The following is a 139657-nucleotide window of genomic DNA, read 5'->3' as shown; positions in this document are numbered from 1 at the left end:
GCCAATGGCTGTAAGGGAGGAAGAAAATATGAACAGAAAGTTAGAAGTAAGCAATTCACAAGTCACAAAAATATTTAACAGAAACTAAATAGAATTACATGAATCCACTAACTAGTGTTTGTTAATAAGAAAATATGATAGGAAACAAAAGACAGAAGTTGATAGGATAGGAATAACTATCAGTAGACACATTAAGTACATGTTTGGATTTTCTTTTTTTTCAAGGAAATAATTGCTTATTTTTCAAAAGTTATTTTCTCAAATTAAGCTGAACCAAACATGCACTATTTTGAACATAAAATAGCCACAACTATCAAGGACATCTGCCAGGAGAGTGTCCAACATTTATTTGCAGGTTGATAGCCTGCCTGAGCAATTAAATATTTGGTAGAGTTGTCGGAACTTCAACACCCTATCACCAAAAAGTACTCTCAATTTCAACAGCTTCTGAGTGCATTTATTTTAATTTAATTATCAAAGAAAACATTCAATTATTTATCAGTGGATTCCATCACAACCATATCTATATATGGGTCAGTCAGATTCTAAAATTAAATGTGTAGGGTACCAAGATTCAACAAAGATACGTATTCCAAAGGGAGAGGCAAAAATTTCGAAAAAAAAAAAATTATGAGGGAGAAAGAGAGATTATGCTTGGTCAGGGGAGTGCAATCTACAATGAAATCATCTTGGTACTTGTTGTTAGTTAGTTGGATTTTGTGCTGTATTTTGAAAAAATGAAGGGGTTATGTGGTTATGGCTTTTCATTCAAAGATCTACCTCTCTAAGGAAGTAAGTAATTAAGAGTAAACATGGTGTAGAGCAGAAGGGATTGAGATGTCATCACTTTTCTTAATTCACTTGATCTACTCACTTCTGTGCATATTCCAATAGAAGGGTTTGGAATCTGGGCACCTCCGGATTATTCTCTTGTTTATCCTCCTCAAATTTCTCACTCATTCCATCAACTGTTGAAGGTTTCTCCAAGACAAAACTATCTTGAAGTTCAAAGTTCCCTCAAAAGTAAATTCCTTTGCTCAAACAGCAGTTTTAACAGGATGAATACAACACTATTTTCAACAGATTTGTTAGCCTTACATCACTCTCTTCCTTGATGTGTATCACATGCAAATCAAGCCCATAAACAGAACATCACTTATTTTTGAAGAATCAAAAGGCATATACCATTCTTTGGATTAATTCAATTTGCAGAAGGAATTGACTGTCCACTCCTGGTATCTTTGTTTTAGATTTTGTTTTCCAACTCTGAGGATACCTCATCCTCACCCATAGTTTACTTCTCTTCTCTATGATAATTTTTTCTTATATAGCAAGCAGGTAGATGCAGAACTAAGTAGTAGTAGGATGAGTTGAGAAAACAATCTTAAGCTACCTCTATACTCTATAGCTTACAAAAAGGGGATAATTAACTCTTCTCTGCTCTTTGCCAAAGGTAACTCTGGATGAGCCACCATACAGGCAAGCCACATACAAGGGAATATAAAGGGAAAATATCAATGACAAACTAAGATTATGTATGAGGAAGATTCCTAGGTAATCAAATCAGTAGAAAGAGAAAGTGAAATTTTTTTAATATATAACTCACAACACTATTGGCGTCCCTCCCTCCACAAAGCAGAAGAAGCCCATCTGATCGTGCACTGGCAGTTGCATACCTGCTCAAAAGTTCAAAAGCAAATCACAAAACAGCAACTCAACCCATATTGTAAAAAATTATTTCAATCACAAAATGAAAGCCAACTTAAATAAATACAAGGAAGTTGTACAAACTACAGATTATTTGATGACATTTATCAAGGTTCCTAAAGTATCCTCTTGCGCTTTATAAAAACACAGCAATAATGAGCTTACTTCATTCCACAAAAAATTTTGATGCTAATCATGACTTTAGCAAAGTTTGTCATGATTGATCAAATAATAACTAAATTACAGAAGGAAAAAGCTCCTCCTCTAAAGCGAGTTTGTCTCCAAAGTGAGCAAGGGTGTATTCATCCTTCCATCATTTAGTGTTAAGATTAAGATAATGATGTACTTTATTAAATTAAAGGTAGATAGACCATTACTTGCTCAGTGTAGTTACAAAATCACATTAGAAGAGTCTTGTCCATTGCAGAATAATATAACATTTCACTCTTCTGCTTCCAACATATTCCACAAAATAAGTCAAGCTTCAATTCAAGCAGCCCTACTCTAACATGCAGCCTCATTATCATCACACAGGAAAGCAAACAGAATATAAAGATGGTTCTACTCTAATATCAAACAGCTCCCAAACTGAAGAAAGAATAAAGCAATGATCAACCAATATACCACCCAAGTATAAAATGCAATAGTAAACCTATGTATGATATACTTGACATGGCACTATGGCAGAATAAGATGGAGAATTAGAACATAGATAATTAGAAACAAACCCAAGGCAATGAAGGCACGAAGAAAACCATTTAAAAATGGGGCAACCCACTTTTTGACATCCAAATAATATAAAATCAAGTGAAACAAAGTTAACAACTAAATTTAATCCACAAAGAATACAAGTTTAACAAACCAACCTATCTACATAAAATCAAAAAAGTGGAAACAAAATATTTAAATCTATTCAACTCAATTACAATCAGTAAATGCTAGCTCTCTGAACCTAGTTCAAGACATAAAAGCCTATGGAATAAGAAAGGGCTTCCCTCAGAACCTAGTCCTTGACATCAAAGGCTATGAACCAAGAAAGGTGTAATAATATTCATAGCATTTGAATTGATAAATGCACAACAAAGTCTAGATATTAGTCAAGAAAGGTAAAATTCAATGACACAGTACATGCATGGAGGAGGACCCTCTCCTTCTGGCTCCAACTTGCGCCATTCATAAGGCTTGGCAGCTGTGTCCAAGGCCCATACATCAGCCAAAGGTCTCTTTCCTAGAAAGAGGGGATAAAACAAGTGTAACTTCCAATAAATTTACATTCAGAGCAAAGATCAAACCGCAAACAATGTAAAAGGGCTTAGCATTTGGGTAGTTACCATCATTGCCTCCAATTGCCATGAGATACCTCTGCCCCACCAAAGCCATAACATGTCCATAGCGTGGCCCTGGTCCAGGGCCTGGAACACCAACTCTAAACGACATTAAAAATCCACTGTATCAGATAAATGTCATTAAGAAGGAAAAGAAAATATGTTACTATTCTAACCTATGCCATCGCGGCCGTTGCTGAGTGAGATCAAGAACATGGAGGTCTTCTGCAGACAAACCAGCAGGACCAATCCCACCCTGTTTTACATTGCAATACACCACTAAGAATTTAGTTCATCATTGAGAGGAAATAAATTAACCAATGCTTAGTTAGCTTAAGAGATGTCTTCTCCACATTACCTGAATAACTACCATTGTTCCAACAGCAGTTGCCACATGCGCAGCCCTTGGGGTTGGAGGCTCTCCAATGGGAGTTATCCTGCATAAAATTTTCCTTATATAAGCACTGAAGCAAAGTACATAAGGCTATACAAGCATTGGATAAGCCTTAATGAAGACTGGAAAGAATAACCTGAGCTTACCTAGACCATTTATTAGTCAAAACATCATAACAGTGGACATCAGCAGTGGCACCAGCTAAACCTGCAGCGCAAATGAATTATACCAGTCATGACAAATTTCAAGCATAAATATAACCAATCCAATCAATATTGGCACTTATCCAAAGGAAAGGAAATGTATGAAATCTAGGAAAAGCATTGTTCATCTTGCAGCATCCCTCACAAAATGAGAAACCGAACATTCTTCAATCTCTTTTTTTTTTTCCCCTTCTTTGATCAGTAGTAGTATATCAAATAATTGGGATATTTTCAAAAAGAAAAAAAATATCACACCACAAATAGCAACAACAAACCATCAACCATGTGAAACCATGTCACATAATTTGGGTTAATTTAGTGTTGACACTACTTCATGCTGTAATTTATGAAAAAATAGATTTTCAGGTATTCGGAAAATAAACAAAGAAGCCAAACATGCAAACAAGCATCTCCCCACATATAAAACAGTTTCTTTTTATGAATCCAAAGTTTATGGACTACGGAATGTTTCCATGATCCATCGCAATCAATATTTCAAACAAAAACTTTAGCAGTATATGCATACACATATACAACAGCAAGGAAGGCAACAGGAAAAGGGGCAATAAAAAACTTCAGACAGACACAATCATTGCATAATTCACAGCAAGTTGGATTGGGGTTCACTGGGTTGGCCAGTGATGGGTGAAGACATAAATAATAATAATGAAATAGAATTCTGGCATAAAATTAGTATAGCAGTACTGACGAGTAAAAATAATAAGTGGATTGGAATGGGATAGATCAGAATGAGATGGAGGCAATGAAAATAACAGAAAAAACCACTGACTCCATGCTTATGACACATTATATTGGAGGAAGCAAAGACAGCCAATGGAATGAAATGTTCCCTACTCCCTAGTTCAGACTTATTGGGCCACCCCAACAGAAGTCATAGGATCAGAGGTTTATGATTAGTATAGACTGTGTAGTTAAAGAAGGAAGAGCCACGTTCAAAGCACCACCCCCATCCTGCGTAAAAGCAATAAAGGCATGCACGTGGATAGGATGTGCAACTTCTGTTATTGGCAGTTATCTATGATATTAGCATGGCTGCATGGAAGGATAAAAGATGTATAAATGAAGAGCAATAAGAAAAGCAGGTAATTTTCACCATTAATTAGATTGAGAAACCTGTTTTAATTACGGTTCTTAATATACGGAGAACAGTCCGATGTTGGTGAGAACACCAACAAAGAGGGACAGAAAGCCTAGAAAATGGAAATGTTTTAAAATGAAACTTCATATACTTCTAATTTTACCCACCAACCATAAAAAAGGAAACAAAGCAATAAAACAGCGAGATAAGTAAATATTCTATACACACTCAACTCATTTTATTGGATTATGTTGCTAGGTATGAAGTATCCAAAGCAAGGTTCACAAGAGCCATAGTTTATGAATAACCATCCGCCTGTCATCACATTTACATTTCCATGACCTAAAACAACAATGCAATCGACGCCTAGGTATTTACACATCTATAATAACTTTTTGTGGAGCTAAATTTAACTCAGCTTTAAAATACCTCAAGCATACAAAGTGCGTAGCATAAATTTCCAAATTCTAATCAGACTAACAAAACCAAAACTCAATATACTCGGCAGCTGCATCTACGCTCCGCTATTGTTTTCAGGAAAACAAAACAAGAAAGTAAAATACATACGTATGCCAGCGCTTCCAGCTGATGAAGGAGTCCCTGAAGCCGCCGGATTCCCCTCGAGCGCAGTGGCACCGCCAAACAAAATCAACCTCGGACCAATGTATCCAGGCGTTCCCTCCTCTCCAACCGCCGCAACCGCCGTCAACGTGTGGCCGCACCGCGGCCCTGGTCCATCCTCCTTCTTCTCCAAAATCGCATTCACCACTGAGTAAGTCGGCGCGAGCCTCGGACCAACCACCGGACTGTGCTGCACCTGAGCACCCCCCGCCGCCTGCTGTTGCACCGGCGACTGTTCCGGAGTTCCGCCGCTCGACGGCGACGACGACGGCGACTCCCCTAGCTGCTCTCTCTCGGCATGGTTCTGCACCGCCGGATCTTGATCGGCCTCCGGCACCATCGACGAATCAACGTCCATTCTTCAACCCTAAGATTCAAGCAATTCCGCCAAGATCGGAGCTAGAATTCCCGCGAAATCGCATCCCGAACCAACATTTCGATTCAGTTCAAGAAATTCCAAACGCCGCGCCAATGAAAACCCTAACTCAGATCTTCCACTCTTCAATTCAAATGAACAAAATAAAACCCACGTAAATTTTCCGAAAACAGAGAAATTCAATTAGGTTTTTCCTTTCTCTTTTTCTCTCGTCCTCCGAATCCTTCCCTCTCTTCTGTGCCAAACTCAGAGAAATGAAAGAAGCGGTGAACGAAACGAAACGAAACGGAGGAGACAATCTCACACACAATCGCAAACCCGAAGCACAAAAATAAAATTAAAAAAAAATATTAAAAAAAACAAAACCCAATTACTTTCTCTCAGACAAAGGGGTCGTATCTTTCTCTCGCTACTTTTTTTTCTGCCTTTCTATATTTTTTTTAAAAATAATAGGGTATGTATTTATTGATATTCAATTATTCAGTATTTTCTTGTTTGTACAGAAGAAAGAAGAGAAGGGTGCAGCCAGCGACCGGAATGTGCCGGTAAGGGTGTGTGTACGGATGAAACTGGGGGCGGCGCCAGAGCGGAGAACGGAAAAGGAGTGACCGGGACAACCGGGGATTTGCTTAACTATTAACGGTGTTCACCGGCTCCTAGTTCTAAGGAAAGTTTGCCTTGTGCAAGAGGGGTTTACATTAACAACTCAGCAAGCTATCGTTATTTTTCATTTTTTTCTTTTAAATTGTTACTACCCAAAACGTGGAAGAATACACCACATGCTGTATTTGGAAAATTTTCCCTTTTTTATCTAATATCATTTGGGAGTTTTTTAGTTAACATTTTAATGATTTTCTATCCAGTATAAGTAGTGGGTATACAAGTTAAAAAGTTCAAAAAAATATAATAACCATTTTTTAGTATTGATTGAATGAATTTCTCATATTTTAACAAAAGTTGTTCTTGTTTTAGTTTTACTTTTCAACTTATCATGCGTAAAACGAAAAACTATAAATCAGAAGGAAAAAATAACGTGATAAGTGAATAACACCACAAAAAGGAATAATTTGCGTATACTTTTCATGTGTTGTTGTTGAATCACTCATTTTTTGCATTAATACAATTATTTATAGCATTTTTTAGAATAATTTTCTATTTGTCACACGATATTGATATAATTAAATTTTAGAAAAAGCTAAATTAAATACATACTTACATAAAAAAAACGAAAAATGTTAATAGAAAAAAAAGGCTTTATTTGAGATAATTTAATAGTAAAGAATTTACTGAAAAAAATTACAATAAAACAGATTTAAACATGTTCCTAAACATAATTATTTATTCAGCTAACAGCAGATATGTCAACAAAAAAAAAAACTGTACTTTAAAACTCAGATTTGAATATTAACATTGAAGTAAGCATCTATTAATTGTAACTTTTTTTTTCGATACAGCAATATATTAGCGTTGACTTTTGTTTTAATGATAAGCAAACAGTAAATGGCCCGCAAAAAATTAATATAGTCTCTTAGACAGAAAACGAAAAATTTAATGACATTAATTAAGGGTGGACGATTTAAGCAACATAATTAAACTTTTATTTTGTACTCATTACATCCATCGTTTGAGAACTATGCATGTCAATAAGTCAAAGGAAAGAAAAGTGATATATCAAATTTGTTTATAACATGCAAGATAAAAAGGTTATGTGTAATAATTTTTTATAAAAAATTATTATGTCTAGACTTTTTAATAATAAATAAACAAATAAATTTTTAATATTATAAAAAAATTATATATCATAAATTTATAGTATATTTAATATATATATATATATATATACTAATATGAGTTATAAATAAGTATAATTATTATACATAATTTATGATAAATAAATGTATAAAAATAAATTAATAAATAATATATTCAAAAATTAACTCTTATGTTTTTTAATAATAAAAATATTACACTTGACTTTTATCGTATCTAATTTTATCGTGAATACAAATTTTGTGAAATGTTTAAGTGTATATTTTAATTTCACTTTTTCGTATAAAACAAAAGGACGATACATATTTACCTTTTGCTTGTACTTTTTGTGTTAAATCATAGCTATGTGAATTTAGAGATGACTAACCATGAAAGCAATGGGAGATTATTGGAAATGAGAATTGTAATAATAGGAAAAAACGGGGGAAAAGATAATGGTAAGACATAAGAAAAAGGACTTTGTTGGCATTAATTTTTAGTATTAATATTAAGGATATAAAAAAATTAAAAATGTAACAGTAAGAACATAAGGACAAATTATCAATTTAATTATATAAAATTACGCTATCATGATACTAATAGTATTTTAAAAGTTGCAGTCACTTAATTAATTCATTAAAAAATTAATTAAATAATTGATTAAATTTTTAGAAGATCTATTTATAGGAAAAAAAAAACCAATACAATAGTAATTTAAATCTTCAACTACTAATCTAATGATTAAAATTCTTAAAACAGCAGTCAAAATAATTTATGTTAATCTCTCTACGTATTAACTATGACCAAATATTTAAAGCGGGAAGCTATCTTATCCCTAAAGACATTAATGCTGATGAATGACAAGTTTAGGTGAGTTCTCAAAACATGAAAATACACATTCTTTCTCGTTACGGGAAATACCCTTTATGAATAGGGAGGACAATGTGTAAAGTACTTAATGGGCATCTGCAAAATTTACCCATAATAGGTAGGGTATTTACCTGCTATACGGGTATGGGTGTAGGTAAAAACCCACAAATTTTAATGGGGATGGGTGCGGGTATAGGTATCTAAGAACTCACCCTACCCCATACCCGCATATATATATATATATATATATATATATATATATATATATATGCTTGAACTTTATTCTACAATTATGCATTAAATTTTTGTATTACTATATTACTTATGTGAAATTATATAAGATTAATATAAAAATATATTTAATAATAAAGTAAACCAAAAAATTTATTTTGGTTTATATTTTTAATAGAAAAATTTATTTACTATTTTATATCATTTAATTAGGCTAACACAATTTAATTATTACATAGTTAATATAAGATTGACTTTTTTTAAAATATTATTTATATATGATACACATAAAATATTTTTTACACAAATATTTTTGTTAATAAAATCATATTGATGTTTAAATCATAAAGTGAATGATAAATAATAAATATATTATAAATATTTTATAAATTTTACAATCACCTACTATTACCGTAAACTTATTATTTATTAATAATATTTAAATTTTATTTTTATATTTTAATTTAAAATAATATTTTTCTATGTAACATATGCATTACAAGTACAACTATAATCTATTGAATCTAAATAATATTATTCTTACTATTTATTCACATTCAAATAAGTTTTTGAAAAGATATAAATATAAAAAATTATTGTTAATTTTTATTTGTTAATTTTTTTAATATACACATATATTTCTTTATTATAAAATTTTATTGTAACTATTTATCTTTTATTCAAATTATTTTTTTTAAAATTTATATACATTATAAATATTTAATTCACTAAAATAATTTTTTAAAAATTTATATTTTTAATAAAATACTTTCGTATAATATATGAGTTAAAAAATACTAGTCTTAATATATATATATATATATATATATATATATATATTATATTATTTTAATTAAATCTATTATTTTTCTTACAATTTTAAATTCAAAAGTTAAAAAAAATATTTTATGTATCAACTTTTTGTTGTTAATATTGAATTTTTCTACTCTAACTCTATTCTCATTCTCAATGTCTGTCTTACTAAAACTTAATAACTATGAAATGTTATTCATTAAAATTAGTTGTTAATGCCGTCACAAGAAGTTACTAAGTGATCCCACACGAAGGGACAACTATTGTACAGATCTATTTCGTTGTCGTTCTGACATTACCAACAATCAAATCTCACACAAGATAGGATTATCACTGACAAATAACTTGTGTGTTTAGTTTTACTTATTGTTTCTAAGAATTTTAGTTTAGAAAATTATTATATTAAGATACATTTAACATTTATGATATTTGAATATTTATTTTTTTATCTATATTTGTACCTTGTTCGACAACTACATATTGAATTTTTGTATTATTATGCTACTTATGTGAAGTTATATAAACATATTTTTCTTTATAAATATTTTTTTCTCAAACAAGTGCGGGTAATGGGTACAAGACGGGTATGCGGGTACCCAGAGGGTACGGGTACGAGGATTAATGTTCATACCCACGAGGGTATGGGGCTGGGTACGAGTATTTTTTTAAAATGCGGGTATGGGAATGGGTACTGTAATACCCTACCCATTGCCATCCCTATTTATGAAATACTAGAATATTAATTGCTGAGGATAGCACTTTGTGGATGATGTGCATGTGGCTCTACGAAACCTACATACAAAAATGCACATAGGTGTGTGATTTTTTCTAACAATATTAATTAAAAGAATTTTAAAACAAATTTTGTTAAGTTTAGCATGTAAAATTAAATTTAAACATCTATAAATAATTTTTTTTATAAAAAATATATAATTATTATATTAAAGTTATAAAAATATAATAAAATTTTATTATTATTAACAATTTATTCTCAGTTCGATATTAACAAATTTTTTTAAAAATTACATCAAATTCTATTTAAAATTATACAAATTTTACAATATTTTTATAGTTTTTTTTTATTTTTTAACATAAAACATTAATCAATTAACATTTTACTTTTATACCGGTGTGTGTTTGAAGAGAGAATATAAGAAAAGAATTGAAAAATTAGTAAAATAGGAATCTAAATTTCCTGCAGTAGCCTGTAGTTAGATTATTTTTATATTTTTTAAATCAATATTTTTTACTTAAACAAAAATATAAAAAATGATCTAACTACATTGGCAAAAAAAATAATAATTAAGGAATCTGATCAATATTAATATTTTTATTTTCACATACCTGCTGAAACTTCAAGATGAAATAATTTATGTTATTTTTAAAAAAATTATAATGGGACTTACAAGTTAGTCAGTAGCTATCGATTTATTTTATTTTTTTTATCATGTCTTAAATTTATTTATATTTTATTGGCATATAATAACAAATTTTCATGTCAGTACTCAGTCTAGATTTAAATACATATTACGTTACCACTTACCATTGTATTCGCAATTTAATAAATGGTTAAAACATATCTTTGGTGATCATATATTAATATTTATTTTTTCTATATAAAAAATTAAATTATCTTTACAATTTAATATTTGTCATTTATTGTTAATATATAACGTGTGTTAGTATTATAAATTTACAATACAGTGAAGTGTATAGGCCGAATTGAAAACAAAAATACGTATATGAGGACTATATTATATACTTGTAATCCTTGAGCATGTAACAGTAATTTTTTATGTAGATTGTATGCTTTACACTAAGTTGGTTTCAACCCCAAAATCATACCAACAATATACATTGAGAAACTCAATGAGAATGACTGCACCTATAAAATGAATTTTGTTAACGTGTTTTTAAAGAAATAAAAAAAAAATTAAACTAAAGTATTTGTTTATTATTAATACATTGAATTTTATAATATTCTATAATTTTTTTAAAATACATAAATTCTTAATGTGTGCATTTAAGCACACATTAAAAATTGTTTTTTTGGCTAACTTTATTTATTAGAAATAAATTTTATTAACTAACAACTAAAAAAAATTGTAGAAGTTAATTTTTACCAACTATTATAATAATTTTAACACTTTTAATAAATTTATTTTATTTAAAATAATTAATCTTTTTTAATTGTAGTAGCTTCTTTAAGTACATTTATAGTAGTTAGCTGATAAGAATAACTCTTAAAATGATATTTATTTTTTACAGTGATTAGTTAATAATAATTATCTCTTACAAATAAAAGTATTAAAGGAAAAAAATAAATACCTTCTCAATAATCTAAAATGAAAATAATTTAAGATAAATTAAATTGTGTTAAAACGACATGTAAAATGGAAAAATAAACAACACAAAGTGAAGTAAAAGAATTGATAATAACAGTAACAATTATATATTAAATAAAAACAATTATTGATACTTAAATATAATTACGTAATTAAAAAATAAACAATAAATTAAAGAATTGAAATACATAAATTCAATGCTGTCTTTTTAACCGAGTCTGGTGTGTGCTTTGTATGTAGGACGTGTGGATTAATTATTTGAAGTTGAAGTGCGGTGGGGAATTTATGTTTGGCGCAGTGAGCGAGAAGATCATCATTTTTATTGTTTTTCATGTCAGGTGGAATCTCATAGGCAAGCCCACATGGACCAAATTTCCTGCCAGATCGGTATGCTATCCTCTTCTATTTGTTTTAATTTAATCAAATCCCAAAAATCAAATAACAATAATGACCACTTTTTTTTTAATGCAGATATTTTATTTCTGTAAGTTTTTGCACTCGTTTAATTTCAATTTTAACTTTTTATGATATTAATTATAAAAAATTAACTATAATTCTTAAAAATGTGTTTTTAATTAATTTAAATTACATGTTTTCATTAAATATATAAATTTTAACTTTACACCTTCAAAACAAACCAAACTTAATCATATGAAAAAAATGACATTTTACTTTCTGTTGGCGGGGTAAAACCGTAAACTTATAATAAAAAAGCAAACCGTAAAACAAGGTCTTGAACATGTAATTTTTTTATATAAAAAACTTATAGCATGACGATAATGTTAGAAATTTAGGGTATGTTTGTATTATTATTATCATTTAAATAGAAAATTGTTTTTAAAATAGAAAACAAATATTCTCTTAGGAGATCACCCGACACCAGTTAAAATGTTTGCGCTTCTAACATATTTTTCTCCAAAATAATTAACGCGAAAAATAAGATTAAATAAATAGTTAAAGAAACAACTTTCTATACTTTTTTTCTTTTATTTTTTCAATAAAGTTTAAAGCCAAGGAATTTATATTATTTATATTTCGTAAATTGACAAAATAATGTAAAAAAAAAATGAAATCCTTATTTCAATTATAATACATCAATAATTTATCATACTAAAAAAATTTACAATTTAGCATTACTTACAAGAAATTCTTATTCATAAAATAAGGATTTTTATTTTTCCAAAAATTTAAAATACTATAGTGTAAACATAATAAAACAATTTAAGGTACAAATTGAAAGACTGACTTGTTAATCCAATACTCATTCGTTTAGATTGATTTCAACTTTATTTAGAAGTTTGAAAGAAATATTAATAAGAATAATTTCTAAATTGAAGAAATTCAAAAGATGAACTTAGGAAATTTATAAATTATCTCCCGCTTAAAACCCTTGAATAAAGATAATTATCTCATAAATCTTTCCATTTCGTCTTATTCTCTCCAAAATCTAATTCCAAAACAAATCCTTAAATTCTCTCGTCAATGCTCAAAGCGATATTTCACCACCAAAAGGAATTCAATCAATCGTTTCGCTACTCCTTTATATATGGGGCATAATTCAGCCCAGCCTCGTCTTACACAATACTATAGAGAAAATATACAAATGCGCTTAACACTGACTAATCTTTGCATCCAATTTTCCATTCCTACGTCTTTTTCCTGTTAAGGGGCAAGCTCCAGTTAAATTACTCAGGTCATCTATTTCCTCAATGCATTGCAAACAAATATTTTTATAGTAAACCTCAGATAAACAGTGTACTGTAACAGATACGGTGTCGTAAAAAACCAAAACGTATGATCTTATCCAACCTTCAGAGGACCCATATTTGCTGGTTTCTGAAAGAATCTTGCCACTGGCATCCCATCGGCATCATCATTGCCTGCTCTCCAAGATCGATCTTTTTTTCTCTGGGGCTTTTTATGGTGCTTATGAGATGCCTTAGACTTCTTCATAGTAACTTTCGTTGGAGCAAGTCCATTAGCCATGTCGAATGAATTGAGGTCATCCAATACATGCTCAAGATTTGGGGCAATTTCACTCTCAACATCCGAAGAATCTTCGATACCAGATGAATCTGATTCATGCAAGTCAACTGAAACATGTCCAGTGGGATCTTCCAAAGCTTGTTCCTCATTTGACACACCTGGAGGCATTTCATAGTGAGGCAACTTCCCATCAATGTAATCCCTCAATATCTGACGGGCAGCCCTAGTTTCATCAGGGAGTCCACTAGAGGCAACATACCCACGAGAAGCACAATACGCTCTCAAAAGTTCAGATGCTAGAGGGGGACGGGATTGGGACTCATATGGCTTAGGTTTAGGAAGCCTGATCTTATAAATCTCCTCTATGACATGTCTTGGGACTCTATCAGCTACAACTTGAACAGATTCCCTGTGTTCAGTCATCCTATCAATAGGTAACACCCCACAAGCAATCATCTCATATCTTGAGCTTGAGAAAGATGGAAAAACTAGTCCAGGACAATCACAAAGGGTCAATTTATCAGAGATAATTAATGTCTGAAAATGCTTTGTTTTCCCTGGAGTAGAGGTAACACCAGTCCGTTTTTGACCAACCAGAGCATTAATAGTTGAACTTTTCCCCACATTAGGATATCCGACAAATCCCACAACTACATTACTTGATGATAAACTACAAGCAGCATTTTCAGCAGGAGATTTATAGTCAGATGGCCCTGTGTCAGAGGAGCCTGAATTTCTCCTTCTGTCAACAATCTCTTCTGCCTCTGATTGCAAGCGGGCCAAAAGCTCATCCCTTCCATATATCTTTGTGTCTGGGCTATTAGTTCTACCTGCATTATCATGGTCCCATGATGAACCAAGCTTTTTGCCTTCCAGGGCTGCTGAAGCAGCTTTAGCTGACCAGAAGATGAAGAGAATATCATGAGCACGGAAATATTCTGCCCATTTCTCTCTGCAGGAAAACAGAAGAAAGACAAGACAAATTATCAGGATCTTAGCAAGATACAAAACCAAGGGCAATGATTTGATGCAGTATAAACCTTATATAGGAGATCCAAACCTGATAGAGGCAGGTAAAAGATCAGCCTTATTGACCAAAAGCAAAGTGCGTTTATGCTCATCAACCTCTTGTGCATAAGTCTGTAACAAAAGTAAAATCGATGCAATGCTTGGCCCACATAATAGAACAATTTTTTTAAAAAAAGGAGACAACAGAGGTCCAAAGTAGGTTACAAAGATTAGATATATACAATGCCAGTTACACTTTTTACAGAGATTAGTGTAAGCTACTACGTTTTAAAGGATAGAAGTAGACACTCTGAAAGGATGTTTTGCTGTTTTGAACTTCACAATGCTGAAGCTGCTGTAAAAGAATGAATATCCCGTACAAAGTGTTCCATTATAATTGATCCCTATCAATCAGTTGCTAGATTTTCTACAGATCTAGTAATCCCCAGGGTTGTGAAGGTAGCATTTCAATACCAGAGAAAAAAAAAATCTCACCTCAAGGTCTGGACAACGATAGAACAGTGGATCTCGGGAATCAACGACCATAACAAGCTGATAGAAATGTGCAACAGAAAGAGGTCATCATCTTTAAGATTTAAAGCACTTGAAAAACAACACAGAAAATATCAGATAAAAAAACTACATTGTCATTGTCAATATTTCTACACACACAGAAACCATTAGGGATAAAAATGAAAATATCAACTATCCAAATCTACTCATAATATGTAAGCTTTTTTAAATTACATAAAATATTGATAGGAAGAAAAGAGTGAATGTACATCTGGGGAGGAATAAAAAGCAGGCTATAATCCACAATGCAAAGTGCTAAACCAGAGCTGCTCTTTTCTTTTCTTTTTTAGAAGTAGAAGAATGAGATTATTTTTAGGATTATTCTTTAGTTTGCAGCTGATGATGCAAGGTCCAACTAGTTTAGCCTTTCTCCCTTCGTTTTGTTTGAATAAGAAGCCAAGGCAGCCGGGAATCTAATCAATGCAATCAATACAGTTAAACAAAAAACAATAACAAAAGATCACATAGTATGGCAGCATATGTGGAATTGCTTGTGTACAAATAAAAACCATCTTAAATGAAAGAGGTGAGCTAAATTATATTTGAACATTATAAATACTGCATTTTTGCTGCATGTGACAAAATGGAAGTTTGATTGAACTCAACAGTAGACAACCACCAAGATCGCGATCAAATAAAAGCTTATTTGCTTCAACAACATTGCATTGCATGGATACACAGATGCAGTTGTTTGGCAATCGTATTTATTCATAAAAAGGATAACCACGCCCATCTTCATCAAGTTCAATCCCGATAACTAAGTCATCACTAAATATGGTAACATAACATAATCATATCAAGTACCAATCACGATTCCAAAAAGCAGTGCGGTAACTTACCTCAAAACACAACAATTTCTTCAGAAAAAATAATTGAAATCCTTTATAAACAACAAAAGTAGACATTTATAGTTAAAACTTCAAACATTCCACCATCTTACCAAATCACTCCGCTCAACAACCCGCCAGAGCTGTCTCCATATGTCAAGATTTTTCTCAAACGGAGTAAGAACAAGCTTCTTATTCTCCTCAAGCCTGAAACATCGCCACACCACAAACACAAAGTAAAAAACATCTTCAAAGCCTTTAATCGAACAAACTATTTTAGCTTAAAAAATGCACATTCCATAACACTAAGCCTAATCTCCATCATTTATCAACACTCTAAACCAAATTCCCATCCTGTAATTCAAACGCGCTGATTAACAAAAACGATAAACCAAAAAAGCAGATACTAACCTTGCTAAACTGCGACGCCAAATCAAAAAAGCTTGCGTTTCACTCTCATGAAGCTCCTCGGCAGACATGTCGGAATTCCACGGCGGCCGGCGCGGAACACGGAGGCTGCTAGCATATAGTGCCTCCTCTTGCTTCCGCTGCTTCTTCGCTACTTCCGACGTCGTTTCATCGGACACAGAGGCATGGTCTCTACTCAAGCGCAATAACAAGAGTCACAAAAATGTTAACAGCAAGAAGAGCAAAAGCATGTGGAAGGAAAAGAGAGACTGACAAGTTGATGAGTAAGGAAGGTGTGGCGGCGGAGCGATCGGGGAGAGAATCAACGGTTTGCTCGATGACGGCGTCGATGTCGGAGACTTCGGTGAAGGATTCGAGAAACTTCTTCTTGTAGAATCGGTTCTTCTCTTTGCTCTGCTGAACCATCTGATTGTGCTGCTTCACAAGGGCCCTTCCTAGCCCCGTTTTCTGGTCCTGATTCTTCCCCATTGCCTCCACACAATGTGCACCTTCTTGTTCCTTCGCTTTGCTTCTTCTCGTTTATCGCTTTCTGCTTCCTAACCTTTGTCAATTTCATCTTTAGGGTTTCTCAAACTTTCTCTTGAAACGAAGAGGTGTCAACTTCACCGGTCCAGATTATTTGGACCGGGTTGCAGTTGAACCGATCCAAGAGTATAATTATATTTTTATTTTTTTTATCGAATTTTAATATATATTTAAAAATAGATAATAAAAAAATTAAATAATTACTTTTTATATAAGTTTAAACATTTAATATTATCGTTACACTAAATTTTGTAATTTTTTATACGTAAATTTTTATTATATATTTGGACGCATCTTAAATATTTTTTTTTGGTTATAAGTTATATCATTACTTTCGTGTTAAAATTTTTTATGTTGTTATCTAATAATAAATTATTATAAGAACAAAAACTTTTACTTTTGTGTCAATTAATATAAAAATTATACCTATAATATATTTTAATTTATTGACAATATAATTTTTTTATACTGATATTGCATTAAAATAACCTCAATTAAAATTCATAACGTTAAACAAACTTAATTTACGATATAGCTTAAAAAATTTATTGTCTTTAAAAAAATTCATGTTTTTGTAAGTGGTCTCTAATAATGTGACATCTTACTTTAATTTGGTCAAGATGTGACATCTTACTAAACTTATATAATTCATCGTGGGGCTTGGAATGGAACGTGTGATATAATGCAGCTTAAACCTTGGAATTGACAAAATAGAACCCCAAATTGGTAGTGACAAAAAAACAACTCCAGTGTACTATTCTGTATTCTGAGAAAAAAATGTTAGTACATTATTGATTCTTTTCCTCAAAAGTCATTCTTGTTGAAACTTTTCTTCATTTGTATACTGTTTTCCACCCATAGGTGTTGGGATTGTACTATAGCACCTGAATAGAATCATACATTAAACACTGAACTTGTAACTTCCCAAGATTTACACTCCTGATTCTCCCTTTGTTTTCAGTGCTGGTTAAGATCTTGGTATTTTGGGGGTATAGTTACATGATTTGTCAACAAATTTCACCTTCAGCCAACATTTCAAATGTCAAGATTTTTACCTTACCAGTCCACTTTGCCCTCCTAGTATTCAGCTCAATCTTTTGAATGATGACATTAGCTTTAGGGTTTAATCTCAAATTTGGTGGTAAACTCTTTCTCAAGCTAATGAAAGAAAAAAAGCAAGGGCACTTGCAGCATACTAAAATGTACCCATTCTTCACATATGGTTATAAACCAAAAATTGGCAAGGCAAAAAAAAGAGAGTCCAAAAACAAGAAATTGTGATGCCAAAGAACAATAGTCACAGAAGTTACAATACCATCCCAAACAAACAAAATAATGTAGAGGTAGATTTCTTCTTTTTTATTTCTTTTCTTTTGGTTAAAAGAATTTGTTATACTGGCTGGTGAGAGAGTCCCTTAGATTTGAGTATAAGCCATAAAGAGAGTACTGCCGCATGTTTTCCACTTCATACCATGAATTAAGCACTGAGAGATGCTTGTCAGTACCAGAAAATGCAAGTTGTATCCCAAGACTACAATCTACTGAACCTCCTCTGCCTTTACAAGATGATGTTCTGATTGAACAATCTTGTTTGTTGAGGCAAACAAAGTTGGATTTTCCCTTGCATGAAGAACATCCGTCTCTCTTCCAGTACAAGTTATGCAGCCTACCCTTCTGAAACTCTAGCACCTAATCAAATGGAATGTCCAAGCTGTTCAATAACAAACCAAAAACCCACTCAGCAGGTCCATGATTTACAGTTCTTACCAGTGTAAAACTTGTCACGATATATGTACTGTTTGCAACAAACGCAAGTGGTGAACGTGCAGCATACTTTCTTCCCGCAAATGCCACCATATACCCACCATAAGTATCCTATATTAATCATGATTAAAATGAAAATAAAAAAATAGTTATTGTGATTACACTAACCATATGCAACTTTTGCTTTAGCATCTTGTGGTTCTTATTTTCACTTTCAAGGGAACTAAAATTTCTCTAATTCATGTATCAAAAAAGAAAAAGTTGCTCTAATTCACAATAGTTTTGCAGACATGTTTTCTCTTTCCTTTTTTAAAGCAGTGCATATAATAGTGACTGTGGTCGGAGATTCTCATTTCTATCCTATTAAAGTAGTGAAGAACCATGACTTCCAAGAAGTTTGCGGGGGATCAAATACCGCAATAAGCCATAATCTTTGGAAACAAGAAAAGCATTCATGGTTATAAAAGAATATTTTGAGCATAGCTACCTCAAATGCACTAAGTCAACCAGGGAATCTGTACTATAAACTTGTGAATTCGAATGTTTTAAGAAAAACACAAGCAATTTTGTAACTAACTTCCAAGTATGCATTATGTGTGCATTTCCCAACAATAACAACTTCCTTATATATTTTGGCCATGTGTTAAATAAACTTGTCATGTCAAACAGAAACAGAAATACACCAAGTTTACCTGAATTCTACATATAACGACAGCAAAACGATTGCAAGGCATAGCCTTTACTTTTGATGTCACAGTATCACAAGTATCAAACTAAGTAGTGGCAAAAAAAGTTAGCAGCAACATTTTGAGAGTATTTTAGTTGGTCCAAAGTGTGCACTAAAGTTTAATAACCGATGAGGGGTGGTTTAATTTCAACAATGAATATATAGATGCAACATAAATTGAAAGTATTTTCGTCGGTACAAAGTGTGCATTCAAGTTTAATGATAATGCCAATAACTATAAGGAGTGGTTGGACTTTAAGTTGAAGCTGACACACGGATAAGGAGAAATGGCAACAGGTCAACACGATAAGACAATACATTATAGCCATAACCTGTAATGGAAGATTATTACAGGCCTAAAGGCCCTAAGTAGCAGGGAAAATATTTAATTAGCAATACAGAGAACATAATAAAATTAATTTCACCTGTCCCTTGGCATGCGTCGCAAACCTTAAGATGGTTGCAGAAGTAGAAACTTTGCTTCAGTGAGAAGTCAAAACAAGTGGCATATTGGAAAAACAAATGAAATGACAGTTTAGAACACAAATCTCAGCATTGAACTAGATGTAAAGAATATAGGTCATGTCGATTGATGGAATAAGGTCATGTCTGGTCATAGTACCAAACTTCTTTAAGGGGTCACAGGACAGGGTGCATACTGTATAGTAGGAATTAGTATTACCACAATGAAGGCTGAAGCTCTATTTCTTGGCTGTGACCTTACCTTTATGACTGAAGCTCTATATGATCTCTCAACAAACCGGTTATGTTGTGCCATGTGTTATGTTTTAAGTAGATTGGTGAACTATTTCTCCTCCCTCCATGTGCTATAATTATCCTTTCATATCCCATTTAAAACATTATTAAGCTGAAACTATGACGTTCAACAACCACAGGTACTATGCCTTTCATTCTTAAACTTCCATACTGCTTAATTTCTTGCCAAAAGGAGCACATAAATTTGGCTTGTAGATGTGGCTCCTCTAAATACTATCCAGATACGTATGGAGCTTACTCTCTTGAGGATCTTTCAGCTTATAACCTCACCTTCAATCTTGTCTGAAGTATTTGCTTCATTTTGCTTTCAGGTTAAGTCCAGATCCCAATTTCGGTTCATTGGCTAGTTTCACATGTACAATGAGAAAAAAACTGACAACTATAAAATGTGCCAAAATTTATTTCTACTCCTAACAACATTTTCAGACTAAAATCCATATTATCTAGTAAACACCAATAGGAATAAACCTATAAAACGACAACACACTACTGCACTATCCATTGAATCCTCACCATCACAATAACGGTAAAGCATGAATTAGCAGTTAGAAAACAAATTCTACGTCATTATCATCCAGAGGAAGCGCAACAACCCTGAGAAATCATCATATTAATATCAAATACAAAAGCACCCCACGTACCAACCAATGAAAAAAAAATTTAAAAAGCCACAACCCCATTATTCTCAAATTCTACAATGACCATACAGATACACACCCATATAAACCACCTCAAAGTTTCAAACTTTTCTACACAACAGAGTAAAAAATCCATGCCAAAGTGAGATTTCAATCCCACAAACAAGAAAACACAAATAGGTAACATTATTTTCAATTAGCCAAGACCAAAGAAAAAGGTAAGAAAGAGTAAGAGCAGAAGATGGTTACTCACAGGGAAGAAAGTAGAGGTGTTGATAGTGAGGAGAGAGATCTCATCAACTTTGGGACGGAAGAGAGCAAGTTGTGAGGTGGAAGCAGAGAGAGAGAGGCGGTGATCACAGGGAGAGAGTTGAAGAGAGTGATTGTAGAAGAATGAATCTTTGGAACTGAAAGCAATGCCAAAAGTGAAACCATCGGATCTCTGAATCTTGGCATCAGCACAAGGCTGGTACACCTTGTTGGTGTTGCTGTCAGCAGCAACTAAAGACAGTGTCAGAAGCACCATTGGCAATGGCATCAACCTCCACAATGCCATTGATGATGATGATGATGATGATGTGGTGAGAGATATCAATCTTTGTTTGCACTTTCTCTCAACTTTGAATCTACTGGCTAGTGGGGGAGGGTGTCTGGTTTTTATCGTGCCATGTAAAGTTTCAAACTTTGTGGAGTTTAGCAGCAGATGTTAGACTGTAATGTAATTTTAAACGCATTTTTATTTTTTTATTAATTAAAATTTATAAAAACATTAAATTTAAATTAATGTTTAATGATGAAGAGTAGACGTTAAAAAATTATATATGATGTTTATGTACTTATAACCACAATTGAGGAAACTGTTTAACGATTTTTAATGATATTAGGGAGAATGCTCTTAATACTACTCGAGCTAGAGGAGCTAACCAGTAATTACATTTCTACGCAGGTGGCAAATTTGGTAATTTGGACCCTCTTCAATTCTACTTTAACTTTTTTTTATATAGTTTTTAGTAGTTTTTTGGTGGAAGGGTGCTAGAGAGAGTTCAGAAGTCTATAACTTGAAAGCAACTAGTACAACTAAGAGTCACCTAACGGTGAGAGGCAAATTGCCATGAGGATTAATTAGAGGGAAGTTCCTTTTTTTATAATATTTTAAGAGTATGTTAATTACATACTTTTAAAAAAAAATTACAAATGCCTTCACATAATATAGTGAGTGAGCATTTTAAAAGATTTAGAAATAAATAAATAGAAATTACAAATTTTTAAGTTTTATTAATTAATTGCTTATATAGTTTAACGATGCCATGACCATACGTGATTCTTTATTAAATTCTTTTTTAGTGTTATAGTTTTTGATAAATTACAAGCCAAAAAGAATTAAGTGCTTGAAATAATTAAGAGTATGTTTGTTTAAATTTTAAAAAAATATTTTTAATATCGGACAAGGATCCATGGAAAAGTCAGTCTTGTTAATTTTATTCTATTTATATAATTTAAAATTAATTAATATTTTATTAATTTTATTTTAAAACATACTATATTTTTTAAAATTTTAAAAAATATATATAAGCATATCTAAATTTTGGTATTTTAATATTTCAGATAATATTGTATATTCAATAACTAGGAATAAAAATAGTTCATACCGTCTAACATAAGCCTACAATTTAATCTTTTTAAAGCTTAATCTAACTTAGTCTATTTAATTAATAAGCTTAATTTAAACTTTTTAAAAAATTTAATTAATTAAATAAGTTATGTTTGAGCTTAAGAAAAAATCTATTAGGCCTATTAGAATAGCTTATTTAAAATTTATAATAACATATTAAATAATTTTATATAAAAATTATAATATAATAATATATTAAAAAAATTAAATTTTAAAATAATAAAATCTTAAATTAAAAACTCTAATATTTTTCGTTAGAGTTGAAGAATATCTCTACTACATACCTTTTAAGAGATAGAAATTCTAATAATGTATGAATATTGAATTTATTGAGACAATTATAAATATTGGAAGAAAATTCTAATTGGTCAATAAAAATATATTTCAATGCTATTAATTAATTAAATTTTAAAATAATAAAATCTTAAATTAAAAACTCTAATCATTTTTATTGAGTTGAAAAGGGTCTATACTGCATACTCTCTAAGGGAAAAAGTCTTGTTTATTGGAGTCTTTTGCATATCTTATATGCATAACATAACAATAATTTATATTGCGTTGTTTTGAATACGTCTATGTGATTTGAAAGTAATAAATAGGAATATGTAGTTTTATTATATATATTCAAGATATTGAATAATTTTTTTAGATATAAGTCTTATGACTTTTAAAAAGATATACTTATTTAAATGGTTTAATAGTCTATTTACAAAAAAAATTGATGACCTATTTAATGTTTCAATAAAAAGTAGGCCATTAAAAAGACTAATAGGCCAAATCAGACTTTTAAAAAGGTCAGACTAAACTTAATAACAAGCATATGACAAGTAATAGGTCATATTCAAGCTTCAAAATTACTAAATAAATAAAGTATATTTATGTAAAGTCTAACCTAACCTATTTTTATTTCTATCAATAATATAATTTATTACAACTTTATTTTATAAGAAACGTATTAAATAAAGTAAGGACTAAAACTTCTCATAGCGAAATTTCATCTTTTCTCGTAAGATTCGTTCATGTAATATTTATCAAAAAAACAAAAACATCTATAAGTAATTATATAATTAATATAGTAAAAAAAACTATAATGCTAATAATGTGAATTAAATATATCTTACAATATTATTATTTACGTACTTACACTAATCATCAACTTGAATCAAGTTTTATCTTATTGATTTAAATACATGAAATTGTAATCAAGCCAATTTTTCTTTTGCTTTACAAAACTTTCAATTTATTTTTAAACTTGTAAAATATTATACATTGCAATCCATTCTAACTACATTTTTCATTGACATTAAGGGCTCAAATAAATAATATATTGTGTAAACTAAGGAAGTGATTCATCAAAATCAAGTTTAAATAGAGAAAAAGAAGAAGATAGGATAACAAAAAAGAATGCTTAGTTTCATCACCTTAATTGTTAAAAGGTCTTGCTAACTGGTTAAGGAATCATAAGTGATTTTTTTTTTTTAATTAAAAGATATATTGGAATACATTAAAAATCACGAGACAAGATACACTAATAATATTTTCTAATAAAATTGTTCCACTCTTGATTATGTTATTTTCAACTGTGGTTCGTGTTCTTACCAGAAAAACAATATCTAGGAACCTGACAATGATAAATGAATACCCTGCAACTTGGTAATAGCAATAAAATGGAAGGGAATGGCACTCTGAAAGTTTTACATCTGAAGATAAATACACCGCATTATCACACAGCTCACAATAATAAATATGCATAATTACAACAGACGTGTGTCCATGATAACCCCTTAACAGGCAAATTCATGATAACACAACCCAATCTCACAAGCAAACCATATCAGCATCTTCATGGAGGAGAGGAACATGCATGTGCATTGTGGTAGCAACCCTTCAACACTTTGCAATACATGTCCAGATAGACAAATGCCATATCACCCACACACTCAACGGAGAATGGAAGCTACATAACTGTGGGCTGTGGAACAGATTTAGTAATATGCATATCCCCCCCTCCATTGAATTTAGGTTTATCCCTCATAGGCTTTTGCACGCCACGCGTCGTTCTAGTAGAATTTTTTGCTGTTTGAGCCCCAGGACCTCCTGCTAAAAAGACATGACATAAATTTAGATACGGCTGCTGGTTACATTAATCTAAGACAATCGGTCATCAGGATTTGGCAATGTCACATTCCTTGTACTTTAAGTTATCTACAAAAGTATTTCTAAAATAAAGAAAACTGCATCATTTGTGAATTTAATCTTATCAGAAGACCTTTACATAAATTTCTAATCAAAATTGATGGTTGATTCCTCAGGAGGGTTTACAAAAATCAGTAATAAAGTTATTTATTTAGCGAATTCTGATGATGTCGTTCAACTTGAGGTGATAATATAATTGCATAAAGGAAGAGTAAAATGCACTCCCATATCTCTATGCTTAAATTATATTACTCTCCCTTCTTAATTTAAAAATTATAGTGCAAAGGCCTAAGAGAAATAAAAGGCAAAAAAATCTAACCCAAAATGGTTCAATTACATAGAAACGGGCCAAATTGTAAGTATTTTCTAAGGGAGGGGGAATGCAAATTTTAAAATACGAAGGAAAGGTAGTGTGTTTTAAGCATCTCTCAAGGTAAATAAGTGTAATTTACTCTAAAGAAAATGCACAAAAAAGAGAAAAAAAAACTCACCATTGTTAGGCAGGGATAATCTTTTCTTTGCCTGCTTGTCTACTGGTGCAGTTCTCTCCTTTGGATTACTATGAGATCTTTGAATTTCAGGTTTTGAGTTGGCATCTTCAATAGGATTTTGAACATTTGCATTAGACTTTGGTTTAACAGACTTTGTGTTTGATGACTCTAGCAAACCTGCTGACTTACTAGGTGAGGAATCACAGCCATCAGAAAGAGAAGGACCAGTTTTCTGATTGGCAAGGTTTGGATGGATATTCGATGGAATTGATTTTGTGTTAACTGATTTTAACTGAGGTTTGATCCCATTTTTACCATCTATAGCCACATTTGCATCAACCATTGCTCCATCTCTCATATTAGTGTCAAGAAAGCGATTCTCCCAAGGACGTACAGCCATCCATCTTTCCAACCAATTCCAACCCCAACTATTTTTATCAGGTTCAAATCCAGAGGAAACAGCCTGCTGCCTTGATCCTGCTTGCCACTGCAGAGAGGAAAAGTAGAAAGGAAAAATCTTACACCCCAAGCTTGTGGTTTAAAAAGAAGAACCAAAGCAAAAAATATGTACGGAGAAAGATTGAAGTTCAATTGATTGCATAACAAGCAATTAATTGTGTGTCATGGTGGAGAATCCTATCAAGGATTTGAAAAGAAAGATTAATTGATGGATGATGCCTAGTTGCCCACCCTCGTAATTAATTCAATGGGAGGATGTTGTAACTTTACCTGATGGGCTAGAGCATATGCCATGGCTCTCTCACGTTTGGCTGCAGCCTCCTGTCTCTTTAATATTTTGGCTTGAATTTCTTCAACAGATCCCACACTATCACACCAACCTTCCTGTATCAAACATGTTTAAGAAAAACAAAACCTAAGTTGTTGCTCACTATAGTGTATTTGAAAATAAAACACAATTGCAATATTTACCACACCAAGCACTAATTTATGGCATTTTGCAGATGCAGTTTGCCATGAATTATCCCCTTCATGAAAACATTCCAAGCACAAATGGTATTCATGCACAACTAGATAAGAAGAAGAAATTAGTTGTGTCTAAAACCAGTCGAAGGCATAAAACTCTGTTTTGGTTCGTTTTGCACATGATTGTTTTTCCCATTTTTCTTCTTTCCTTCCATTCTTTCTTTTTAATTTTTTTCTAGGTTTATTCGTGATTCAAGGAAACTATAAAATGCCCCTCAAATGTTCTGGAAATGCACTAGAACAAGAGTTAGGACTTGGGATGGACATAATTCTTTGCATCGTATTAGTTAGCTTAGCTACTTCGTTTGATTAACAAGCTCTCAAGATCACACTCTCATGGTACTTGGTAGGTATCTCTAACAATAAATTTCTTCCTGCAATTTTCATTTCTCTCCTGTGTCCAAGTTTTTATGTTTCTCATTCAGATGCTCCCACTAGGCATGTCTCAGATCAAATTGACACGCTTCAGTGAATCGTTCACTATATATTTATAGTTCATTCTAAACTTAATTTGGCATCTAGCTTTAGCAAACACTTAACTTCTGATATATGACAAGGAGATAAGGATAGCATATAGCATATATTCATTGGAATTAGAAAAAATAGTGAAACAAAAAACTGTAACAGAATAAAAGAACAACCAGAAAAGCCAACAAACATCATTGCAACTTATTCAAGTGGTCAAAACCAAGAAGAAAAAATATAGGCCCTTTGTCCTAATGTTATGAATTAAACAACTATCTCAAATTCATGAATCTCAATTTTTCTATATTCATCTCCCTGCAAAAGAGAATAATAAAACAAAATCATTTGAGAGTAGTAATGCTTACTTCAGTTTCACGAACACGGGCCTCATTTGCAAGCTGTTGCTGCAGTTTCTCTTGTGCTGTTTGATTTTCCAATGCCAAGCGAACGCGCCTTGCTCGAACACGAGCTTGAACCCTCACCAAAGCTTGCATACAACGGAGAGTTATTGCAGCTTGTTTTCTTACTGCATGACCTCTTACAAGGGCCTGAAGCCTTACCAATCCTTTCAAAGCTCGTAGTGCTCTTCTGGCCTGATATGTATAATAAAAGTTTCCAACTTAGTCAAAGTTGTTACCAATAAATCTATTAAACTGATTAGAATAAACTTCAGATTAATAAAAGAGTAAATAGGGAAGAAATAAAACAAATAAAAAGAAAGAAAATTCATGTAGACATTGTTAAGATATCTCTCACATTAGTTAGGAGTATGTTATTAAAACCTCTTTCAAGTATAAAAAGAAAAGAAAATGAGAAGCATGTTATTAAAACTGTTCTCCAATCACATAGAAATAGACAAAAAAATAATTAACATGATAATTTCACTTCAGATAAACAATAAACCAAACTGATGAGAAAACTTACCAGAAATCCTCGAAATGCTGTTTGAATACGTGTTGCAGCCCATTCTTCCCTCATGATTTGATGATTATGTGCAGCATCTTGTGCTTGTTGTGAAGTAGAAGGTGAATAATGAGCATCAAGGTTTGAAGGGGGGTCAGCATCTCCAATAGGTGGAGTACCATTATTGCTAAACTCATTTTGAAGTTTACTTTTGTCAATTTCGATGGAATGCTTTCTCCGATGCCGAAACTTGCCAAACTTCTGATCATTTAAAAGTTCAAATTTTAAATTAAAACAAAATTTTTTAATGGTATGCAACGCATAATTATATGATAGCCAAAAGGAATGTTTGTCAAGCAATGCATTTTAGAAACATAAAGGCGTACATTAACTTAAACATACAGTTTAACAATATGGAAAGTGAGAGCATAACTCTGAAATTAATGAACCGTTCTGTAAAGCATTTCCAAAAAGTTTCCATTACTCATAGAGGTGGAAGAGGAGAAAGTTCCATTGTTAACACAAAATGATCGTTTGTCAACCATGGACCATGCAGCAAAGTTACTAGAGGAGTTAAAAAGTGTATAAAAATTATTACAGAAAACTTCAATGACTGATAAAAGTTGAACCCTACTCACAATTACTTTGAATATCTTATATCTTTTGCAATGTTGACATCACCTTGCTTGTTGGGAAAGATACCAAAATATTCTCAGATTAATGCTTAAATACGACATCAACAAAATCTCATTTCACTAGGTGAAGTCAATTACATGGATCATATAATAGTATCAGATTCAGTCAAATACCAATTTTTTAAAGATATTATTTATAATGAGATTCCTTTTTTATGATATTCTCCAAGGTTCTTTTTGGTCTCACTTTACTCTTTTCACAAAACTAAATATTATACCATCAACTCTTCTCATTAGTGCTTTTGGTGACCTCCTTTGATACAGAATAAAATCACAGGACAGAACAACATTGAAATTTTTAATGATAAAATTAATGCACTTATTTTAGCAAGTACACTATTTTTTTAGGAAATAAGTCATGAAAAGGATCATGTAACAGAGCACTAAGCACTCAAGGTGAACCATATCAAGGAAACTCATTTGCTTTTCTTTTTTCTGGTGGAAAGGAGTGGGAGGAAGACAGGACACAAGAAATAACTAAGTGATAACACATAGCTTAAGCTAAACTAAAAGCACCATGTGGAAACAACTAGAAGGCAGGAATAGAGGTACAAATGATATAGAAAATACTAGACAAGGACTGAGAGAGAGCTATACTCACATTTCCATCCTTCTCTGAGGACTCGGACTTATCTGATTTCTTTATACCAACCAATGCTTTAATCCACTTCCCTGACACACCCATAGTGTCATTCACTTTATCTCAATCTAGTAGAAACCTGGCAAAGAATTTTTTGGCCAAATCAGGGCAAAAGCAGTTAATTATTATTCATAACCTTAATTAGCAAAAAAAGGTGAACTTTATTGAACTATGAAATACAGAAGTGATGGAGCAAGTAGCAGAGGATTAATACAAGCACACACTTCATTGACAAGAAAACAAACCATTTAAAACTTACAACTAATTTAATTTTGTTAAATTACGTGATTTAAATATCTTGGTTCTATGATACATTGTGACAGGAAAATAGAGGGAGATGTAAAGCTATAGGATTGAAGTAGGGTAGATGGAATGGATGAAAGATACTCAAGCTTTAACAAATAAAATATTGTGCAACAATAAGATTTGCAATTTGTGTGGAACTAACTGAATGGTGGCGAAAGAGTCAACAAGAAAATCAACTTAATGTAGCAAGCATCATTTAAGTGGAGGAACACAGGAAAACGAAATAAAATTAAGTAGTCCAACACCATATTTTCTCATCCTAAAAATGTGAATGCCTATGCTGACAAGCTGCTGTTATAGTTCCTCACACACCCAACTCTGTACCCAAACCCAAGACCTTGACTGTATTGGAGCAATCATTAATTCATTATGACCAAAGATGACCAACACCAAAGGCAAACCTTGTAGGATTTCAAGCTCCAAACTACCAAAACAGTGTACAGGTATGCACAAAGCATGGCAAAAGTATTCTGTCAACTCATGTACAAGTAATTCCATTATTTCCATACCATCATCGTAACAGATCTTACAAAAGTTGAGATTATTGCAAGTAAACATAATTAAAAAAAAAGTAATAATCACCATCATCATAATCATCAACTCGTCAACAACCACAGATGTTGACCAACACCCCTCAAACAAAAAAACTTTGTTTGGCCAAAAACTGATTGATTCAGTTGCTTCTAAAGTAACTGGTGTTTGACATAGATGGCAACAAATTGCTTAAGAACGATAAAACCCCAGAACAAGTCCAACTGTGTGTGGAAGACAATAGCAATTAACCAACATGGTAATAAAGATTGAAACTTTTGAGAGGGAAAAGGAACCCAATTAGCCAAAAAAAGAGTGCAGATCCAGAGATGATAAAGTTGAAGCTCAATTCACCTGAAACCCTGAAACTGAGAGAGGTAGAGCTAAATCAAAAGCAGAAGAAGATACCGTTTTACTTTTAGCCGATAATCCATGACTCAGTGAGTCAACTACTGGATTTTCGCATCCAAATTATGCAGGTTTGAGTTCAGAGTTTCTTTCTCTAAATGTTTCTTTTCTTTATGGGAATTTGAGCATTTTTTTAAGGTCCTTTTCTTTGTTACTGGAACGAGGTCGTAGGAAAAAACAAGTGCCGGCAGGGAGGGATGACAGGTGTCTTCTAACGTGCGCCGTGGGAAATGGATAGCAGAGAAAACGATGTCGTTTGGGGATCGGCGAGTACTGAGGATTTGTCACTGTCACCTCCATACTCGTGAGGGCCATCAGATAGAGTCAATCACGGAGACCCCTCCAACTAACCACTTCAATTTTTTACTACTCTCCAATTAATCCATTTCTTGTTTGGTTAAAAACAATAATAGTAATTAGTTGTTCAATTAAATTTAAATATAAAGATATTATTAAAAAATTACACTTATTTAATTATGAATTATGATATTAACAACAAATTTAATTCTGTGTTAGCTAGTATAATAAATTTGAAATCAAAAGTGAAAATGAAATATAAATTAGAAAACTAAAATAATAAAAAGTAAAAAAATTATTTTTGCCTCTTAGAATATATTTTAGTTTTCAAGCATTTACTGGAGGGGAGCTTTGAGTCAAACTTATAATTATTAAGACCTTTAATTTGAAAAGGATTAATATAATCATACATTTGTTATGATTGTCACAATTCCCGCCTCTCTCCTATTTCACTTTTTTGGCACAATTTGAAGGTTGAGAAAAAATTTTCTAAGATTTCTTAAATCAGTGTAGAATTATTGTTTTACAAATACTTTGTTAATTAATAATTATTTGAAGTTAACCATATACGTTAATATAAATAATTAGATCAACACTTTACATGTATTTATAGGACATCTAGAATCGTATTTAAATACATTTTAAAATCACATAAATTATAACTATTAATATTAAAATATAAAAAAATTGATCAAACATGAATGAATACACATTTAAAAACTTATTTTAAAGTGACGATTGCACTAACTTTAAACAAGAAGATCCCTCGACATGATTGAGACTGCGTAGCACACTAGTCTCCTTTTTAATGCTCGTACTTCGTGCAAACATTTCATTTTCTGTTAACCGTTTGGGTAGGTTGGATGAGTTAAAAATACTCTCATCAATGTTTTTAACTTGCTAGATTTAACTTTTTAATTTAAAATTATTATAATAGTTTTATGATGCGTCGTAATGAAAAAGGTGCAAAAATTTATTAGAATGGTTAAAAATATTAGATAAAAAATTATTATAGCGATTAATTAATTAAAAAATATATATAAAAACATTTAATAAGATTTTGATAATATTTATAATTTTTATTTTATTAATATTTTTAGAAGGTTCAATTTCACTTGTAGTTTACACACTTTAATACATTATTTACTTCATCTATCATTACTCGTGTTTATTATTTAATTTATACTGTTCTTCAATTATTCGAATAAAATCTCTCACCACAAGCATTCATCTAATACTAAATAAAAATATAATATGTAATATATTAATAATTTATACATACTTAAAGGAATATTTTAAATTAATTAAAATAATTAAAAGACTTTTATGATTATATATATTTTTAAATATTAATTAATATAAAACAATAACATGTCCACAACTTTTTTTTTTAATTATTGAATGTAATTTTGAGTTACAAAATTGATGTTAAACAAAAATAAATAAATAAATATGAGTAATTAAAATTAAAAGAATAAAAATTATTCATGGATTAAAGTGATAGAATTTAAAGTGCAATTAAGTACATTAAATAATAAACAGGGGTTGTGACTTTACTGTATTGAAATGTGTAAAAAAAAAACTTCTATTATTATTTTGAATTAAAATATATTAAAAAAACAATTAACTTTAAATTAGTAATAAATAAAAGTTCACTATTGCAAGCAAGAGAAAACATTTTTCTAATGAGATTTGTAGCACAATGCATATTCTAATGACTTGATGCACTGTGTTTTAATTGACGTGAAATCAATAATAAATTATGAGAAATTATAATGTATTAAAAATAATATACATCTCAAGCGTTTTAATGTAAAATCCAACAAGTTGATATCCGTATTCAAGCAAACGTGCGTAGTGCAAGGAATCCTAATCTATTGATTGAGGCAATAACTACAAAACAAACATACAAGATATGAAAGACACTAAAACTAAGGGTTCTCTCTCTCTCTCTTTTTTTAAGGTATAAAACTGCCTCGTAAATTGACTCATCATTTGTAGTAAAAAAAAAATCAACCCATATATAGGTTGAGTCACTTTAAAAGTAAGGTGAATTTTACTTGGCTAAATTTAAATAATCACAAGCAGAGATTCAATAGGGTAGAAGAAAAAACATGTTAAAAATGTAAAGCAAACAGGGTTACACTACCTACAAAGTAGTGGTATAGCAGGCACTTTAAAGAATCAAAAGCACAATGCAAATAATTAAAAACTTATATATATATATATATTGACAAATGAAAGTTAAATTTTATTGGGTCCATGGTGGTATATTTAGATAGGTTGTTGAATAATCCTAGCAAAAGTATGACAAACTTGTGGTGGTGATTTGAGAACGCAAATGGTTAGAGGATGTCCATAGACGAGTCAAATTTGGGTTCTGGCTGGCGCCAAAGGAGAGAAAAATAAGATCAATTTAAAAAAAAAAGAAAAAAAAAGAAAACTGAGTGGTATTTCCTAGAGCTTGCTAAGAAGGATCTAGAACAAAATCCCACGGATGATACTCACATCTAACGGTTCACACCTTCAACCTCACCTATAAGCAAAACAAAAATTCTAGACCCTTCCCTGGTGGGACCCACGTGACGAGGCTCCATCCTAACCGTCCATTCTTAATCCTAAAAAGTAAAAAACAAATGTAAATGTAAATATAAATATAAATACCAACGCTAGAATTTTCATTCCTTAGGGTGATACTCCTTCTTTCTCTTTTTTGGTTGGGATCTAGAGTCTTCACTTCTCGTTCTCTTTGTTGCTTTTCGCTTACTGAAACTAGGGTTTCGATCAGTGAGGAATTAACCATGTTTGGAAGAGCACCAAAGAAGAGCGACAACACCAGGTACTATGAAATCCTTGGCGTCTCCAAGAACGCTTCGCCGGATGATTTGAAGAAGGCTTACAAAAAAGCCGCCATTAAGAATCATCCCGACAAGGGTGGTGATCCCGAGAAGGTAACTGTCTTTTACGGTTTTATTGATTTTAACTATTTGATTAACTGTTGAGTTTTGTTGTTAGTTAGGGTTTCCTTGATTGGTTTAGGGTTGCAAATTAGAGTTTCCCTTGTTTAGGGAGAAGTGTTAAAATTTTCAGTTGCATTGTATTGATGTTGGAGTGAATGGTTTTAAACTGTGGTTTTGCTGTTGTAGTGAGGCTTAATCGTGTTTTTTGGTATTTTGGGTGTAGTTTAAAGAGCTGGCTCAAGCTTATGAGGTTCTGAGTGACCCTGAGAAGCGTGAAATCTATGATCAATACGGTGAAGATGCTCTTAAGGAAGGAATGGGTGGTGGTGGTGGCCATGACCCGTTTGATATCTTTTCCTCTTTCTTTGGAGGGAGTCCGTTTGGATCAGGTTCGGTTATCATGAATGAAAGGATGCTTTATTTGATTCATCTATGATTGTATGTGTGGGTTGTTTGTGTTTAAGGTATTAAGGGTTATGAACAGGTGGTAGTAGTCGAGGTCGGAGGCAGAGGCGTGGAGAAGATGTGGTTCACCCTCTCAAGGTCTCTCTGGAGGATCTTTACCTTGGGACATCCAAGAAGCTCTCCCTGTCCAGAAATATCATTTGCTCTAAGTGCAGTGGGTGGGTATATTGGAACTTATTTTTGGTTAATAGTTAATTTTAAGTGAATATTTGGATCTTTAGTGTCTGTTTAGTATGGATTTTGCAATGTTTGAGCAAGTGTGATTCATTTTTAGACATGATTTTCTTACATATTGTTGTTTGTGAATTAATTACAGCAAGGGTTCTAAATCTGGGGCTTCAATGAAGTGTGCCGGCTGTCAAGGAACTGGTATGAAGGTTTCCATTAGACACCTTGGTCCGTCCATGATTCAGCAGATGCAGCATGCTTGCAATGAATGTAAGGGTACTGGAGAAACTATTAGTGATAGAGACCGCTGCCCACAGTGCAAGGGAGAGAAGGTTGTGCAAGAGAAGAAAGTTCTTGAGGTTATTGTGGAGAAGGGAATGCAGAATGGGCAGAAGATTACATTCCCTGGTGAAGCTGATGAGGCGGTATGCTGGCATGCGAATCATAGTGTTACTGACATTCAGCTTCATGGAGTACTGAATTTATAATGAATCGTCTGTTGTTTGTGTTTTGCAGCCAGACACAATTACTGGGGATATCGTCTTTGTGCTTCAGCAGAAGGAACATCCAAAATTTAGAAGAAAGGCTGAAGACCTTTTTGTTGAGCACACACTGTCCCTCACTGAGGCTTTATGTGGCTTCCAATTTGTGCTGACTCACTTGGATGGACGTCAACTTCTTATCAAATCAAACCCTGGGGAAGTTGTCAAGCCTGGTATGTAAATGATTCACACCTGACCTTTCTGAGTCTAAATTTGGTTATATTATTATGTGCTAAGGAAATTCTTTCTTTTGCGGGTTATACATGTAGATTCATACAAGGCTATTAATGATGAGGGAATGCCAATGTACCAGAGGTCATTTATGAAGGGAAAGCTTTATATTCACTTCACAGTGGAATTCCCTGATTTTCTAAATCCTGATCAGGTTAAGGCCTTGGAGGCTGTTCTGCCACCAAAACCTTCTTCACAGTTGACAGACATGGAGCTGGATGAGTGTGAGGAGACTACACTTCATGATGTCAATATGGAGGAGGAGACAAGGAGGAAGCAGCAAGCTCAGCAGGAGGCTTATGAGGAGGATGATGATATGCCTGGTGGCGCACAGAGGGTACAGTGCGCCCAGCAGTAGTGACTTTTGCGGCGAAGTTAGAATCAGAGTTGATGATGATGATGATGAATATTATGATAATGTTGATGTTCCGTAACCATAGTGTGGACTAAAGATAAGTAGTGTTGGATCGAATGAATATGAATTTATGAGGAAGTAAACAATGTTTGACTTGCATTTTATTGTCGAAGGGATAATTTCCATTTTGACATCCTAAATACGACACTTATATAAGTTGGTTAATTTTTTTGAAGTGTTTCTGTTTTTGCTTATTGGAACTTTATTGCCCTTGTTTTCATCTTGTTTGCTAACGAAGCTTCTGAGAGGCGACTTCATGGGAAAATTCAGTAAAACAACAATCATCTTATTTCCTTTTGGGCTGAAACCTTGGCTCAGATTTAAAGCTACGATCCAATGAAATGAAAGAAGATAGAATGAAAAAAAAAAGGTGAAAAAAATGGAAGTGAAGGGAAGTTCAGATGCATTCTCCCCAAAATTGCTTTTCAATTTTTTATCCTATTTTTAAACATCACATCCTTCCGTCAAATTACATGAGGAAAGTTAATATCTGAATATTTTTCAAGAAATAAAAAAAAATGACGCAGATAACAATATATTCTCCTAAGAAATTTGATAAATTTCAGTAAAACTAAATCACCACCATAAATAACTGGGCAGGTATTTATAATATTATAAATGCTGACTTGTATCGATCTGGGTGTCGATGCTGTAAGATTTTTAAGCTCCTCGCTTAATAACATTCAAAGCTTCGTTTGACATGATTAGAGGAGCTCGTACTTAAAACTTTTTATATGATTAAAAATTTGTAACAAAATTTCCAATTTTAAGCTCATTTTTATAACAAAAAAAAAAATAGTTTATAATTGTTTTTTATGATATTGACATGTTATCAAACTATTCATTTTCAGCATTCATAAGTCGTCCTAAACATATTAGGTTAGATGAAACAAAAATCTATCCTAATCATTGAAGGAAATTTGTCAAAAATGAGAGAAATATTTACTTAAGCCATATTTTTGTTAACAGCTTTTTTTTTTTTGTGATCAACTGAATGTAAAAGAAAATTAAAATTAAAATTTTAAATTTTGATCAAAATAATATAAAATAAAATTTTATATTTAAATCTCAACACTAAAAGACAACACCATCAAAATATCTCAATTGTCAGTTTCTAATGCATAGATAGCAACACACCAGTAACACAAGTGTTGACTTTATTTTATTAAACATTCTTTGAACACTAATGAATTCATCATTTCTAGTAATTATTTTGAAAATTAAATTATATATATATATATATATATATATATATATATATATATGGTTTTTTTTAATCAACAGTTAAGTGGGGTTGTTTATTATAACGTATTAGCTTAGACACATGATAAGGTGAAGCTTTGTATGGCATGCGGGTCACGTGGGGCCTATGCGCAAGGCCTTGTATATTTCAATTATATAAATCCTTAGCAGAAAGTTTGTGTGTCTCTTCCCACACTCTTAATTTCTACACACACTCTCTTCCTTCTCCTTCAACAATCCATGGAGTTTCAACCTCTTCCCAATTTCTACCTTGTTACCCTATCCATTCTCCTTCTTTCGTCTTTTCATGCTCAGGCTAAAGTTAGCTTCAAATACTGCGGTACTTTACGCCCCCCCCCCCCTCTTTCTTTTGACTTTTTTTTATATAGATATTATTATGATTTTGATTAGGGGGACGGGGAGTTAATCTCGATCCGTACAAGATTAGATTTACTTAATATATGCTCAGGTTTAATTTCAGTGTTCTTTGTTAATAATAATTATTCATCTGCACAGTGTGTTTCCTACACCCTTTTCCCACCCCCGCCTCATTTGGAAGTAACTGCACGATCCTTCAATTTTAATGGGTTTCTGTGAAATAAAAAACTTTTTTCTTTTAAATATCAATCTGTTATTTTAGATAAATTTTGGTGACTGTGATTTCGTGTAGTGCTGGTAGCAGTTATACCTATGTTTCGGATTTGTTTTAGATTGAGATATCTCTTTCTGTCTATTTAATTTTCTGCTAACAAATATTTGTAGATAAGAAGGCAGACTATGCTGTGAAGGTGACTGGAATTGAAATATCACCAAACCCTGTGGTGAGTGGCAAGCCGGTCACCTTTAAGATCTCAGCTAATTCTGGTATCTCTCTCTTTCTCTCTTCTTTTTCATCTAGTTTTGCTGTATTTAAATTTCCATCAAATTTTATCTTATTTGTGCTCAGTGGTATTTTTATGTGATTACAGGACATACCATTGCCTTGCATTCAATGTGAAGTTGACCACCAATAGTTACATTACTTACTTATATTTTAAGATTGTTTTTAAGTACGTGTAAACATAATAATAATAATTCATCTAAAAACCCGTTGTTCACAAAAGATTTGGAGGATTTATACAACCTATCATTATATTTTGCTCATTTCGTTTGTTCCTTATTAATTTAATGTGTCACTTATCTATTTTAATGAATTATAAATGTGGAGTTTTTCTCTCTATCCTTCATGCAGGTCAAGCTATCTATGGTGGACAGGTGGTAATTGGAGTTTCATATGTTGGGGTGACTGTCCATACTGAAAAAATTGATCTTTGTAAAGAAGTATCCTGTCCTGTGGCTAACGGGAATTTTCTGCTTTCTCATACGCAAACATTGCCTGCGATTACTCCACCGGTTAGTTTCAGTTTATGAAATAAACATTCTTAGTCACAATGCTGAAGACATTCTAAAGATCGAACTTACCTTGCTTTCACACAACTGATTTCCTTATGCAAATAGACTTTAAAATGTTGTCTCATTCTCTTTCTCTATGATGTCATATATCACCTAAATGTAAAGAAAAGTTATTTTACCACTAGTGAACATGAAAATAGGTGATATGTTGGAATACATTTTTCATCCATGATGGTCACAGAGATAGAGGTGACCCGATGTAATGTTGGAACACATTCTGTTCGTCTAAATTTGGAATCTTGGTTGACTAAAAATGTAATTTGACTTTTGGGTAGTGACTCTAAAAATAATTTGACAGTAATTAGCTTGTTGTGTAACTTTCTTGGGCAGGTTTGGTGGATGTATACTTTGTACTGTATCTATATTCTAGTACACTACTCTCTGTGTCCTTTTGGATAATAACATCTAGTCCACACTCCCCTGGTCCTCCTCTTAGGGATTGGTGGTGTGGTGTTATGGCTAGCATTTAGTTGGTCAATTTTCTAATTAAATAATTGAATCATACCCTTCATATTGTTTCTTTCTGCTAAGTTGTTTGTCCTTGGTTGTTCACTTTATTATGATGATGAGTTTACATGATGCCAAATAAAGTGGCAAGATACACCCAATTTTTCTTTAGTGCAAAATATTAAGATAATTTTATGTATTTTTTTAATAGCATGTTCTTTGCCGCTCAATCTCTTCAGCATACATCTGTAACTCATTAATATTTCAAAATATGTTTTGAGGATTTGGGTTGCAGGTTGATGGTTCAATTGAAGCGTGTTATTCGTATAATATGTTTTTAGTAGTGCAAAATATGTTAAGGTGTTTCGATATGTAGGTTGATATTTAGAAAAGGCTGTGGTTTCTCTCTATTCTGCTCCTTACATCATTTTAAGCATTTTCACTTTTTCCGTTTTTCCTTAATTGGACGTTACATATACTACAAGCTACATGGTTAAAGTATCTTGGATCTCTCACAATGTGATTGGGTGTCATACATAGAGGTCAAGCTAGGTGGATAAAATGGAAAAATATTTATAAAGCGTGACTTGTGATCACCAAGGGAAAAACTGTACCATACAACTGTTAACCATTGCTCTCTATGGTAGAGAATATTTGGCAGTGAAATGCTAAGTGTACTGTGTAGCAACGATGAGATTGTTTAGATGGATGGTTAGATGTACAGGAAAAGATAAGATTATCAACAAATGTATTGGGGAGAAATTTGTTGCAGCACATATTGAGAAGATTATGGAGACTTATCTAAGTTGTTTGGACTTACAAGAAGAACACCAAAAGAAGCTTTAGCAAGAAATTTGATCAAGTGGAAGATAATTTGATTAAAAGTGGTAAATAAAGACTTAATAAAACTTATGGAGAAACCATTAGAAAATACCTTATTCAAAATAATTTTACTGAAAATTTGGCTTTTGTTCTTTCAAGAGCCAGGCAATGTTGATGATCAATGTTGGTTCCACCTAGTGGGGTAAGACCTGGCGGTTGTTGATTTAGTTACACCTCCTTTTTACTTGAAAATTCAGATTAATAAATTTCTTTTCAAATCTTTAATTAATGTTAATTCTTGAACATCCAATTTTATTGGGATCCATTTACACATATGATTACACATGAATTAATTTATTAATTTGTTAGGTATTCGTGCTTCCATCTAAAGTTCCTTATAAGATTCTAAATCCTTTTTTTGAATTTATTGAATGTCAAGAAGCTAGTCTAGAAGTGTGATTGTTAGTCCTTTCCCATTGCAATTGGTTTGATGACTCTTATGATTGATTATCAAGGGGCATTTAAACTCCAATAGGTAAGAACAATCCTGAAATGTAAGCTACATGCTTTACTTTTTAAATAAATAAATGTGCAAGCCCTTGGTTCTTATTTTTTGGAGTCAAGCCTTAGAAATCTCTTCAAAATATCCACCAAACCAGTCACTTGAGCTAAGCCTGGCCATACTGGGAAGTGGACTGAAGGTACAAGGATTTTCTGGACTGATAGGTGCATTTTTGCAGTGATGGATGGATATAATAGGATATAAGAAGAGGGTGACAGTTTCATGCAAAAGTAAGCTTGAAGAAGGTGGGAGATGGATCTGGTAAAGTTAGAGAAGGTGCTGGAACAGTGGCACATATACTTCTGCTAACTGTCATGCCTTCAACGCAACCATCACTACCCTGCTTAAGGAATTGTGGGATTAAATGTGCATTTCGCACGGTGTAGCAGTGGCACTCTACTAAATCCCAGCTAACCTCAACTGAATGTAGGTTTTCCCTTGAGAAGAATGGCATTGCCAATACAATCCTTGTGTTGATGATGGGAATCAAGAGTTAGGAGCAGTTATGACAGTTATTATCTAACAATAGATCTCAGTGATGAGGACAATAACTGTTATGTTGGCAATTACAAGTAGAAGAGTTAGGAGCACTTGCCTACTATTAGAATATGTGCTAGTTATGAGTGGTTATGTGTTACTAGAATATGTGTAATAAAAAGCTGTCATGTTGGCACTTGCTGAGGGAGAAGGGTCTACCCATGTTAATTCATGATTTGTATGGGTTGAAGCTTGATCTGAGCATTCAAGGTAATGCACATGGATAAGGTGACTGGCAATCAACATCAATTGACGCATATTGTATTGGGTCTTGGTTCAGAGTCACAGTGTAAAAAATTCTTGAACTTTGTTTTCTTGGTTTAATCATCCTTTTCTTAGATAATAACTTTCTGTTGAGGTAAAACTTTTCTGTTTTGATCAAACATTACATTATTGGGTTTATTTCCATGTTGCCATTTTAATGTTTTCTTTTCTTTTTTGCAGGGATCCTATACTCTGAAGATGACTATGAAAGATGACAAGGACAAGGTGTTAACTTGCATTACGTTTAATTTTAAAATCGTTCTTGGATCTTTGTTGTCTGATATGTGATGTTTCCCTTTGCATGACTGATAAGGGGTACTCCTTTGCTTTGTTGTTGTCAAGTGTTTTATTGTAATGTGTGCTTCACCTCACAAGAGATGACATGTAAGGCCAATATGGTCTATTTTTACTCTTCAATTTGGACTTTGAATTTAACTTAACTCTAAAAGCTATCTTACTGGTTGAGAATTATTTTAGTATTTATAAGTTCTATTTTGATTATATTTGTAGTGGACGTGAGATCTCAATAATCACGGTTGGGTATGACATGAACAAGTGATGTTATTTAAGGTCAATGGCAAAAATCTTTCTTTTGTGTGGACTTAAAAAGTATGATTTCCAGAACGTGTTCATACCAAATGAATTGAATAGGGAAATATTTGACAGTTGAAAATCAAATCTTAAAGATGTAAACTGAAAGACATCAAATATCATATTTCCTTGGGATTTCAGGACCGTTTTAGAAAATGTAGTTCCATGTGAAATTTGAGGTCGAAGGCACGCATGGAATTTTACGAGAAAAGGTTTCTCAGGGCTAAATATGTTTTATGGTATTTATAATTTAAAGTGCATTTACCCACTAAGTTCGAAAGATAATACACATTTATTTTCTTTAGAAAAGAACTTATTATAAACTAACTTTATCTACCAATATGCACAGAAAATGTTATTGGACAGCCAAAAAAAATAAAAATAATAACAAAGAAATGGCAAATAAATAATTTTTTTTGGCAAGTCATTTTATAAAAGTACATTCGTATTACCTAAATTTTTTATGAGATTCAAAAGCAAGCATTTGGTAACAATTATCAAAAGAAAAATATTTTAAAAAAAAATCGCTATCAACAATTTTTGGAACTTCATCATTTATTTTTTATTTTTTATCTTACTCTTGTACTTACACAAAAAATCACTAATGATTATTTTTAAACTCCATATTTTCATAATTTTTTAAAAAACACCATATTTTATTATATATAATTTTTAAATACACAAATATATAAAAAAATCTTACAACCGCATGAACATCTATTAAATTTTTTAATTTGTTTAAAAAACAAGTCTTTAACAAATTTTTTTGCTTTAAAATGTTGAAAAAAATTGGCAACTTACGAATTATTCTTTACATAATAAAAAACTCAATCTTATTTTTAAATACAACAAATATTAATTATATTCATCTTTACATATCGAAAAATTAGTTCTTGCAACATATGGTTTTATAAATAATAAAGAGGATGCCCCTTCCCCAAATTATTCTAGGAACCTTTTTTTAGTGTTCATTAAAAAAAAATCAGCAATTTTTCTACCATGTTTTACCTAGATTATAAATTGAGAACAGTTTTTATACTTATTCTTATTATATTTATATGTCTTTCTCATTTTTTTCAGTACTTAGAGATTTATGCTTTTCATATAAAACTAAATATATATTTTTTCTTTGATAAATTATCTAATAATTTGTTTATACATTTTAAATTATTTTTTATCAATACTAAAATATATTTAATTAATTTTAATAATAATGACATATTTATAAATTATGTTAAAAATAAATTTTAAAATAAATATATTTTTATAATAATAATAATTTTAAAAACCTTTTATGTATTGCAAGTAGCCGCACTGTTCTTCCTTCATCCATCGTGAGTAGGGTTTTCAGATTCACAATTTACTCTCGTCATCTCCATGCTTACGAGCTACTAACGGTTCTTTTTCTCCGTTCGATTATTGAATGCGACATTCCAATTTCTCTCTTATTTCGTTTCCGTAGCTCGATAATCAAAAAACATCAAATTGCCTGGTGATTCGGTACATTATCTTGATAACATTACTGAGATAGAGGGTTCTCATTTTTCGTTAAAAAAATTATCTCTTAATGCAATAAGTTGCCATCTTAGATTTTCTTGAATTTTTAGTTCGATTTCTCTAACCCCAGGTTCTCTCACTTAAATATATAGCTTTAGTTCCCAAATTTTGTATGATTCTGTGAAATATTCTGCAATATATGTTTCAGTTTGTTAGTGGAGCGTTTTCATATGAAACCAGAATATAAATACATGCATGATTACGTACAATTGAAGTGCGGTTTATGTGGTTGAGTGATTGGTTTGAGATTTTGTGGCTTTGATGTCTCATAGGTTGTGTTCACATAGGAGTTGTTTGTGACAATGAGACGGCAGGGGCAGTATGGTGATCCATCTGCCAATGCTTATGTTGGTGCCCAGGTGCATCATCATATGGCTGGTCAAAGGGTGGAGACCAAGTCTGGTAATTTTGAAGGACGGCTAGAGACCTTTACTCCGGAGAGAGAGAATCTGTATGCAAATTCCAAGCCAGAGGGTCAGTGGAGATGGGAAACGGATGAGTCAAAGATGTCTAATTCAATGAATTCTCGAATGTTTAGTGAAGGCATGTGTTATTTGTTACCTCTTCATGCTTGCTTATCCTTCTATTAACCTAGCTATGTGCTGCATCTGGATTAGACTGAAGCAATCATTAAACTGGAAATATCTCGTGATGGACACAAATAGTGTCAAGTTGTACCTAGATGTCGTTTTTACAACTTTTCATTTTGTAATTAAAAGTAGTGGTTAGTTGGCGAAATGAATAGGTTCATATTTTCCAAGGTTAATTAATATATTTTATATTTTTATATGAGATAGACAAACATATAATGTCCTATAGTTTTCTTATAGGGGCTGTTTTCACTAAAACTTAATAGTACCTACAATGCAGACTTAAGAGGAGTGGAGTGTGTATGGTATATTTGCCACTTTTTTTTGTTGCTAGAATTGAGGCATACGATAAATGCTATCATGAAAATTAACTCACATTCCGCATTTATACAAACCTTTTATTCAACAACAATCAAGTTTTATCTTAGTAGGTGAGGCCGGTTACATGGATCACACGACGCTATTGAGCTCTGTTAAAAACCAAATTTACAAAACTTTTATTCAACAATCCAAAAAATTAATGGTGTATAATAGGACCTACAATGCAGTTCCTAATCTATGTAAGATGAGTTTAACTCTTGATGTCATCTCCGTTGGATACAATGATATACTAGTTCAGCAAACATGGGCACTTCTACAGAAACTATCTTACTTTTGAGACCATTAAAACATTAGCTACCATGTCTAAAATGCCTGGTTATCGGTCTGCTTTTTATATCATGGAAGTAGTTTTCAAACTCTTAAACTTAGGGGAACCATTGCATTTTCTAGTGTAGGTCAAGGGCGTGATGCTTCAAGGCCCTATTTTCAAGGGCAGAGGCCTGATCCTAAGTTGGCTTTGCAGAACCGGAGCAGTAATGATTCCAGATCTCAGGCTCATGAAGCAGATATTGATGTTGGATATGAAGGAAATCATTTATCACAAGCTTTTGAGGGTCTTGAGCAGAATTTTCATGATGACATCATGAAACTCACCAAAGAACAGAATGATGCTGAAGATGCAGAATATGCCAGGCACAGAGAGGTTTGTGTTAAGCATAAACAGTATTTTTTTACTGTCTTCTTGAAATACCCAAAATCTTCTACACATATCATGACTTATATACCTTTTTTCTTTGGGATGAACCTGTAGTCATGCAACACCCTTGATGGATTCAATCCGGTATTCCAGGCCTCACTAGGTTAACTTACCGGTTACCACTTGGGCATCAGCACACAGCCATCTGCAGTCTAGAATGCATCATGGGCATTTAGATTTTATAAACTAATGATCAGAACAATGAAATCAATTAGATTTTTTGGTCAAATAATAGTGTTCCAGGGTGTGAAACTTATTCCTAATATTCATTTTAAAAACTTGTCCTGTTCTCATTTGATGACTTGTCTTAGTTATGGCATGTATATTTACCTGGCTGAGATGGCATCATTATGCGTGTTTTGTGCTAGTTTATAGTCAATAATATCTATAAAAATTAAGACAGTCTCATTTTTTTATGACTAAATGTGGTGATGATCCAAACAGAAAGGCAAAGAAAAGAGAAACTTTATTAGACGAACTTGTTTCTCCTTTTGCATCTTTTAAACTATGACCTAACCTAGTATTTTGGGTTCTTGATACTACTTTAACTTAGCTAAATGATTCTTACCTATTTTAAGAATACTTTTTGAATATGAAATGGATGCATGAAATCACCTTTGCAAGAGTGGTGCTTTTTTATTCTTGAGATAGCTTCACATGTCAGCTTATTGTCACCACTTGATCTAGTTTTGTCACCTGCATCTTTCCTTTCCTTGTATTTAAGAAATCTATGCAATATGTTTTGAAGTTGGATTTTTGCAGCACATTGGCCACGATCATGATAATCAATCATATTCATGAATTCAATCGTATTCATGTTGAATTCTGCAGATTTTGTTATATATTATCTAAAACCAAATTCTCAATTCCATTGAGCTTCAATAATGTTCCATTTGTTCTTAAATTTTCAGAAAATAAATGCAATCAATACTCAATATGAAGAAAAACTGGCAGCACTCCGTGCTCGATATAGCAGCCGCAGAGCAGAATTGCTTCAAAGGGAATCACATGCTAGGCAACAGCAGTACCAGCAAACCGTAAGGGGTCCCTACCCAAGCAGTGGCATGGCACCCAGAGACCCTCATGGGTACAACAATGTTAATGCTTCAGCTGCAGGTGGAGACGTACAAGGAGGCTATTCTGCTGATCACATTGATCCTTATAGAGAGCGAGCTCGATTTCTTGGGGGTTCTAGAGATCAAGGATTTGAGGCTAGAGGTCCGTATCCTGGGGGGCGTGTCTATGACACTGGTTCGCGCTACTACAATTGATTTTTGACCCAAAGGTTCATCCTCTCATTTGGGGCTCTACTGTGGTGCAATTCAAATTGCTTATATGGACATCATCAATGTTGTGTCATCGTACCATCATCAATTCAAATCAACGGTTCTTAGCAGCTCTGTTCTGTAAATGTAATCAACATTGAAGCTGCACACTTTAACGTGATGTTGTGTGTTTAGATGTAGGACCGCCAGGATGTTTGTTTGTTTGTGCTTATGACAGTCAATAACATTCAAAACTTAGAAATAGAATATTCCAATTGATATCAACCACATAAAAACCATGTTTAGCTCGAGAGGATGGCATGGGTCGGATAAATTTGTTGCTACCATCTATAACAACTAGAGATCAACAGAAGAAACCGTGCGCTTCTGCTTCTAGTCTAGCTTGACCGTGCTTCTGATTCGTTGAAGACCGATAAAGAGTTTAAGACCGTAAAACAACAAAACCAAAATCAGAAACAAAACAAAATACATTTGTTTGAGTGAACTTAATATTATCTCTAAAATTGATTCTAAAGACAGTACAAGTCTGCCTCCACTAGATAGAATTTATTTGTTCTAAAATTAGGTAGAATTTTTTTTTGTAAAATTTTGAACTACTGAATATAATTAGGATGTCCAAATTACTCTCGGTTTTAAATTTACATTGCGGCATATGTTTATCTTATTATAAAATGTGAGTATTACAAATGAATAGGGGATAAAACTGAGATTTATCTCAATAGCTTTGTGATAGGAAAAGGCCGTGATAAACTTGACTTGTGACAGAAAAAAGGTAAAGAAGAAAATGTTGCGTGTTTCCCCAGTGTTGCTTAGTTTCCGATTAGATTTTTTTTTTTTAATAAAGAAACTACAAGGTTATTTTCATAAGTTTGGCTCATTTAAATTGCTGAGTAATTATAGTCATCTGTAAAATAACTGAAACTTTTTTATTACTTCATCCGTTACAAGATCTTTTTCTTCTTGATGGTAGCTTTTTGGCCTTATGGATCATATTCATTATTTTATGCAGGGTCAATATAAACCAACATTGGTTTGTCCTATTTGTAGAAAGTTCTCAGTGACATTTGATCCATTAATGTATTTATCATTACCTCTGCCTTCAACAACAATTTGGATCAATGACTTTATCTGTTGTTAGTAATAGCATTGCTAGAATTACTCATCCATTACCATATACCATTTTTGTCCCATACAATGGAAGATTTGAAAATCTGCCTCGAGCGCTAAGCATTGCATGTTCTCTAGGGGCTGATGAGACTTCATTAGTGGTATATCTTTTTCAATTCCCTTCTCGAGTTTCTTTATGGATACATATCAATCATGTAGAAAACTATATCTCTGAATCTGGAAATAAAACACATGTATGATTCCATTGCAAAAACTGAAAACACACTGATTAGCCACTGATTTCGATCAATGGATAACATTTTCTTTTTAGAAAAAAGAAAACCATCGACTTTGACACAAACCTGGTTTATTTACTTGATCCAGACAAATTTTGCTGGGTATGTTGTTAGTCTCATAACTTCTGTTTTGATTTTGCTTTTGATTATTTTAAAATTTATGCCAGCCCCTTACTTGGATTTGGTATTTCTTATTCATATTTCAGTGCAACTGGGTAGCCTACAAAAGTCAAAACAGTTACCAAATACCGGAAGATTTTTATAATTTAATTATATCTTGTGAAAAAACAATAATCTGATTGAAACACATGTGAGTGAAATTGATGCTTATTGAGGTGGATGGTTATTACTTATTGTTAAAAGTACATTTTGCTATTCTTACAGAAGCACTGGATTGTGGTAGTAGTACCTTAATGTCTGACATTTGTTAGTTCTCAGCAGCATGGACCACATTTCTATTTTCGCGTTAAGATGTGGCATAAGCCCTCTTTGATTGTTGTAGTACCAAAGTACTTGAGGCAGCCTTAAGCGATTCCATCTCTAGGACCACTGATTTTTCACATTCTGTTTTGTAATCTGTGGTTCTCAGTAGTAAACACATGCTCCCCATTCATACAACTTCTTTTGACATCATTTGCCCAGGTAATGTTCACAAACTGTTGCTGTATTCTGAGTGCCTTTCATCAGTGTTATATAGAGAGTGGATGCATCATCCAGTGATAAAATCCTTTCTATACAAGAGTGGGAGAAGTAAATTTGAACTTTATAATTATACATAAATAATTAAAATTAAAAAATTTATAAAATTGCATGATCACTTAAAAAAATTATGTGATTAAAAAACTTACATGGCTTATTTTAATATTAACCATTGTTCCCCTCACTCCCATACGAAAAAGGTTATCTCATTTAATACGTCACTTATACACATTGTAATGCTTTATCTCATGAATGTGATTATTTTTTGTTCTTCTTGCTTTTTTATTTTTATCAGTTTCAAATAATATAAATAATAATAATCTTTTTTTTTTTTTCTTCCTTTCTTTTCTTTTTTCTATTTTTTTACTCTGATTTTTTCTTCTCTTCTATATGATACACCGAAGTATTTCAAATGACAGAGAAAATAAGCAAGAATTCTTTGATACAGTCCATATTTTGAATAAAGAGCCGATCACAAAGTCAATATGTACAGTGGAGGAAAAAGGGAAACATATGATGAGTGACATTGAGTGTGTACCTTTTATTTCTAGTGCTAATTGGACTTTTCCTGTAAATAAAAGAATAAACTATACATTTCTTTTAGATATGCCTAAATTATATTATATTATTTTATTTTGAAAAATGACACTTTCTTTTAAAATATTAACATTTAGATTTTAGTTTTTTAATGTGAATGATTTTGTCGACTTTTTTTTTTCCAACTCTCATAAACATTGATGACTAGTTTTAAGCCTTATTAATAAGTTTAGAACTCAATAAAATAATATAATTTGGGTTTGAAAGTCAATATAGAGGTATTTTCAGGAGATTTGAAGCATGTTTAATTTCTATTATAAAAAAAGTTTTTTATTTTTAAAAATAAAATAAAATAAAACATTTGCATTATTTTTTTTTAATAAGAGAAAAATGTGTTTTTAAAAAGAAAAACAAACATACTGTTAGACTCTTGTATTATATGTTTAGTTTTGAATATTGCATAAGAAGTTTATCTTCTCTTTTCTATTTTAATTATCATCTTCTTTTTCTCTCTTATGTATACTCTGCTTCCTTTGTGATATTTGTGTATGATTTTTCGTTGAAAATTTAAGTATTTGTGATCAATTTAAATTAAGTTGAAAGGAATTTTAGTTTAACTTTTTAGATATCCTTTATAATTTTCTTTTGTGTTTGATTGAAATTTTCCCTTATTACATTCATTCTTGACTTAAAAATGTATGATCATGAGTGAAGATATCTCTTGTGTAAGATGTGTTTTAGGTATTTGTTCTGAATCAAAATTCCTGAATTTAGATTAATTAATCTTAATTTATTGTTGAGAATTTTGGTTTCATTATTGAGATCTCCTTTATAATTTTGTTGTGTACGATTGGCTGTCTCCCTTGTTACTTCATTCTTGACGTAGAAATTTGAGTAAAGATATCTTTGTTCTAAATCAAGAACTGACGAATTTAAATGAATTAATCTTAAAATATTGTTGAGAATTAGGAGCTTAAGTATTTTTGTCAAATAATGATATTTAGTTAACTCTTGATTATTATACAGTAGTGGGTTCAGCCTATTGTAAATTCCAGATAAGTGAAATTACCCATTCAGTTGAATCTAAAATTGCATATTATGAAATGTTATAAGACAACCAAAATTTTGGATTGCTTGCGTGAATTGTTTTGTTAAATATTCTCTGTTATTTGATGTTCTTAACTACTATGAATGTTGCAAACGTCTTGATCATCTAACTTCTCTAGTGGTATGAAAACTCAGATTTTGTTCTTAGGAGATATTGATTAGAGAAGTTATACACCAATAAAACTTGTTAAAATTTTATATAAAAATATTGATTAGAGAAGTTATACACCAATAAATATTTAATTTATTTAGAAATCAATAATATGATATTTATAGCGTAAAATAAGTATTTATTTCAATACTCTTTTTGTGAAGAAAAAATCTTCAGCTATCAGTTAGAAAGGAAAAAAAAAGTAGCTAAAATTTACTATTATAAATGAATCTCTTTCTTATTTGGATTACTGCTTTACTGCATTATTTTTGTAAAGAACGCAACTAACAAAAAACGAGGACACATGCAATGTTGTAAGACAACTAGACTGACTAAGACTAGCTAGCAACTTGGACCATTTGTGAAAGATTCTTCTCAAATAATTGACATCAATTTTACTTTCAAATAGGAAGAAAATTAGGGGAAAGAACGTCTACACCCATTAATGGATGCATGCACTCAGCTGGTGAAGAAGGAAGATCACACGTGAGATTTTAGATTAAAAAGGGATAAAATAGTATGTTGATAAATATAATAACAAAAAATAATAATCACATCCCATATTAATCCCACAATTTAAGAGTTAGAAAAAGAAAATTAAATGAAATGAAATTTAATTATTCTATCACATTTCATTTTATTATAATTTACGCAATTTAAACAATAAAACTTGTTAAAAACCTTCGTCTCAAATTACGGCTGGGGGAAAATCTGAACAATATATCCCCTGTTATTTTTATTTTTATTTATTAGTAAACCTTTTTTTACTCTCTTTTTATTTATTTATTATACACACTCAGATCAGATGTTAAATAGTATTGTTTGAGCCTTTAATATATGAAGAAAAGTCAGTTAGGTTAAAAGAATCATTGTTATAGATAAGAGAATATTTTAGTTTATGTTAGCTTGGTTTGGTTGTAAATAATATGTTAAAAGACAAATTAAATTCAGTTTGTTAACTTAGAAAACAAAAGTACAACTTTACAACATAACTATGTACCTGAAACCATGCTTGACAAAAATAAAAAAGCTATATAGGCATCCCAAACAATAGGTTTAACAAAGGATTTGGAGGTTAGATTTTTTTGGGTATACTTTTCTTGGCAATATAAGACACATTGGTGCAATTTTATTGTCAATGCAGCCTCTCGTCTATGACAACTGCATCACTTTCGTTAGAATTTGGAATGTTCTTTCGGTGGGTTATTTGTGCTGTCAGTGAACCCTTATTCAGGCTGGGTTATCTGTCTTGATCTTAAAATAGGTACACTTTCCTCCCTCTCTAATATTCTTTTGTAGAAAAACACACTATCATTAACGTAATACAGCAGATAACCTAACTGCAAAAATGAGCTAAACAATATATATGACGTACATTACAATGTCCAGCTCTAATGCCTAGAGTAGATGTAAATCAACATATTATTCAAATTAAGTGTGAATTTAAAGTGCCACATTAATTTAAAATATCTTAATAAAAGTAATATAAGAGAACAAACTCACGTATACAATATCTTAAGGTTTTCCAAAATAATGTGCATGATGTGGCTCATTCAGCTTACACTAGTATGACAAAAGCAAATCAACTCAATGTTTGGGTGTTTCTGATTCAGGGAATGAATGTTGTAGTCTATATTGTGGGTGTCAGGATCAATGCCCACTTTCTTGTACGGTCATAGCTAAGGAGCAATGCTCTGATTGCTTTTGGGTTTGAGCACAATTGTTTCCACTTTCAAAGATGGGTAGGGCATACCGGTGTGCCTTTAAGAATAATTTTCCATATCTGGTAATGTATGGTACGTAATATATTGTAACCAAAGCTTATTAGAATAGAATAGCACTTTGTTATATCTTGCATGTCTTGTATAATGTCATATGGCCTACTGAGCGTGAGATAAATTTGGATAGAACAAGAAATCAATCATCTTTTTTATTTAGTCATCACCACTTAATTTAGTGCTATGAATTCCACCATCACCATATCAATATCACTCCTCACTTTTTCTTGGAGCAGACAAAATTAACTAAATTCAATTAAGTTCGTACCAAAAAAGGATTATAGGGCTTTCAGAGACAAATTTTAATTATGAATTAATTACAAATCTTTTTTTATTTATTTGAACCTTTTTGTTTATTGAACTCAATTTATTTTAGTATAAAATGAGTTTAAATTTGTATTCTGTATCCCACATATAAACAATTTTGTTTATATTATTTTTTTAACTTAATTTGATAAAACCGGCTAATCGGTTTTGACAAATTCTTCTTTTCCTATCTCACCATCATCAATGTTAATTGAGAAAGGAGGCTAACTTTTTTTTTTTTAACTATCCATGACTTCCCTTTCTATTTTTTAACACAATGATTAAAAGTGTATATGTACTACACACAATTATAAAGGACCAAAGTATTATCTATCCCTTAAATGCTTTCCACTATATTGTCAATTTATTTCAAAAGGAAAAAAAAAAAACACATTATTGGTTCAAATCCTTAGAAAATGTCAATGTGGGGAAATTAAGATAAAAAGCAAGCAAAGAGTAGAAACAACTCTTGACAAAATGTAAGAGAATCGTCATTATGGAAGGGCAACAAGCAAGCAGGAGAGAGTAAATATAAATATTCATACTTCCCTTGAGAAAGGCTGTGAGCATACATAACCAGGCAATTAATCTTTTCTACGAGATCTCTTCAACTGATCCCTTGCCATTCTAGCACCCCTTAACCTTTATCTCATTCCCTTAAGTTATTGTAAATTATTTGAATTTGACTAGTTAAATATTTAGGGAATTTTATTTAAATAAATAAATAAATAATTTAAAATTTAAATTAATTATTTAAACATGTATGCTTAAGTTTTGCAAACTTAATAACTATGAAAAATTGTCATATATATATATATATATATGTATATTAAGATAATTATAATTTTATTTATTACTATCATTGTATTATGTGTATATAATTTATTTACTTTTAATTTTTGATCTTATATTTTTTGTAAGTAAACATAATTAAAAAAATTATTTTCAATTTTTTTATTTTTAACTTAACACATCTTCATATAAATGAAATTATATTGTGTTACCATTTTAATTTACTTTTTAGTATAACTTTTTTATTAAATACTAAATTAATATAAAAAATGTATAATCAGTTAATGAGTCAAATTTAAACTTCAAAATTATTAATCATATCAAACTCAAGTTTTAAAGTTAAATTATTCAAATAAATGAATATATATATATATATATATAAATCAAGCTTAAACTTTAAATATTTGGCTTGACTAACTATTTACACATTTAACTATAACAATGCTACGCGTATTGTGGATAGGAGGATGTTTTTCTTTGATGCTAATATTTTATGCACCAATTATTTATGTATTTTTCCATTTTTAAATGATTTTTTAGTATAATATAGTAATCTATTAATATAAATTTGTGCTATTTATAATAATAATAATAATTTATTTATTTATTGAATAAAAGCTATGAGCAAAGACCATGTTCATTGTAAACAGTTGGAATTCAATGTTTGTTTGTTTTTTACATGAAAAATGTTATTAATACTCAAAAGTAATATAACATATTTTACAATAAAGAGAGAGAGAGAGAGAGATATTATAAATAATATGATAAAAAAAAAGTAATTATAAAAAAAAGTGTTATGAAAAATTTAAGCACAAATAACATTACTCTTTTTACATTACGTTCAACATAGTTCCAAAAAGAGAAGTAACTAAAATGCCCACCATAGCAAAGTAATCAAAAATTGATCTTACAAAAACAACCATGCATTAACAACAAGAACAAGAAGATACCAATTCTTATTAATTATATGCATATAAAAGTCCAGATATTTTGTGAGCGAGACTTATAACATTAATTTTCGAAGAGTAATATACACTTTAAATGAGATGTGCGTCGTAAGCTCCATCTAGTTTGTGCGTCAAAGTTCTTATAATTTTTTATATAATAGAATAGTATTTTAGTACAATAAATAAATAAACAACTTTGTCATTTTTTTTTTATTGTTTTTTCATTTTCACTGCATTTAAAGATAAAATCTACAAGTCCCACGTACATTTATTTTCTCTATTTAATAAATCAGGAAAATATTTTTTTCTTCACCTATTTTTGGTTTATATACATTTTGAAAAATAAAACTTTCACTCCTGTTTTTTTTTTTAATTACATCTAAACATGCACTTATTTAGTTAGATAAAAGAACATAATAATTAAAATAAATAACATATTTTTATTTTTTTAAAATGAAGTAAAAAGAATTAAATAGGGTCTAAATAAGGGATATAAATAAATAGATGAAATAAAAAAATGATATTTTTTTAATTAAATCTGTTATTTACCCGAGGAAAGGAAAGTTTTACATAATTTCTTATTCACAGTCAAATGATGGACTATTGACGCAAAATCTTATGAAAACAAATACTTATAGGAATTAACTTAATTATAAGATAAAAGATGAATGTATGTAATTTGAAGAATAAGGCAAGAGAGCATTGGGGTTATGGGATTGGGTGTGGCAGTGATGCAATTGGCAAGCGAGTAAGTGACATGACAGTCCGAATAGGTTCAGAGACATCCATTTATTGTTTTTTGCAGCGAAAGATAAAAGTGAAGTAACCCATCTTTCTCTTTCTTTCTTTCTTTGTTTCAGACAAGACCCACTTCCTCAGAGCAGAGCCACACATGGATCCAATTAACCCCTCTTTGATTTGACCTTTCAGATTCTCTATTTTTGACCTCTTCCCACATGACAAACCCTCCACTCTTTACAATTATCTCTAATATTATCTATCTCATCATTTTTTTTTTCATTTTCTAATGTTTGTTAAATAATTTAAGTCATTTAGAGAAACGTGTTATTATTTAAGAAAAGTATATTAAAGTTTCCTATTAATGTTTTCTCTCATTTTACTTAAGGAGACAAAAAATCATTAATATTGTTTCAATTTTCTAAAGCTATAAACAATTTGATTCATGGAAATTTACCAAGTTATCACTCATGAATTTATCACAGTAATTTTGTTATCGAAATGTTTTGGATAAATTACGTTGTACAAGTAAATGAAATCAAGAAAAGTAATTGTATTTAAAACTATAAGATCATAACGTAAAACCCCACTTGTCTCTTACGAATTGGATATATTGTGGGAGGTTTGAATATCATACCATGAAGAACACAACTGAAGCAAACATATGTCTCTCTCACGTGTGCGTTCCTTGAATGAAGGATCCAACGTTATCATTCAAAGACAGCAATGACCCATAGTTAATTTAGGAGACGGTCAAATAGTAGCTGTGTATATAAGCATGCATGTTATGACCATATATAGCCATCAGCTCTACTGTGTCAAACATTAAACGTCACGTCACTGTGACTGAAACAACATTGTAGCAATAGCAGTAATTTATAATTTATATTTATGTATATTTTAAAAATATATAATAATAAAATATTATAACATTTATATATTATTAATAATAAATATTTATAATTTTAAAATTATTATTTATTAAATTTTTAGCATGTAAACTTAGTACACATTAAAAATTTTTATAATTTCATGGTAATTATTTTGGAAGAAAAATTTGAAAGAAAGTTTAAAAATGAAAAATTATAATAAATAATATAACATAACAAAAGAGAGATAAATAAAATAATAAAAAAATTAAATTGTCATAGAAATATATATATATAAAAAACAATTGCTTGAAACAGTGATTAATTTATGAGTCACGTACATTTTAACAATTTATGATAAATTTGAAGACTTCAACTTCCTGCGCCATTTTTGTCTTATTTCAATTTAATGTACACAGTTGATTTAAATGATTTGACGAAATTTTTGTAATTTAATATAAATTGAACTTTTGTGTGAATTTAAATCAACAAAATGTTATAAAACATAGCGGTACTACATTAAAAGTAAAAAAAGAAAAAACTAACGTACAAAAATAACCGCCTATATTTCATTCTTATTAATTTATAGTAAGTTATTTAATGTATTAATTTATAATTGAAGTTTTATGTGAAAAAATATTTATAATTATTTATACAAAACAATAATACACAACTCTTGTAACATAAGTTTTCTTGGCTACAATTCTGTTTGTGTATGTATACATATAATAATGTTTTGCTACTTTTACAATCACAATTACATAGTCACGCGCATGTAAATATAGATATATAATTGTTTTTAAAGTTAATGTCGTGTGTGTATATATATCAATTATTATGAAACTATGGAAATTTTAACCGTTAATGTTTGATTCAACAATTATAACTATCTCTTATCATCTAAAATATAGTCACTTGTTTTAAAAGTTAAATGATGAAAATGAAATTATGTCGATAAAAAAAATAGGGAAAAATTACAACATTTTGGAACTCATTTTAAAAATTTTAGTTATTGAAACAAATAGTTTAGCTATAATAATTATTACAGAATTTCGTTGCCTGTCATACTGAAATTTTAGGATCACTATTTGAGGTAGATATATATTATCTAATTGTCACCCTTGTTTAGAATTACAAGAACAATTTGATATATAATTAAAAAAACATTACACTGCGGTTAAAGAACATGTTACAATCCTTTTAAATAATAGAACATAATGCTCAAGTCTCAGAATGTTATTATCTTTAAATAAATATAATGTTGCTTTATAATTATATATATAGGTGTTGCTTAAGGCCGTTTTTTTCGTTAGTTTATTTAACCTGGATTGTTCTTTGATTTTATGAAGAGACTGAAGGAAATTAGGGTCTCTTTTCCTCACTCTCTTCCATACAGTTCCTTTTTAACTTAGAAGCTTAAAAACAAAACTTTGTTCTGCGGGTGTGACAGGTGATCATGCATGCAGCACCTGCACTACATGTTGCTCCTTTAATAGGGCTGTACTCCATTAACTGAACAAAATGGTCCAGTAAGAAAAATAGAAAGAAAAAAAAAAGAACAAAAAGGAGTCAATTAAAGAGTAAATAAAATTACCGTTCTTTTATTTGTTTATGCAATATGGTGGTAAAAGTCTCCCTCGGGAGGAAGCACCATATACCCAAAAAGGAAAAAAAATGTTCATGTGGTCCTCCTCGAGGATAAGAGGGTGAAAATATTGGTATGCTTGCTTATCATAGAAAGAATAAATTAAAGAATATATAAGATGTAATAATCTCTATGTGTTCAAAATTAGTGTGCAAGAAAGATATTAAATCAAAGATGAATTTTAATGCATTATTAATGTAAATATTTTTGCACTCTCAATTAATTAAATTTATTATTAAATATAGTTTTTAAAATAAATATTATAAAAAAATTAAATATGTGACAATTTATGATTAAATAAATATGTAAAAAAATCATTTTAATGTCACTTTATTTTAAATAAATTCTTAAACATGTACTCTAACGTAGATTATTATTATTATTATTATAATAAAGGAGCATCATTATAATAGAAGGAACGTGTCGTTTACTTAAGTGTTCAAATTTAACACAATAAATGCAATCACAAGAATAGCAATCATTTCATAACAATAATGTAGAAAAGGGCAATACATGTACTATTAAACATTGGTGAGAGGCTTTGCAGGAGTTTCCCATCCCAGTTGTACGATTGGGAAATTTGATCAACCTCATTTTTCACTGATTTAGGTCAAGCATGAAAAAAACAAGCTGATACTCACAGGCTTCCATTTATATCAGTAGAATCCCTTAGACTTTTCAGTTCCTTCACCCTGGTCCAACTTTGCTTGTTTGTTGCCATCCAGCTTTAATCCAAAGTGAATGTGAGGGAAATGTGCCCACTGCATATTATATAAGATAAGGCAATCCCCACACTTTAGACAGAGAAATTTCATAGGATAACAAAGTATATGTACTAATACACCGTAGTTGTTTATGCCATATATAGTCAAGACTCTTGCAGGATAATCCATGTAATAATCTGCAAATTAACTTAAAATTTGATAAATGTTTATTTTAATTCTTAACATCGAAAGAATCAAATTACCTCAGAGAAGCGTTAGAAACACAATTTTTATTATATTTTTTTAAACACATTTTTACTTATTAGATAAAAATTATTAAAATTTTAAAAAATTAAATGTGAAATTTAGGTAATTTTTGTAATTTTTAATAAATTCTAATCAATAACAAAAAATATTTAAAAAAAGTGTGTTAAAGAGTGTATAATTAATAATTTTAATTACTATAATGTCTAATTTTATAAAACATTATTTATTTTAATTTTTATATAATTTTCACTAATATTAAGAATTAAATTGATGTTTTACAAAACAGATATTAAAATAAGAACTATATAAAATTGTAAATTAAAGTAACCAACACTTATAATCTTAAGGGTTAAGTAGGGTTTATTCTGAAAATATTAATAGATGAGATGGATAATGCTTTTTTTGTCCAACTTAACATGCATAAATTCGAACAGGCTTAGTCTATCATAACTAATTGTGTATGTTTAGTTTCAGCATTATTTTTACTGAGACAAATGTAACATGAATGCTACACAATATAGTTTCTGGATATCAAACGTATATTCACAAGATATTTACATGTATCCAGACACGCACTTAGAAGTCAGGTAATCAGGTCTCATTTTTCATTTACTTCGATTGTATGTGGCTTTATATGGCGTTCAAGTAATGTGGTGATGAGCATGCTATAGTCATAGGAACAATAAGATAGAACGAAGAAAAGTGTGTGTATATATATAAACACAAATCGCCACTGGTTTTATATAGCATATGTGACTGAAAATTGTCGTCTAATACCATCATATACATGGGCAGAATGCATAGTATTAACTAAAAACATTCTCAAAATTTTCATGTTTTGGGTTTGGAAAGTGATCATACTCGAGTACTAATTCTAGGCAATGTACAAAGGGAATTGCATACGCTTTTTTAATGATAGTGAACTTTGTTTCCCAATTAAATATCTTAAATATCTCTACACAGAAATGTCACTTCACATTCCTTTTATGCTATGTGGGTTTCGGAAACTTTTTCCTTTTACAGAAGATTGGCTCCCGTGCGTGTGCAGGGGCTACTTACCTACGAAAGACTCACCTAATGTTGTATGGGACATATGTTGTATATGTTGATATCGAAAATGGTATCTAAATGATGCAGAAAACGTAATGTTAAATATCAAGACTCCATATAATACCATGTATATTCCTGATTCAAATATTTGTTAATATAATTTAACGGCGGGGGAGTTTTAAATATCAACTCTATGCATGTCTCTGAAGAGATCCCTTCATGACAACCAGAATGCAATCCATTATAAACACTAATTCTTTTTGTCATATTCAGAGTTTGATTTTCAAAAGCATGTTCGTATATATACAAAAACCCGATTGTGTGATTTTGAACAAAATTTTGGTTCTCAAATCATCTTTATGTGGAAATGCAAAACGAAAACTACTTTTTCTTTAGGTTAAACCATAGTTTGTAAATTATAATTCAAAATATGCTACATTTTATTTTTTTCATCTCATGACATCTTCTATATATGTGCAAACCATGGCTTGATTACAATTTCTCATCTCTATATTCATGTTTTTATTTATTGACATATTACTTAAAATAGAAGGTCCCCGGGGATGGAAACCGTTTGAAGATGTGAATTCCCCTCATACCCTCAAGTTAAACATCAATAAATAAATATGGACCCTCCATGAAGGTTAGCTAGATGGTTTAGTTGGTAAATTTCTTGCAATAATTCATGTTCGAATATTGGATTGCCACCTTCAGCAAGGAGTTTATAGAAGAGACAAGGCTGTGCTCATAATAGACACAAGTGGCCCCGTAAAACAACGAAAAAGAAAAGAAGATATGAAATCGCATGCATTTGTGTTTTAGATTGCATAATGAGAAATATATAGTAACTTGGATTAAACTCACGTTTTTGGCTGCGGAGCTGAAAGCCTCCCTGTGGCTGATATCGGGATTACTAGCCTTAATCCTTTGAATTTCCTCTCTGCAAAACAAGTGGAAAATATTTGCCTTTAATTTTTTGTTGAATGAAATCATCTATTTCTATTTTCTTTTTCTTTGTTTTTTTCTTTTGGAGTGGAATAATGTATATATCTATATATACAAATACTTTGTGTCCTCCAAAAAAGTTTTTCTAAGTAAGAAATTTCGTTCAGTGAAATAATTGTAATCTTTTTAGTGAAAATGAAACTGCCTTCAAAAGTACTAACATTCATTTTAATTTTTATTATTAGAATATATAAACTCAAATGCATATGTTGACATACTGCGATAAAATCAAACTCCTTTAAAAATAAGGCCTATATCGACGTATCTTAAAATTAATGTTTATTATAATGATATTTTTCTTGATTAAAAACATACAACCCCTCTATTAATTAATTTATACATTATTTCTAACAAGTGACACTATTTGTTTTTTAAATTACGCATACTTTCTTTCTTTCTTTCTTTCTATATATATATATATATATATATATATATATATATATATATATAATCCTTAATTAGTCTCATGCGAGGTTAATAATAATATATTTAGTGAATAATACATGATCAAATCCCACCTTCAGACTGAAGACTGCGAGAAGCAAGGAGGTAGAATAAAAATAGTAAGCTCTAAAGACTACTTACTTAATGAACCGGTTATAAGCAGAAGGAACGCGATGTCTCTTCTCTGTAGCTGTGAATAATCATGAAATCATTTAGTTTCGAATACTAAATAAATAAAATGACACAATAATATCAAACAACAAACACAATCAATCATCAATTTTTTATTATTATTATTATTATATATATAATAAATTGATGATTGATTGTGTTGTTTGATATATATATATATATATATATATATAAGCATCATCAATTTAAATTTAAAATACAAATTTGTAACAAAAAAAATATACGTCCCATATTCACTATGATTTTCTAATAAAATCAACAAAAACATCAGGTTGAGATGAAATTTCTTTTTGGCAAGAGCAGGCCCCATTTTTGGACAGATTCTATAGCTGCAGAACTGACTAATCAAGGACCATATATATATATATGCCCTTGGCATTCAAATACAATTCAAATTATACTTGTTTACCCAAGAGTCCTTTGGGTTCTCTTTGTTATTTCTCAAACAATTTTGTCGTCATTGCAGCACTTTACAGCGAGAAAATTCATCCATCCACTAAATAACTGAAGTACTACTATACCATTGCCAGTATCAATTACCATGATGAGCTGTTATATATGGTGAGAGGAATCTGTAACTGTAAAATGAAATTGCACATGGATAATTGCATATAAGATATAATATATATGTTCTAGGGCATTGCTTGACAGCAATGAATTAAGGATGGGTCAATTTTGTTATGTAAGGTCACCATCTTAGAGGGGGCCATTAAAGTTGATGGAGAAAATAAGATGCCCAAATTGGCCACAATAAAAAATGGATACCCAGATGGAGAAAAACTCGTTTTTATGCTAGTGGCCTCAGTGATGAGCTTGTTCTGCTCTGCTATTACTTGTAGACTTATAGTATTAAATTAGCTTCTCAGCCTGTTGTGGAGTGAGTAGCCTTAGTCTTTTTTGTTCGTTAAGTAGAACTTGTGAATCATAATATAAAGTTCCTCAGGCTGGCCTAGCCACATAGTATGTTTGTTCATTCAAATTAAGATTCGTTGTGACACCAAAACAAATACAAAAAGGAGAGAAATTAATAGAGTGATGACTCACGACGAATGGGAGGAATCCTAGGTTGTTCATGCTCTACTGCCTCAAATGGTGCTATTTTGTTACATTTTGAAGATGATCCCAGTTCCTTGCTGCTTGGTTCTTCAAAGCTCAGGTGCTGTTTCTGTGACTTAAGTAGCAAAAGATTTACCCAAGAATTAATGAAATATCACATAACACATTTCAAGAAATGCAAGCCTTTTCTTTTTCATAAAAAAGGCTATGAAGAAATTATATTACATTATCCATTTATAGTTGCCCATAACGTCACAAATAGGGAATTAAACAAAAGTGTGAAATATATATATATATACCTGGGGATCTTGAGGAGGAAATGTTGGAAGTGACGCTCCCATGTTAACTGATAGCAAATTGGCACAATGTCCACATCTAACCGTCACTATGGTTAGCAAACTGCTGTATGGAACACTTACCTGCCAATACCCCATTTCCAAATACAAACCAAATATTTATCATCACTATTTTTTATTTTTTTTGACAAATACAATTTCACTAGATAGGTAGAAAGCAAGTAGAAGAATATCTTTTTCACATGTATGCATACATTTGACCATTAAAAACAAGAACTGAAAATCAACAAGAGCTGAAAGATCAAGCTTCACATATTGTCAAAAAAGGTTAACATGTATATATATATTTATATTTATTTAGGGGAACTTATGCTTTCACATTCCCAAGAAAGGTGCTGCCAAAGCAGCATGCAGCATTTATATAAGGTGATGAAAATGGGGCAGAGAAAAAAACAAAATGCATAGTTGCCAGAAGAAAGAGGTCATCAAGAAGATGATAAATAAGCAGCCAGAGAGAGAAATGAGTGCAGTAATCTTTTCTCATTCATTCTGAGAGGTCTACTTTTAAAGGGTGTGTCCACTGTGCAGCTAGAGAGGGAGAGTGTGGTGTGGTAGTGGTATATTCATTACATCTATAGCAGCAGCAACTAGCAAGCTCAGAACCTGACATGGGGCGATTTAAAATTCAGTACTCTCTCACAATGTCCCTTGTTCTTGGTGCGCTTCACTTTTTGCTGACACTGCAAGGCAAGATGATAAAAGATAGAAATTGTTGCTCATAGCGTGGAGGAAAGAGAGAGGGTGAAAACGACTTGACTGGAACACGAACCATCAAGCAAGGCCTTGAAGAACCACACCACCGTTAACCACTACCAAGGAGAGTGATATAGCGTGTGTTTGGAAACGCGTTAGAAAAATCTAACACAAAAGTTAGAACTAGTTGATTTGAAAGAAATGTAGATCCATATACATCGTAAATTAATGTGAAGCCAAACACGCTAATAATATAACATCATATCACGATTTATGAAGCAAATTAGCCCTTTAGCCAATGTTAAGATCTTCCTTTGAGGATAGGAGAGAATGAAAGCAATGCTTTCTAAAAAGGGGTAGTTAATTTCAACAGCTTTGCTATGATGAAAGAAGAGACAGAAAATAACGAGAAAAAAATCAGGAGGTAAAAAAAAGGGAGAAAGAGAGAGAGAATATAGTTTGATGTTGGGGTGATGAAATGAATTCACAATCTCCACAAGTTATTGTAGAAAGAAAGAGAGGACACTGCCTCTGTACTTAAGGGAAGCAACAAGCCTGAAACCGTGAAAGAACTTGATGATATATACGATATCATAAAAGACGATGCTTCACCCTCATCACCACAGAAAGGCAATTAAGTGATCGTAGACTGAGGAGAGAGAAACTACACTGCGTACCATCACATGGATTCGTGAGCTGTGAGTTAAATTTAACGCACAAGTACACACAAAGCAAGCAAAAAAAAAGTATTCATAAATTAAAACAACGGTACAATTTGTATACAATATCTAGCATATGAAATCATATATACATCAACGATGCTATTTAATCTTCTCCATTTTTTTAAAATTAGAAACAAAATAAGGGAACCCTAATACCTGGGAATAACAACCCTAGTAGATCTTATACATGGCTGCGCCTGTGTGTGCATTTTATTCATAAGCATCTAAAAATTGATTGCATCTGGTTCATAGAATTCCTTTATTTCTCACAATTAATTGTGCTGTTTGGTACGACTAGCTAGAAGTTTCAATTTTAATTTTTCTGTAACTTTTTAATTTTCTGCTACTACTGGGCTGCATATCTCTCTTGCCTCTGACCAAACTCACCACACACACAAACATATATATATGAACTTTCTCACCATGGTAGAGGTTAGAAAGGGAGCAAAACCCAGTTACACTTTCTCATAAAATATAAGATAAGAGTGGAATTCTTGGAATAAAAAGGTCACGAAATTATTTAATTAACTGGAGTGATGGATTCCTTATAAAATTGGGGTCACTGTAGCTTTCCAACAGTTTAGTTTTCATCCACATATATATTTATATACATGCATTCTGATTAGGTCTGAAGTGAATTTTGCTTTTTGATGGGTACCCAGAAGTGCCTTTCCTTTATTCTTTGCCCTTCTATCATCTCACGATCTCGATTAAAGGAATCACAGAAAACCCGTATTGCCAAATTAGCTGATGAAAGGCGTGTCACAGCAGAAAGCTTAGAAGAATATGGCAAAAATAAATGAAAGAGAGAGAGTATAGTACCGCTAGAATGGTGTTGCAGAAGTTGCAGTGAACATAACAAACACGTTCGGTTGCCATCAAGTCCATTGACATTTTTTTTTTTTGCTTTCTCTATATGTGACTGTATCCTTTGAGAGTGTGCTTAGTAGATTTATAGGCAGATCACGGGGGAGAGAATCACTTGGCTGAAAGAAAAGTGAACATGATCATCAAGGATTTACAGAAGACCCGGAAGGGAATTAATAAAGGGTATACGAAAAAAAAAAAAGAAATTTTAATTTTTTTATTTTAAAATTTAAATTTTATGGTTTTATGAAGAGATGGAGAGAGAAAGGATGTGTACAAAATCTCAAAGGTTAGGATGGGACTGGTCTGGTCGGGGAAAACTAGTGAAGTGGGGGGGTGGGGTTAGTGGTTTTTGATTTAGGAAGAAAAGATGGATTATGGGAAGTGTGTGCGCGTGTGGGCGCGTGTGTTTTGAGAGTGGGGAAGGGGTGTGAAGATGTGTTATGATTGAGAGAATGAGTGGGTGGGAGTGACCCATCTCTAACCATACTGGCTTTCTGTAGCGGACGAGGGGGGCGAGATATTAATGCTTTGAAATTTGGAATGAATGTTTAGGGATGAGAGAGTTTTTGCTTTTAGGGATCAGAGTCTCTGCTTAGAACTTGTGTCTATCCAATCTGCATTCTCTCTATTATATGACTGTCAAAGATGCAACCATCACAAACCCTTTCATTTCTCTACCTTGGATAAGGGCTCTTCATGAATCATATCTTCAAATTTTATATTTTAATCCACATTATATAAAATCTTAGATTTATGTTTTATGACTACAAACGTTTTTCATTTTTTATGTTTTATAAAATCTTAGATTTATGTTTATGACTACAAATTAATTAGTAGTTTAATTTTTTATAAAAAAAAGTCATTACTCTTTTTTGTTTTTTTTTTTTGTATGACTCTTAACTAAACTAGTGTTAATTTGTTAATATTTTAAAAATATTACAATATGATAATTTTATAACATTTAACTTAACTTTATTATTAGTATTTATTCTTCTTAATTTTAATATAGGTTTCACTTAGTGTATTTGTTAAACACTAATGAAAAAATATAATAGATGTTTCATAAAAAATTATAAAAAGTGTCTTATAAATAGGATCAAAATAATTATTTAAATTTCTTTTATACTTTTTATCTATTATATTAAATATTTCAATTATTTATCATCTTTATCAAATAAATATTAGTTATTAAAGTAAATTTATAAAAATATGTAAAATATTTAATAAATAAACAAAACAAAAATTGCTGTAAAAATAACAACAATAATAATAAACACTGGCTTCAAATAGAGAAAAAACTTATTTAAGGTTTGATAATTTTTTTAATAATAAATATTAAAAATTAACCGTAATCAGAAACAATGTTTTAAACATTATTAGGTTTTATTTTTTAAAAAATATATAAAAATTATTCTAAAATAAAAAAATACTAAAAGAAAGTATAAATATTAGTTTATATAGTAAAAAGAAAGTGTGACTTTGGCCATTTAAAGTACAATTAAATTTGAAACTCATTAAGAATCTAAACTTCAAATAATAATATTTTAAAAAATTAGCATATTTCTAATGTAATTTTTAATATATTATTTAGTTATTAAATTTTTAACCAGTGTCTTTAAGTTGCTTGTTAACAAGACTCAGTTAAGAAAATATGTTAAAATGGATTTCTTACCAAGTTAGCCAAACAGGTTTACTTATAAAACAAAATGAAATAAAGACAAATCAACTATACTTTGGTCGACGACGCTTCCAAAATCTAAAACAAACATTCCCATACAAGATTAATGCGAAGTTCTGAAAGTTAATGCATTATAATTAATCACATAATGAAGTCAACAAAGCTTAACATGGATTAATCATGACATCGAAAAGACTATGGAAATGGCAAGTGATGGAAATTAACTTTTGTCCATTTTTGCTTCTGCTTATCTATGGCGTGTACTGCTTGTAAAGTGATTAGACATGTTCCTATACGCATTCATGTATTTTCCCGTGAAAGTCTCAACGTGGTATTTTTCATTAATTAGTACGCGGTTTCTCTCTCTCTCTCTCCCTCTCTCTCTTGATTATCCAGTTAATTAACGTAAAACCATTGATTAATTTCAGATTGAAAACTACAAATGAACCTCTAGAGGAGCATATAACCAAACAGCCACATGTGCATGTCATTTGTCAAGATTTATGTTAAAAATTTTAAAGATTGCTTGTATTTATTCATTTAAATTTTACACTTCCCTAAACTTTCCTTATTGAGAAAATAAAAGTGAGGAACAAAATAGGAGAAACATATTCTTTCTTTCTTTATTTCTTTTTAAAAAGAGGAAGTTGTAAATGTTGAAAGTAGAAATTAAGAAAAGAAAAACATTTATGAAATTTAATTATATGACTATTGTGGTGACAGGGTGACAACAGTTAACACTGAAGACAAATAGGTTAGAAGGATTTTGGGTTTTTTCTATATTTAGTTATAACTTGTAGCAACTAAAAAGTTGATGCCTGCGCGCTGTGTGTACAAGACACGCTGCATGTCCATCAGCACCCTGGTCACGTTTGTACAGTTTCAGTCTTTCACACATTGTCTTTGAACATCATTCATTGTGATACAATAGAGAAATTAAGACATTATGAGTCTCCACTGTTCAATAAAAAGACAACTAGCTAGACACGAAAGTTTTTGACGTTTTTGTATTATTGTTGCATTCATGTGCTTAATTATTTAGTTATTAATAATTAGTACCCAGGGAATCAATCACAAACGTTTGAAATATGATAAAAGATGATGACCAGAATGGCTATTTGTCTAAAGTTAGGGGGAATTACAATTTACATTGATACAGGTTTAATAGAATTTTGAATATATACCACATATAATTACAGTTGATTTTTTTGTGACTGCAAAACGTGTAAGTCACAATGTTATACAATGAATGTTTTTAATCAAACAAATATAACTAAGCATGATAATTGGGGAGAAAAAATGGGAAACTATTCTATCAATTACCTGTATATATAGAGAGAGAACTTGCATCAAGGGGTGTACAAGACTTGACTTGTTTCACCAATGCGTCTCGTTCTGATTTTAATTTTGATAAGTTTTAGTTTTTAGATACTTAATGTATTTTGAGGAAAGTTTAGGTTATAGTTTTGTTCAACTTGGTACTGTTGTTGTGTTTTTTGAAAAAAAAACTATACTTTTAAAAATAATTATAGAACAATAATGATATTTAAAGAGTTAATGTTTTATATATCACGATATCATGTTTATATTGATATTATTATTTGAATTTTTTTAATTTATACTTTATTAATTCTATGATTTTATTATATTTTACTGGCAAGTTGAGTTGACTCAATCCTCTCTTAATATTATTGAATCTTTATCGGGTTACTTCTGAGTTAGAAAAAAGTAACAATATAAAAATTTTAGATTAGGTTAGAGTAAAGATAACCACGTTCCATATACAACACTACTGTAATGATTAAAAGTCTCATTAAAAAAAATACAAAATTACATTTTTTAAGATAATTTTATGAAAGTTAAAAAAAATAGATAAATGAAGTTAATTTGATAATACAAGTAAAAGTATTAAAATTTCAGAGAAAAATTGAAAATCAAATTCCTTTTGAAGTTATCTTAAATATTACTTAAGGAACTTTTTTTTTATGGAAATCCTTTAACACTCAAAAACTAGTTGAGTACTTACAATTAGGTAGTAAATTTGTTAATAGGTCTCTATAAAACTTTTTTTGTTGACCCTATAAGTATCCTTAATTAGCGCATCATTAAAGTCTTTTTTAGTCCAATTAGGGGTTGTTATTTCCGTTTTACCATTTTAATTTATAAAAAAAATATTTTGTTATAATAAAATGATTTGGGAAAGGAACAAACGAAACACATCACTTTTAAGACTAAATGTTGTGTAACACAACGTAAGAATGTAGATCATTTTCACATTTTAATTTAACTTACAGAAGCTTTCCTCCTCTTAAACAAAAGTTTGGTTCCCCAAAATATTCAATTTTACTTAAGATATAACAATTTCAAAAAGTTTGTAAAAAAAATTTATCCTAATGTACATAACATAATCATGAAAATTTAGGCTATATTTAAATGTCGTATTAAGAGAAGAGGAAGGGGACAAAAAAAAAGCTAATAAAATTTAATCTTTATTTAAAAATTAATTAATTAAAAAAAGATTAAATAATTTTTTTAAAATTTTTTTCAAAATTTATTGTTGATTTTTTTGAGTTCTCTGATCTAAGGGCTTTATTCTCGCTTATTCATATTCTTTCACGATTATAATTTTTTTAAAATATATGAAATTTTTTTGAAAAAATAATTATAATAATATTAAATTTAAAATTGAATTTTTTAAATTATAAAAATACAATTTTTAATTTTAATAATATTAATTTTTAGAAAAAAAATTAATTTTTATATTATTTTAAAAATATAAATACAAATACAAAAATATAAAAGATAATAATATTATTTATATAATTTAACCTCTGTCATTTTTCTTTCTTAAAATTAAATATTTATGCAAGGGATGGGATTAATCCTTCTTTCTCCTCTCATTCAAACTCTTTTGTTCTATTTTCTCTAAACATCTAAATAAAATCTTAATAACTTGTATAGTTGTGAAAAAAAAATACTATTATTTATAATATTTTTATTATTATTAAACACAAAAATAGAATGATAGAGAGATGTCCAAGATAAATATATAATTCTTAAATGTTTAGAAACAAAAAAAAATTAATTTTAACGTATATAATTAAATTTGTATTATTATTATTATATATATAATATTAAAAAAAATTAAAATAAATACAATGGCGATTTATATGACTAGGATGATAGATACTTGACAACATAAATAATATACGCATCTTAACATTAGGATCATCTAAAAATATCTTGCTATGCCCAAAACCTAGAATATAAGAAGTGAACTATGCATGTCATTCTAAACCAAGTTTGAACCTTGAAAAAATGTTTGTGAATAATAATAATATATATATATTTATAGTAAAAAGTATATTACGAAGCCTAGTTTGTGTTTATGGAAATAAGGGAATTATGCCTTACCTAGTGAAGTCGTACAATATCATTGGTGATGCCGATTCATTATGGCAAATGTCAACATCATTAGTGTTGTTGATGTTTGTATTGGCAATTAAGGCTAATTAATTAAAGAGTATTTTGATTTGAGGTAGGAATGAAAATAAATTAAACTATTTGTAAAGAACGGGTTGGCTTAGTGTCATCAAACTTTGAGCAAGTCAACTGATTCGATCGGTCAAGTGAATGGTCTAATCCATATAATAGATTAGTCATGTTCCAAACTCGTACACACAGCAGTGGTTTTAGCAGTTTTGGTAAATAAATAATAAAAATATTTATATTTAATTTAAATTTTTTATTTAACTTAAATCTAAACTCTAAATAATAATATATATTTATATGAAAATTTACATCATTGAGATTCATCTATCCGGTTAACTTTTGAAATTTTTTATTAATTATTTTTATAACAAAATAAAATTATTTAATTTTATTATATTACTTTGTTTTAATAAATAATATTTTTTTAAATAATAAATTAAAATTTTTAAATAATATACTATCAAAATTACATTAAAAAGTTTTCACATTATTCTTTTTGTTTTCATAAAATTAAAAGAATAGAAGTTATTGATGATATAGGGCCGACAATAGGTTATTGGTACGCATTATCATTTGCATAAAAAGAAAGGTTCCAATTGCTGATAAAAAAAAGTTTCCCTCTAAATGATAATGTTCCCTAAGAACTTCATCCTACTCTCTAAACTTCAAGCTTAAGTTACTGTGGAGGAAGTAACTCTTCCACATACCAATCAATATTTTGAAAAATATATTTTTGGTTTTTTGCTGCCCCCATTCAAACCATTAATATCTACACAGGTCTATAACTTTACTATTCCTATACCATTTTCTTAAATAGTGTGTGTTGATTTATTTGATTGCAGACTTATGTAAATTTGTCAAATGTTTACATATTTAAGCATAAGTTTATGCCATTTAATTTATATTGCTATCATGCACTCATTTCTCTATTTATTGAAATCAGTAATTTCACATATGTAAACTAGTAAAATGATTAAAGGTAGTAATTTTTTATTCTTTAAAATGTTATTACATAAAAAATGACCTCTTATTTAATATCATTGAAAATAATTCTACTGTCAACATCTAGACTTATTAATTTTAATTTAAGTTACTACTAATTTTACTTACTAAAGATGAATAAAATAATAATAAATATTTCATAAAAATTACAAAGTGCATCTCTTATAGTAAAGATCATTAAAGCTTTTTTTAAAGAATTCTTTATATATACAAGGCAAAAAAAAAAAAAAGAATTGCTGAAAATTGCTAGCTCTCAGTTGTCCTAAAAATCCCACTAGTAGCTACCAAAAAACGTAAAAGTTTGACACGGCAATAATAAGAGCCCGAATACTGCCTTTTTCTATCCCTGGACGACTTAAACAAGGCCCAAAAGGTCCATAAACAAAAATAAGTGAAGTTATTTTTTTCCCCTTAATAATAACCTAGAATGAAAAGATCAGATAATAATAATCAGAATATGTAATTTAACTCGACCTGATTAAAAAAATACATAAACTAATAAAAATTAATTATTAAATTTATTGATATAACATTCATATTAAATAACTTATTTAATTGAATTACATTAAAAAATAGTTTAAAGAATTAATCTCACTATAATATAGATGTTTTCAACTTTTAAGAGAATGATGAAAAATACCAATGATTCTACATTAAATCTTTTATTATAATTTATTTATTTATTTATTAAATAAGTTAAATTTTCTTTTAAAATATCATTTAAATAAAAAAAAGAATTATAATAGATAATTTCTTATTCACCGATTATTCATATTAAAACAAGTCAGATTGAATGTAATCAAATTTAAGTTAAAACTTATTTTTCTGCGGTAACTTTTATATACATTGATAATATTTTACATTTTAATATCCTATTTTTTTATTTATATATTGTTCTATCAAATTGCATTATTTATTTGGCCTTGTATTTTTTTGATTGTTTTTCTTCAATCCCTTCAAATTCATGGACTTAATTTCATCTCTACACATATTTTTCAAGGCATCTTAATAGTGAGAAAACTCTATTCCAATAGATAGTGAATACTGTGCAAGTCATGTATTCTTAAAATTCAAAGTCCAAATTCCACTCACTTTGAAATATTATTTTCATAAACAAAATTAATAATATATTATTTATTATTAATTAAAATTATTAAAAAATAAAAAATACATAAAAAAATTAATTTAACAGTGATAAAAATTGAATCTCACATAATTTTTAATTAATACTACCTTTAATATTTTTTATAAGAAACAAAATGGAGCATTTTATTAGTTTTTATTATAATAAATAAATTATAAATTTAAGATATATTAATTGTTATTTTTTTTAATATTTTTTATTAGTATCATTGAATATATAAATTACTAATTATATTATTTAATATCATGAGTATTTTTAAAACAAAATTTATATTTATAAAAAACATAACTAACTTAATTATTTTTCTTAATTTTGATAATTTAGTTTTTTATTTTTTTATAAATAGGATGAAGAAAATATTAATGCACAGAAAAGCGCTTAACTGTACTGTACATCTACCGGCACTAACAAGAAAATGCCTCACCTACCCACTCTTCCCCATTCTATGTAGAATTTACAAACTAACCAAACAAAACGGCTGCCCCCACGTTTTTACTTATTATAATCGCCCCACCTGCTGATTTTCTGGTAACTCTCATGCATTTCAAAGTCTTTTTAAAGTATTCAATGTTGATTCATGAATTTAAATTTAAAATCATAAATTAAGTATAAGTTAATCTATGTTCTTGATGGTCATGATTAATTTAACATGCATGAGTTCTAACACACATCTTATTTAAATAATAATTTATGCTATAAATTTAATAATTAAGATAAACATTTATCTGAACAAATCAATTTTAAATTTATAAAAATATTTTTTATAATTTTTTTCAAACAGACTTAACAAGAGTTGTATTAACTGTAAAGCAAGATAAAAATAAAAATTTATCTATTATTAATTTAAAATTAGTTATACTTGAAAAATACTTAAATTCTAATAAAAATATTTGATTTTCTTACTTCTGAGGAAGTAAGTCTGCACACACCACACACGTGATGATATTTTTTCAACGTACATATTTTGGTATTAACATTCACATTTGACACACACACTGTTCCCTTCAAACTTCCGTTTTTCTCCGGTAGCCATGGCTGTGGGTAGAGGCCTCGCTGTCGTGCTGCTCTTACTGGCGGTGTACTGTGGGCTGGACCCATTCAAACACAGCCCAATAGCGAACTTCCCTGACTTCGACGCCAAAAAGATTGACATGCCGACATGGTCCGAGGTTCCTACCCAGCAAGACAAACACAACTTGTTGCAAAAATCTGAGATAAAGTTTTTGAATGAGGTGCAGGGTCCAGAGAGCATTGCCTTTGACCCTCTTGGTCGTGGCCCTTATACCGGTCTCGCCGATGGCAGAATCGTTTTCTGGAATGGTCACTCTTGGGTTGACTTTGCTTATACCTCCCCCAACAGGTCACTTTTCTCTTCCTTAATGCTACACACATCACGTTGTATCAATACAATGTGCAAAAATTAAATTAAGGGTACTTTGTAGTTTATCAAAATAAGTTATTTTTATCTTGTTTTAGTAGTTTTATGGTTAAATTTATGATATAAGTTGTTGTTTTGAAAAATATATGGAATAAATGGATAATTAGATTGTGTATTTAAATGTGACTCTGTTAACAATATAGTTGATTAAATGCAGGTCAGAACTGTGTAATCCTATAGCATCTGCGACACCTTTCAGTTTTGTGAAAACTGAGCATATATGTGGAAGGCCTTTGGGACTTAGATTTCACAAGAAAACAGGTGATTTGTACATTGCAGATGCATATTTTGGGCTCTTGAAGGTGGGCCCTGAGGGTGGTTTAGCAACCTCTCTTGTAACTGAGGCTGAAGGGGTGCCTTTGAGGTTTACTAATGATGTTGATGTTGATGAGGAAGGGAATGTTTATTTCACGGAGAGCAGTTGTATTTATCCGAGGAGGTAGGGTTTTGTGTTCATTTATTAGAATTTTTACTTTTAGAAATTGTTACTATTTTGGGTATAAGTATTTCAAAATAGTTGAAGAACTTGATTTATTGATTACTGTGTACAATTGTTGAACTCTTATGTTGTCACATGCATTGTGGCAGTGGAGGGAATTTATTACTATTTGTTAATAGAATGGTGTTACACACATATTGGTAAACAGCTGAAGTAAATCCAATGTCTGACAATGAATTATTTTGTTATCTTTCTTACTAAAACATAGACAATTAAGAAATGGCATGATGGTGTTTAGAATGTATGTAAGGGGTATTATTGAGTGAATATAATTTAATTCGCATATTACATTCCTTGATCTTTCGGACAATGCTACAAAGCTTAAGACTGGATAACCAAGTAGTAATAATAATTGAGATTTGATTACATTTTCTTACTGATTGATAAGTACGACCAAAAAACAAAACAGAGAAACACATTAGGAAATTTATGGGAAGTGTATGTAGGGGATCATCATAAACTTAATATGAAATCCAACATGCATCTGTGAAATCTCTGAGTGACCTTTTTGCTTAAACAAGTTTGCATGGGATTCTTTAATTATGAGGGAGTTAAGCCCATTGAGCATATGATTAGTTGCGCAGGTGTTAGATCTCTGATAAGTCATTGCTTTTTTTCGGAGCTTTGAGTTCTATATGCTGATATTGTATTGTTTTATCTGTCTTGTTTTGTTGGGTCTGACGTAATTTTTGAACAGGAATTTCATTCAGCTGGTATTTTCTGGGGACGACAGTGGCAAGGTTTTGAAATACAACCCTACCACTAAGGAAACCACTGTTCTTGCAAGGAACATTCAATTCCCAAATGGCATTTCCTTAAGCAAGGATGGTTCCTTCTTTGTCTTCTGTGAAGGGGTTGTTGGCAGGTGAATCTAATAATCACATAGATCTTTGTGGAGAAATTCTGGGTTGCTCTTACAGTAAGAGAAATTTCTTGTTTTGTATTACTGAATGTGTTTCCCACTTGAATATATCTTAATGACACATGGCAAAAGATTTCTCTTGCTCAGGGGAACCTAAGAACTTCTCCCCTATGTGCGTTGTATCTTCAATTTTACCCTTATATGAGCATGCTTTATGCTTGATTTTGCATATGGAAGGTTACCATTTCCTTTTTTTACTTACTCAAAAACTTATTGTAATAGAGATCTTTCCAAATTGGAAATGATGCAAATTCAGTTTTTTGGTTGTTGTTGGCTGATAGCTATTAAACAAAGCTAGTGAGTGAATCTTTCTTCTTTAGCTAATAGTCTTTAATTTGAACTTAATATTAGTAACTGCTATGTTGGAACTCATGTTGATTAATGCAAGAGTTACCTTCTCATATCATTACTTGTTGTGCAGGTTACGTAAATACTGGCTGAAAGGAGATAAAGCTGGGACTTCAGAGATCTTAGCCATTCTACCTGGATATCCAGACAATGTGAGAGTGAATGAAGATGGTGATTTTTGGGTGGCTATTCATTGTAGAAGGTATATGTATGCGTATCTTAATGGTCTCTACCCAAAGATAAGGAAAGCCATACTCAAGCTTCCTATACCAACAAAGATTCAATATCTGCTTCAAATAGGAGGTCACCCACATGCTGTAGTAGTTAAGTATAGCCCTGAAGGTAAACTTGTGCAGATATTGGAGGACAGTGAGGGGAAAGTTGTTAAAGCAGTGAGTGAAGTGGAGGAGAAGGATGGGAAACTCTGGATGGGAAGTGTTCTCATGCCTTTTGTTGCAGTATACAACTTGACATAAAGCAGATTACAATCTCCCCCCACTAAGCTCTTTTCTATCTTGAATTCTCTCAGTTGAAGAAGTTGAGTTTTGCTTTAACTTTATCAATAATGAACCTTATATTTCCAATTGAAATCCTGAGATGAATTTGGCTTTGCTTCCACACTGCTGTTAATGGTTTAGTTACTAGTGTGTCCATCCATCAGCATTTTTTGCGAGTTGAAATTAGACAAATGAAAAGCAAAATATATAATATGATACATTAAAAAAAAAATTGGTTTGATCACTGATAGTGTTGACTATACAATTGATTATAAAACGCACTGCATATAGGTATTTATTATATGCTTTTGGGCAAAATTTAGTACTGTTATATAATCTGGTCTTGAAAAGACTGAACTCGCTAACAAGTTAAAATATGAGAAAGAAAATAGATAAACTAGAATAGAATCATATAATCAAAACTAAACGATTTAAATAAGGGCATTGTGAGAATGATTAGGGATTGATTTGAAATTTTTTAAAGTGTAGGGATAAAATTGAAAAATAGTATTTTGAGACAACTAAATATAGATCAAAGATACGACATAATTTATCCTTCATGTATAATATTTTTTATTTTGATTTTATAATTTTTTTTAAAAAATTAACCCCTTTGCATAAAAGAGAAGACTAAAGAAAAGACTTCTATGGTTTTTTTAATAAAAATGAAAATCAATCGATTAGTATTTAAAAATTAGCTTACAACGAGCTTTTCTTTTTAATTTTTGACACTTGATAATAAATAAATCAAAAGACACTATATTCTTATAATAATTTTTATAGTTATCTCAAATAACGATAATTTTATTTAAATTAAATTAACAAATTATATTTTTACTGCATCCTGGGCAACTTTAATGATATATATTTTTTATGATATTATATATATATATATATATATATATATATATATATATATATAACATATACGTGAAAAATTCATTTCTGATAGAAACAAAAAGTAATGACTCGTATTTCTTTATTCCACCCTTCTAAAAGATAAGTTTCTTATTTTCTTTAATCTTGTTTTTAAATAAAACCATTTTGAGAAATCAACTACTATTTGGGATTTAACTTCGATAAAAAATTTCCAAAATTTCACTCCATCGACTAGGAATGATGATTTTATTTTTCACTGCAAATTTATCATAACACTAATCTTAACATCTTTAATTTTGCACCGAAATTATAATTTTATCACATGTTTGAATAGATACTATTTCTTTAGAAAAATTGGTTTACTTTTGAAAGTTCTAACAAAGATGAGAAATTATTATTCTAAGATAAAAACACGCTGATTGTTTATTTTGAAAATAAAATCAAGTTACTTCTATAGTTTTATGGTAAGGAAAAAAATAATTTTTTTAACATTTAACGTTATAGTCTTATTTTTGTAATTATTTTATATTCTTATTTGTATATATTGTTAGTATACGTGTTAGAAGGGATGTATTACAAAAGTTGTTTAATTATAATAAGATATATGATTGATGCATATATACTGTTCCTTTCCGAACAGGCAATTTTTTATTTAATATTTAATAATAATAATAATAATAATAGAGCTTTACAGTCTCTGTTGCAGAGTCATTCAGGTGGAACGAAGTTTGTGCTCTCCCGCCTCTTCGCACAGATGGTAAGTTAGGGTTCTTCGTTCTGCTCTCTCTTATTTACGCTTTTAAACAACAATTTCTTTGGCGTTTGGGTATCTTCCTTCACAGTTTGATTTTTCTGTTTTCTGTTTGAGCTACAGAGTGATATAAGGAAGTGGTTCATGAAATCACATGACAAAGGCAACAATGCCAGTGACTCCAAATCTTCCAATCAGTCCAAACTTTCTTCGGATAAACCTCAGACGGAGAAAACCGTGAGTGTTGTTGTTATTTATTTATTTATTTATTATTATTAGTAGTATTTCACGTTCATTTTTTTTTTTTAATTTTTTAAAAAATTATTGTTCCTGTGAAGTTAGAGGGTAGGTTTAGTTTATGTATTCTTTCAATGATTTAACGGAAAAGGGGATGAATGAAAAGCATATAGAATTTGAAGAATGCAAGAATTTTGGCTCTAGCATTCTGTTTTCGGTGATATGTATTTGAGCAAATCAAGTCATTGCATGGTAAGTTGGTGTGGCGTTTAATTTTCCTCTTGATATTGTCAATTTTTAATAATTTGGCTGAGTCATAAATGGATTGGTTCTGGTTGAATGGTTCCCTTGATAGGTTTCATCAAGTGCTTTGGGGTTCAAGGCATTAATTTTCTCTCCTAGGGCTGAGGGATAGTAGGGTATTTGAATATATGAAAACTTGTTGAATAGTAAGGGGAAAAATGTCTTCTTGCAGGTTCCTGGAGTTCAAGAAAGTTCAGGGAGGAGGATAACTAGCAAATATTTTAATACAAATAAGCAAAAGCCAAAAGATGATAAAGAAACAAAGGAGCTCCCCGCTAAAAGAAAGAATATGAAGGACAACGAGGGTACAACAGAGCCCCTTATTTCAAAGAAAACTCATGATGCTGATGAAGATGATGGAGATGACTCTGTCTTGCCCACCAATAAAAAGAAGTTAGCTGATGTCACACCAACGAAAAAATTGAAGAGTGGATCAGGTAGGGGGATTCCCCGGAAATCTGCAGATTTGGAAGAAAGTGATGAGGATAATGACAAAGATGCTGTGTCTGCTGTTAAATCTGGTGGAAGGGGTCGAGGTGGAAGAGGAGCATCAGCTCAATCAACTGGTGGAAGAGGTAGAGGGGGTGGCAGGGGTGGATTCATGAATTTTGGAGAAAGAAAAGATCCTCCACACAAAGGAGAAAAGGTTCTAGGTTATCGAGCATCTGGATCTACTGATTGATTTTTTTTGTTGTCAATACATTGAAACTTCTTTTGTGTGACAGGAAGTCCCTGAAGGCGCTCCTGACTGCTTAAGTGGCTTGACTTTTGTGATCAGTGGAACACTGGACAGGTATTTATTTTAATTCTATTATAAATTTCACATATTTTTCTTGACTTGCTTGACTCAGAGCTCAGTTTAAAGTTTATTTTTCCTCATCTTGTTCTCCTTCCCTTTCTATTTTGAATGTGCAGGCCATAATTATTGCATGTCATGATTTACTATCTTAGGTCTTTATACTTTTTCTGTTGCTCAATTGCAGTTTGGAAAGAGAAGAAGCAGAAGATTTGATTAAACGCCATGGTGGCCGTGTCACTGGATCAGTCAGCAAGAAAACGGTTGGATAAGGGTTTTTTTTTATTCAATTGTAATTGAATTTACATAAGCAGCATGCGATTAACATCCTTGGTTTGCAGAATTACCTGTTGTGTGATGAAGATATTGGGGGACGTAAGTCTGCAAAAGCCAAAGAGATAGGGTTAGCATTTTTATATTTGTACTTTTTATAAAGTATAAAACAGTGACCACATTTTACCAGCACTCATTGTGTACTTCTCTCTTTTCATATAGAACTTCCTTTCTCACAGAGGATGGGTTATTTGATATGATTCGTGCATCAAAATCTGCAAAAGCTCCTTCACAAGACAAGAAACCTGTGAATAAGGCTGTTGCATTAGCATCCCAGTCAAAAGTTTCTCCAAAATCAGAAGCTAAGGGTAAGCCATTATAAGCTGTATTCTTGATGCTTCTATTTTCTAGTTGTTAGTGTGATCCATATAGCCCACCTTACTTAGTGAGATAAGGGTTTTGTTGTTGTGAACTGTTTATATTGCTTGGGTTGTTACAATGAAAGGGTATCTGGTTATTTATGTTCTGAGTTGCATTCCTTAATCAACAAATGCAGTCCCTCTATCTTCAAACTCGCCTGCTAAACAAGCCAAGCCAAAGACTGCAAATGCTATTCAGTCTTCTGTGATGTGGACAGAGAAGCATCGACCTACTAATCCGAAGGATATCATAGGGAATCAGTCACTTGTATAATTACTAGTCTTCATTACCATTTCTTGTTGGTTAAATTTTGTTCTTATATATAAACCTAAATTTGGATGATATTCATATTCTTAAATGTAATGGCATACAGGTTTCACAGCTTCGTAATTGGTTGAAAACTTGGCATGAGCAATTTTTGGACAGTGGTAACAAAAAACAGGGAAAAAAGCCAAATGACTCTGGTTCCAAAAAAGCTGTCTTGTTAAGTGGAACTCCTGGTATAGGAAAAACAACTTCAGCTAAGTTGGTCTGTCAGGAGCTTGGTTTCCAAGCCATAGAGGTGGCAACATTTCTTGTGAAATTTATGTGGAAATGATATTTTTACCATCTCGTTTCTCACCTGTGTCCATATTTGTATTGAAGGTAAATGCTAGTGATAGCCGTGGAAAAGCTGATAGCAAAATTGCGAAAGGTGTTGGTGGGAGCAATGCTAATTCTATCAAGGAACTTGTAACCAATGAGGCCATTGGTGCTAATATGGATCGGTTGGTCTTTCATTATCATGATATGTAATTTGTTAGTCTATAATATGCATCTTGTTAAATCTATGTAATTTTAAGTTTCAGGTCAAAGCATTCCAAATCTGTGCTCATTATGGATGAGGTTGATGGGATGTCAGCTGGTGATAGGGGTGGTGTTGCTGATCTTATTGCTAGCATCAAGATATCAAAAATTCCTATTATCTGTATTTGCAATGACCGTTACAGCCAAAAATTGAAAAGTCTTGTGAACTACTGCTTACTTCTAAGTTTTCGGAAGCCTACAAAGCAACAGGTCTTTCTGTGTTTCTAGTAACATAATTGTTGTTTCTCTTCAACTTTAAGTTAAAATATTTATTTAGGTTAGATCCTTTTGTTAATCTATTTTTATCCAAATTATGTGTTTGTTCCTTTTTTGTTTATTTAGCTTGTTAAAACAATAGGGATACCCTTTGCCAAATGAGTCTTGTAATACTTAATGCTTATAGGAGATTGAAATATCCTCTTCTTCAATGCTAATACCTGATATATATATATAATATTTTATATATTATATTATTTTGACATATGTGCTTTCTGTAAATTGGATTTGCTGAGTTCTTGAATGTCATAAGCTGAAATTGAAAGAATTAGACTGAGAGAGTGAGGAGAGAACAAAGTCTCTCGAATACTGAGTTGTATTAGAGAATAATACATATTTTGTCTCTAAAAGATGGGATGTACAATCTGAATAACTTCATTAGATCCTCATGAAAGTGATTTTTAGTGCTGCTCCGTGATGCAAACAGTTCATCGTATATGAGGATCCAATTGGCTTATTATTTGTATTGAGTCTGCATAGTGCATCCCGAAAATGCTAGTCTATCTTACAAGTCATAGCATATATCTATAGTTTCTGAAGTATACTAATTTCTTTACATGTTAAAGCATGTGTGCTGCGGTGTGGGAGTTTTGAACTTGATATTTTATTTGTGCCAGATGGCAAAGAAGTTGATGGATGTTGCAAAGACTGAAGGGCTTCAAGTTAATGAGGTGATTACTTGATAAGTTGCATAGTTCTATCTTATTTCATGTAGATCTATAACTGTAATTAATTGTGTGGACTTTGAGGCTGAGGGTACAATATTATTTTGAATTGTTTATATCCATTGCTTACAAAATTATAAATTCTTTATTCATATTTTCTATTTTCTTGAATCATTCACTATGATTGTTTAAGATTGCTCTTGAGGAACTAGCAGAAAGAGTTAATGGAGATATGCGCATGGCTCTAAACCAGTTACACTATATGAGCCTCTCCATGTCAGTTATCGCCTATGATGATATTAGGCAGCGTTTTCTTACCAATGCGAAAGATGAAGACGTTTCACCATTCACTGCTGTTGATAAGTATGCTATTTATATTATCTCTTGTCTATGCTTCAAACCTTGCTCAAGTGTAATTCGAAATTTTTAGTTGCTTGTTTGGCTTACACTGTTGTGTTTTTTGTGTTATATATCTAGATTTCAAATATTTTTTTGTTGCTTACTTGACATTTAATTTTTCTTCCCCTTTCAAACGGCTGAATTTATTGGTCCTGAACGCTGAGTGGTCTGTTTAGTGTTATCAGAGTGATGTGATAATTAGAACTAAAAATTAATGATGTGGTTACACGTCATATGAATTGAACATTGCATAACTTCATTGCTGGCATTGCAATCCCAGTGAGCTAATAAAATGGACTTGAATAATACTTCATTCCTCCCGAATTAGTCTCGATATCTAATATCAACAAACCATAGCTAGATTTCTCTGATAAATTTCATACATGACTATTCAAATGAAATACTGGACTCTATTGAAGGCAGTATGAACTTTCAATTAGTGATTTGATGGGATAAGAAAAAGTATGACGAGGATACATGGCATTGCAATTCCAATGAGCTTATAAAACAAGGTAAAATATTTTATTTCTCCAGAATTAGGCTTGCTATCTAATATCAGCAAATCATAGCTAGAATTTTCAGATAAATTCAGTACATGGCCATGCAAAGGAAATGCAGGACTCAATTGGAGGCAGTATATGCTTTCAATTAGTAACTTGATGGGGTAAGAAGAAAGTATATTGAGGATAAAAATTGGATTTTATTCTATGGAAAACATTATTAAATATGGTTCTCATTGCTATCATTTTTGTTCTAGTCGTTATGGACAATGCCACATTGGAATGATTATATTTTCAAAGCCTATTTTTTGAGGGTCACAATTTTCATTTCAACCGTTGGTAGCTTCTTTTTATTGAGTTATTTTTCACTAGTTTGCTTTGTGATATAAATGTGGATGTGATGACATTTATAATGATTATAAACTGTAGACCTGTGAATTCATTGGCATTTTATCAGTGATTCAGTGGGCTCTGCATGACAATGATTTCATCCTTTGAAATATAAAGCATTTACAGTTCAGAAGGTTGTGACTGAATTCAATCTCATGATAACCTCTCTTATCTTGTAGGCTTTTTGGTTTTAATGCTGGGAAGTTGAAAATGGACGAGAGGATAAATCTTAGCATGAGTGATCCTGATCTTGTTCCTCTTATTATCCAGGTTCTTTAATTAATTTTTGTTTTTTCAACTTTGTTTGGAATTGTTATCTTTTGTGATGTAATTGGTAGTTAATGGTTAGGATACCGCATCTGGCATTAACCTCATTCAACTTAGATCCACCAACATTAGCTTCACTTTTTTTTTTTTAAGATAACCATTTATTTGCATTTACCATGTAACTGGTGAACAAAAATCATAGAATGGCTGATTTAATTTAAATTTGGGTTATAATTGAAATGGTTTTGAATATTAATACTATTCAATATACCAATTGTATTCTAGAATTGGCCATACTGAAAATACATCTGAAACCTTCCCAATGATAAATCAGTCGTTGCACAATCTTCTTATTCTTGAACTAGCTTCAAAGGGAAGTTTTCATAAGTTATATTTGTGCTAATGTAATCATATCTTGCTGTTGGTAATGGGAGACATTTTCATTTTCGTGGAATTGTCTGGAAGTTGAAAATAACCTGTGTTCTTTTCACTTTAGGCAGTAATTTATTTTTAGCTGGATCTTTTGGCATTATATATGGCAGGAAAATTATATTAATTATAAACCAAGCTTGGCTGGTAAGGATGACGGTGGTATAAAACGCATGAACCTTATTGCCCGTGCCGCTGAGTCTATTGCTGATGGGGATATAGTGAACGTACAGATTCGCAGATATCGACAGTGGCAACTCTCTCAAACTAGTTCTGTTGCTTCATGTATAATTCCGTATGTAGCCTTGTCACTGCTCTGGAAAATAACTATATTTCCTTTGTAGATTTTACCCATCTACTTGTTCATCCTTTCTCTTTTATTATCTGTCTATATTTTTCAGTGCTTCATTGTTGCATGGGCAGAGAGAAACACTTGAACAGGTAAAAATAGTTTCTCTTGTGCAAGCTATTGTTATATGTCCCTTCCAACCAACCTCCTCCCCGTGATCTCTATTAATTCTTAAGTTTTCATGTATTGGTTCAGGCCCAGTGAATTAGTATGAGTAGGTCAAACTTCTGACTTATAGTTTGATTGCGTTCCCCAATCTAGATGCATAGTTAGAGATATTATAACCATTCGTGAATATCTTCACCTGATAGCTTAAGCGTTTGGGTAGAGTCATGAATGGTTTTATATCTCAAACAGTAATTCACGGTGGTGAACTATTGCAGATCATCTGTTTCAACTTGTATTTCTTGTTGAAGTAATCTGATTTGCTTTTAGCCCTATCACAACTGGCATTGTATCTGCAGGGAGAACGAAACTTTAACAGATTTGGTGGGTGGCTAGGGAAGAACTCAACAATGGGCAAAAACAAGAGGCTTTTGGACGATCTGCATGTTCACATTCTTGCTTCTCGTGAATCTAGTTCAGGAAGGTAAACATGAATTCAATATTTTTCCTTTACCTTCAGTTTGTCACCTTTTCTCATGGATCTAGTTCAGTGAGATTAATTTCATCTGGTGGCTTGAATGCTGTCAAACTTGCAGGTTATTTCGTAAGTTCTTCTCAATGAGTTTGCTAATATTTTGGATAGAAACCAAGTGCTGCTTAAACCATGTGAATGCATTTGTCAATTTGTTCTTGATTTTTATTTGTGTTGAATAAAATAGTCAATCTTAACTTAGGCGCTTCTATTTTAAGTTCAACAAATCTGTGAATCTGGGATATAATTTGTTTTGGTCTTTATGTGCTATCTATTAGGTTTTGGACCCTGTAGACTTATTGAAAGCCTAGAACTCCATTACAAGGATGTCTTGTGGACTCATTGTAATCATGTTTCACTAAATGGTGCAGGGATACCATTCGCCTGGAATACCTTACTCTTCTTCTGAAACAATTGATAGAACCACTGCGAGTCTTGCCAAAGGTTGGAAGTACTTGGGTTACTTTTTAGCTTTAAGCATGTTGATTGTTTTAAGCAAAAATACTGAATTTTAACTGAATCACACATGGCCCTTCTGTAAACGACCAGGCTGAAGCTGTTCAGAAAGTTGTGGACTTCATGAATACATACTCTATCAATCAGGAAGATTTTGATACTATAGTAGAGTTATCAAAATTCAAGGTTCCTTAACTTTATTTGTTGTTGCATTTATTATAAAAAGCTCTCAACTTCTGGTTGATTTTTTTTGTGTTATATGCATCAGGGTCATCCTAATCCACTAGATGGCATACAACCTGCGATTAAGTCTGCCTTGACAAAAGCATACAAAGAGCAAAGCAAATCTGGGAAAGTTCGAGCTGCAGATCTAGTCACTCTTCCTGGAGTAAAGAAGGTCCCTAAGAAGCGGATTGCAGCTATTCTTGAACCAGCTGAAGGAGTGGAACAAGGTGAAGGCGAGGCCTTGTACGAGAGTGAAGAAGAAAACACCTCTGATACAGAAGAGTTGGGTAAGTTATACATGCATTTTTTACTCTTTTATTCTTGTTATTCTTTTTTATATTGATTGCTTTTACATTTTCTTTATGATGAAAGACACCACCACTGGCGAGAAGCTGCAGTCAGAACTTCAAAGTTTGAATTCAAAGGGTAGGTCATCATATGCCATTAGCATGTTGATTGATTGGACTTTTAGGTGATTTATCCTTTAAATAGATGAGCGTCGTGATTTCTGTTCTACTATTGTGCATGTAGCCATGCAAGTACAGTTGGAATTGAAGGGAACGGGAAATTCAAGTTCCAAGAAGACATCCGGTGGTAGAGGTAAAGGTGCTTCTGCATCTGGGCAGAAGGCTACTCAAACTTCAAAGGCTACTTCTAAAAGAAAAAGGTGAAGAAATATTTAAAAATGTGCCTTTTTCGGGAGTCCGCTACTCGGAAGAAATGTATAGAACCGTGCTTCATGGAATTGATGTTTAGGGCGTAATGAATTTTAGAATTGACTTCTAGTAAATTTTCCAAGGAGGATTCCATGAAACATGGATTACGTGGTGGCCCTGATTTTTTGAATGTAGATGATGTCTTTGTTGGTGCTTTGCATGATACATTATGAAGAATTCTTGGATTGAGTTAATGTTTTATTCCCTGATATTCTGCAAGGACATGAATAGCGATATCATGTTGCCTGGATGAGCGATGTTTCATTCCGAAAAAGATAATATTGGATGAATTAATAGCAAATTACTGTAAGATTTCATGATTTCTGCCTCTTACAAATACTTGATGAGAGAATTGAGGGAATTATCATATATTCATGATTTGATCTGTTATATTAATCTTAAAAGGGCATTGTGTTACACATAAGAGGATAATTAATATTTTTGTTCAAATTTACCATCTCACAATTTTAAAAATGTGTCTTCTATTTCATCTATCCATTATCTCTCTTGATATTTATTGTCCAACCTTCCATATTAGTTCAATTCATAGTGAACATTAAATTAACAAATGAACGAAGATGAAGAGAAATTCTTAAGTTATGAACGAAACACTATTGTCTCACCCGAAGGTAGTTGGTAGTAATTTGGAACGTCAGGAGTCGAACAAATGTCACTTTGATGAAGACTTTACCTAATAAAATAAGTACACAATAACCCCTTTTTAAAAGCTTGGCAGAAATAGATAATTTAGTTCTCGTGTGAAGTTTTACTTACAGCCATTTCAATTATAAAGGGATATAAATACTGTTTACACAAATCAGCTCTTCACAGGAAGCATTGTGAACCATTGATTTATCGATGAGTAATAGAAAAGGAAATTAAAAATAAATAGCGACAGATAAACTTTAATAAACATGCAAAAAAAATTATTATGACAGATTTGTAACCAACATTACTCCTTTTATATAAACACGACTATAAACTCAAATAAATTTCTTTGATTATGACTAATTAAATTGTTCCACATAGATGAGTGGCAATTATAGGAAATACAAAGAGACCATGACGAAATTTACAGTGATAAAAGGGCCATAAAGAAGGAAGAGGAATTGGGTAACACAAAATCATTACAGAAAAGAATCATTTTATTGCTGTATTTTCCATTTGCATTTCTTGCGTAAAGTTACTGACTGAATCAGGCACAGATTCCCTGCCAACTTATTACACAAAACCTTTTCATCCCACCAGCACAACCCCCCAACGAACTTGGCACCATTACTATTTTTTGGTGTGGAGCACCATTACTAATTGAATCTAAATTACATATATAATATATGCACTATATATTGTATTATGTGGAGACTTGAGAAGCTTATGCTCTCACGCCAAGGACCCAAATCCACAAGGAGAAAATCAAGAGGGAGAAAGAGTAAGAACATAACAAAACGTGGTAAAAACCAAACCCATAAGACTTGTTATTTAACCATTCAAGAAACCTGGCCTTCATATTGCGTTGACTTTTTACATCTTTGGAATATCCTGTGCATCTGCATCAATGCATGTGCAATAAATATGGAGTTAGACAATGTTAAAAGAAATTAAATGTCAACTTAAGGGCAATTGGGAAAATAATGTGGTTAGAAAAATGTATTAACTAACCCCACCAACCTCCTAAATAAAATGAGAATATTGGGAGTAATAAAAAGAAGCTTCCTATGCCCAAAATGAAGCTTCTTTTATATTTTAATATTTGGTATTTGATATTCAAACTCAAGTTGGAGATTTACTAGACCCACTTGATACTGATAACAAGTGGTTGACCATCACCAGGTCAAAGGCCAAATGGCATGCATTTGTTTGAATTGAACCAAAAATGAAAAACTCAGAAACATGAATAGATGGAATTTGTGCTTTGAACATCTAATTTCACCGACTAAGGAACACTATCAGTAACAGTAAAGATAAATGAGACTACGTGAGAACAAGAGAACCAGATGAAAGTTGCCATGCACGAGCAAGGCAAACATTTTTTATGATTCAATCATTTACTGAAGTTAACAAGATCCCAGCAAATGAATTAGCTAGTTATCACCAAACATTGGTAAGCTAGAATCTCACCATTGTTTTTATAACTGAGTCTTGCTAGCATCCCGATGAGAGCTCTTTATTGGCAGGAGATGAACCTAGAATTCTGTCCAAATGTTCCAAGCATCCAACATGCTGCTTCCAACAATTTTCCTGCAGTACACCATTTAAACTTTAGCTTAAACAGAAACTACTTAATTATCAATTACAAAGTATCAGTGAAAAAGAAGAAACATTCATTTTAACAAGATAATCACAGGGTCCAATATTACAAAGTTGAAGTCAGGAGATTACCAAGGTTGAGATTCAATCTATCTGGAAAATTTTGTCTTATGATATCATTCACCATTTTCCTCTCTTTTTTCGAGATATTATAGCTTTCCATTTAGTTCCCTATTCTCAGTGCAAGCATGCATAAAGTAGGAATTATTTAAGCACTCAACAATTTCGTGTGAAAGGGTGAACTTTCTATGAAGCAAAAGGTTTAACTTGGAGATGATAGATCATCAAATATGATTGCTAGTTACTAAATGCATGACAATTGTTACAACTGGTGGCAAAATAAAGACAAAAATTTCAGCATCAGATAAGATTCAGGAAATTCTATTAACATTCAACGAGTCCACTTTTCTATTAAAACAATTCAGGGATTTCACTCCACTTTTCTTGTTTCGCTATAAGCCCAACTTTCAAAAGTTCCTTTCCACTTTCAGAAGCTTGACCTCAAAAGCAAATTTTCAAAGGATGTAATTTGATACATTGAGTGGTGCCACTGCCACCTATTTCAAAAACTACAAAACTATTATTATTACTCCAAGTGAAAAACTAAAGCCTTAGTTACTACTTTTATGTAGCACTTTCTTGTTTACTGATTTTTAATGGACAAAGGCAAGGCATTTTTTAATTTTGAAAATTTGTTCAACGTGCCTTTTTTCAGGATTATAGTTAAATATGCTTAAAAAGTCACCTTGCAACAATGATCACCCGAAACCTTAGTGACAAAGGATTCCATAAATTAGAAAACTACATCGTCATATTTTGTTAAAGGAAAAAAGTTAAGACCTTTACTTTTTGAAGTCTTTGACTAGTTTCTTAAAGCTTAAGAATTCTATTTTTCCCACATCAATATTCCCTGTATTTTCTAATGATCTAACCTAACATACGCAAACCAGAACAAGCAAAATAACATAATAAATAAATCTTCAACCTCAACAACTAAAGTCCTCTATTACAACCGTATAAATAAATTCTCACATATTCCTAACCTCCCCATTCAAGAAACTACCTTAAATATTACTCACAATTCCAACCTCCGCCCCAACAACACACTGTAGAACCAAAAACACGCTCACTTGTCCAAATCAATAGCATGAAAACAAAAAAGCATGCTCAACAATTAACAAAATTGACCAAACCCAGGCCAAGTCTAGCCACATACCAAAAAACCACTTAAAAAGTAAACACAAAGAATAAATAAATATATTCATCCAACCAACTGTGTGTTTGACCTGGATTGTTTTTACTGATTATTTGAAAAGAAAAGAAAAAAAACTGTAAGAAATTTTATTCAGCACCTTTTAAAAATTAGCTTATAAATTTTATTATTATTTTTATAAAAGAATCAGCTTATTTCATATCAACAAAATTTCATAACTTATAATCAAAAGTTATCAATTTATTTTCTAGTCACCTTTTATTTTCTCATTTAATTCTTAATAATTAATTACTTCCAATGCAAATAAATATTACTCATAATTTCGTTTTTTTTTTTGATTTAACCCCCCAAAAGTAATTTTTTCATACAATCAAAACATAAGGCTTGTTTATTTTAAAATTAAAAAATCAAGTCTCGCACTTTTTAACCAAAAGCACACATCCTACTAAAAGTGTGTGGTGTGATTCAGAAATAATTTATAACCTCAATCACAAGAGTTTAAATTCAATTTTCATCAAAATCAATTTTATTCTAATTTAAGTCAAACATACACATAATAAATTATTTTAAAATCACTTTTCACTCAATATCCAAACATAACACCTATCTTCTATAATAAAATATGGCAGCAATCAATTACTATAAATATAATAAATTAGTAAAATAAACAAACACGTTATCATCACCTTTCTCCCCATCTTGACTTAAGAAACACCCAAACAATAGAAAAAGTAAAAAGTAAAACTAAAAGTGAAAAGAAAGCAACGCACCTCTTCTCTGCTTAACGACCTTAGCGGGTAGACCCGTTCGGGTTCGGGTCGAACTCTTAACGACATCGACCTCTTGAGGCGGAAACAGAACCCCATCAATCCCCTGAACGGAGATTCTGCCATCAGTATAAATATCCGGGTCGAACAAATAAGCCGACCCGTCACCACGCCCGAACCTAACCGAGCCATCAGCTTCCTCAGCCACCACCTTATGCGGCAACCTCAACGTGTCGTATCGAACCTTCCCGAATCTTCTAACCGCATTGTACATACTCTCTTCGGTTTGGTATTCGGGTATCAGATGATAGTACATTATCTGTTCCGGTGAACCCGGTTCACTTAACTGTTCCGTCGTTAACTTTGCCATTGCTTCGTCGTTAGGAGCTAACACCGTTAACACGTAACCTTCTGAAACTAACCGACCCATTTCCGTTGCCAGGGAAGTTAGGTTAACGAGTATGTCAGCCATTTCGTTGTAACCGCCGTAGAGGAGGAGGGTTTGGATGAAGTCTTTTACCTGTTTTTCGCCGTTGAAGTGGTGGTGGGGTCCACCGGGTCCCGGCGCCGGCGCCGGAGCGAGGGAGGGGCCTGGTGCCATGGCGTCGTAGATCGGAAGGATCGGTGGGGAGCCTGGTTTTTGCGGCGGTGGTTGTTTTTTCAGGCGGTGGGTTCTCGGGTCAACTTCCGGGGCGGGTTCGGGTTTGACTGCCGCGATGGAGCGGAGGGTGCGGCGGAGGTTGAAGTCGTGTTGGACGGAGCGAGGGATGAGGAGGGAGTCGATGCCGTGGATGACGCCGTCGGGTCGGGTTATAGTATTCGGGTGGGTGACCCGGGAACTGTCGATGGTCCACTGGAGAGTGTGGTTAGTTTGGAGAGTGAGGTGGTGGCTTTTGGCTAGAGTTTGGTGTCGGGTCGACCTGGGAGGGTATTCGGATTGGGTGATTCGGGTTGGGATGATGTGAGACATCAAGAGGGTTTGCAGAGAATGAAGATTGCGAGGTTCGAGAAGGAACCGTTTGAAATCGGGGTCGAGGTCGCGTTCCAGTGCTTCGTTTCTGGGTGCAAAGATTGTGATGTTGTGTTTCATCACTGTGTTTTCTAGGGTTTGGAGGAGCATGGCTTTCTCCACGAGTTCTGCGAGCTCTGTGTAATGCGAGTCCAATAGAGCCACGAGGATTGAGTTTGAGTTTATTTGAGGCTGTGAAAGGGAGAATGTGGTGGCTGGGAAGAGGAAGAGGAGAAAAGTGTAGAAGATGTGGAGCTTCGTGACGCCATAGATGCAGCAATCCATGGCACAGCACAATGAAAGAGAGAGTGAAAAACGGTAGCTATGTTTCTGTGTTGTGTTTGGGGGGGTACTAAACCAGGTGGTGGTGTTTGTTATGTTTTGCTTGGTGGGTAAATGCCAAGATTTATTATGGTTAGGTTATGTGTTTTCTGTTTATTAGATGTGATGTGAATGAAGGGTTAGTGTGTTAATGGTGTGGTTAATTGTGGATGAAGTTGGGTTTAGCGGCTTAATTATGCTGATTCTTTTTCTGCTTTCACTTACACGTGGTTTGGGTTAATCAAGGGGTGTCGGTAGCTTTGGGAAAATTGTTGGCTTACGTGGCAGTGTTTGATTGGAGGGGAAGAGGAAGCGGTGTGAGAACGGTGGTGGGAAGCAAGAGCAGAACAGAATTGGGATGGGTCCCAGTACACCCCAACTGCTACCTGGCTCGTTAATGAATGGCGGATAGGTAATTTGTTATTAGATAGATAAACCCACTGTCATTAACAATAATACTAATTATAATTGTAACTGGCTATTTTCACTGTCTCTTCACGTGGATGTGCATTTACTTTTCACCTTCTTCGTCAGTTGACCAGAATCACCACCATTCCCTTTTTCTTACAATTTTCTTTTTATGAATTTGTTAAGTTAATTTTTAAAAATATTTAAAATTTTATTATATTAGAAATATAAAAATATAATTTTTTTTTATAATTTTTTTTTACCATTAACACTTAAATTTAATTTAATTCAAAGACTAAAGTTAAGAAAATGTTATTTTTAGTAGTTAGTTTTATATTTAAGTCATTAATTTGTCGATGAGTTTCTAATGTAAATTTCATTTTTTGATTAGTGGTTTTTTGGCTTTGCATGGTAAAAAAGAAGGATGCCATAGATGTGCTCCTTCAAATAAGTTATATATTTATGAAATGGTGAAGATTATGTGAATTTAATGTGGATCAGCGATCGTGTCTATACATGGAATAGTGTAGATTGATGCACCGAAGCAAATTAAGAAAAGATACTACTATGGACTTAAGAATTGAGAGTGGTGGTGCCCACTTCATATGCTAATTTTGTTCGGGGTATTAGCTGAGCTGTTTCTGTCCTCTAGAGAACCAAAATGCAACCCTTCAGAAAAATACATTTGGAATTAAGAATGCAAATTATTTCTAGAAAAAGCTTAAGGGGATTGCAAGAACCACACAACACTGTGCATGTGGGAGTTTATCCTATGTTTGGTAGCTAGAATAAATTGGAAGGGAGAAAAAATAAGATAAAAACAAACAACAATGAAGGGATTGGATAATATTGTTTGTTAAGGGATTTGGATGAACAAGTTTAGAAGGAAAGTTTATTAGATATTTGGTGGAGACGTTTGAAAATATAACAAGGGATTCATACCTTCTTTACCTTTTTCCTACACAGAGCACAAGTGTTGTATGTATGGAGGGTGACCTATCCCCCACCGGGGCTGTTAATCTGTCTCTTGATCTTTCTTTTCTTCATCTTCACTTTTATCTTCTCATGAATGTGAAGATTGAAAAGAGGTATCAATCTTTGATTGATGGTGAAAGAATTCATCGATTTATTAATTAATTAATTACTATGAATGTCAACCCAATTGCATGTATGATTTGCATGGATTCATTTGTCAAGATTCTCTATAGCTTAAAGTTGCTTACGATTACTAAATCAACCACAATCTCGATGTATATATAATTAAGACATAACGATGATAATAGTGTGCAAATGCCATGAAGAAAAACGAGGGTGAAAAATGGCTATGTCATGGTTATGGTTACATATTTGCGCTAATAATTAGTCGCATAAAGAATGAATTGACTATAGATTTGGCTCGTAAACAGACAAGTGGAAGTGATTAAGAATAAGAACGTAATTCTATAATCAGAATTCGGTGAGTGAGTGGAAGAAGAATCCATTATTGTATATTTAACAATGATTTTTATCACATTATTAAATGAGTTTGGTTTTGTGTATCCCTCAATAGTTTGGTAGGAGAGAGGCACTTCTGGGGAAAAGCATTAAGACCATATATGCCTATTTTGGCTTCCTTTCCCTTGCTGATCATGTGTGCGAATTTGGTTCTTTAAAAATAATAAAAAACATATAAAGTAAAAAATAAATAAAATCATTTATTATTGATCTAAAACTAATTAAATTTATTAAAATACTTAATTCAAATTAGTAATTAATTAATATTTACATTTTTTATTGTTTCAAATGAGCTAAATTCTAAGTTTGCAGGCTGCTTTTTGCCCCTAGAAATTTGTCGGTGGCACTATAATCATTTAGTGAAAATTATTTCAGTATTTGGTATTTATAATTTTTGACTTTGGCATATCTTTAAGTAGTTGGCATGGAATATAATTACGAAAAGTTTGAATTCACCAAAACACCCTTCTAAAATTAATGCCAAAACTTAAAATCCTGGGAGATAATGAAGGGTATTGTGGACTATATTGACTTGACTTTGCTATCAAACAAAACACCTCGTCAAAACGAGTGTGCTTGCTTTTGTTTTTGTGATTGGATGATTAAACAAATTCAATATGTTATTTTCTTTAATATGTATTTTATAGTTTTGTGAGAATGGACGTCTCACTTGTTTTATATACAAAACATATGGGTTTGTTTAGGTGTATTTTTTTGTCTTCTTCATTTTTTGTCTTCTGTACCATGCATAGCTAATGGTCAAATTTCGAGCTTATATATTTTGTTACAGTTTGGTTAAATTTCCAAACAGATTACTATATATACTTTAGATTCTGCTTCTTTATACTAACAATTAAGCTCAAATGTAACTAATGATATACTTACCATATATATATATATATAGAGATTCAAGATAGCTAAACTTTTATTTATTAAATGAATTTAGATCCAAGTTTGAATAATTTATTTATAAAAGTGTGTGGATTTATATATCTAAACGTGTCTTATCTCCTCTAAACCCACATATATGATATATTATAATATATAATAAAAAAAAGATAATTTTTTATACTGGTATAAATTTAAAAAATTTTACACTTGATTCAAATATTTTATTTAATTTATATTTAAGAGTTAATAAAGTAATAAATTATAATTTATCAAATGTAATAAAATAGTTAAATTAAATAAAATTTTTAAATTTAAACTAGTGTAAGAAAATCTTACCTCATATATAATTATGCATTTGTTATATTTCATAGAAACTTATAATTTTTCTTCATTGACAAAAGTTTAAGTTACATTTTTTACTCTCTTTGAATTTCAAAATTATCAAGACCGTGTCTAAAAGTTTTGAAACTTCAGACAAAATTGTCAATTGGTTAATTAACTTAGATTGTTATTGAATCTTAATGGGTGTCCAGATTTGTACGCTGATGAGTGGGCCTCCATTTTGTTGTTGTGCTCATAAGAACTATATACATGAAAAAAAAAAAAAAAACTATGTATAAAGTATTTTATATCGTCAATTATCACATAAATTTGTGTGAACGTGCGTGTTTTTTTTCTAAAAAAAAAAAAAAACTTGTGTGTACCTGAAGGCTGTCTTTTTAACTTATTTATTTTTAACATTTTTTAGTTTGATAAGAATTATGAACCTTCTCACTGCTGCAAAGATGATGAATGCAATGAGAAGGATATGTATTCCCGTGACAAGAGAATTTTGTGTCATTAAAATTCAATTAGGTGCAGTTTAGATAAGTTTTATAACAAAAATGTATAAACAGTTAAAAAGTGAAATAAATTAAACCTTTTACAATACTTAAAATTAATTTATGGATATTAATTTTTAAAAAAATTATCTTATCTAACTTGTGGAAATTTTAACATCTTTAAATTAATTTTAATTTATTATATAAAAATTTATTTGATCTTCTTTTTAATTTATGATTTTGTTTGTGAATTTGTATTTGTGTTTTGGATACCGTGATCAATGTCATGTAATGATTATTATTTATTTTATTTATCGTAAATAAATTAATTTTACTTTTTTAAACGAAAGTGTAGCTTTAATTAAAAAAGTTATGATAAAATTAATTTCAATATTAAAATATATTTCTATTACATTTGATAGCTTAAAATTAATTCTATTAAATTAAAAAAATGAACATGCGATTGCTTTCGTAAAAAATACATGTCGTGTGGGAAGGAAAATAAAAAGTGTTACTTCCTTAACATATATTCTATACTTTTTGTGAAAATGGACTTCTACACTTGTTTTAATTCATGTATGGGTAGGGTTTGTTTAGGTGAAATTTTGTCTTCTAGTATTTTGATTTTTTTTCTTCTAGAATGCTTTTGTGTAAGCCGTGGTTAATTAATCAAATTGGAGCTTATATTTTATCTTATAGGTAAATTACAGTAAGTTTTGTTAAATTTTTAAGTGAATCATTATATCTGTAAAATAAATTCAAATAAATCCCTACTGATCATTAATTGTCATTCACTTTTGAAAAACCATAATTTAAAAAAAAACTGAATATTATTATAAAAATTAAAAAGAAACTCATAACCTACATTATAAATCGTCTTAAAGAAAACGTGATTAACATAAAAGTGAATTAAGCACTTTAATATTTAACTAAACAAGACTACTTTAATTTACATGATGGAGTCCAACAAGAAAATGCACAACTAAGAGCCACACAAAACAACGTAGAGTCATCCGTGAAGACAGTCCACACAAAGACTAAACCCGCCATCTTTGTCTTGCATGGCATACACAAGTCTAGAAAGCAAGCACAATGAGAAAACGCCATTTCTTCGCGACAATGCATCGATCATTGTCATTCACCTCTTTTTCCTCCTTTTCATCATTTTTCTCTCTCTTTATATTGCCAACTTTTCCTCACATATGCACCACAACTTCAATACACTGTTTCTGTTTCATTTGCTTATTCCACGAAAAGAAGAAAAAATGTCCAAAATTTCTGATTGCAAGGCCACCTTAGTGGATGAGTGTCGTGGTGTCTTGCATGTGTATAGTGATGGTTCCATAGTACGCTCTTCACGCTCAAGCTTCAACGTTCATGTCTCTGACGATGGCACCGTTTTGTGGAAAGACGTTGTTTTTGACCCTGCCCATGATCTTCAACTTCGGCTCTATAAGCCAGCCGACTCATCCTGCTCCAAGCTTCCCGTTTTTTTCTACTTCCACGGTGGTGGTTTTTGCATCGGCTCGCGTACTTGGCCTAACTGTCAAAACTACTGCTTCCGGCTCACTTCTCAGCTTCGAGCCGTTGTAGTTTCCCCGGATTATCGGCTTGCTCCCGAGAACCGGCTCCCTGATGCGATTGAGGATGGCTTTGTGGCTGTTAAGTGGCTACAAGCCCAAGCTGTGAGTAATGAACCGGATCCCTGGTTGAGCGATGTGGCTGATTTTAGCCGCGTGTTCATTTCGGGTGACTCTGCTGGTGGTAACATGGCTCACCATTTGGCGGCTCGGCTTGGAGTTGGGTCGCCAGAGTTGGCGCCAGTTCGGGTCAAGGGTTATGTTCTATTGGGGCCTTTCTTTGGTGGAATTATCCGTACCAAGTCCGAAGCTGAAGGACCTAAAGATGCTTTTCTCAATTTAGAACTTATTGATAGGTTGGTAAATTGGATGAAGTGTGTTTAAATTTGCATCATGTTTACATAGATTAACAATGGTTCAACTTTTTTAATTAATAGGTATAAACGAATGTAAAAATAGTGTCAAATTTTGGCGTGCATTGGATCATTTTTGTTTTGTTATTTTGTTGCAAACTAGTGAAGGGTTTGTGTGTCTTGATTGAACAGGTTTTGGAGGCTTTCTATACCCGTTGGGGACAATACTGATCACCCAATTGCTAATCCGTTTGGACCAATGAACAAGAGCCTTGAAGCAATTGATCTAGACCCAATTCTAGTAGTGGCTGGAGGAAGCGATTTGCTTAGAGACAGGGCAGAGGATTACGCAATGAGGCTTAAGAAGTGGGGTAAAGATATAGAGTATGTAGAATTTGAAGGACAACAACATGGCTTCTTCACTATTGATCCCAACTCAGAACCATCAAACAAGTTGATGTTGATCATCAAACAATTCATAGAGAAGCATTCCGGCAAAGTTTGAGAGCTTCAAATGTTCCTGCAAGCTTGCAACATGCATGTTATTATGGTATCTTCCCTGTTGGTCCCAAGTTTAGAACCAATAAACAAGTTGTTGTTGAACATCAAACAATGAGGCATGGGAAAAGTTTGAAGGACTTCAAACACAATCGACTTGCATGCTTACTGTAGTAGCTTTTAGTCTCAAATTTCAACTCCTAATGGGTTTTAGACACGCGTGATGACAAGGGCCAAAAATAACATTCTAAGCCTTGCTAAATTGCAATCACAAAATTTTCACCTTCAAAGCTAATATATGCCGCAATTTCTCTGAGCATGCCGGTAGGTTCGACATGGATAATTAGTTTTTCTGTTCTATCCCTTCACAATCAATAAATGAAAGTCAAAGGATCTCAAAATAAAATGACTCTAAAGGAGAACTCAATAATCAGGAAGTAATATTTGTTCCTTTTTATCACAACATGCCAAATTCTTGTTATCCATCCAAACGATGAAAACTAACTTATAACGCTAACTCATTTAGCTCTCTTACATACCCAGTATGAAACATAACGTTATCATTTCTTGTGTGCACAAACACATACAAGGCATATTAAATGAGAGGGGTTATTCTAATGTCGGAAATATAATAAATGACCATTAGATACAACGATCATAGTTGATGCAATTCCTTCTATATTAGTAATTTGAAGCAGAACCTGCTGCTTGTCCCAAACGATTGTCACCTTCAGTGTTAGTTAAATGCTGGTTATTTGATCCTGGAAATAGACATTTGTAAATGAAAGACAATAGATAAAAGTAACAAACAGGGTTTAGATTTTTTAAAGGAAAAATGGTGTTACGCCAACATGGTATATGGAATTATCATTTCATTCAATACACCATTGACACTGCATTTAGCCTAGACTTCAGAGATTCCGAAGATGACTGTAATTCTGATGGTCCTGTTCGGTCTTGAGTACTTGGAGATCTCCTGTACGAACTTTCTAAAGATGTAAAGTGAAGAAAATTAAAAGCCTTGCCGATGCATGTATCAGCTTCTAAATATTAAAACGGTCCAGAAAGTCAAGTGTGAGCTACCTTGAGCTACGTGCGGGATAAAATGCTTTTCAAGATCAGCATCATTCTCAACAACAGACAATTGCACAGGAACACAAAAATCACAAATTGCATGATAACAGAGTGAAAATAACCTTCCAAATTAGCATAAGAATACTAGTACTAGATGGATTGAACCTAAAATTCCTCTCATTTCTCTCTCTTTCCACTGCCTCCACCTCCACCAATTACTGGCTGCAAAAACAAAAGAAATATAATGAGGATAACACAAAACAGCAAGAACCTGATTGGATCTTAGAAACTTATGGTTTGCGAACACATGGGACACGTAAAAACTTTTGGTAATTCTGAATGAGTTGGTAAACCATCACACTCATTTAGCCTCCATATTTCCAGCATGGAATACTACTGCTATATGCCAAGACATGTTCAACAACAACTACGCACAAATTTTTTAGCTTCCTTTCACTTAGTTATCTCCAACTGCCATAAGTGAACACTTCTCTTTGAAACTTTCTAAGATTTTTTGTAAAATCCAATGTCCCTCACCATTTTTCTTTTCCTTTAGCACTACTATTATCTGTTCACTCATTATTTCATGAAACATAACTGTAATAATCATTATTAAGATCCATGTCCATGCACACAAACAGATACGGATATAAAATAACAGAAAAACAAAACGTACAAGGGAATATTCCTTTATACAATATTAGAAAAGTTTTCTCCAAACTCCAAAACAGCAGTTCTATAATTCCATACTATCATGTTTGAACTTTGAACAATTGGACTAAATCGTTTAATGAAAAATACTACATATTTTTACAATTCTCCTACGTGTTTCTAACTAAAATAATCTCCAATGCAAAATAAAAATCCAAACACGTTGTCTCATTTGGCTTTTTTCCAATCACACGAACATAGCTTCCGCCGAATCCCTGATTCCCAGGAACTCCCACTCTCCACCATTTCAACACGTGTCCCACGACCTCTTGAAGCGCTTCGCATTACGACACCGGTTCAATCCTCTTTTATCTTATTTACAAGATCGGTTCGGTTTTTACAGGTACGGTTGGCGCTGAGATTCGCTCCGCCAGAACCCGGTTCCCGCGAACCGGGCCCACATCTCCTTCTCCAACGCCACGCTCTCCAACTTCTCCGCCGCCGCAGGCTCCGTCGCGAAGTACGCCTCCTCCGACGGAATGTCGGTGGAGACGGTGCTGCTGGACCTCTGCCGCTGCAATAAAACGACTTCGTTTTTCTTGCTGTTCGAGATCAAACGGCGTCGTCTCTTGTCCATGGCCTTCCTAAACAGGCCCTTGGGCACAGTGTACACGGCAAGCACGACGAGGTTGAGGACTGTGCAGGGACAGCAGCAGCACACGGCGGCGCATTCCGCGGCGGCGGCGCCGGTCATCTCGCCGACGCCCCGCCGCCGGTGGCTATGCGCCGGCTGCGAAACGACGACGACTTGGCGAGTCATTAATTGAAAACGATATTAATGAATGAGAAAGAGTGTGTGATTGGATTGAGAATTTTTTTCATGTAAAACGGTTTTTGTTTTAATGGAACAGAGATAGAGATGAAAATGGTGGTTGTGCTTGGAAGAAGGGATAGTAACTAACTGCTATAAGAAATTAGAACAAAGCGAAATTGAAGACATTAGAATTGAGAACGGTAACCGTTGAGACGTGTTCCCATTTCACACACGATGAGACTTATCAGTAGTGCACGCGTTTCTAATATACAATGGTTTCAGCTACTGACCATTCTAGAACAACTCAAAGAAGTACACAATTTAAGTACCGTAAAATAATATATTTTATCATTTTTTTTAATTCTAATAACATTTTTCTGATTTTATTTATAAAAATAATTATTTAAATACACTAATTAAAATTTTTTATTTATTAATTTAACATATAGATGAAAATTTTAACTATTTGCTATAATAGATGTTTAAAAAAACAATATTTAACTTTTAACTTTATCATGGATTTTTTATATACAGAAAAAATATATTAAAATATCATGTTTTAAAAAAAGATAAAAATATGAAAGTTTTTCAAAAAGCATGAATGATGATTTTTGGTCCAAAAATATCAATTAGTACTTTAAATTATTATTATTATTTTAAATATTTTTATTAACACTTTTTAAATTTTTTAAATTATTATTGACAAGTTTTAACTCTTTATAATTTTTTAATATTTTTTTAAAAATTATTGGTAATAATTTTAAAATTTTAATAACTTTTCGTTGTTTTATTGGATTTATACAAAAATATTGTTAGTGATAATTTTTAATATATATATATTTTTAAAACTTATAATTTTATAATTTAAAAATAATATCATATTTTAATATATATATTTTTTTCAAATTCTATATATAAAAAATTCAACATGTCTGTAACACGGATATTTTTTTTCTTTTTTGAATTTCATGTTATAGCTTAATTATTTAAGAAAATTTTAATTTATACCATTAATTCAATAATTAAAATAAAATTGATGTTAAATGATTAATAATAGTCATTTATTAAAAATTATTATCATATTTTATAATTTTAATATAATAAATATATTTTTTAGTGAATTTTTATTTTTTAATACTTAAATTCGATCGTATGAATTGCAGTTAATAATTTTTTTAAAGAAATACAAATATTTTATTATATTTTTATGATTTTAATTTATTTTTAATAAAAATAATAATTATTCTTTAATTAATGTTTTTCTATAAGAATACTAGTTAGTCAGATTCATTATTTGATTATATTATAAGTTCAATAAGAGCAGAGTTTGACTACCACCATACTACTATTGATCTTCTATGTAATATCTCGATTTTAGATTGACTGTAAAATCATGAATGCCAACTTTGATTGTAAGGTTAGGTTGTTTGCATAGTAAGACTTACGTCATCAATTGATTTAGTCTCCCAAACCAGGCTGGCATGAGTTTTAACATCAAAGTAGATTGACTTAATTAAAAATAATAATATTCATATTTTTAATATAAAGTATATTTTTAATAAATATTATATGATCTATATTAATTCATATATCTAGTTTAATTATATTCAACAACTCAAAGTTATTCTTAAAATAGATTATATTTTAAGAAACGTTACATTTTTTTTATATTTTTCTAGAATTTAGTTTTTAAGTCAATGAAAAAATTAAATATTTTTTCTGAATTATAATTTTTTTAATACAATTACCTAACTGTCTTATAATTATCTAAACGAGTTTTCATTGAAAAAATATTCATTTCTCATGCAGAAAAGACAAATTAATGAACAAGACTAAAGAAATGTTTATATAAATAGCGTTTTTTTTATATCCTTTAAATAAATAACTCAACTAAACATATATTTAGTAAAGTCTTGTTATACAAGAAGTTAATTATTTAGTTTAATCAATTAAGTCAGTAAATTATTTTAATAATTTCAAAATCGGCAAGATTTTTGCATAGCTTGCATCTTTATCGATTCCACGTCACTAACCAATGTAGCCAATCATCTATTAAATTCGGATAATAACACCTGTGGCCCTGCTCTATGGACCGTGATGATCCGAATCACTCCATGCCTATCATCAAGATATTTATAATTTCTTTATTTTTTTATATTTATATATTTAAATTATTAAATGGAAATATTAAATATTTTTATATTTTCAATATAATAAATATATACTTTTTAATTTGTATTTATTTTTCGAAATAATAAAAAATTATCAAAGAAGATATAACGTAACTATATATTTTTATCATAAAGTGCTTTAGTAGACAACTGGTTATAGATTCATTTTTCTCCCTAGTTATCTGATAATTGAGTTTTTTTCACTAAATAATTCTTTTGGCTCACTACATTACTATAATATGTAGGAATAAATTTCTGCTGCATGTAAAAATATATGCCATTTGTTAATAAAAAAAAAGGAAATGCTCACACAGATTTTTATTTATACTACAATTTATTTTTAAAAATTAAAAACTGTTTTTAAAAAGTAAATTAAATAAATATGCTTTTATTGTTTTTTTTTAATTATTCAAAAGCCTATGTCTTTTTTAGTTGTAAATGCGGATCAAGGATTCCAAAATTCTGAGAAAATTGAGCAGATAAGGGGAAAAAAATTACGGAGAGAGGGAGTACCAAGGATGCTACAATGACTCCAATAACCATGACCATAATATGATACACAAGGAAAAAAAAATTTAAAAAACACTTAAATAAAAATGAAAATGAATGGTGATATGAAATAATATCATTTTAATTGATTGAATCATACAAAATTTGCAAATATTTCTTTTACAGTGTGAGACGAATTTTATATAAACACTACAATTTTATTGTTAAGGTGAAGTTCACGTTATTTTAATCTTTCAAGTTGAAGGAACAAGGGATTATATGCCAAAGCATATGGTGAAGGAGAATGATGTTCTTGGAGGACCAAACAAGAATGTGATGTAAATACCTAAGAAAAATAGTGTTGTCAGAGTTTTATGTTGATCAGGATATGATTGAAAGGTATTGTAAAGTGATAGTGGAAAAGTTAGATTGGTAAGAAGAACTCAGTAGTGGAAAGGTTAGATGGGTAAGAAGAACTCAATAGTGTGGTTGACTTTGAATCCATACTAAATGTCAAGGCCATTATCATGGGTGACAATATAGTTCTATTGAAATTGGAGGGTCGGAAAGCTTGTCTAAGCTATTTTATACCATTGATTGGTAGCATCCTCGTATAGTAGTTGTTAATAGGGCAACATGGGTTTATTTATACAACATGCCATATAATGCTTAATTAGAGACATTCTTTTGAAAGATAATGTTACTGTTGAGAGATTTTGTGTGCATGGATGATGATACGACGTCCCAAAGATGTATGGATTTTGCAAGAGTTCACTTACGGACTCAAACACGTACTGATTAACGAAGATCTAAGGATTCATGTTAATGATCTTGTGCTCTAAATTCAGATGGGCGAGGAATATGGGGAAGAATTCTTTCAAGGAGGGTGGTGGTATCATGATTCAAACACTTCATCATCGGAGAGTTATGACGATTCTTCATTGGATTTAGATGCTTTAGAGAATGAAAGTTCAAATGATGGTGAGAAGGGTCGTGATATAAAGGCAGGAAGCATAGCCAAGAAAAAATAGTGACCAAAGGTGGTGTAAAGAGCACGGAAGAGGGAGAAAAGGGTTGGATTATTGAAAACAAAATTTAGGTGATTTTGTGCCAGACATTGCACAATATCAAGAGAGTTTGAAAGTATGAAATAAATTACATGGAGAACTTAACAGATGCGCGAATGAGAGAGAATTCAAATTATAATGTAGATGTTGTGCAATTAGATGAGGATGCATTTGAAAATGAGGTTGACCAAGTTAGGCCATTGTTGGTCGAAACTTATGAGTAAGAGAATTGGCGGGACATAGGAACTGATAAAAGATTATGTCAACTTAGTGTTATTGACAAAGGAGTAAATGGAGACAAGGATGCGATACAAAAAGAGTTTATAGGCAAATCTAATGACTTGATTATTGGACATTCTCATGGGTAATCAGGCATTAAGTTAAAACTAGATTTTTCTCAATCCAATATTGTTATTGAGGCAATAGTGTGAGAAAAAAATAATATTAAGAATGTTAAGAGTGTGCCTTGTAAGGCGAAGAGGAAGAAAAGATCAAAACTTAAGTCAAATATTTGAAACATGTATCTTGGAACCTGCTTACAACATGATCTTTGAAAAAATCAATTGTAAAAAGGATTATGTGTCAAAACACAAAAGATAACACATTAATTTTATTTTTCAAATCAAGTAAGGTCATTAAAAAATCGATATACTGTATCCTTATTTATACTCTTATCATATTATATATACAATATGAATATGATAAGAGTATAATAATTTTTTATTATTTTATATCTTATGTGTATTAAAATAATAAATTAAATATATATTATCCTTATTTATAGCTAACTTGAGTTTTTTCACAAGGTAAAATTTATATTAGAAAAAAAATACATAAAATAGATTTATCACATTCTGTTGATTAAATAAATGTTAAAATAAGATAAAAATTATCTTATTTTATTTTTATCCCATAAATTAATAACAATAAAGCCTTACTTTACAACAAAAATTAAGTAATGTTTCTTAATTAACATTAAAGTTTAATTTTAGTAAAATATTTATATTTAAGATAATTATAAATTATCAAATTTAAAATGTAATTTTAGTCCATAAATAATACCAACATTATTGAAATAACTAACTTAAATTTTGTGTCAAAGGATTTGTTTAAAAGTCTGAAAAGATGAGGAAAAAATTGTTTAAAGAGTAAAGAAGGAAGATAATACAAAATCTCTCAAATTGAAGAAATTTAAAAATATAGAATCAAAAAGTTTATAAATTTTTTTTCATATAAAATCTTTTAAACAAGACTAATCACGTAATTATTTTCCTTCAAAGAATCAGCTATCAAACAAAACTTTAATAAATTGAAAACAAATAACTTAAAAAAAAGAAGAGAAATTAAAATTTATTTACCTGAAAACACTGGTATTATTATCTAGTTATAGTGTGAGTTGGTCATTTAAATAAGAATCATAGAGCCTGATAACTGATAAGCAAACATGGGACCACAGCCACCCCAAATGACCAGAAAACAATTGTCATGTACTCGGCGAAGACCAACGAAATCACGACTCAGCTTAGTCGGAAATTGACTGAAAGGGGAATTAGTGGTCACTTTAGTCCATGTTTGAAGGTATTACGTAACAGATTTTTTTTTCTTTTAAAAAAACATTAGTACGAAATATCACCAATTTTGGTTGCACAAAAGTTAAAAAACAATCAGTAGAAATTAACCAAATGTGTAATTGCATTAACTAACACCAAGAACAGCGTTGTGATGCAAAGATGTTTAGAGAGCAGAAACTGTCCAATTTTCAGCCTCTTAAAGAATTACCAGCAAGAATCAAACCTTTTATTAACGTTGTTAGGTAAATTCTCATTGACCATTGACAACCATACACAACTCTAAGCATCCTAATATCCTATACACAATTCTCATAATTATTTTTTTGTACTTAATCAAAGCTTTTTATTTAAAATTTTAATTTTTATTCATAGTATACACAACTTTTTATACAATACTATCTAACCATGTAGGAATTTATTGTTTAAAATGTTTAACCATTAAACAATGTTTATCATAAAAAATGTAATGCCAAATGATTAGATAAAGCATATTACATTCAAACAAGAGTTAAAATTAGATCTTTAAATTAATAGCTTTATATATGTGAGGAAAACAAAAAATAGAATTTTGTAAAATCTTATAAATTACGTAGAAAGAATCTTCCCAAACCTTGAAGCAAGGTGGCTGACTGTTTGAAGCACTAGGTTTAGGAGATAGGACCTAAGAATGACAAAAAGTAATGGATTAATTGAATGGTAGGGTCACTGCCAATGCTAAATGGCAAACAACTCAAAAGCAAATATATTACAGAAAGAGTGCCCATCACATCCTCCTCAATTTGGACATACATATCTAATGAGATGCCAATTTGGCATTGCTTTCCAAATAACCAATGGTATGTCCCCTCCTCTCTTCATAGTTACTTTGCTGAGACAACACATTCAATCATCTAACCACAAAAAGAAGGCTATGCCTGAGTTTGAAGGTTGAACCTTTCAGGAGTCTCATATAATGCCTGCCCCTTATTCTAGCCACCAATGAAGCCCAACCGGTGGAGAATGACAGCCAAAATGAGCATGCATATCGCAAAGATCATGCCCGGTTTCCCTAGCAGCCAGTTCTTCGTCTTTCGTGCAGATTCAACTCCTCTTTGAATCCTGTCTGCCCAAAGCATCTGCAAAGACAAAGTGAAAATGTTCATTATCTTGCAGCTGAATGTTTTATAAGCTACTCCAGCTTTCCCTTGCATTTTATCTTTCATTTTCTAGTATTGCCACACCTCCATGTTACCATCCTCATCTTAGGTACAAGATTTTATTGATGAATACAAACTAAAAGAATATATGTAGAGTTTGGAGATGAAGATACCATTTTATCCAAGCTCTCTGGTGATAAGGATGACATGGCTTTGTGAGCTTTTGCTGCGTCTTCTGGCGAAAGCTTGACACCAAATTGCTCACCCATGTTTGCCATCATCTCTGGGCTCATATTTTTAATCATTGACGTGAACATCTGCCAAATCAACATAAACTAAAAAATTAAGAGAAGGAAACATGTATAATATACTGAAGACAAAAATGTTTCAAGATAGAGCATTTGCACGACTTGTCAGAAAAAACACAACATGACCACATGATAAGCAAATCTCAGACAAGTGACAACTAAAAAGTAATACAGGTACAAAATTAAGGGGGAATAACTTAATTAGAAATTACTCGTAGTAACATATGAAAAGAAATAGAGGGAACTTGACTGAATTTATTCCATACAGGTAGGTGGAGAAGGCTAGTGATCATTTTGTCTCATTAACAAGTATTACAAATGTGTACCTGTCGCATAGCCGGATCTTTCATCTGGTTTCTCATCTGTTCTTGTAGATCAGTACTTGAGGAAGGGAAGTTTGATTGAGAAGAATTTCTCATATTTGAAAATGCATTACGTGGAGCACTTGATTCCCCAAAAGCATTAGTACTTGATGATGGGAAGTTTGAATGGGAAACATTTCTTTCAATCTCGTCTACAGACAATGGCATAGATTCTTTCCCTCTCAGTGAGGATGCCATTTCAAACATCTTCTTTAGGTCATCTGAAGGCATTTTACTTATCATATCACTCGCAGCTTTAAACATGTCAGGTGTCACATTGGGAGGAATTGATCCAGCGTTCAAAGGAGAAGCAGGGGAACCTCCTCTAAATAATGGATTGTCCCCTTGAAATGAAGAAGCCATGTCAAGCACTTTTTGAAGTTCCTCAGGTGACATCTTACCAATCATGTCTGAGGTTGTTCTAATCATATCTGGAGATATATCTTTGAATTGTCCAGTGTTCAAAGAAGCCAGTGTGGCAGGATCAGCATTTGACATGAAGTTTTGGAATGATCTATAGAATAAAAAACAAGAATGTAAATCTTTTATAGACCACGATTAATTAAAAACAAAGAAACATAATGTGCCCAGCACCTTTTACAGAAATGCTAATTACCTGACAGCTTCTGGATCTTTTTTCAATGAATCTAAACTGTCTGCATTTGTTTTTTTATTTCCATTGTTAGTAGTACTGCTACTCTCAGAGGAGTCACCATATTTTTTTGGTTGAACCACTGATTGTTCCAAAGGGCTTCTGTTGTTTCCAGAAGGTACAGCCTCAACTTCATCAGTTATTTCTTCAATTACCAGCCCTGTGTGCAGAATGCCAGTAAGGTCAACTTAAATTTAACATCTACTAGAACCATAAAGCTCAAGGGGCATAGGCAAAGTGAAAGGTGAAAAAGAAAATAAATGGGAAAAACACATACTTCCAGGTGCACAGTCACCACCTTCCTTTGCCAACTGTTCCTTGGTGTCCCTGAAATAAGCATTTCATATTAGCTTACTTCCAATATATCAATTCCTTTACTATAGCTTATACAAGATTCAATAATAATAATAATAATAATAATAATAATAATAATAATAAAACAGAATGGTAAACACATCACAGATTTACTTCATTCAGGATACAATCCATTGTTTACATTGATTTATTTTATAGTAGAATTTGATGAAAAATCACTCATAAATCATAATCAGAGACTCATCAATTACAACAGCAGATGGGTGATATATGTGATGAGTAGATCAATAAATAATTCTGTTTCTAAGATAGGTGCAACCGTGCAAGTATGTGGAAGGGAGCAAGATCACACCTTAAAAGCTCTGCAATTGTATCATCATCAGGGGACACTTCAAGTGCCTTACTTAAATCAGTAACAGCATCCTAAAAAAACAAAGAATGGAATTAAATATAAACTAAATACAACAGCAACCTTAATGTCAAAACGTTAATTGAGTCACAAGAAGCTTACTCTTAGTAGACCTAGTTCCTTATATGCTTGACCTCTTCGATAAAGAGCCTTAAGGTTCTTTGCATCATATGCCAAAACCTACCATATATAAAACACATTAATGCACTTGTACGAGGAAACAAGGAACTTGATATAACAGCAAATTACAATCTAAGACAGTATTTGCATTTTTACATAAGCATCATAAATGGGAGCATTATGTCCTTATATAATACATTTACGACATAATTTTCCCTTCTAATCTTCTCTGGCTGCTAAATTTCCTCATGATATCATGTTATTGTTAGGATCCAATTGCAAAGTATGGGAGTGGGACTCAAGTAGCTAGTATGGAATTTATTAGGCCTTGATCTCTCCAACTACAATGACTAGCTTTTGTGGTATAGGTTTCCCAAGGTACTTATCATACCACTACTTAATATTGCAGTAGGCTATTAAAGAAATGGAATATTGAAATATTGAATACCTCAGAACCTTCTTTTATGCATTCATCAAACTGCCTTGTCTTCAAGTAACAGGACATCAAGTTGAGAGAGCATGCCAAGAGAAGCTTTCTACTTTGGAAAGATGGAATGTCTTTAATGTTTTCCTTAGCCTAGAATATGAAAAAATGAAAATAATGTAATAGAATGTAATAGAATGTAATAGACAAAAAAGTAACAATTTCCTCCAAACATGGATGATCAAGAGAAAGAGGCGTGTGAGACAGACAGTTAACCAACCACAAAATGTTTACTTACAAGCATGTACTTCTTCAGAGCATCACTGAATTTTCCTTGATTATGAAATTCATTTCCCTGCAAAATTTAATTTTAGTTCATCAAGGCGCATGGTAGACTCTCCAACCAGTCTTACAGAAATTGAAAAACTATAATCAGTTATCAGGGTAATAGACAGAGTAACAATCATGTCTTATGATGCAATAACAGCAAGTGTATTTTCCGATCACATTCAAATGAACTGAAGCATATTATTCAAGTGTAATTTCATTTACGGATTTTCCTCAAGGCATCATAATTTGGTTTTTCAGTGGACAATCTAGGTTTTTACTCTATAACCTGGATTCATCCCAGTCACACAGAATTCAACAATATAAGATTAAAAAAATGCCTGTGGTTTATGATTCAAGTTTCACAAAGACACTGCCAGTTGAAGTTTCATGCTATAGGACTCACCTGCTTCTTCAACGTCTCAGCCGCACTTAATTGATATTTGATCTGGGTATCAACACGGGCACGCATTGCTGCTACTTCATCAGGTGTTGCATTGGCCATCTTCTCACCAATATCCGCCATTTCTTCGGGACGTGTATGCTTTAACTGTTCAGCAGCATGTTTAAAGTCTTCAGCACTCATGTTATTCATGCTCTCCGAGGCCATCCTCATCAGCTCCGGATTAGACATCATCTACAATCCCACAAAAACATTGCACAAAACCACAATTAACACTTATCCTATACACACCAAAACATGCTCTTTCACATCAAAAAACAAAACCAAAACACTTATCTTAGACCCAAACACTTCATACTCTCCCGTTCAGATTTAAATCTCCACAAAACACGGACATTAAAAGAATTCACACAGCGAAACCAAAATTATACGAAGATTTAAACTTTCAATCTCACGCGCATCTAGGCGCTTAAAGGGAAACACAAATCACAACCCCCCGCCCCCCCACACACACACAAGAAGAATTTCATCAAACAACAAAATTTTTCTCCTCCAACAAGGGGCATCTGAGAGGGTTGAATTCACGGCGAATCAGCGTTGGTTCAACACAATGCGACAAATCCACAAACGCAATTGCAGAAAACAAAACAGAACAAGGGGGAGAAAAGATACCTGTTGTTGGATCCGAGCCAACTCGGCGGGTGACATGCGACTCATCTGTTCCTGAGCGATCCTGATCAACTCGGGATCCATCATACCGTTAAACATTCTCAATACCCAATTGAAATCGAAGCAACCACAGAAGATCAAAAACGAAACTTGGGGTGATTTTCAATGATGGGTGATGGGAGGGAAAAAGGGTGCGTGGACTTTTCCTTTCTTAACGGACCAGAGTGGCAGATGTTAAGGAACGTATTTTAGTTATGTGTGTTTCGGGAAACTTGAGGAGAAGGTGTTGGATAAATTGAGGAATAGGGAATTGGAAAAAAAGAATAAGAAGAACAAAGGAAGAGTCCGATTTGGAGGTGCCGCCTACCAAACCTGGAAAAGGAGAATATTAATAAGCAATGGACCAGAAGAGAGAGAACCCAAACAAACAAGAGTCGAATATGCGTAGGGAGTGTCGGCCGAAATTACTCTCTTGCCCTTGACACGTTTCTGTATTCTTTATTTTCTTGTAGTGTTGCTAACTACTTTGTATTTGATTTGGAGCAAAGACAATTAATATAAATAATGCATCACGGGGGAATGGACACGTATGTCTAAATACTTGGATTATTGATTATTGATGGAAATATGACTTTGATTGGGGGTCTTATGCTTGAAATTTTATAATTGAATTATGATAAGCTTAAATTCAGGGCAGTGAATATATGATAAGAAAAAAAATATAATATGGTATAAGAATTGAATAATAAGGTAGGGTAAGGATAATTGATTTTTATTTTATTTTTATTTTTCTTAAATGTTATTATTTAATTTTAGTCAGTTTTCAATTGAAATTGAATTTTGACATCTTATATTAAACATTGTAAAATAATTTGTTTTAATTTGTATTCACATATTTTATTTTCTCAATTTATTTCTTCGTTTCAAATTCTTATTTTTGTAGTGACTTTTTTTTTATAATTTTATCCTTATATATTATTAAATGCATTTTTTAAAGTACATGATGTCACCATTGTTTAATAATAATGGCATTTCATTTTTACTCAAATTTAAAAACATTTATATAATGTCGAAGAAACTTACTAATTTTATTCAACAAAGTAGAACTCTCATTATTAATAATGAAACACATCTTTTTTCTTAAGATATGCGTTTTAATAGTTATTTAACAATAAGAATACTGTTTTCTGTGATATACTAATTTTTATTCAATAACGATTATTATGTTTGATTATCTAAAGCATTTGCATGAATGACTCAGTTGAAGTGTTGTGAAGGACGAACTGATGGCAATATAAAATTAAGTATATTGAATATTTCATATGATAAAATTTTGTATGTCACAGTAATTTAAAAATGTAGAATATTACACAAAGAAATAGTTTTAAAACTAAAAGAAAAAATAATAATTTGATGTGAGAATATATTTTAAGATTTCGTACTCGATATAATGATTTAAGAGTTTAACAGACGAGTAAAGTAATCAGAGTGTTAAGGATGGATTTTGAGTATAGTGTGATGTGAAGCCCATCAAGAAGAAAGGGACATTTTGTGTTTGGTACGATAAGAGAACTAGTGTTGGATGGTTTAGGTATGATAAATGGCTTATGAGCTACGAACTTTGACCAACAATTTTTTTAGAGGTTAACTCTACTCGTTAATCCAAACATTGGTTAATTAAATATGCATGTATTTAATGAATTCAATGATAATAGGTATTAATTATAACAATTATTTATTTATTTTTATTTTGAGTCAAACCTAAATAAAAAAGATACTTCAAAATAAAAAGTTCCTCTATTTGAATTATCTGTTTGGACGTAGAGAAACGAAAATAATAATGTGGGGTTGTTCTTTTATTTAATTTGCCCAAGAGTTTGAATTTATGTGAGGTAAGAGAGATATCAAATAGATTAAAAAATATGTTAACTAGAATTTTAATAATATGTATTAAGAAAATGATAATTTATATTTTTTTATTAAAAATATGTTAAAATAGATTAAAAATTTAAAAATAAGTATTTTTTTTATATAACTTTCAATAAAAATTATAACATTTTAAAAAAATATAGTCAGAGAGGCCTGGTTGATTTTTAGACACGTGATGTTATTTTTTGAAAGGAAAAGAAGAACTACCAATTCAAATAACAGAAATGGAGGGAAAGCTCTAAGCATTCCCGTCTCCCACAGATCTCTCTGATTCCGACGTTCTCACTTCCGAACCAAAACCTATCATCGTTTTTGCCCTCCAATTTCCATGGCCGAAACCCTAAGCCCCAATCCCACGCTGGGTCAGAAGCAGAGGCTCCGCATCCAATCTCCAACCAGCCCCTTCTTCTTGGGTTCCAACGACGACCAGCTCGAACGTGCCCAGGCACGCGCCGCTCGTGCCGCCGCTATCCGCCGCAAGAGCCTCGCCCTCTCCCAACCTCTTCACTCCAATTCCGATCCCTGCCTAAACAAACGCCAGATCCTTGATTTGTTCCAAAACTGCATTAAGCTCGCCAGCGAAAACGTAAAACAACAACGACAATTTCGTATTCCACTTGGACGCCACTCGAATCCCGTTTGAGATTTTTTAATTATTTTTGTGAATTTACGTGTATGCAGAAAATTAATCAGAAAAACACGTGGGAGTTGAACTTGATTGATCACCTCACTGATATTATTAAGGTCGAGGAAGAAGATGATGCAGAGACTAATTTTCAAAAGGTACGTTTTGTTTAATTCGAAGTTTGATAACTTTGTTAAATAGGGTTTTGCTGCAAATTGTTATATCATATGCAATAATTAGAAATCCAAATGCAATGGCACGTGCGTTTAAATTGGTTCGCGCACTCAATCACTATATTATGCGGAAGAGTCGCTTCTTTGTGTATGTATTTGCAATTATGGGTGAATGTAATATCATTTTCACAGTAATAACACTAGGAGGAAATGTTATGATTGTGTAGAATGTATATATTCATCGAAATTTTGTCTGGGCAGGCAAGCTGCACTCTTGAGGCTGGAGTCAAAATTTATTCATTAAGGGTGGATTCAGTACATTCCGAGGCATATAAAGTTCTCGGTGGGATGAATAGAGCAGGCCAAGAAGCTGATGAGCAAGGTTATAGTTTAAATACCCTTTTATCAAGCCTAATGCAAATTTTACCTTCTTATCTATTTTTTTATACTTTTATTTTGCATTGTGGGTGGGGGCTATGGAAGACTGTTTTTCTTTCTTATTGTAGTATTTCTAGTGAAACATATTTTGTTCTTATTACTTCTTAATTAATTCAAAATTCTAATGCTAAGTCACAATTGTCAGACACTAATCAGGAGGGTGCTAATATTGAGAGTGGACATGAAGAAGGCAAGAAAGAGACGAACAAAAAGGTCTGCGGTATTTAGATTTCTGGAATTGCCTTGCTAATGAAACTTTTTTCTGAGTTTTAAGAGTTTTGTTCATGCAGTTGTCCCCTTTGTCAACACTGGAATCGTCTTTTGAGGTTCTTAATGTAAAGAAGTTTGATGGTGATCTCAAATCCTATTCTATTTCTATTATTTGATTGGGGTGTGGAGTTGAGGAGTTTGTGCTGAAAATGTATATATTACTCTCTGTATTTCAGCTGCATTTGTTGTAGATCCTCTCTATCGCCAGACAACAGCAAAATTTGATGAAGGAGGAGCCAAGGGTCTTTTAATGAATAATCTTGGTGTATATGGTCGATGTAGGGTGCTCTTTGATTCACTAGAAGTGCCTGCTAAGTGTATGACAAGCCAAAATCAACCTGATTTTTCAGATACTGTCGATCTTTCTTTTGCCAGAGGTGTGTTGCATCTTGAAAAATCTGGTGAAACTGTTGTTACATCTGCAAAAGGACACATTTAATGTGGATAATGGTGGCTTACTTTTCTTTATAGATTGTATTGAGCAGATGGTATTGGACCTGCGTGTGAAGGATGAAATTTCTCCAACTCTTAGGACTATAGTAAACCAATTTGATGAAAGTAATAGAAGGCCTACTGATTTTCAACTTCATGACCAGAATTCGGCTGCAGATCTTGATCCTGCTTTTAATGGTGAAAAAGGTTTTGACAAAGAAGAATATGAAAACTGCACATCCTGGAGTGATGATCACGACGATCAAACAGTTGTTGCTGATCTAGACTGTAATGATGAAGATCCAAGTTTTCCTAGTTACCCTCAGGTTTTTGTATTGGTCATGGAAACATCTATGACTGTCTTGAATGTGCTTTTAAAAATATTCTTTAAATATTTTAGCAAGTTAATGATGCCTTTGTTTTTATAACATTCTAAATCTTTTAGGAAAATGAGGCATTTCCTTCCCCAGACCGCGATATGGATGACAGATTTGAAAATGTTGACGGCTATTTATTTTTGAGTCTGGGTTTTAGTTCAAAACAAAACGCATGGGCAGGTCCCGATCATTGGAAGTATCGAAGATCCAAAGGTGGGTTTAGAGGCCAGATAAGATTGTAATACTTATATGTTTTTTGTAATTCAGTATGGTAATTTTTGGAGAATCTTTATTGTAGTCTCAGAGGTTCATCCTATATCTGAAGATGGGTCGACTGTGAAAACTAGGCAGCCAAGGAGTAAGAAACAGGCCGAAGTTGATTTAAATTTCACAAATTCTCTTGAGGAGAAAATGCTAGATATATTTTCTCTTCCCAAGAATCCCAAATCGTTACTGCTTCCTGAAAGCAGATTGCCTTGCAATACAAAACTTCCAGAGGACTGCCATTATGAGCCAGAGGATCTTGTCAAGTTATTTCTTCTCCCTAATGTGAAGGTAGTTTCTTTAAGATACAAGGATGAGTTTCAGTGTGCTCTCTGGTTTGAAGCAATATTTATTTTATATCTGACGATTTCTATTCTTTCTTTAGTGTCTTGGGAGGAGGACAAAAAGGTTCTCAGGTAAATGTGGGTGCATGTAGTTTTCAAATTTAGAGAACATTTAGAATATTTTTCGTTGTCACCAGATTGTATATCAAGCTCCGGTGTTTTTTTGCAGATGGATCTAGAGATCAATACAATGAGTGTGAATCGTTCCCTTCGTGGGATAATGGAAGTGTTTGTGGGGACGACTCTGGTGACTATGAAGGTGATCTTCATAGTGACATGGAGGACTCCAACACTCTTATTACTCAGCCTCGTCAGGTGGGTTTTGTTAAATAATCTACACTTGCTCTAGATATGTTATTTTAGATATTGTACAAACTAATGAAAGGATAACGGCTTTTATATACACATTCCTCTTCATTTAGAGCTGAAGTTTATTTTTATTTTAAAATAACAAAGGTCAATAAAATTGAAGTCCAGTATGACAAGACTTCCAAACAAGTTGATGTTCAGGCACTTAAAATTACACTTTGGGACCACGTTCAAGAATCTGTTAAACTTCCTTTTCAGGTATGTCAAAATTTCTCTATTTCTTAAGAATGCCTTGTATATAATTTTGTCTTCCAGTTATAAACATTTCATTCCCTTTTGGTTTTGCCCCACTAAAATAAAATGATTGCTACATTTTTTTTTGCGATATTGTGTTGTTTCAACCTTTTTTAGGATTATGTTCCATTGCTAACGCTGTATATTTTTTTCATTACTGTTCTATGTCTAAGTAGATTATCAATTTAAGTACTTTTTCTTTGTGGTTGAATTTAAAGTTCTAATTCTTGCATTAAATTGTTTTTTGACCCTTTATTTATTCTGAAGGGTCAAAAAGACACCGTATCTTTCAGGAGTATATTGGCCGACTTTCCTAGCGAATGCAATGCTGCTGCAAACATTAGTGACATCTCTCCTCATCTGTGCTTCATATGTCTATTGCATTTGGCAAACGAGAAAGGTCTGAGCATTCAAAGCTTCCCCAACTTGGATGATCTTGCCGTACGCCTTCCACATGTTGGAGACTCTCTGAAAGGAACAGTTTAGATACTTCTCTCAATTATTCTTTTGCCCAGGAATCAGCAAATGGATTGGTGAGTGCTCTTACAGTTGCTTTCTTTTTTCCCCCATAGATTAGTGCATGATGTTTGCGGATAGATTGTTTTTGAGAAATATTTTTTCCTTAAATTTTCTCAAAAAACTTTTGGTTAAAATCTTTCTGCACGGTAAAATAAATTTATCTAAATTCTAAACACTTGGATGTATGTGCCTTCTTACTTTAATTCATAGACATCGTCTTATGAACTTAATCATTTTTAGGATAATAATAAATAGATCATTAGATGATTGTTGATAACAACCCTGAACTCAAAATTAGTCCACAGGTTGAACTCCAATATGAACATTACAAATATAACTAAAATATCAATTGATATTTTGGTCTTGATTCATTCACTCGGACACATGACGCGCATATTTTTACTTTGATTTTCAGATGGGGATTTTTCAGGTGAAACAAGTCCAAGAAAGCACCGGAGGGAGCAATAAGTATCTTGTGGGTTGGAGGTTGCAAATATCAGCTTTTTGGTTATGGTGGTTTAAGTCTCGTCAAGAAAATGTCAGACCTATCGTGATGTCCATTATCTCCCCGTACATGAAAATATTCAACGAATGTATGGCTCTCATTTGTATTCTTTAGTTCAGCTCGTTTAACGTGTGTCCGATGCTCAGGCTTTCATGAGAATTGCTACCGTTAGTATATATCAAAAGCATAAATTGATGGCCGATGACTGATTATTGGATCGCACTCCTCTACACCTTTCATTTTCTATTAATTATCAAACTGAAATAGTCACAAATTTACTTGTATTCTTTTTTTGGATAATACATCATATTTAATTACACTTAATATAAGTTAAATTAATTATTTATCTAACTGAATCATACCTTGACTTACATATATGATAAATAATGGAAAATATCTAACGAACATCTAAATAGGACATCAAAAGGTGTCTCTGTGGTGGTGTTTTTCTGGAATACGCGTAAATAGAAAAGTTAAAAAACATAATATATGGTGTTAATTTTTAGTGGTTTAAATAAAAATTGATAAATAATGAGTGGATACTAAATAAGCGTCTAAACACATGCAAAGTTTCGGGTGCATGTTGCTTCGTCACATTCTTCGGCAAATCTCTATAAAAGTTTTGATTAATCTAAAACAAGTAATATCTTATTTTTAAGCAAAATTAAATATTTTTTTCTTAAATAAATTGCGGCATACTCTTAATAATACTCATTATTTCATTTTAAATTAATTTTTCCTCTTATTTAAATATAACGGTTAATTATGAAACTACTTACATAAGTCATTTTGTGATTGTTAGGGCTTAGTGGCTTAGTAGTTATATTTATACAGGAAGACGCATTTTGAGTTATCGTTAATAGAAATGGTTAATGAGTAACATCAAAATAAAATGTTAATGGATTCTTTAAATTAACCAAGTTCTAAGAACTGAATAACCAGCCTTTAGTTGATGGTCCACGAGATTCTCCTTCAGTCTCTGCCAATTAATATTTAATTTTATCAAATACAACAAAGAAGCAACAACAATCTGAACTCTGAAGCAAGGTTCAAATCAGAGCATTTAATAATTTCTAGCTTTAAACAGTGGTACATGTGGAATCAACACAGCCCAAAAATGGATGTTAGAATACAACAACATTTGTATTTTACACTAGACCTTTCAGAAGAACACATATGGGAGCCACAATGATTTGCTATTGCCAGCATTTAAATAACTTGTTTGAAAACTATTATGTAACAATCACTCCATGGAGGCCAAGGTATGTTTCTATCTAAGCAGTCTGTACTTTCCCTTGAGACTGAGCATGAGATTTGGCTACCCCTTCTTTCCATCCTTTCTGACGAGCTCTAAGTTCCCACAATGCAGTAAGCTTTTTCTGCGCGACTAATGCCAGCTCAGCCTTCTCCCTAGCCTCCTCGCATGTTTCCATCCCTGAATTACACTTATCTGCTTCCTTCTGATACTGGGATGCAATCTTCTTTGCCTCCAGCAGAGCCATGTCAGCCCGTTGCTGGCTTTCCACGGCTTCATTTTCCCGGAGCTTGAGCTCTTCCGACAACAGCTCTGCAAAATTCTTTTCAGTGTCTCCACTCACTTCTGGATCAGGCTTTGCACAATCTGGATAACGGTTCCAATCAAGAGAAGAAAAAGCATTGTTAAAGTTAGTTGAATCCAAAAAAGCATTAACAAAACAATGTTTTTTGACAATACGTCTGCAGGCAAAATAAAATTTATGTTCTAGAGCTTTTCATGTCATTTTCTAGCAGAGGCTTACCCAGTACTAGATTAAGATTTTTAACTCATATTTAAAGTGAGTAACAGCACACCTGAACCATGAAGCAACATGAAAGATACATTCATTCTTATTAGTTTCGATACTTCTATTTACATACAATAGATTTTGAGTTGCTTCAGACAATATTTTGCAACAAAAGTACCAAATTTTGTTTAGCACATTGACATGACTACTGGATTGACATAAAACACCATTATTCAGTTCGTACTGCTTAAAATGACTTAAAAATGTTACTTCAACTACTACAGTCCTAATATCATACTACAAGTGTAAGTCACAAAGAAAAGGTATAACAAGAACAAAATGAATTTTTTTATATATATAATTCAGTGTAGTTTATTCATACAGAAACCAACCTCCAAAGGTAGTATTGCTCAGCCCTGCAGAGACAGAAAAAAACTGAAATAAGTACACGCTTAATTTGCAGTTAGATGAAGAGAAAGGAGCAGTACATTATGATAAAACCACGATGATGTTCAATTGGAAGTAGAATTTCTGTCCTATAACAAAAAATTGAAATTATAATTTAGGTGATTACTGATTTTGTCTATTTATTATTGATAACCAAAAACAATAGTACCCAAGGCTACGGTGCTTAGTTTCATATTAGTTTGAACTGATAATATAATTAGGCTACAATTTTTAATTTTAACTACTTCTAGTTAGATGAACAATTGACAATTACTTTATTCATAAGGTCTTCTTAATATCACATTTAAAACTTTGGAAAAGTATAACATGAATACAAGGGAGATATTTTTGGGCGGTGGGGGAGTAGTAGATCAAGTTTCTTAGGCACTAACATGTATTTCAAAATTCAAACACAAATTATTCTCAGCAATTCATTAAGTCTTTCCCTACCATTTTCATAGCTTTAGGAACTGTGCTAACCAGTCCCGTAAAGCTATTCATGTAAAAATTTGCAAGCTGTAAAGTTACGCTGATCTACTTTAGTCTCACACAGGAAAAACCTCAAAAACCCTAGCATTGTAATGTTAAAGAAGCAAACCAATCTGCATCATCATTTGACAAGTTGGATTAAAAGTGTCATTTCAAATCACTCATGCAGCACATGATTCAGAAGGAGCCATGATTCAATTCCCATGATTGAACTAATTACCAGTTTGTATAGTTAAAAAAAAGGAATTTCATTTGAACCAGATCTTAAAAACTTCGTTTATTGTGATTCAAACCCTGGATTGGATCCCCAGATAAGAAAATGTTAAGTTCTTAACGAGATCTTGATATGGGTAATTAAGAAATTGATGAAATCAGATCTGAGAGAGAAGAAGCACTTACCTTGGGGAATGGAAAGGATGGGTTGTGAAGAGCAATCACAGACACAAGGGGCACATGAAGAAGAAGCAGAAGAGTGATTAACTGCAGCCAAACCTTCCATGAAATGCCAGTAGAGAGGGGGACCCACTATGTACCCTGCTATGCACAGAGCCACCACCACTAAACCCACCCTCAGCAATACAACCCTTGATTGGTTCATAGCCATCTCTCTCTCTCTTTCTCTCTCTCTCAACACAAGACAACAACAACTGAAATCTAGAGTGAGAAACAAATGATGGGTATTGAGAGAAAGTTAAGGTTGTATGATTGTATCTTTGTAGCCGTCGGCAATGTCAAGTGACAAAATTGAGCCACTGCTTTCTCTGCTGTCTTCCCTTTCTCCATTTTTAATATTTGTTTTCCCTTTATTTATTAGCAGTTTTTTCTTTTTCTTCTTCTTTTTTCCTTCTTAAACTAATTTTTCGATCTCTGGACTGTTGTTAACTGTCTAACAGTTGATGGAAAAATATTACTTTACTTTCACAGCTCTTATTTAACTGAAATACCAACAACAGGGAACACCAGCTGTGGTTTCCATACCAGAATTAGGATTTCTTTTTCTTTTTCTTTTGTAAGTAATGGATTTTAATGTTGATTATTTTAAAAAAATATCAAACGCTTTTTAACATTGTTTGATTTTTATCTTTTATAAAATAGTATAAGATAAAATAGGGTCCTTTTCTTAACATATTACTTATTGCAATAAAAATTATTGTCATAAACCATCTAATGTTCATTTTAAGGATGGTTGAAAAAAGATATATTAGGATCGTAAACATAGCAAATTAATAAACGTGTCTTGCTAATTAATATTTTTAAGGCATTAATTTTAAATTAGAAATTAAAAATATTTAAAATTATGTTATAATGCATAAAAATTAAAGAAGAATGTGTATTAATAATATTTTTTGACATTTTTTTATTTATTTTTAATTTAACCAGTGTCCTAAAGGACACTAATTAACATTTGTGATATGAAATAGGAGTTTTCATTATTTTGAGATGAAATCTTACAATTTTTTGGAGTTTTATATAAAATTATAATTGAATGTGGATTCAATCTTGTTTCTCCTCTCAGTCCCCTTTCCCTACCTTTCCAATGAGAATTTGATAACTCAGTTAAAATTCTACATTAACCCTTTTAAGTTCAGAAACGTGAGTTGAGTGCATTGGACTTACGATATTGTAGCGCATTCAATTGTATGGGGTCGAGAAGAATTTGACGTTGATATTCCATTTCTTATTTCATACGAATTTAAGTATTAGAAAAGAAATCCATTTCATCAAGTAGAATTTAACTGTTGGTCACCGAAAAAAATCTGTGCATTAGACTTATGATATTGTAGCAAATTCAATTGTTTGGGATTGAGAAGAACGTGATGTTGATATTGCATTCCTTATCTCATACGAATTTGGCTTGTTTTGGTTGTTCATTCCTCTTGAGCAATTGTTCATTAGGGAAGGACAGTGAAATGTGACAGATAGAGAGATAACGGTGTTAAAAAAATGTTTGGATACATGTGAATTTGATGTGCCTAATTTTAATTGAGTTGTCAAATTCTCATAGGATGGACATGGAAGGAGACAAAGGATTTTGATCCTTCACATATATGGGCACCAAAACCTTCACAGTATAAATGCTATGAAAAAACTAGTGAGCATGCATATAAATTAATTGAAAATTATTCTAATTTAATCAGTAATATTGAATTGGAATCTTAAAGAAAAATAGTCCAGAGTTATGGACTCAAGGTAGTTAATATTAGGATTCTTTAGTAGACAATGTCAACACGAGTATATAAAAATTATATTTTTTGAGTTAATTAAAAAACAAATTTGAGATTTTGATTAAGGTGGAATCATTCTATTCTGTATAAAAATATTCCTATTGAATTAATAATTTGCACAAAATGAAAAATAGTCCTTACATTAGCCATGACTTTCCTAGTTTCTTATCTCCATCAACCAGCATTGTTCTTTCTACATAGGTGTACAAAGAAACATGTCAAGATAGCTGATTTGCACACTGTAGACAAGGGAATTCTATACTTTCCCCTCTCAAATAGTCCTCTAAGAAATGGCCAATAGCAAACTATCAAATAAACACTACAGAAAATCTCACCTAGTCCACACCCATTTCCACTATGAGTTGGTTGCAACCCCAATAACTTGATAACAATTGCTACCAATTGCATAAGCAAAATGGTAGTGCCTGGCAAAAAAACTAGGGACTCATCAAAGGTATACCTACCAGCATCCTTATCCTCTCCACCATCCCTTGCATGTGATGGTACATCTTTCTTTGTTATGTCAAACACAGTGTTAGATATTCTCAACAACTTAAGTATGACAGTAAGAAATGCACAAAAGCCAGCGTTCATGGGTGTTATTCTTGACATCCTTTGATTATTCCACCATTCTCTTATTGACATCCCTGCTGCCAAGTATTCCAAGAGAGTATATACTGCGTAAATTACGAAACATGCCACAGGAATACACATGCCCATGTCCTGGATTGAACAAAATGCAAAGTTATATTTGTAGGAAATAAATGTAAACATTAGATAATTAAAACATGAAGTTTATTTTTATTGTTTGAAAAGAAAGCTAAGTTGCTTACACAAATACTTGTATATCGATATGCTTACACAAATAATTGATACTAGTAGTATCTATTTTGTGTGTGTGTGTGTGTGTGTGAGTTTTCAATGCTCACCTGAGGCAAGAAATTGGAGTTGGTAATGATGCAATATGCAATGAGACAAGCATAGGATACTTCGAAGATTGGGCCCAAGCCCCAGTTGGTAATCCACATATAAGCAAAGCATTCCCTCAAAGTAAGCTTATGGAAAAGGGTACCAATAATAGGACAGTGCTTGCTAAAGAAGATCTCAAGAACTCCTGTGGCCCATCTCTTTTGTTGGGCCATTGAAGTTGGGCCACCTCCTGGAGCAAAACCTGTGAATGCAATTGGGTTCGGTGTACACAATTCTGATCTCCAACCTTTTACATGTATTTTCAGCCCAGTAAGTACATCCTCTGTCAATGATCCATACCTCCAACCCACCTGAAATTCATCGACTTTCAATTTCAATACTTAAAAATAAAAATAAAAAACTTAGAAAGACAATCCTTAAATATTAATTTAATTTATAAGCTTTTGAACTCTTTGGGTATATTAAAATAAATTCTTATATTTTACAAGTTTTCCTAATGATTCTATAATTGCATTTCTGACCATATTTTCGTTAGAATTCCATTAAATACACCAGTTTAGTCAAAATTTATTATATAATATTAAAATTTATTGAAAATTAAATTAAAAATTCGGTCTCTAAATCATTTAATTATTTAATTTAATGAAATAATAACAAAGAATCCAATTAAAAATAATTTATAAGTTTAAAAAATTAATTAAACCTTTGAAAATATAAAATTTATTTTAATTTTTTAAATAATTTAAAAACCTAAAATTAATTTAACCAATTTAATATACATAAACAGTGAAAAAGTTTTCCTTAGAGACCTGCTTGCCCCAGGCAGTGCCATATTCATATCCATAACCAGCAACTTGGCTTGCTACTTCAACAGCCTTTGAAATATTAATATGATTAGGGGAATATGTTCTCCCTTTCAAAGCATGAGCTGCTGATTTCACAACCTCCTTTGAAGCTCCAAATTTTTGTTTTAATTCCTCCTCTGACATGCTGTTTCCTAAAAAATTAGCTAGAAGATGTAAGATAAACAACAGAAATTAAATTATAGAATATATTATAGATATAATTTTTATATGACTAAAAAAAATTCTACACTATCAATCTATTTATAATAAATTTTTAATTTAATATGATGAAATTAATTTATATATTTTGTACTCAAATCAACTTATAATCAAAAGACTTTTATCCCTCTTTGGAAATCAATATTTTATCTAAAATTTAATCTAATTCAAACATACCTTAAACTTTCTTGATCAAGAAGAGTACCATGAAAAACGTTCTTATATACATATATACCATGACGTTGGAGCCTAAACCAAAACATCATATTTGTATGATTGAAAGACAAAGTGAAATTCTGATTTTGTATAATCAAGTGACTAAAAATGAATTTATATTATTGAGATACTCTATGAATATTTTTTAAAGGACCTAATATATATATATATGTGTGTGTGAGTGAGTGATTGATTGAGAGAGTAAACTGATGTTGCAATTAGTTAAAATGGTGTTTTCACTTGAATGTTTACTCTTCATAGGATTAAACAACCAACAATATAATAGACCACCACTAAAGTTGCATCTTCGAAACATGAAATCGATAAATATATCTCTGAAATAACAAGTACCATTCTCCACGTTATCTGGAGAGAGACCGTAAATAACTTTTCTTCTATGTAGGCAGTTTGTTCCTCCGTAGAAAGGTCCTTGGATTCCAGCTAATCCAGCTGCCAAGTGCTGCATTATTTAAATAAATAAATAAATATATATATATATATATATATATATATATATATATTTCTTTTTAGAAGTAGTGAATCAACTTTCTATAAATATATAAGTATTTAATTACACTCACCTTAAACAAAATTACCAGCTGATTTCCAAAGGGATCGTCCTTGAGTGCAGCATAGAATTGTTGGGGACATTGAGCAAATGCAACTTCCTTTTCTCCTTTGGAATCAAGCAAAACGCACAACCCATGCAGAACAATCTTTGGATTGTTTACAATCATATCACAATCCACGTTCAGCATAAAGGGAGCATTGGTCATCAACCCAGAGACTCTTGCCTGAAAAACAATTAGGGAAGTTTAATTAAATAAGTAAAGGAGTTAAAGAATAACAAAAAAGATGCTACAAGTTTGTGTTGAAAAACATGACAAAAATGTAGGTGTTTGAACATGCGTTTTATATTTATTTTATTATTATTAATTATATAACTTTACATTATATTCACGTTTACAAATTTTTAAACGTATAAAAGAGTTAACAAATTAAATATGTAAGTGTTTATAGTATGCTAATCACTTGACTTGAATAGAATAGATGACACATCATGTAGTGACTAATGCAACAAGTTATATATATATATATATAACTTTTAACTAAACTCTAACTACATTAATAGTTTGATAATGTGATATTCACGTTTCACAATTTTAAAGAAATTAAAGAAATCAGTTTCTCACCAAAACGTTCATGGCACCAGCCTTGAAATGATGTGGCTGCTTTGGCCTCTTTTCTCTAGATATGTAGATCAAATGTGGCAACCCATCTGCAAGGCATTCCTTGTTCTCCCATAAAACCTTACAAATTCATAATTAAATCAATGTTTTGTCAGTATAGAGCAAGATTGGATAAAAATAGTATAATTTAAAGGTTTTTTAATCCCTACTATATAAATTTATATATTTTAATTCTTTAAAAGGTGATTATTATCATCACTTAACCGTAATGTCACATTAAATAAACAATTTTATGGTGATATATAATGTGAGATAATTAGATAAATATCACACACTATCACTAAGTAATAAAAAAAAATCAAAATAAAATAAAATCATATTTAGAAAGACCAAACAATCTATTTTACAAAACATGTTGATGATACTAACAGCACCTAACAAATCCACAAATTCTATGCGTACGTACCGGGCTACTCTATTTCTATTCTTTTCTCAATTTTACTTTATTTGTGTAGTATTGAATATATGATATATAGTTTCATTTCTGGAAATAAGATAATAGAAACGAAGGGTGCAGTGTTCTGATGATATGCATTAATAGAGACGAAAAAGACACAAAAATTCCGCGTTGGCCATTTGTTGTCACTTAAAAATATCTAAAACGATAACTATTGTCACACATGTCAGTATGCCACAATTACGTGACAAAAGTAGGAGTTTATGGACTTAAAAGATTAAGATTATATGGCATTATGAAAAGTTAACAATGTTTGGACATCAAAATCAGATGTCTCATATATACTTGACGTAAATAATGGAGTATTAATTGGAGTTAAACCTTGATTATGGTTGGATGATTTGTCTTCTCAGTGTTTGAGAAAACTGCAAATTCTCCATCAAGTCGACATTTTCGGGACGCTTCTAACTCTATTCTGCGGCTAAGAAGATCATACATATCCTGCCAACTCACAACCAGACAAATCCATTTTGAGGTTGATGGCCAGAGACATCGTCCGAATTAAAACTTCAGTTAAATTAATAATTTATTTTTTACACACAACTTTCATTTTAGTTGTTACATAAAAGATAGGGTTGCACTTTTTTTATATAAAAAATAATGTTATAAAAGATATTTTTAAATCAATTCTTGTATATGAAAATTATAATAATGTTAGATTTTATTGAATTATTTGTATAAAAAAATAAAATATTTATTTTTATATAAGAATCAAATTGAGGCGTAAATTATTTTTACAAATAAATTACAAAATTTAAAATAAACACTAAATTCATATAATCTAATTTAACTAAAGTTTAATTTGGATAAACTTATAGATAAATATTTGGTAAAGTAAAGAATTGAGTACTAAAATAAATTAAACATTTTTCATAATTTAAAATTAAAATTTGAGAAGTATATAAACTACTTTTAATTGACATAAGTTCTATTTATTTTTCTTATAAGAACTTTTTTAAAGTCTTATTCAAACCGGACGTAATTAAAAATAAAAAAAAACCTATTATTATAATTTTGGCAAATAATAATGCCAATTTGCGAATATTCTTCATACAAATTATAATATTAGATTTTTTTTTATATAAAATCCAAAAAGAAAACGGTGTCAAATGCTAAACCAAAAATAATAATTTAACCGTAGACTTACCGTTTTTGTTTCTTTGTCCTCAAATTAAACTCATTGCCTATCTCTAAAACTTAACACGCATGTTTAATTTCATTATGATATAATTGTGGAACATACCTTCGTTCTTAACCATTCTTGTCTGAATTCCGGTATGTTGTTGGCCTTGGAGGCCTCAGGCTCATCGGAGAAGTATCTGAAAGGAGCTCTAACTTGCACCTCGTACTTCTTACAAAATGGTACCCAAAACTTGGCAAATTCAGAAGCTTCTTGAAGAGCGTAGAAGGTAAGAGGGGAACACCCATCGTCGGAAACATAACAAGCTAACTTGTGAGCTGGGTAATCAAGTGCCAATAAAGATAGCACAGTGTTCACTGTTATTATGGGTGGTTCAAGCATAGGGTCCGCAGTTGTCACAAACAAGTCCACTGCCGGAAGCTCTTGCACCCTGTTCAGAAAACTCACCAACCAACAACAAAAGGCATGCAATGCATAATCAAAACTACAAAAAAATTGTAATTTATTAACAAATTTAGAATTATTTTCGTTAATATAATCTTTTTTATATAACAAATTATTAATTATGAGTACATAGATGTCGAGGGTCTATATTGACAAAATAAAATGCTGTACATTTAATCTATTAATGGTATATTATCTTTTTTATCAACAGAGTAATTTGTTAATATAATATACTATATTATTAGTATAAATTGATATTGTTTTATATTAATATTTTAAATTTCGTTAAAACAACTATATGGATAAAAGCTAATCTAATGTCAAATTATTAGTAAATGATATGTTTTTTAGTACAATAACTATGAATTCAGTACATACAGACACAAAGTTCCGTATATTTTGTCGTCTCTTACTAGTTTAAACTTTGTTTAACAAAAGATAAAATATTAATACAAATATTATGAGTTAACGTTAAAAGTATATAATAAATATTTTAATTTTTTAATAATAACTGTAATATCAACGACAAGTGATAATTACTTAATTAAATAGGCATTACATTGAAACGGCTATATATAGCCATGTTTAAAGGGTCAATAGTTAGATACCTTTGCAAGAGACGATCTGGGTAGGTTTCGATAATTGCTGGATTCCATTGAGTGGTGAGGGTGAAAAACCAAGAGATGGTGAACCATGATTCGCAACAAAGGGCAACAAACCAAGGGAAAGAGTAATAGTTGACAGAGATAACACGGTAACAAAGCAGCAATAAGAGAAGGATTAAAAGCAAGCTATCCGTTACCCTTTTATAATTTTGCTTATACCACTGTTTTTCATAGAGGAAGAGAGAGTGTTGGTTGGCCATTGATTCGAGCTAGCTAAGGTGATAAGAAAACGCTATGTATACGATGATAGTTAACCAATGTGTCTCTTCGTGTGCCTTATTTATAACAAAAAAAAAAATGGCTGGTTTGCCTACGCAATAAATATTTTTTTTTTTAGGGCATAATTTTTTGAAGGTTAAAATATGTATTTAGTATTTGTAATTCACATCCATTTAATTATGAATTAGTCTATATATCTTAAAAGTTTATGTATTAGTGTTTTATTGAGTTCAATCCATGTCATTTTAATACTATTAGTAAGAATTACTATTTATTAAATTATTGTTACCGAGTAATATGTCAGAAATTGAAGTGTAATAAAATATTTGTATAAGAAGTAATATATAATTATTTATAAACGAGTGGTAATTATGAGAATTAAACGAATATTTTAACCAAATTTTAATGTATCAAATTACAGTTTATGGACGCTTCTTCGTTGTTACTATGCCAGCATCCAGCTCAATTATTGGAGGTTTTATTGTGAAATTGTAATCCATTTTGCAGGTACATGTGAACTACTGGGCAGCATCTAGAAGTGTTAGCAACCTGTACGTGTTGAAAGAGAGGCCCGTGATACAAAAAACTTGTGATGGATTTCAACGATCAGGTAAATTGTGATACAAGATACGTATGGTCCATGTGTGTGTGTTCAGTATACACCCAAGACTAGTTGCATGCAGGACCGCACAGAAACTAGGCTAAAGAGTTCTAATTTTATGTGGAATGAATGTTTTGTGGTCCCTCGTGAGTTTTCAAAACATTTCGGACTCCCCGGTCATATACCTACCGGTCAAAAAAACCAGTTATAATGTTAAATTAATTTTAAAAAACTTAATTTATATTAAATTTGTTTTTTTAAATCATCTTATTTTTTAATCGATTTAATATTTTTAATCTAAAACTCATTTTTTCTTTTTTTATCCAAATTCATTTTGTATACGGAGATATTATTTTATGTCCTAACTTATTATACCTTTATAGTATATTTTTATTACTGATATTCTTTTACATCTTGTAAAAATTTACAACTAATATTTCATAAAAAAATTTTATGATTTTATTTTATACTACCTCTCATCTTTTTTTATAAGAAATAAAATATTTTTTTAATTTTTATTATAAGAAACAAATGATAGATTCAAGATACATTAATTATTAAATTTTTTTATACTCTTCTTTTATTAGTATAATTAAATATACAAATTACTAACTACATCATTTAATATCATAGATATTTTTAAAATAAAATTTATATTTATAAAAAAATAACTGACTTAATATTTTTCTTGATTCTAACAATTTAATTTTTTATTTCTTAAAATAAGATCGAAGGAGGTATCTAATATTTTTTATTAACTTTAATTTTTATAATTAAAATTAAATATATAAAATAATAATTTTTAAATATAATTATTATATTAAAAATATAACAGATATTTTGAATTAATTATTTTTATATTTAAATTTATGTTTTTAATTTTAAAAAATATTATAACAATATTTTTATCATTATTCAATCTTAATATTTTTTATAAATTTTAATTTTTTGTTATTTTTATAAGTTTTAATTTAAACTTTCATAAACTCTGTTTAATAAAAATAAATTTTAAAAATAATATATTTTATAATATAATTAATAAAAATTATTAAAATATATTAATTTAAATGTAACGGTACAGTACAACAAAGTAGTTTTATATTAAAAATTAAATTTATAAATATATTAAAAATTAATTTTTTAAAATTAAATTTAAAATAACTTAACATAAACTATTAGAATTAAAACTGATTTCAATCAAAATCAGATTTTAAACTGATTTTAAATCAAATCTAAAATTTAAAACTAATTTTAAAAAAAGAAAATAAATTTATTTAAAATTTAATTTATATAATTAATTTTTGTGTGGTAAATAAATAATATAAAATAAAAAATATGAATTTAATTTTAATACAATATCAATGTAATAAAAATATATTATTAATTTATTAAAATATGTACAAATATAATTTAATATTAATTTTTATTTTTTAATATAATAATTCAATAATAATATAAAAAATATTATAGTATATTTTATTAGAGTTGAAATTGATTTTAAATCATATCTAAATTTTAAAATTAATTTTAAACTAATTTTAAAACAAATAAATTAGATTAATTTAAAATTTAATTTATATAATTAAATTTAAAATAAATTTGATTTAGTTTTATACAAATTTAATTCATACCCACTCTTAACGATATTATTCATAACATGGAGACGTCTATTTTATTCGAGAATGTTAAAGAATATACTATATAACATGTTTTTAATATTTTTATTATTAATTAAAATTTATCAAAAATAAGACTAAAAACTTTTTAATATTTAATTAATAACTAAACGTGTTTTAAAAAGAGTATCTCATTGGCATTTCTTTCCTTGTTTCGCTCTCTGTGTCATTCTCATAGGATTCAATGTTTTCTAATTCAAAGTAATCATTCTTGTTTTTGTGATTTTGATCTTACTGTTGTTTTTCTTTTACCGAGTGAATCCATGCTATTCCTAAAGGATTCACCATTTTTCTTTTTTAAATTTGTAGTTCCCATGTTTTTCTTGTGGTTTGTTGAGACTGTTGTTCTTGTGACTGTGTAGTTGGGATGCACGGGACGGCTCTGTCACCATGTATAGGCTTGTGTCGTTGTCGTTAGTGGTGGTGAGGTTGTCATTTTGTTACAATATTAGTGGAACAGAGTGTCTTATAATAAACAGGAAAATTATATATATATATATATATATATGTATATATATATAATTTTTTATATTAATATACATTTAAAATTTTTTATATTTTATTTAAATTTTTTATTTAATTTATATTTAACGAATTATAATTTATTATTTTTATTATTATTAAAATACAAAGGACATTCTAACTTTACCAACAAATTTAAAAATGAATTTGCAGTAACACTACAGACTAACCACAAAGACAAAGGTGTTAAACGATAATAGTAGAAGTTATGGTTTCCAATTTTAAAATTAGAAAATTTTGTTAGTAATTTAAAACTTGCAAGGGTGACTATAAAATTGTTGAGATACATGTGAAAGGTTGATCAATAATAAAATAGCCCTTCTCATAAAATTTTTACGGGAAAACAACCATATTTATTTAACAAATAATTTTCATTTTAATCATGAATATGTTTATTTCTATCATTCAACCTAAGTCCAATTATCATCCTTGTTCATGAAAAGCGGCGTCTGAATTTTATTTTTTTATGGTCAAGGGAATTTGAGTAGATATCTTATTTTTTTATTTTTTTATTTTTTTTTGTGGATCATTAGAGTGGATATCTCTGACCATATGTTACCATGACAACTGACTAGCAGGCATGTTGGGCTTTTGAACAATAAAGCCCAAAATAAGGTTTTTTCTTTTTGTATTATTCTTCTGAATCTGAAATCTTATTTTTAGAATTTAATATCTGAAAATAATTAATATTCTTAAAAAAATTGAAAGATAAAAGAAAAAATGTAACAAAAAGTAAAAACCATTAAACATTCATCAGACTCTGAAGTTTATTCCACATTCCAAATCGACCCCAAACTATGCATTTTAGGCTCACACTCACTTTTCAGCCTGCAATCAACTTTCTCCAATAGCCCATTGGCAAAGAAAGTGTAATTTTTATTTTTTTAGAACATACGAGAATTAAGTTTTTTTCAAGTAAAACAAAATGTCATTATAAACACTTTAAATTATTGTCTTGAAATATTAATTAAAAATTTAAAAATAAACTATAAAAATTATTTACTAATGTAAAATTATAAAATAAATTAATATCTTTTTAAATAAGTAAATATCATATATATATATAAATTTATCTTTAATTTGTAAATTATAATAAAACTGATTCGTTAGAACTTATTGATTCAGTCAAAGTAGAACAACTCTTACTAGTTCATTCATATTTTTCAGTAATATAAAAATTTATAGTTTTTATTTATTATTTGATTTTTAATTTTTGAAGAAATTTTTATTATTTTGTTAATTTTTAATTATTTATTTATTAATTTAATCTATTTCTTTTTTAATATAACATTCATCTCTACTTATACAATTTAAATAAAAATATGAATATACAAGATTAATCGTTAACAATATCGTATTCTTTATATTTTAAAATAAAATTATATGTTACAAGGTTAAATTTTTTTACAATTAAATTTGAAAATACCATGAGAATAAAGGTGTAAATGCCATTTCATCGTTAAACTCAAAACTATGTCATTAAAGAACTCAAAATTAAGTTAATTACTATATATTATAAAAATTAATAAATTTAAAATTATAAAAGTTAAATTAATCGGTTTTTCCTTGATTTGATGGGGTCTGGTTACCGGTTCAGAGCGTGGTCCTATTTTCAATTGAAAACACACCTGAAAACAACATACTTCGAATGAAATCAGACCTGCGTTGTGCAGTGCAGTGTAGTGAGTGAGGAATGTTGCGTATTGCTCCGAGATTCTTCGCCGCGGTTCCTCTTAGGACCATTTCACCCTTTTCCTCTCGCTTCTCAGTGCGTTCCATAGCTGATTCTGCTCCTTTCAACAAAATCCGCATTCGGAGGGATGACACTGTGAGTCACCACAATCCTTTCCAATTTCATATTTTTGGTTTCTTTTGCTGCTTTTTATTCATAATTTCCCATTTTATTTTCTCTTCAAATAAAATGTTTTTTTTTCTTCCTGGGGTAATGGATTTTTGAGTTGTACTTGGAGGTATTGATTAGCCTTGCATTGTGAAAAAAGTTTCCTTCTTAGCATGAACGTGTTAATATATTGAACTATCAATTTTAATTGTTATCTTGGACTCTTCCCAATACCCAATATCATCTCTCTATTTGGAATGGTATTCACAAAATAATATTGGAAAGTTGTCAGGTTTGGAGGGTAATTAATGTCTGGAAACGGTGAATTAGAATTACGAATTACGACTGTGCTAGTGATCTAGGACCACCATGGATGAAATTTGCATGCATTTCAGCTTTAGGGTGCTTTTGGATGTACTGTTTATTTAAGCATTTATTCCATAAGCTTGTTTTAATCAATGGTTTATGTATAAATTTAGCCATAAAACTTATTGGGATAAGTTGAAAACAAATTATTTTGATTAATTATACAAAGAAGCTTATTGAAATAAGTTGAAAACAGCTTATGGGAGTTGCAAGTTGTTTTTCATAAGCTTTTTTGGACAGGTCCTTAATGTGCTTTTCACTTTGCAGCATAAATGTGTGATTTATAACTTATCATTCCTATTCACGGTGTTTCTTATGCTGTATCATATCATATGTTTCTACCTGCATTGGAACCCCCATTGCTAATTTTCTGTTTTCAATGATTAGGCATTTGATGCCTATATTGTTGGCAAAAGCGATGCTCCTGGAATTGTTGTGCTTCAGGAGTGGTGGGGTGTGGATTTTGAAATTAAAAATCATGCTGTGATGATTTCTCAACTTGGTCGTGGATTTAAAGCTCTTATTCCAGAGTAAGATAACTGGTGCTACCCAAAATTTCTTAATCTCTGTTCTTTTGTATTATGCAGTAGCATATGCTGTATTTGGATGACTGATCAGTTTTGCCTCCGCACCTCCCCCTCCAGTCTGTACAGAGGAAAGGTTGGTCTTGATGTTGCAGAAGCACAACATTTGTTTGATGGTCTTGATTGGCAAGGTGCTGTTAAGGATATCCATGCTTCAGTTAACTGGCTTAAAGCAAATGGTTCAAAGAAGGTTTGTCTCTGTTTATGTCTGGTTGTTCAATTCTCTCTCTCGATCTAACTTTCTAAATTTGAAAATACCATTTTTCTTAAGTTAGAGGAAAGTCATTGGTTAAACAAGATGTTGATTTATCTTCCATTGCAACAGGCTGGTGTTACTGGATTTTGTATGGGGGGTGCTCTTGCCATTGCAAGCTCTGTCGTAGTTCCAAATGTTGATGCAGTTGTAGCTTTCTATGGAGTTCCTTCCTCTGAACTTGCAGACCCTGCCCAAGCCAAGGCTCCTATTCAGGCACACTTTGGAGAGCTGGATGATTTTGTTGGCTTTTCAGATGTTACGGTATGAGAATATGTTTGCACTTTGCAACCCACGTTTGCTGGTCATTTTTATGCTGGCATGTTTTCCAACTGAACATCACTTTTATTTTTTTCTTTGAGAAGCAGAGAGGTTTCCCTACCTTATAATGCATGCATTTAGTTTCTTTTAGTGGTGATTGGTATGCAGAGCAACTCTTGAATTCTGATCTCGTGCAGAGAATATGCTTGGTAAAAAAGCCTAATGGTGAAATGTTGTAAATGAGAAGCGAAAATCATAATATGATTTCTTGTTAAGAGAATAAACAGAAAACATCTAAAGCCTTGTGATTGTTTGTCTTAGGCTGTAGAAAAATGATTTTATGATTGTCAATTGATTTGGGTAATGTAAAGTAAAATCAATTTTGAAGCTTAATTGAAGGTATACGTTTGAAAGGTTATTATGCCTCCTTAGTTTGAGAGTATGTGTAGAATGAGTACTTGAACTCAATGTTCTATTACAGAAGCAATTTGCATCTGTGGTGGAGCATATTAGCATTACATTGACTCCTCTTTTTGTGATTCTAATACCTTTTCTAAACATGTTGCCTTGTTGGTGCAGTTATTATGAAGTGTTTGATATCAGCAAATAACTTCCAGCCCTTTAAATCCTAACCCAACAGGCATTTAGTGTCTCTTGATGAGAATTGGTATTCAAGAGACTCTCGATCTCACACTAATGATGTACGCAGGGTAGATAAAAACATGGAGGGCTCAAAACGAGATGTCAATACCACTGCATGGTTTCTTGGATCCTTCTAACAAAGTAAAGAGGAATAAAATGAAAGTGGAGTGACCACTAGTTGCATTCTATTTTGTCACACATTTTTCCATCGTTTGCATTCCATCTTACTTCCATCTGGACCATTTTCATCCATGCCTATTCACCTTCTTTGTCTAGCTTCAACAACTGAAAATTATAACCTCTGTATCCTTTAATTTTCATCCTTCTCTCTATTTTTTGTCTTCTATTTATTTACCTCCCTTACCAAGCACAGCATACACTAGAGTAAAGTTGAGGAAGTCTTGAAGCCTTAATGATACACAGTCCAATTTCCCAACATGAGATGTCTTTTAAAGGGAAAAATTGTGAGGTTCAGAGGTCTGCAGGCCATGAATTTCCCCACCTAGTGAGCCTAGAATTTTACCTCTTAAAGAAACAAAACCTAATAGGCATTACCCTTTCTATCATTCCTTTGTTGTCAATGCACATAAGATGTAAAATGCTATAAATATTAATTCTGTTGCTTTGATAACAGCTAATCCCATAACTCTTAGGTTGAATATTCTCTTAAAACACTACCTTTTTATTCCAACCTTGATGCACATGTTATCTCTCAATGTACATATTCAGGCTGTTTCCACTTTTCATTATTTAATCGCCACTGGATTCTGCAGTTTCATCGTCCAACTAGAATTTTTTTGTTCGGAAATGGGGAAGGGAAGAGAGGGAGAACACATGTTCATGTTCTAAATCCCAAAATTCTTTAGTTCAAGCAATATCATGTTTGGACATTGTTTGATGTCTCAGGCTGCCAAGGCCTTGGAGGAGAGGCTGAAAGCATCTGGAGTTCCACATGAGGTACACATATATCCTGGCAACAGACATGCATTCATGAACAGGTCTCCAGAAGGGATCAAGAGAAGGAAGAGCATGGGAATGCCCGACGAAGATGAAGCCGCTGTTCAGCTGGCCTGGTCTCGCTTCAAGTCATGGATGACACATTACTTAACTGTCTAGATAGTTAATTAGTACTGGTTGATTTCCTAGTAAACTTCTGTACCCTTTATCTTAGGTAGTGATTTAGTATAACCATAATGGTGCCATAAACTCAAACTATGGTTCTTGTTACTCTTGGCTTGTTTCCTCATGAGTGTATACACCTTTGAGGCTTTGAGAAATTTGACTAGGAAGTAGGGAATAATTTTGAAACGGTTCTGGTCATTCTGTAATAAGTAAATGTGGTCTTTGGTTGTTGTTGGTGTCATTGTTTCTCTTTATTTTATGGTCTCTATTTTCTGTGGTTTTTATGCATGCAATGACCAACAAAATGTTATGTTCAAATTACAATTGAACAAGTTGGTGTGATCCATTGAGTGTTGGACATGTGTCAACAATGCTGGGATGGATTGGGACATGATTTAGGTTTGCGAACATTCCTATTACACATTTCAACGAGTCACCGGATTTGATTCCATCCATATTTTTGGTTGGAAATTTATTATGAATTTGACCATTTTCTATCAATCCTTCTTCCCAATCAACTTGTGTTAGAGATCGAAGGAACGACACCAACTTCACAATATGGATGGGATAACTCGTGAAAAAGTATGCGTTTAACTGATGCTATAATGCAATTTTGTATCGGTTTAGTTTAAAGTTGAATATAAAATTAATTTTGATGGAATTATTTTTTTATAATTAAATGTGATGAAAATATATGCATAAACTAATCTAAGTGATATATAATTATAATTATAATTATAATTATAATTATAATTAATTAAAAGGACAATAATAATTTTCTGGCTGCAAAGCAGACAAGTCCTTCAACGTTATCCGAAAACGACATCAGCCTTCACTCTTGTCCCGTGAGTACGAGAGTTGTTTGTTTAAGCTGACTGTTGACTAATAGTGCACTCCTTTGCGTTTTCTGGACCAAAATCATTTCTTTTAAATTTTGATTACTTTGATTTTATATTATAATATTATCTTAAGAGATAATGAACCGAATGATTCACACGTGCAAATGAGCCATGGGTTCATGCCTGTATCCACCTTGGAGTAATTTATGATTAAAATATATTTAGTGTTTTTAAAAGCAAAATTAATATTTTGGTTGTTTAATTTTATTTTATTTTATTATATTTTAGTCTCTTATATTTTTATTTGGTTCAAAATTGGTCCTATCTATCAATTGTTACGATTTTTTTATTGTCACATTATGATTTTTTGTTAATCCTTGTAATTTTTCGCTGCCATATTTGATAAATATGACCGAATTGAAATCAAACAAAAGAGATGAAGAACTATAATAAAACAAAATAAAGGACTAAACTAAAATAAGTTAAAGAACCAATTATTAATTTTATCTTTTAAATATAATAAAATTTTACTTTTAGTCTTTAAAGCTTTTTATTATTTAATTTATTAAAAAATAATAATAATACATGCTATATATTTGTTTAAAAATGAATGTCTTAAAAATACTAATTAGCATTTGTTTGAAACACTTTGTTAAACGATAATTTTATAAACTCTATATCAATACTTGCTTTGTTTTTCTTTGCTTCTATAAATTTCTTTCAAATGTAAATACATGCCCAAAGAACATGGTTTAGATTACGCGTTTATGAACCTGTTAAGAAATTAAAGAGAATAACGAAGAAAAACCAGCCGAAAGCTAGTCCTAGTTGGGTTCACAACTTATAAAATTATGAGCTTCGCTTTCTTTCTCCAATGTTAAACTTCAAAAAAGTAAAACCGACCAACACATTATACTCTACTCCAAAAATCTAGCTATGATTCATTTAGCAATATAAAGTCATTCTATTTTAAATAAGCTAAAAGCAGTCATAAAATGTTGCGTTCATTTTTTATAGAATTCACTTCGAAAATTGACAATTTTCACATAATTAGCCTTGAAGTAATGTCGTTTTTATAAATCATTTTTCATCATCCATGTTCCTCCCTAGTTTATGTTTTTTAGAAGAAAAAAGCTGTAAGAGGATAATTAACTAAACTAATTTTTAAATTTTAAAAGTTTACATATTTATATTTAGTAAAATATATAGTACTTTTTTGTAATTGAGAGTATTTTATACAGAGTATTTTATACATCTCTTACACATAAAATAATCATGACTGTTAATTTTAATTTGATAGATAATGAAGCCAATAATTTAGTTAAAAAAGATGTTAATATTAGAAATTGCAACCCTTAATTTAAAGAGAGTATAAAATACTTTCTTAAATTTACAGTATTAAAGCACCTTTATATTTTTTTATATTTCCATGATTATTTTATTTACTTATTTTAGTCATAATACAAGGATTAATATTTTAATTCTAGTAAAAAATATTAATTAATTTTTTAAAAATAAAACTGAAAGAAAATAATTAATTATCATTAGTATTATAAAATGATCATTAATAATTGAAATAAATTTACATAAAATAAAATCTAAAAAAGTATTATAACCATTAAAATATATTTTTTAATAAACATATAGTATGTTTGGACACGCATTTGAACCGAATAAATATGCATCGAATTTTTAAACGCTAATCTCTGAATTATAGAGTGTTATTTTATTAAAAAATACCCTATCTTCTGTATATGTGTCCGCTCTATATTTTAATTTTGTGTTTGAACAAACAGATATGTACGTTTTAAATGTAAACAAGCAGAGGATTCATACTACACATGTGTATGCCAAGTTTTATTTTCCTTTCTTTTTCAAATAGTAGAAAATAATATTTGAATCATTCGGGGACATTTCAACTTCGTTAAATTTGTAGCTGAATCTGAATTGGTGTGGATTGGAATATATTTTCAATTTCTATATCAATTAAAATTATAATTTTAAATGTTTTGAAAACGGCAATCAATTTTAACGAAAATGTTTAACAAAGATTATAAGAAATGATTGGAAAGCAATATTGTTCGCATGTAATAGACGTTAATGATAACACTACCTATTTTAGAAACAAAAAAAAAATGTTATTTATTAGGAAATAAAAAATGTTAACTATTAATTAATATTATTTATATTAATATTTATAAGCAACTAATTATTTAATAGAAATTAAAATATTAATGCACACACAATAGATCTACACGAACTATGTGTTGTATTGTGGTAGCACTACGTGCATATTCTAACTATACTATCCTAATATCGTTGTTTTGTTTCTTTTTCCCTTAACCTAATAACATAGCTTAATAGTATCATTTTCTTATTAATATAGATTCATAATGTGTATATTAATAATTTCAACTGTATTAGAAAAAGGTTATAGCTATAATTAATTATATACATCATGTTGATTTCAAAATGGATCCAATATATATATATATATATATATATATATAGAATGTCATGTATACGGTATCTTTCACCTTCTTAGATGATACTACTTCGATTTTTTTCAATAACAAACATTCAAAATGACTGTGTTTATATAAAACATAAGACCCTGTGTTAGCTATTTATCCTTTTAGTAAGGGTGTTTATTTGAAAATCTTATTAAAATATATTACTAAAATAAGGCCGTGTTTATTAGAAACTTTAATTTTTAATCATTTTTAGGCGCTAAAAATAATTTTTAATGATAATTTACTTTCTGATTTCTAAAGCTGCTAGAAATTGTTACCGAAAACCATATTATTTTTTGACATATTTGTACTGGTTTATTTTCTTGCTGTTAAAAAACTGTCAAAAGTTAACTTTTCTAACAATAAAAGCTTCTACCAAAAATAACCTTAATTTCATAATATGTTTCAAAACAATATTATCTTAATAATATTTTAATAGAATATTATTTTAGTAAATCATCCATTATTTTTACAACGTTGATATCGAGCATAAAATAATAAAAATAATTTGATTATTATTACTGAAATACAATGATTCTAGGAATAAATGGAATATGAAATGTTATGACTAATAAATTTACAAGTTGGAGAAACATATTTGAAGTAAAAAATTCAGGAAAAAAAGAAAATTTATAAGGGAAGAGAGAGATAGATTTACTATATTAGTTATATTTTCTAAAATAGTTTTTACGTTAAACACACACACAAAAAGAACAAAAGACAAAACAAAACCTTAGTGTAGATTTAAATAGAAAGATGGACAATTTGCATATGAGACAAAAAAAAAAAAAACTAAAAATGAATTAATTTAAAGGGAGGAAATAAATAACGACAACAGTCAATTAATAAAGAGCAGATAAACGTACATAGGAACGTGAGAAGATAACATTCTTTAAACTTTAGAAGAGAAACATAATTTTATGTAATATAAAACATGAAAAGGTGATAATTAACTAGGAGTAGAGAATTATCACAAGTCATGAACGTGGTAATTGAATAGGAATTAAATTATATATATATATATTTTTTATCACATTCTGCACTTAGGAATTATGTCATAATAAATAGATTTGTTT

The 139657-nt window shown here is 31.2% G+C and overlaps 18 protein-coding genes across 32 annotated transcripts in view; 8 read left to right on the top strand and 10 right to left on the bottom strand.

The window, feature by feature from the left end:
* Positions 1 to 6412, bottom strand: part of LOC113857372 (serine/threonine-protein phosphatase BSL3) — a 14186-nt gene extending 7774 nt beyond the window's left edge. For both annotated transcript variants that reach the window (XM_027489172.1, XM_027489173.1), the window contains exons 1-8: positions 5296 to 6412; positions 3573 to 3633; positions 3391 to 3469; positions 3209 to 3288; positions 3039 to 3133; positions 2836 to 2935; positions 1607 to 1676; positions 1 to 8 (exon numbers count right to left, since the gene is read on the bottom strand). The exon at positions 1 to 8 is cut by the window's left edge and continues 94 nt beyond it. In XM_027489172.1, the coding sequence (XP_027344973.1) occupies positions 1 to 8; positions 1607 to 1676; positions 2836 to 2935; positions 3039 to 3133; positions 3209 to 3288; positions 3391 to 3469; positions 3573 to 3633; positions 5296 to 5707 (905 nt within the window). In that variant the 5' untranslated portion in view covers positions 5708 to 6412. The remainder of the gene's footprint in view (positions 9 to 1606; positions 1677 to 2835; positions 2936 to 3038; positions 3134 to 3208; positions 3289 to 3390; positions 3470 to 3572; positions 3634 to 5295) is intronic.
* A 6656-nt stretch (positions 6413 to 13068) lies between these two features.
* Positions 13069 to 17110, bottom strand: LOC113858161 (GTPase LSG1-2-like). The gene is made up of 6 exons (XM_027490660.1): positions 16810 to 17110; positions 16539 to 16727; positions 16241 to 16334; positions 15223 to 15279; positions 14780 to 14859; positions 13069 to 14671 (listed from the first exon to the last, which is right to left on the bottom strand). Exons 1-6 carry the CDS (start codon positions 17022 to 17024, stop codon positions 13534 to 13536), a joined length of 1773 nt encoding a protein of 590 aa, XP_027346461.1. The 5' UTR covers positions 17025 to 17110; the 3' UTR covers positions 13069 to 13533.
* A 1182-nt stretch (positions 17111 to 18292) lies between these two features.
* On the bottom strand, positions 18293 to 21648 carry LOC113858931. Its single transcript, XM_027491732.1, has 3 exons — positions 21241 to 21648; positions 18849 to 18956; positions 18293 to 18770 (listed from the first exon to the last, which is right to left on the bottom strand). The coding sequence occupies exons 1-3, from the start codon at positions 21541 to 21543 to the stop codon at positions 18459 to 18461; spliced, it is 723 nt and encodes a 240-aa protein (XP_027347533.1). The 5' UTR covers positions 21544 to 21648; the 3' UTR covers positions 18293 to 18458.
* A 2554-nt stretch (positions 21649 to 24202) lies between these two features.
* Positions 24203 to 30456, bottom strand: LOC113857972 (protein IQ-DOMAIN 1). Of its 3 annotated transcripts, none has more exons than XM_027490335.1 (7): positions 30225 to 30436; positions 28995 to 29112; positions 27720 to 27959; positions 27161 to 27388; positions 26076 to 26189; positions 25347 to 25833; positions 24203 to 24759 (listed from the first exon to the last, which is right to left on the bottom strand). In XM_027490335.1, the coding sequence occupies exons 2-7, from the start codon at positions 29076 to 29078 to the stop codon at positions 24617 to 24619; spliced, it is 1296 nt and encodes a 431-aa protein (XP_027346136.1). In that variant the 5' UTR covers positions 29079 to 29112; positions 30225 to 30436; the 3' UTR covers positions 24203 to 24616. The 3 variants fall into 3 exon arrangements, with proteins under 3 accessions (XP_027346136.1, XP_027346138.1, XP_027346137.1); XM_027490337.1 differs by having other exon boundaries at positions 24204 to 24756; XM_027490336.1 differs by having other exon boundaries at positions 24290 to 24759; positions 30279 to 30456.
* Positions 30457 to 33103: 2647 nt separating this feature from the next.
* Positions 33104 to 35571, top strand: LOC113857468 (dnaJ protein homolog). Of its 2 annotated transcripts, none has more exons than XM_027489398.1 (6): positions 33104 to 33526; positions 33759 to 33924; positions 34020 to 34158; positions 34317 to 34593; positions 34685 to 34883; positions 34980 to 35571. In XM_027489398.1, exons 1-6 carry the CDS (start codon positions 33377 to 33379, stop codon positions 35297 to 35299), a joined length of 1251 nt encoding a protein of 416 aa, XP_027345199.1. In that variant the 5' UTR covers positions 33104 to 33376; the 3' UTR covers positions 35300 to 35571. The 2 variants fall into 2 exon arrangements, with proteins under 2 accessions (XP_027345199.1, XP_027345200.1); XM_027489399.1 differs by having other exon boundaries at positions 33322 to 33526; positions 33759 to 33919; positions 34018 to 34158; positions 34980 to 35542.
* A 1220-nt stretch (positions 35572 to 36791) lies between these two features.
* Positions 36792 to 41172, top strand: LOC113858077 (putative phosphatidylglycerol/phosphatidylinositol transfer protein DDB_G0282179). Its single transcript, XM_027490529.1, has 4 exons — positions 36792 to 36938; positions 37361 to 37462; positions 37830 to 37990; positions 40863 to 41172. The coding sequence occupies exons 1-4, from the start codon at positions 36839 to 36841 to the stop codon at positions 40968 to 40970; spliced, it is 471 nt and encodes a 156-aa protein (XP_027346330.1). The 5' UTR covers positions 36792 to 36838; the 3' UTR covers positions 40971 to 41172.
* A 1424-nt stretch (positions 41173 to 42596) lies between these two features.
* LOC113858691 lies at positions 42597 to 46128 on the top strand. 2 transcript variants are annotated; one of them, XM_027491422.1, is made up of 4 exons: positions 42597 to 42773; positions 43103 to 43373; positions 44197 to 44444; positions 45410 to 46128. In XM_027491422.1, exons 2-4 carry the CDS (start codon positions 43133 to 43135, stop codon positions 45767 to 45769), a joined length of 849 nt encoding a protein of 282 aa, XP_027347223.1. In that variant the 5' UTR covers positions 42597 to 42773; positions 43103 to 43132; the 3' UTR covers positions 45770 to 46128. The 2 variants fall into 2 exon arrangements, with proteins under 2 accessions (XP_027347223.1, XP_027347224.1); XM_027491423.1 differs by lacking the exon at positions 42597 to 42773 and having other exon boundaries at positions 42927 to 43373; positions 45410 to 45879.
* A 10335-nt stretch (positions 46129 to 56463) lies between these two features.
* LOC113858018 (putative axial regulator YABBY 2) lies at positions 56464 to 64539 on the bottom strand. Of its 2 annotated transcripts, XM_027490417.1 has the most exons (8): positions 64390 to 64539; positions 64068 to 64231; positions 61774 to 61893; positions 61463 to 61589; positions 60368 to 60416; positions 59642 to 59717; positions 57398 to 57517; positions 56464 to 56623 (listed from the first exon to the last, which is right to left on the bottom strand). In XM_027490417.1, exons 2-7 carry the CDS (start codon positions 64137 to 64139, stop codon positions 57413 to 57415), a joined length of 549 nt encoding a protein of 182 aa, XP_027346218.1. In that variant the 5' UTR covers positions 64140 to 64231; positions 64390 to 64539; the 3' UTR covers positions 56464 to 56623; positions 57398 to 57412. The 2 variants fall into 2 exon arrangements, with proteins under 2 accessions (XP_027346218.1, XP_027346217.1); XM_027490416.1 differs by lacking the exon at positions 56464 to 56623 and having other exon boundaries at positions 57183 to 57517.
* Positions 64540 to 72384: 7845 nt separating this feature from the next.
* On the top strand, positions 72385 to 75254 carry LOC113858410 (protein STRICTOSIDINE SYNTHASE-LIKE 3-like). The gene is made up of 4 exons (XM_027491066.1): positions 72385 to 72791; positions 73027 to 73308; positions 74066 to 74233; positions 74712 to 75254. The coding sequence occupies exons 1-4, from the start codon at positions 72463 to 72465 to the stop codon at positions 75112 to 75114; spliced, it is 1182 nt and encodes a 393-aa protein (XP_027346867.1). The 5' UTR covers positions 72385 to 72462; the 3' UTR covers positions 75115 to 75254.
* A 1448-nt stretch (positions 75255 to 76702) lies between these two features.
* On the top strand, positions 76703 to 85343 carry LOC113857374 (replication factor C subunit 1). 4 transcript variants are annotated; one of them, XM_027489177.1, is made up of 22 exons: positions 76703 to 76771; positions 76889 to 77002; positions 77478 to 77951; positions 78031 to 78098; positions 78289 to 78364; positions 78443 to 78504; positions 78597 to 78742; positions 78931 to 79061; positions 79168 to 79356; positions 79440 to 79561; positions 79643 to 79850; positions 80534 to 80587; positions 80775 to 80944; positions 82050 to 82140; positions 82680 to 82861; positions 82968 to 83007; positions 83380 to 83504; positions 83924 to 83996; positions 84102 to 84194; positions 84277 to 84520; positions 84606 to 84659; positions 84765 to 85343. In XM_027489177.1, the coding sequence occupies exons 1-22, from the start codon at positions 76769 to 76771 to the stop codon at positions 84902 to 84904; spliced, it is 2859 nt and encodes a 952-aa protein (XP_027344978.1). In that variant the 5' UTR covers positions 76703 to 76768; the 3' UTR covers positions 84905 to 85343. The 4 variants fall into 4 exon arrangements, with proteins under 4 accessions (XP_027344978.1, XP_027344977.1, XP_027344979.1 ...); XM_027489176.1 differs by having other exon boundaries at positions 79637 to 79850; positions 84765 to 85193; XM_027489178.1 differs by having other exon boundaries at positions 78597 to 78747; positions 78933 to 79061; positions 84765 to 85193.
* Positions 85344 to 86085: 742 nt separating this feature from the next.
* Positions 86086 to 90607, bottom strand: LOC113858090 (fasciclin-like arabinogalactan protein 15). The gene is made up of 3 exons (XM_027490544.1): positions 89240 to 90607; positions 87068 to 87187; positions 86086 to 86496 (listed from the first exon to the last, which is right to left on the bottom strand). Exons 1-2 carry the CDS (start codon positions 90528 to 90530, stop codon positions 87114 to 87116), a joined length of 1365 nt encoding a protein of 454 aa, XP_027346345.1. The 5' UTR covers positions 90531 to 90607; the 3' UTR covers positions 86086 to 86496; positions 87068 to 87113.
* A 4604-nt stretch (positions 90608 to 95211) lies between these two features.
* On the top strand, positions 95212 to 97001 carry LOC113858789 (probable carboxylesterase 15). The gene is made up of 2 exons (XM_027491541.1): positions 95212 to 96116; positions 96306 to 97001. Exons 1-2 carry the CDS (start codon positions 95242 to 95244, stop codon positions 96616 to 96618), a joined length of 1188 nt encoding a protein of 395 aa, XP_027347342.1. The 5' UTR covers positions 95212 to 95241; the 3' UTR covers positions 96619 to 97001.
* A 1445-nt stretch (positions 97002 to 98446) lies between these two features.
* Positions 98447 to 99415, bottom strand: LOC113858964. The gene is made up of 2 exons (XM_027491777.1): positions 98700 to 99415; positions 98447 to 98662 (listed from the first exon to the last, which is right to left on the bottom strand). The coding sequence occupies exon 1, from the start codon at positions 99154 to 99156 to the stop codon at positions 98734 to 98736; it is 423 nt and encodes a 140-aa protein (XP_027347578.1). The 5' UTR covers positions 99157 to 99415; the 3' UTR covers positions 98447 to 98662; positions 98700 to 98733.
* Positions 99416 to 104954: 5539 nt separating this feature from the next.
* Positions 104955 to 110015, bottom strand: LOC113857986 (outer envelope protein 61). 2 transcript variants are annotated; one of them, XM_027490355.1, is made up of 11 exons: positions 109577 to 110015; positions 108908 to 109138; positions 108473 to 108529; positions 108199 to 108327; positions 107733 to 107810; positions 107574 to 107644; positions 107184 to 107233; positions 106871 to 107066; positions 106219 to 106768; positions 105758 to 105901; positions 104955 to 105563 (listed from the first exon to the last, which is right to left on the bottom strand). In XM_027490355.1, the coding sequence occupies exons 1-11, from the start codon at positions 109670 to 109672 to the stop codon at positions 105417 to 105419; spliced, it is 1749 nt and encodes a 582-aa protein (XP_027346156.1). In that variant the 5' UTR covers positions 109673 to 110015; the 3' UTR covers positions 104955 to 105416. The 2 variants fall into 2 exon arrangements, with proteins under 2 accessions (XP_027346156.1, XP_027346157.1); XM_027490356.1 differs by having other exon boundaries at positions 105533 to 105668; positions 109577 to 109967.
* A 1815-nt stretch (positions 110016 to 111830) lies between these two features.
* LOC113859726 (condensin complex subunit 2) lies at positions 111831 to 115514 on the top strand. Its single transcript, XM_027492429.1, has 13 exons — positions 111831 to 112088; positions 112184 to 112285; positions 112562 to 112688; positions 112884 to 112951; positions 113029 to 113089; positions 113185 to 113385; positions 113480 to 113766; positions 113886 to 114030; positions 114116 to 114372; positions 114467 to 114503; positions 114595 to 114740; positions 114882 to 114992; positions 115296 to 115514. The coding sequence occupies exons 1-13, from the start codon at positions 111831 to 111833 to the stop codon at positions 115512 to 115514; spliced, it is 2019 nt and encodes a 672-aa protein (XP_027348230.1).
* A 1525-nt stretch (positions 115515 to 117039) lies between these two features.
* On the bottom strand, positions 117040 to 120383 carry LOC113858368. Of its 2 annotated transcripts, XM_027490989.1 has the most exons (3): positions 119151 to 119551; positions 118208 to 118231; positions 117042 to 117673 (listed from the first exon to the last, which is right to left on the bottom strand). In XM_027490989.1, exons 1-3 carry the CDS (start codon positions 119353 to 119355, stop codon positions 117327 to 117329), a joined length of 576 nt encoding a protein of 191 aa, XP_027346790.1. In that variant the 5' UTR covers positions 119356 to 119551; the 3' UTR covers positions 117042 to 117326. The 2 variants fall into 2 exon arrangements, with proteins under 2 accessions (XP_027346791.1, XP_027346790.1); XM_027490990.1 differs by lacking the exons at positions 118208 to 118231; positions 119151 to 119551 and adding an exon at positions 120365 to 120383 and having other exon boundaries at positions 117040 to 117673.
* Positions 120384 to 120990: 607 nt separating this feature from the next.
* On the bottom strand, positions 120991 to 127399 carry LOC113857649 (cellulose synthase-like protein H1). Of its 2 annotated transcripts, none has more exons than XM_027489745.1 (9): positions 127087 to 127395; positions 126137 to 126464; positions 125215 to 125334; positions 124380 to 124496; positions 123768 to 123980; positions 123538 to 123646; positions 122716 to 122903; positions 121906 to 122256; positions 120991 to 121699 (listed from the first exon to the last, which is right to left on the bottom strand). In XM_027489745.1, the coding sequence occupies exons 1-9, from the start codon at positions 127341 to 127343 to the stop codon at positions 121151 to 121153; spliced, it is 2232 nt and encodes a 743-aa protein (XP_027345546.1). In that variant the 5' UTR covers positions 127344 to 127395; the 3' UTR covers positions 120991 to 121150. The 2 variants fall into 2 exon arrangements, with proteins under 2 accessions (XP_027345546.1, XP_027345545.1); XM_027489744.1 differs by having other exon boundaries at positions 121061 to 121699; positions 126137 to 126518; positions 127087 to 127399.
* A 4391-nt stretch (positions 127400 to 131790) lies between these two features.
* Positions 131791 to 135521, top strand: LOC113858254 (protein usf-like). Of its 3 annotated transcripts, none has more exons than XM_027490790.1 (5): positions 131791 to 131989; positions 132755 to 132897; positions 133012 to 133141; positions 133277 to 133468; positions 135014 to 135516. In XM_027490790.1, the coding sequence occupies exons 1-5, from the start codon at positions 131855 to 131857 to the stop codon at positions 135221 to 135223; spliced, it is 810 nt and encodes a 269-aa protein (XP_027346591.1). In that variant the 5' UTR covers positions 131791 to 131854; the 3' UTR covers positions 135224 to 135516. The 3 variants fall into 3 exon arrangements, with proteins under 3 accessions (XP_027346591.1, XP_027346592.1, XP_027346593.1); XM_027490791.1 differs by having other exon boundaries at positions 131852 to 131989; positions 132755 to 132850; positions 132955 to 133141; positions 135014 to 135521; XM_027490792.1 differs by lacking the exon at positions 131791 to 131989 and adding an exon at positions 132643 to 132673 and having other exon boundaries at positions 135014 to 135515.
* The last annotated feature ends 4136 nt before the right edge of the window (positions 135522 to 139657 follow it).

The sequence above is a fragment of the Abrus precatorius genome, unplaced genomic scaffold (assembly GCF_003935025.1).
Source record: "Abrus precatorius isolate BTA unplaced genomic scaffold, Abrus_2018 Scaffold2, whole genome shotgun sequence".
Classification (NCBI taxonomy): domain Eukaryota; kingdom Viridiplantae; phylum Streptophyta; class Magnoliopsida; order Fabales; family Fabaceae; genus Abrus; species Abrus precatorius.
Note: the sequence above shows the minus strand (reverse complement) of the source record. Positions and strands in the feature narration are given on the sequence as shown.

What these genes read in the sequence shown, in the direction of transcription:
- LOC113858161 (XM_027490660.1), bottom strand. Translation starts at nt 17,024, where the DNA reads ATGGGGAAGAATCAGGACCAGAAAACGGGGCTAGGAAGGGCCCTTGTG. An exon ending in TGGCGTCGCAGTTTAGCAAG is followed by an intron (nt 16,335 to 16,538) that starts GTTAGTATCTGC and finishes GCGATGTTTCAG; the next exon opens with GCTTGAGGAGAATAAGAAGC. An exon ending in CTTTTACCTGCCTCTATCAG is followed by an intron (nt 14,672 to 14,779) that starts GTTTGGATCTCC and finishes GTTTTCCTGCAG; the next exon opens with AGAGAAATGGGCAGAATATT.
- LOC113858931 (XM_027491732.1), bottom strand. Translation starts at nt 21,543, where the DNA reads ATGGCATTGTGGAGGTTGATGCCATTGCCAATGGTGCTTCTGACACTG. An exon ending in ACACCTCTACTTTCTTCCCT is followed by an intron (nt 18,957 to 21,240) that starts GTGAGTAACCAT and finishes TGATTAATATAG; the next exon opens with GATACTTATGGTGGGTATAT. An exon ending in TCGTGACAAGTTTTACACTG is followed by an intron (nt 18,771 to 18,848) that starts GTAAGAACTGTA and finishes CCATTTGATTAG; the next exon opens with GTGCTAGAGTTTCAGAAGGG.
- LOC113857972 (XM_027490336.1), bottom strand. Translation starts at nt 29,078, where the DNA reads ATGGGTGTGTCAGGGAAGTGGATTAAAGCATTGGTTGGTATAAAGAAA. An exon ending in CCTCAGAGAAGGATGGAAAT is followed by an intron (nt 27,960 to 28,994) that starts GTGAGTATAGCT and finishes TTAAATGATCAG; the next exon opens with AAGTTTGGCAAGTTTCGGCA. An exon ending in ATTATCCCTGCCTAACAATG is followed by an intron (nt 24,760 to 25,346) that starts GTGAGTTTTTTT and finishes ATGTCTTTTTAG; the next exon opens with CAGGAGGTCCTGGGGCTCAA.
- LOC113857468 (XM_027489398.1), top strand. Translation starts at nt 33,377, where the DNA reads ATGTTTGGAAGAGCACCAAAGAAGAGCGACAACACCAGGTACTATGAA. An exon ending in AGGGAGTCCGTTTGGATCAG is followed by an intron (nt 33,925 to 34,019) that starts GTTCGGTTATCA and finishes GGTTATGAACAG; the next exon opens with GTGGTAGTAGTCGAGGTCGG. An exon ending in TGGGGAAGTTGTCAAGCCTG is followed by an intron (nt 34,884 to 34,979) that starts GTATGTAAATGA and finishes TTATACATGTAG; the next exon opens with ATTCATACAAGGCTATTAAT.
- LOC113858077 (XM_027490529.1), top strand. Translation starts at nt 36,839, where the DNA reads ATGGAGTTTCAACCTCTTCCCAATTTCTACCTTGTTACCCTATCCATT. An exon ending in AGTTAGCTTCAAATACTGCG is followed by an intron (nt 36,939 to 37,360) that starts GTACTTTACGCC and finishes AAATATTTGTAG; the next exon opens with ATAAGAAGGCAGACTATGCT. An exon ending in TGCCTGCGATTACTCCACCG is followed by an intron (nt 37,991 to 40,862) that starts GTTAGTTTCAGT and finishes TCTTTTTTGCAG; the next exon opens with GGATCCTATACTCTGAAGAT.
- LOC113858691 (XM_027491422.1), top strand. Translation starts at nt 43,133, where the DNA reads ATGAGACGGCAGGGGCAGTATGGTGATCCATCTGCCAATGCTTATGTT. An exon ending in TTCTCGAATGTTTAGTGAAG is followed by an intron (nt 43,374 to 44,196) that starts GCATGTGTTATT and finishes TTTCTAGTGTAG; the next exon opens with GTCAAGGGCGTGATGCTTCA. An exon ending in AATATGCCAGGCACAGAGAG is followed by an intron (nt 44,445 to 45,409) that starts GTTTGTGTTAAG and finishes TTAAATTTTCAG; the next exon opens with AAAATAAATGCAATCAATAC.
- LOC113858018 (XM_027490417.1), bottom strand. Translation starts at nt 64,139, where the DNA reads ATGTCAATGGACTTGATGGCAACCGAACGTGTTTGTTATGTTCACTGC. An exon ending in TAGGATTCCTCCCATTCGTC is followed by an intron (nt 60,417 to 61,462) that starts GTGAGTCATCAC and finishes GATTATTCACAG; the next exon opens with CTACAGAGAAGAGACATCGC. An exon ending in TCAGCTCCGCAGCCAAAAAC is followed by an intron (nt 57,518 to 59,641) that starts GTGAGTTTAATC and finishes TATAATATGCAG; the next exon opens with TGGGCACATTTCCCTCACAT.
- LOC113858410 (XM_027491066.1), top strand. Translation starts at nt 72,463, where the DNA reads ATGGCTGTGGGTAGAGGCCTCGCTGTCGTGCTGCTCTTACTGGCGGTG. An exon ending in GCTTATACCTCCCCCAACAG is followed by an intron (nt 72,792 to 73,026) that starts GTCACTTTTCTC and finishes GATTAAATGCAG; the next exon opens with GTCAGAACTGTGTAATCCTA. An exon ending in TGTGAAGGGGTTGTTGGCAG is followed by an intron (nt 74,234 to 74,711) that starts GTGAATCTAATA and finishes CTTGTTGTGCAG; the next exon opens with GTTACGTAAATACTGGCTGA.
- LOC113857374 (XM_027489176.1), top strand. An exon ending in ATCAGTGGAACACTGGACAG is followed by an intron (nt 78,099 to 78,288) that starts GTATTTATTTTA and finishes GCTCAATTGCAG; the next exon opens with TTTGGAAAGAGAAGAAGCAG. An exon ending in TCATAGGGAATCAGTCACTT is followed by an intron (nt 79,062 to 79,167) that starts GTATAATTACTA and finishes AATGGCATACAG; the next exon opens with GTTTCACAGCTTCGTAATTG.
- LOC113858090 (XM_027490544.1), bottom strand. Translation starts at nt 90,530, where the DNA reads ATGGATTGCTGCATCTATGGCGTCACGAAGCTCCACATCTTCTACACT. An exon ending in GGTCGTTAAGCAGAGAAGAG is followed by an intron (nt 87,188 to 89,239) that starts GTGCGTTGCTTT and finishes GGTGTACTGCAG; the next exon opens with GAAAATTGTTGGAAGCAGCA.
- LOC113858789 (XM_027491541.1), top strand. Translation starts at nt 95,242, where the DNA reads ATGGCATACACAAGTCTAGAAAGCAAGCACAATGAGAAAACGCCATTT. An exon ending in AATTTAGAACTTATTGATAG is followed by an intron (nt 96,117 to 96,305) that starts GTTGGTAAATTG and finishes TTGATTGAACAG; the next exon opens with GTTTTGGAGGCTTTCTATAC.
- LOC113858964 (XM_027491777.1), bottom strand. Translation starts at nt 99,156, where the DNA reads ATGACTCGCCAAGTCGTCGTCGTTTCGCAGCCGGCGCATAGCCACCGG.
- LOC113857986 (XM_027490355.1), bottom strand. Translation starts at nt 109,672, where the DNA reads ATGTTTAACGGTATGATGGATCCCGAGTTGATCAGGATCGCTCAGGAA. An exon ending in TGGTGACTGTGCACCTGGAA is followed by an intron (nt 107,067 to 107,183) that starts GTATGTGTTTTT and finishes TTCTGCACACAG; the next exon opens with GGCTGGTAATTGAAGAAATA. An exon ending in AAGATCCGGCTATGCGACAG is followed by an intron (nt 105,902 to 106,218) that starts GTACACATTTGT and finishes TTGATTTGGCAG; the next exon opens with ATGTTCACGTCAATGATTAA.
- LOC113859726 (XM_027492429.1), top strand. Translation starts at nt 111,831, where the DNA reads ATGGCCGAAACCCTAAGCCCCAATCCCACGCTGGGTCAGAAGCAGAGG. An exon ending in GTTTTCCTAGTTACCCTCAG is followed by an intron (nt 113,767 to 113,885) that starts GTTTTTGTATTG and finishes TAAATCTTTTAG; the next exon opens with GAAAATGAGGCATTTCCTTC. An exon ending in AAAAAGGTTCTCAGGTAAAT is followed by an intron (nt 114,504 to 114,594) that starts GTGGGTGCATGT and finishes GTTTTTTTGCAG; the next exon opens with ATGGATCTAGAGATCAATAC.
- LOC113858368 (XM_027490989.1), bottom strand. Translation starts at nt 119,355, where the DNA reads ATGGCTATGAACCAATCAAGGGTTGTATTGCTGAGGGTGGGTTTAGTG. An exon ending in CATCCTTTCCATTCCCCAAG is followed by an intron (nt 118,232 to 119,150) that starts GTAAGTGCTTCT and finishes CTGTCTCTGCAG; the next exon opens with GGCTGAGCAATACTACCTTT. An exon ending in GAGCAATACTACCTTTGGAG is followed by an intron (nt 117,674 to 118,207) that starts GTTGGTTTCTGT and finishes ACCGTTATCCAG; the next exon opens with ATTGTGCAAAGCCTGATCCA.
- LOC113857649 (XM_027489744.1), bottom strand. Translation starts at nt 127,343, where the DNA reads ATGGCCAACCAACACTCTCTCTTCCTCTATGAAAAACAGTGGTATAAG. An exon ending in ATCATCCAACCATAATCAAG is followed by an intron (nt 124,497 to 125,214) that starts GTTTAACTCCAA and finishes TGAATTTGTAAG; the next exon opens with GTTTTATGGGAGAACAAGGA. An exon ending in CTGGTGCCATGAACGTTTTG is followed by an intron (nt 123,981 to 124,379) that starts GTGAGAAACTGA and finishes ATTGTTTTTCAG; the next exon opens with GCAAGAGTCTCTGGGTTGAT.
- LOC113858254 (XM_027490790.1), top strand. Translation starts at nt 131,855, where the DNA reads ATGTTGCGTATTGCTCCGAGATTCTTCGCCGCGGTTCCTCTTAGGACC. An exon ending in GCATTCGGAGGGATGACACT is followed by an intron (nt 131,990 to 132,754) that starts GTGAGTCACCAC and finishes TTCAATGATTAG; the next exon opens with GCATTTGATGCCTATATTGT. An exon ending in TTGGCTTTTCAGATGTTACG is followed by an intron (nt 133,469 to 135,013) that starts GTATGAGAATAT and finishes TTGATGTCTCAG; the next exon opens with GCTGCCAAGGCCTTGGAGGA.